At 40.2% G+C, this 144179-nt stretch overlaps 2 long non-coding RNA genes across 4 annotated transcripts; both read left to right on the top strand.

Annotated features, from left to right (window-relative positions):
- Window positions 1-68283: 68283 nt before the first annotated feature.
- LOC117518775 lies at window positions 68284-142970 on the top strand. Of its 3 annotated transcripts, XR_004563072.1 has the most exons (5): window positions 68288-68608; window positions 95272-95384; window positions 126764-126870; window positions 131923-132111; window positions 142960-142970. It is a non-coding gene; the product is annotated as an uncharacterized LOC117518775 (long non-coding RNA). The 3 variants fall into 3 exon arrangements; XR_004563070.1 differs by lacking the exon at window positions 142960-142970 and having other exon boundaries at window positions 68284-68608; window positions 131923-132426; XR_004563071.1 differs by lacking the exons at window positions 68288-68608; window positions 95272-95384; window positions 142960-142970 and adding an exon at window positions 125880-125976 and having other exon boundaries at window positions 131923-132426.
- On the top strand, window positions 140197-141866 carry LOC117518776. The gene is made up of 2 exons (XR_004563073.1): window positions 140197-141084; window positions 141466-141866. It is a non-coding gene; the product is annotated as an uncharacterized LOC117518776 (long non-coding RNA).
- Window positions 142971-144179: the final 1209 nt, after the last annotated feature.

Genomic DNA, 144179 nt, shown 5'->3' with positions numbered 1-144179 from the left:
GTTTACACCTAGCTCTGCTGCCATGGTCTCTAAATGCGATTAGAGCTTATCTGAAGGAAGACCAAACTACCTTCATCATCAGGTTCATCTTCACATCCATATTCATGCTGTTAAAATCCCCTCTGGAGTAAAACTAAAAAGATTCAAGTACCTGAGAACATGGAGCGCTGAACGGAGGAGGGAGGAGAGCAGATTTCACTATTGAGGTCACAGTGGCATTTTAAAGAGTTTGAAGACTTGAGTTCTACAATGAGGTAATGTCAAAAATTGTGGATCCCTTGGTTTAGCAAAATGTGTAATGCTTTCTCTAGGCTTTCAATGACTTTCTGGACTCCGCCAACAAAAGTGCATTGCTACCCTTATTAATATGTGCACGTAGTATTCAGTGACGTTTGTGTTCCTGGGTCATCAGACTTTGATAACAAAAGGCACCTAGGAAGACCTTATGGGTTGGTGAAGTTGCTGGACTGAGGTGTTTGGTGATGCCGAAACCTTTGCAGGACTATGAATGTCAAAGTCATTATGATCCTGGTGCTTACTGTATGATTGTGAGACTCGGATGCTTATCCGTGGCCTTAGGTGACAACTGGATGACTTTAGCCCTAGGCCCCTTTGGAGGATTCTTAGGTACTGCTGAAATGACATTGTGTGAAAGAAATGGTTACTTTTGGCACTGAGGTGTGTTAATGTGGGCATGATCCAGTTCACTGATGCCTTGTTGTTGAGGAGTCCAGCAACTGGAAAAGGTCAAAGGGATGCTCACATTTTATATGGCTGCAGCAGACCTATCGCTACTTCACAACATGAATGGATTGGTTCACTGTCAAAATTATCCGGCTGGTTCTGTTATGGATAAGACACGGATTGAGGAGCGGTCCAGTATCTGACTGAACCCAGTATGAAATAATCGGAAGCAGTTCCAAAAAGAAAACACATTTATTTTTCTCCCTTTGTGCTATACATGAAACACTAAATAATTAGAGTTCTGGTGAGGTGAAAAGGCGGCGCGCTCTCTCAGCGTCTCAACAGTCGGAGTCCGAACGTTCAGGACTCAGGAGTTCCGCCAACACCCCCCCCCCCCCCCCCCCCCAGGTGACTTTCCCAGACTGTACTCTGCGAAGGAGGAACAGAGATGAGATTATTCAACACTTATTACTATGAAATATTGTTTAGAGGCAAACTTATCAGCTACACGTTTTGGTCTGGTTTCAAAACTTAGTTCTAAGAGGCTGCTGCTCACAGCTAGTGGAGGATCATTAATCCGCACGCCACTGCCGTGAGGAGCACACCACACAATTTCCACCAATAATTACTTATAGCTGCGTATAAACGCCAATTTACATTCACGGATTAACTTTTCAGAATATTCACCTCTGTCGTGTGCTGACAACGTTTGCCTCTCACCCTCGTCCTCCTTCACAGGCGCGATGTCAGACTCTGAAACGGCCCTCAGCGTCCCCACACGGTCGTCACAAGGTCGTATTCTCCAGCAATCTTATCCAACTCACTGCTGGTTTAAATGTAGTTCTTCATCACTACATTGGTACCAGCTGGAAGTCCTCAGATCTGCACGTGAACATCACAGGTGTAGTGGATTGTCCTGATAGAGAGCCGCACGAGAATGCAACAGGTGCAGCCAATCATCGTAACAGAGGAGAGAGACTCTTCTGCAGCACATTTTCCTCAGAGAACAGCCCCAAATCACCTGGGAAGGAAAATAAACACAAAACAACCCAACCTTGTCCAGCCAAACCCCCCCCAACACACAACAGTACCCCCCCCCCCCCCATCAATGGGAAGCCTCCCGGCGACCGCACAAACCAGACCCAAAAACAACCCCACACATCAAAGGCCAAAACAGAAGGAGGGCAGAGATCACAGCAGGCAGCAGAGCCGGGAGATGCGGCAGAAAGGCTGGCCGGCATCAAAACAAAAAAAAAAACATCCCGAAACAACCCCAAACACAAAAACAAAACACACACAAAAAAAAGGCCCCCAGCATCCCCCCAGAGAGTACCACAAACATACCCCAGGGAAGCACACCTGGGTAAACACAAAAGAAAAACACAATACCCAACCCAACACCCCCCCCCCCCCCCCCCCCGAGAGGACCGTCCCATCAAACCCTGGGGAGGAACAAAAAACACACAAACCCAAAACCCCAACAAAACCCCCCAACACACTAGAACACAGGTCAAAGGAAAAAACAAACAACGCCCTCCCCTAACATGTGGAGCCCGACATCCCCCAGGGGACCTCATCGTCAACCCCAGGAGCAACGACCACGGCAGGAGCCATCCAGGAATCCCCAAGCATACATGGGAGCCTTAACGTCCCCCAGAGGACCGTCCCATCAAACCCCAGGAGACACCCCCACAACCCAGGAACCCCACCCCAGCCCAACACGGCCGGTCAGCCCCACAGTCAACCTCCCCCCCAGAGGACTGTCCCATCAAACCCCGGGGGGAAACAGGAGGAAACAAAAACCCCAAACCCCCAGGGATTTCCAAAAACCACCCCAGGAGCAAACAAAAACTACAGAAAGCCCCATTGACCTCCCCAGCACCCGGAAAGACCCTCCAGGTCCGTCGGGAAACACGTCGTGGCAATCGGCACAGGACTACTAAGCCAGAGAAGCCAATAGGAAAAACACAACCCAGCTCCACCCCAAGGGCAGGGGAAAACCGGCAAGACGGCCGGTGTCGACCCCCCGACTATACTCCAGCCTACCGGGAGGGGTGGGCAGCGGAAAAGGCGTACGGCACTGATCGGCCCCACCGCTCCGACTGGAGTATATCCCCACTGCCCGACACTTCAGCAATACCAATGGCGAACGGTCAGAGGCACGCTGAGGCTGGAGAGGAACCGGGAAACAACTAAATCTAAGAAAAGAGCCCTGGACCCCCAGGTGCAGAGGTCCTCATGGGAATGCCCAGCAACCAACCTGCACCACCCCACAACACCAAAGACGAACAGCCAGAAGTGTGTGAGGCTGGGGTTAGGGGACAGGGAAATAAAAACCAACAAAATAAAACGACCCATTCCGCCAACAAAAAATTAAATAACTATAAACAATAAAAAAATAAACACACGCTTACCTGAGTCCAAATGAACTCCGACCAGCCAGCCTGTTCACCCCACCAGAACTACCTCAAGTGCTATACACAAAACCTGGTTTACAAAAACTCCCATTTATATCCCACAAAAATGTCCATAAAACACCTGGAGCCATGTTATGATGCTGTCTCCTGATGCTCGTTTGACCGGGGCAATATGGCTGTTCTGACCCTTTCAAGTTGCATTGGCTCGTCCACTAGAGGAGCTAGAGGTCCCGTCGGAGGAGTCTCAGAGGAACGAAGAAGAGGCGGTCCGGACTTGTGTCGGGGAAAACCCAGAGACAAAACACCCCGCTCGGACACTTGCCCTCTCTCTCGTCCACGCTCCCTAATCCGATCGTCTAGACGAATAACCAAGGATATTAACTCATCTAAATCCTTCAGTTCGTCACGGACGGCTAGCTCGTCTTTCAGGGAGTCATTCAACCCATCTACAAACACCCCCCTCAAAGCAGCAGCATTCCAACCAGACTGAGCGGAAAAGACTCGAAAATCCACAGAATAATCAGCTGCGCTTCGTCACCCCTGTCGGAGGTTCAGCAATCGTTGAACCACGATATTTGTTTTCATCAGATGATCCAAAACCAAACGAAGTTCACGGGAAAATTCATCAAAGGATTCTAGCAGTGATGATTTATTGCTCCCGAATCATCTCCAGGTGCTTCTGGACTTTCTCCTGAAATGGAACTGCTTCTGCCGCTGGGTCCATATTGGTTTGGCCGGAGAATTCTGTTATGGATAAGACGCGGATTGAGGAGCGGTCCAGTATCTGACTGAACCCAGCATGAAATAATCAGAAGCAGTTCCAAAAAGAAAACACATTTATTTTTCTCCCTTTGTGCTATACATGAAATACTAAATAATTAGAGTTCTGGTGAGGTGAAAAGGTGGCGCGCTCTCTCAGCGTCTCAACAGTCGGAGTCCGAACGTTCAGGACTCAGGAGTTCCGCCAACACCCCCCCCCCCCCCCCCCCCCCCAGGTGACTTTCCCAGACTGTACTCTGCGAAGGAGGAACAGAGATGAGATTATTCAACACTTATTACTACGAAATATTGTTTAGAGGCAAACTTATCAGCTACACGTTTAGGTCTGGTTTCAAAACTTAGTTCAAAGAGGCTGCTGCTCACAGCTAGTGGAGGATCATTAATCCACACGCCACTGCCGTGAGGAGCACGCCAAACAATTTCCACCAATAATTACTTATAGCTGCGTATAAATGCCAATTTACATTCACGGAATAACTTTTCAGAATATTCACCTCTGTCATGTGCTGACAACGTTTGCCTCTCACCCTCGTCCTCCTTCACAGGCGCGATGTCAGACTCTGAAACGGCCCTCAGCGTCCCCACACGGTCATCACAAGGTCGTATTCTCCGTCAATCTTATCCAACCCACTGCTGGTTTAAATGTAGTTCTTCATCACTACATTGGTACCAGCTGGAGGTCCTCAGATCTGCACGTGAACATCACAGGTGTCGTGGATTGTCCTGATAGAGATCCGCACGAGAATGCAACAGGTGCAGCCAATCATCGTAACAGAGGAGAGAGACTCTTCTGCAGCACATTTTCCTCAGAGAACAGCCCCAAATCACCTGGGAAGGAAAATAAACACAAAACAACCCAACCTTGTCCAGCCAAACCCCCCCAACACACAACAGGTTCTCTGAAGTTGGCTCAAGGTTCACTCATATAAACATTACCGGTGGACTAAACATATAAAAATTAACAACATGTTTGTTTTCTTTATAAAGCAAAATGTTCAACCAAATATTAAAGGAATATTAACTGAGCAAATGAGGTTAATAATTCGAGGCTAATAATTATATCATCATCAATTCATCATCATCAATTTTATTTATATAGCGCCAAATCACAACAAACAGTTGCCCCAAGGTGCTTTATATTGTAAGGCAAGGCCATACAATAATTACGTAAAAACCCCAACGGTCAAAACGACCCCCTGTGAGCAAGCACTTGGCGACAGTGGGAAGGAAAAACTCCCTTTTAACAGGAAGAAACCTCCCGCAGAACCAGGCTCAGGGAGGGGCAGTCTTCTGCTGGGACTGGTTGGGGCTGAGGGAGAGAACCAAGAAAAAGACATGCTGTGGAGGGGAGCAGAGATCAATCACTAATGATTAAATGCAGAGTGGTGCATACAGAGCAAAAGAGAAAGAAACAGTGCATCATGGGAACCCCCAGCAGTCTAAGTCTATAGCAGCATAACTAAGGGATGGTTCAGGGTCACCTGATCCAGCCCTAACTATAAGCTTTGGCAAAAAGGAAAGTTTTAAGCCTAATCTTAAAAGTAGAGAGGGTGTCTGTCTCCCTGATCCAAATTGGGAGCTGGTTCCACAGGAGAGGAGCCTGAAAGCTGAAGGCTCTGCCTCCCATTCTACTCTTACAAACCCTAGGAACTACAAGTAAGCCTGCAGTCTGAGAGCAAAGCGCTCTATTGGGGTGATATGGTACTATGAGGTCCCTAAGATAAGATGGGACCTGATTATTCAAAACCTTATAAGTAAGAAGAAGAATTTTAAATTCTATTCTAGAATTAACAGGAAGCCAATGAAGAGAGGCCAATATGGGTGAGATATGCTCTCTCCTTCTAGTCCCCGCTAGTACTCTAGCTGCAGCATTTTGAATTAACTGAAGGCTTTTCAGGGAACTTTTAGGACAACCTGATAATAATGAATTACAATAGTCCAGCCTAGAGGAAATAAATGCATGAATTAGTTTTTCAGCATCACTCTGAGACAAGACCTTTCTAATTTTAGAGATATTGCGTAAATGCAAAAAAGCAGTCCTACATATTTGTTTAATATGCACTTTGAATGACATATCCTGATCAAAAATGACTCCAAGATTTCTCACAGTATTACTAGAGGTCAGGGTAATGCCATCCAGAGTAAGGATCTGGTTAGACACCATGTTTCTAAGATTTGTGGGGCCAAGTACAATAACTTCAGTTTTATCTGAGTTTAAAAGCAGGAAATTAGAGGTCATCCATGTCTTTATGTCTGTAAGACAATCCTGCAGTTTAGCTAATTGGTGTGTCCTCTGGCTTCATGGATAGATAAAGCTGGGTATCATCTGCGTAACAATGAAAATTTAAGCAATGCCGTCTAATAATACTGCCTAAGGGAAGCATGTATAAAGTGAATAAAATTGGTCCTAGCACAGAACCTTGGGGAACTCCATAATTAACCTTAGTCTGTGAAGAAGATTCCCCATTTACATGAACAAATTGTCATCTATTAGATAAATATGATTCAAACCACCGCAGCGCAGTGCCTTTAATACCTACTATATGGCTATTATATATATTTATAAACATGCAAACTTACAGTATCGCACGAATATGCTGCTGACGATGTTGGGCTCGTTCGCTTTCTTCACCTTCATGAAGAACTTGATAACAAATGGTCAGGTCCTTTGCTGGTAAGCTTTCAATCTGTGTGTTTTTCCAATGCTCTTTAGATATTTATGGAGTATGTTCATGTTCAACTTGGTTTTTCTAATTGTGTTTTTAGCTTCCTCGTTTGTAATGAAAATACGCTTCGCGGACCAACTCTTATGGAAACCGGTCAGATATGGGAAAATATCTGACGAGGAATCAGCCAGAGCGCGCATAGTGTCACAGCCATATAATAATGTTTTTTAAATGATCAGCAGCTTTCACATTAGGCTGATACCGTACGTTTGTGTGTGTGTATATCAGCACCTCAGTCTGATATTTTTCCGTACAGACCTCACACTCAGTTAATAATCCTTTAATAGTACAGACAGGCATAACAACTGACATAACAGACATACTGTAACTAAACATTACAGTTTAAACCCAAACACACGGTCTTCATAAAAGGGTGATATTAGAATTTGAGAACAATTATTATTAAAGGTAATTGTCTTTGTATAGGGTTTATTCATATTTGTGCTGCTTATTTAGGTTCCACCATTCAGAATAATTTCTTCCGTTTGACAACAAACTCAATCTAACCACACAAGTTGATCCTCTCTAATGATGGAAATACCACAAAATAAAATGTGGTCAAAGTAAAACTTTCTCTTTTGCACTTTTACCATGCTTCCTTTGTTCTCATACTGTATCTACAGTGCCATTTTACTGTCCATTATTCTTTCTTTCTGTGCCGTGGGTACAGTTCCTCCACCCCACCATAACGAATGTTTCCCCTAATCAGCCACATAGGCCTACCTTCAAAACCACGACCTTAACGGTCTCCTACCACTTCCTTTACTCAGCGTGTGTGCGTGCATATGTGTGTCAGAGCCAGCAAGTGAGTGAGTGAGCGTGCTGAATGCAACACACAGCTGCCAAAAAGGCAGTTGAAATCTTGATAGCATCATCACAAATGAAAAAGGATTGCGAGCTAATCGCTAGGTGGTGCTGCTAAATGCAGAGGAAAGAGTAAAAGTAGCGTTGTGCACTAAACTGCCTCTGTGCGGATAAAACAGATGTTCTGTAAGCATGAGAACTCTTTAAACTTCTTCACTGCAGTCATTGTCTTTGTGGAATTGAGACAGCAGTGGGTTCTTACTCAAGGCTTGACATTGCTGCTAATTAGCAGCATTAGCTGTGAAGTAACTGTAACCAAGTCTTCATAGATCAGTGAAGAGAAAGTGGCATCCAGAGCTTTCTTGTTTTACTGGGTCCATTTTGATGTTGGCAAGATGTTAAATATTATTAACTGAAGTAGATTTAACAGGAAATATAATTGCAAGAGCAAGGTGGCCTCGTGGTTAGCACTGTTGCCTCACAGCAACAAGGTTGTGGGATCACTTCCTGCCTGGGCCTTTCTGTGTGGAGTTTGCATGTTCTCCCCATGCTCGCGTGAGTACCCCAGCTTCCTCCCACTTCCAAAGACATACAGGTTAGGTGAATTGCTGAATTTTAATTGACTGTAAATGAGAATGAATGTGTTTGTTTGTTGATATGTGGTCTTGCGATGGAGTGGTGACCTGTCCAGGGTGTACCTCACCTCTTTACCAAAGAACGCTGCGATTGAAAATGAATGAACTGCAAGAGCACCAAGGTTCATCTGTTAAGTTACAGTAGGTGTCCATGTATCTTATTGTGGGTTTGTTAGATCTTTATAGATGACAGTTGGCTCCTGATTATAACATTAATCACCCCCCCTTCCCAAAAAAATACAATGAATTAAAATAAACTTTATTTTCAACCGTTTGTGTGTTACATTGAATGGTTCAGTTACAGGACATATATGAAGACCTCCAGGAAACAGGAACACAATGCCACTACCTTGGAATTTCATTGCAAGGCTGGTATGAAATAAAGGGGCATTTTGTGTTGTTTGTAATAGCGTATCTTTAATGAAAAGTTAATTTCCAAAGATGTCCTGGTTTCTATCAAGTTTTAATAATTTCTCTCAAGGCAAAAGATACGGATCTGTCCACAATCTAGTTTACCAATCAGCTTATCTAATGTCCTGTGAGTAAACTATGTTCACATGCACTACTTTGTATCCGCGTCCCCATCGCCATAGTGCTCCTCCCTTTTCTCTCGCACTGCTCCTTTCATCATCACTCCTTGTCCACAGGGGAGATGGAAAGCTTTTGGAGTAAATCAAGGGTTTTTCCTTCATAAATGCCTCTGCAATTAACTTTACTGTATTTTCCCACTGATTTACAGTGGCCATGTTAGAGAGTGGAGTCAGCCAGGCCCCTCTCGGTTTCAAAAACACAGAGCAAGCTAGCTAATCTCCCTCTTGCTCATACACACATAATCTTTTATGTGCAACTGTTTGTGTGAAAGTACACAGTAGCAGCACATCTATAATATTTATACTTATTTATTTATTTATACTTAGTTATTTATTTCAAAAATTTTTGAAATCTATAAATTTTTGCATGGAATATGGAAATATACATGGAATAACCCATAACAGTATAATTTTTGGGTCATTTGGTTCCAAAAAAGGAGCGTTTGAAAATTTCAAGTAACGCGTGTGTCGTATATGTGCTGTTGACGTAGAAAACCACTCTGTTGCTTATAATCAGTTCATTGTGGCCATGTCATTCTTTACATGTGATGATTATACTCAACTGATGTTCCTGAAATAAAAACTACATAGATTTTGTTTGTTACAATTGATGGTAACATATGTACTGAAATTAGGTTTTTTTCTTAAAAAACACCAGATAGGCTTATTGTTACTATAGAAGCTGAATGTAAACTTGGGGTCAAGCAACATTTGGAGCCAAATTTCAAGTCTCTAGGTGCAGCGGTTCTCAATATATGACATTTTTATCGATATTTTTGGCAATTTCTGAACCCGACATCTTCACTGGCTCCGTCCATATGGGTTTTTGGAACCAAATGACCCAAAATTTATCCTGCTATGGTTTATTCTGTGTATATTTCCATATTCCATGCAAACATTTATAGATTTACAAAATTTTTTGAAATAACAGCCCTCCCTACTGTTGTTGGCTTTCATCTTAAATTGAAGGGGTTTAACAACCATTTAGGAATTACAGCCATTTTTAAGCAGTCCCCTCATTTTCTTAAGCCATTAGTAAAAGTACAAGTGCTAAGTAAAAGTGCTAATATAATTCTAGATACATAAACATTTCCAAGTCACTCTGTTGGATTTCATTTCCAGATTGATAAGAAATATATACAGTACTTACTGTATATATTAGATATACTGTATATATTACTGTATATAGTCTAGAGCAGGCAGTTCTCATTAACTAGAGAGACAATGCAAAGACACTAGTGACAGAAGCCACCCATAACTCTGAAGGAGTTAAAGGCTCATGTGGCTGTGATTGAAGAAGGACATTCTTAAAGAGAAGTGCAATTTCAGCAACAGTTTTCCAGAAAGTACATTTAATCTGTTTGAGTTGTGGTGGTGTACAGAGGCAAAATTCTAAAAACATTGTGTCACTCTCCAAATACTTATGATATGGTTTTGGAGCCTTACAACTTGGTTCCACTTGTCAGTGAAAAAAGGTTCGCTCATCTTAACTTGCCTGAATGTGACTTGACATGATCTTTTGGAATCAGTGGATGCCCTGATAAAAGTATTTGAGCCTAGGTTTGTTGGGGATCAAGATCCAGACTTTTCAATCAGAAGTATATCTATTTGCAAGGAAAACGTCAAACTTGTTGAGAGATTCACTTCTCTTGACAGTGACTTTGTTGTGTCTGGCACCTCGACTTGGAAATTGACACACCTGGGATGATCTTATGGAGCCATGAGGTCATGGACAGATGTATTTGGTGATGCTAATACCTTTGTAAGTAAACAAAGGTCCAAGTCTTAATGGGTTGTGGTACTTCCTGTTCTACTGCATGGTTATGAGACTTGAATGCTAACCAGTGACCTAACGTGAGGACCGAATGCTTTTGGTACTTGGTCACTCTGGAAGATCCTTGATGAGCACCGCTGGAATGACTTTGTGGCGAACAAAGCCTGACTTTTGGAGATGAGGGGAACCATGTACAAGGAATATAAGCTGTGACATAATGACCATGTTGTGACTTTCCCCATGCATGGTACAACATGTAAATGCCTCATTGTTGATGAGCCCAGCAGCTAAAAAAGGCCAAGGGGACACCCACAATTCACCTGGCTTTGCCGTATAGATGGATGGCTGCTTCTTGATGGACTGGTGGTCTACCTGGGTGGTTGTAGCCGGTCAGGACCCTTTAGGGTTTTATAATGTGGTGGATGTGTCAAAACACAATGCTAGCTCATGCTGCCTGACCTGACCTGACCTGATATATATTTTAGGTCTCTTTGAAGGATCCTTGTGGATCCTCAGATAATGACCTCGTTCAAATGAACAGTTACTTAGGAAGATAGTTGAGGAGTACCACTTGCATTGTGGTAGCTCTGACATTGTGGATATGTGGCACGTTTCTCTGGGCTTGATCCAGCACACAGGTGCCTCGATGTTGAGCACCGCAGTGACTAAATAATGCCAAGGGGACACGCATGTTTAACCTGGCTGTGGCAGATGGATGTCTACTCTCAAGAAGTGGGGATGGACCAGTTGTCCACCTCTGTGGTTGCCCTTCAGGATCCAAGTCGATTCCGTAATGTGGTGGATGTGGCGACATGTGGTGCCAACGTATGTTCCCAGAACTGACTTGTCTCTTTTTCTCTAACCTACAGTGCTGGGCAGTACAGTAGGTTTCAGATATTCTAGTGTATGCAACAAAGCCTCCCACTTAAAAAAAAAATCCCTCAACACTGACCAGGATATCTGCTCCCATTCTGTAAATCATTTTGGATTAAAAACTAATTTAAATGGCTTAAAATTAAAGAGAAGAACCAATTTAGTGAAGATTTAGTTTCATCAGCCTAATCATAGTTAAATGTGGGAGGCAAAACTGTGACAGGTTAAGAAGCTCAATGTACTTTAAAATATTTCTGAAATTAATGAGACACTTTAAAGGCACAGCTCACCCACAATGAAATCATGTTAAACACCCTGATGAAGGCTGCAGATTTCTGCAACCCTCCTTCATTTTTTACCACTGCAAAGAACTTATTCTTCATCTAATTTCTCACATTTCTGTTGTGTTGTACGGAAGCTCTGAGCTGCCAAGCCCTAATATATATTTGTCTCAGTATCATGTAATTACGTGAAAAGTTTCATGTTATAACGTGATATTTATCATGTTATAACGTGATACTTATCACGTTATTTCGTGATATGAAATTATCATGTTATTTCATGATGCACTATTTTCACGTTATAACGAGAAATTATCACGTTATAACAAGAAATTATCACGTTATTTCATGATATGAAATTATCACGTTATTCCGAGATAAGAAACTATCATGTTATTTCATGATATGCAACTATCACGTTATTCCGAGATATGCAACTATCACGTTATTCTGAGAGAAGAAATTATCACGTTATTCTGAAATATGCAACTATCACGTTATTTCGTGTTAAGCATTTATCATGTTATTTCATGATATGTAGGCTATTCAGGTAATTCAGCGCTTCAACACTTCCCAGGTTCAGTCAAGGAACATGGCTCGTCTGTGATGTAGGGGGATTTAAGGATCAATAAAAAGCATGAGCCAATACTTTTGCTATTTGTTTTCACTATAATCAGAGTGAAAAAAAAAAAAAGCAGTCTTTGATAAGTAGTGCCCTTTACTGGTATTCTAGCGCCCTCTAGTGGCAGAATAGCAGAACAGGTATATGGCTGTGTATCAAAGTAAAACCATATTGTTTTCACGTTATAACGTAAAAATACCATGAAATAACGTGATAAATATTTATCACAAAATAACATGAAAATTTCATATCTCGGAATAACGTGATAATTTCTTATCACGAAATAACATGATAATTTCACGATAAAACGTGAAAATACCATATCATGAAATAACATGATAGTTGTGCATCACGAAATAGCGTGATAGATATCACGTTATAACATAATAAATATCACGTTACAACATGAAACCTTTCACGTTATTACATGTTACTGAGTCAAATTATATTTATATGGCTGGCAGCTCCACGTCGCCGTAGTGTTGTGCTTCTACAAACAAATCAAAAACGTGAGCCCAACAAATCTAGCAACTACGTGCAATTTCCTATGTGTGCCTCTGCGCTGAGATGACCTCCCAGTTCTGTCTTGCTATTTGTGGGAAGTTCATCAGACTTTCTGAGAACAAGAAAGTGAGCAAACTGACAGCACGTTCAGTTTTGGTTCAGTGTTTCTTTAAAGGCAGTTTTCTGCTCAGTTCCTTTGAGTGCTGCTTTTAGACAAGCTTCTAAATTTAGCAAGGAAACATCCGTGATTTTAATAATTTATTCCTAAATTGGCCTGTAAGGACCAGCTCTGAAAGTCTTAGAAGCCTTTGTGGATAATACCACAGATGTCCCAGTTTGTTGGAATGTCACTCCCAAAATGTCTGTGATGCTATTTGAGATTATATATCTGTTTGCTTTAATACATTTCAGACATATAGACCAGGGCTCCTCCCGAAACCCACATCTCAAAGCCCACTGCATACCCCTACACCACCCACTCCAGCACACACACACACACACACACATGCACCCCACAAAAGCAGGCCCTGCCCTTCTCTGGTGGCTGCTTCGCTGCACAGTGGCTCCATTCTTCAGAGCATGGATTGAGAAGGGCTGGTGTGTCTGTGCATTCGTGTTTATGTGTCTGTGTGCATGCACGCCATAGGAGGCACTGGAAAGTTTGCATTTTAGTGTGTATGCATGCTCCTCCCAGGCTTCAAAAGCTGCAGGTGTGCAATATTTGATGTTAATATAGAACACCTAAACAGTGTTGCCAACTCCTCAAGAAGAAAAGTAGCTATAGACTGTCGCTAAATGATGTCATTGTCTAATTAGCATATCATTTGCATAATATGATGTCATAACAGATGCTGTAGGAGAAAAGACTAACATTGTGGGAGAGACAAAAAAGTGAGTAAAACATCTTAATAATATTTAGAACTACAAACAAACTTGATTCTTGGTTTGTTTATTTATTTTGCCATTAAAATTGGCCATCGCGTCCCAAAATACTCACTTTCACTCTCAGAGTAAATTTGTTCTACTTATGAAAAACAAACAAACAAACAAACAAACACAAAACTATCCACTGTTTGCTGTTTCTGTACTCTAGCAAAACAATTTCCTTGTTGCTAAGCTCAGTTAGGTTTGTGTAGACAATTATATACCTTTCCTCTTGAAAAAGAATACTTGAGGAATTGCCCAAATGTTAGTAATGAACTGTTGTGTGAGCAAATGAAGTGGTGATCATAGAAGCTGAGTGATTGTGACTGAGGCACTTGTGATTGAGATATAATGCAAAGTGCTTTTCAATATTAAATTCAAATGTCCACAAAATCCCCAATCCAGATCACATCCAGATCAAACTTTGCCAGGCGATAGCAAGTGCCAGTTTGCACCTCACTTTCACATATGAGAGTGATCAGGGCACATTTGATGAAGCTATAATGTAAAATATACATTAAAAAGGGTTTTCAATGTTAAATTTAAATGGCTCCAAAATCTGTAATCTGTATCAGATCCAGATCAAATGGTATTAGTCGATAAATGATACCATAACATTCTCAAATATGAAAGATATTTGATCTTTTTTGACATTTATGAATTTTTGAAAATTTGTTCAATGTTAAAGACAATTTTTCCCATTTTCCAAGATTTTAACTGTCTTTGCCCTTTGACCTGTGATCTTGAAAATTGAATTACGTCTTGCCTGTCAGGATATGAATCTTCAGTAAAAGTTTCATAATGATATATGAAAAATTATGAGTTTCAGGCTGTTCACAAACAGACAGACAAACAAACAAACAAACAGGGGCAATAACATAGCCTCCTCCAACTTTGCTGGCAGAGGAAAAAAAAAAAATAAATAATTGGTACACAAATTTTAATTTTGGCCAAGTGAGCACCCATGTATCAACTGGCTGAGACAAATAGATGGCTGCTACTGGCATGGTCTCACACCCACGAAGTTACATTTTGACACTGATGGTTCATTTTTCACCTCAACATAGATGAGTGTTCGCTGACGACAAGGAAGTGAAGCTGATAGTTCTGTGCTTTCAGAGAGAAATGATGCAGCTGTCAAAAGCATGTCTGCTCACTTGTCACTAAATGACCCAGCAGGTCTACTTAAATCATCACATTGTGACAGAAATGGGCAGTGACCAAGCATAAAAATGTGATGATGTGTTGGGGGTGTGAACGTGTTGGCCTGGTGGTTAGAGGGACCAGAGGATGCTTGGTTCAGTTCCCCATCCGACAGGAAACTGACCAAGGTGCTGCCGTTGAGCAATATCCTCCATACCCAAATTGCTCTCGTTGTGCAGTTGAGTGCCTTTCATGGGAGCATACTGATATCAGTATGTGAGGATGTGTGTGAATTGGTGAATGTGAAGCAACCGTGTGAAATGCTTTGAGCAGCCAATAAAAAATTGCAACAGAAATACTGTCCATTTAATTTCAGGAGGTGGAACCAACAAGGATCCACAGCCCAGGGTCTGTAATGTGGTGGACGAGGCTGCATGCTGTCCCTTCGCATGCTGATAACCTAACCTGGCTTGACCTTTTGAGTTCATATTTGACGTATCTCTTGGAACTCATCATTAAAATATAATGCAATGCTAAAATACCCTCAGAGGTATGAGCATCGTATTCTTTGTAATTTACAATTAATCAATTATTAAAATCCTGTTGTCTTATGTACAATTTGTACATGTTCAATAAACCCCTCCATCAATCAATCAATCAATCAGAAGCAATATTTATATTTTAACAGCATCTGCAGGAGACCTTGCGTGTGTGAACATGAGCTTTTGACAAGAGCGGAAGCTGTGCAAATCAAGGAATATTTGTAGATCACCCTTTGTGCATTTACAGGTATTAATGAGACAAATTTAACTCCATAGAAAATTAGCTTAGTTAGCAGACGTTAGTGTGCATGCTAACGTCCACAATGACTGCAGAGGTGTTATCAGGTTACAAAAACAGCGTTTTCAGTTTTAGAAGTGCTTATTTCTTGCAAGCTTTTACATAACATATGACAAAGAGGATATATTTACACATAAACAAAACAGTTTTGCAGCTAGCTACCAGCCTGTGATGTCACCATGATAACATCTGTGAAATGTCTTGTAAATGAGTTCAGAGGTGTTATTAGGTTCCAAAAACAGCGGTTTCATTTTTAGAAGTGGTTATTTCTCACTAGCTTTTACATAATATATGACAGACATCAGTGATGCCGGTAACGCGTTACTTAGTAACGTGTTACTGTAATCTAACCACTTTTTTTAGTAACGAGTAATTTAACAGGTTAATTTTTCCAAATCTGTAATCAGATTAAAGTTACTTCTCCATGTCACTGTGCGTTACTATTATTTTTGCATTGTGGGTCGACAGCAGCATTAAACTTGGTCCGTGGGCAGGGGGTCGGGGTTCGACTGCACTGCCCACTTTAAGCGAGCTGTGAGCTTTTCATCCACGGTGTTCTGTAGCAGCTCGTCCTCACCTCTTAAAGCGCGGTGATCAGCACACCTGCACTGAGCTTTACAAAGACATTTTTATGCTTTTTTTTCTCCTTTATTTAGAATTCTGAGCTGAGCTGCTCTGTATCTGCTCGTTAAAAACAGCTGATCCTCTGCAACGCGTCAACAATTAACACTATTTTCCACTCAAATACACCTAAACTCTCTTTCTGAGGACCACATGATGTGAAAACGCAATAAAACTTTCTTACCTGTAAATCTCGTCATGTTTTCTGCATAAATAAATGTTATCCATTCTTTGTGCTCAAACACCAAAGCAGGGGCGAATCCAGATGGAATGGGGGCGTGGGGCAAAGATGTGCCCCCCCCCCCACAACACCCCTAGATTAAAGGTCCAGTTTTGAAGCCTTTTTTTTTAACTACAACTACTAATACTACTTATAATAATAATAATAATTTCGACAAGTAAAATGTTTAGAGAGAATTTAAATGTTAGAAAAATGTTAGAAAGAATTTAATAGTTACATTTATAAACAATGTAGGTTAGAAATTGCAAGTTTTATTGTTACGGTGCTGTCAACAGTTAAATATGAGGTCAAGAAAGAGGTCTTTATTTTACTTTTTATAAATAAGTATTTATTTTCATTGAAGTCAAGAAAGGGTGACTATAAAGTGAGTTTTGGCAAAACAGGTATCATTGTCATGTTGAGGTGGGTTGTTGTCGGCAGCTGGGGAAAGTAACTAAAAAAGTAACTAGTAATCTAACTTAGTTACTTTTACAATTGAGTAATCAGTAACTAAGTTACTATTTCAAGGAGTAATCAGTAATTGGATTACTTTTTCAAAGTAACTGTAGCAACACTGACAAACATGCATATAAACACAAATCAAAGCGGATTTGGAGAGACCAACCACTGACGTCACAATGCAGCTCTACTCTGATTGGCTTTCACCTCTGCCACTCAAAACAAAAATAGAACAAATTGAAGCAGAATTCACCCTATTGACGTATCCCATAATCTCTTGTGCGCCAGAGAGTCGCTGCAGTCAAACATGTAAAGAATCCGCATGATGACAGTTGTAAATGAATATTATACTACAAAAATGTATTTTTATGCTTTTCGTCACGTTAATAAGAGACTGCTGCATGATACCCTGAAAACTTGCTAAAACAATTATAACTAATAATCCGTGTCTGCTACGTTTAATCTGCGTGGAATTTAATAAACGCAAACCGAATTTCAGACATGTTATATATATTAGTCTGGAACAAAGAGGACAAACAGTGTTGTGAAGAACAATAATAAAGACGTTCAAGAGCAAACTTCACTTTCTCCCAGAACGACATGATCAGGAAGCGAGTGTAGCTCACAGCAGCTCCCATTGAAAATAACAGAGAGACAGCCAGTGATTCTCACATATTTACATAAAAAAAATGCAATAACAACGTCTATAAACCCAGAGAATATATTCATGAGTTTTAGGCACAATATAAAAATAGTTTTATGTTGCGATGTTAATGGTGTTGTCCGTGTGCAGCGGTTAAAGTGCAGCGTGAGCAGAGCATCTCAATGCAGTTCTCAATGTTACTGAGATCTCGTAGCGCGGCGACCTCTCCGAGGTTTTGCGGAATTTGAAACGTCAATAGGGTGAATGTGACTGTTTAACCTCTTAAAATAGGTCAAGATTAGATGTCTTTGAACTTGTCAAAGATCTGTGTCCCAAGAATGTACCCTGTGAATTTGAAGACTGTGGCAGAAATAGGACTGGACTTATGCTGAGTACAGACAGATGGACAGACGGACGGACGCAAAGCCTTCACAATACCCGATGGTCACATCTGATGGCCTCGGGTAAAGAATACAGCACAGGCTTGATGACCTTCTTTGCCTTGTGTCCCCTAGAGTCTCGGCGTGCCACTGACCATGCCACGGTGAAAGCTCACTAAATCACCTTTCCTCATGGTTCTGATGCTCGGTTTGAACGTCACCAGATCCTCTTGACCATGTCTACGTGCCTAAATGGTGTGCCTAAAGAAGTAGCCAGTTTACAACCACAAGATCTGAGCAAAGATTATTTTGTGTTTGTATGTGTGCGTGCGTGCATGTGTATTGCTATTTTGCATTTCACACATTCAATTAACCAAAATAAGTTTTCATCAAAATGATCATTCACTTGGTGTTGCAGCAGGATGGTGCACTAACCCTCAACCTGGGATCTCGTTGCTTTGTTTCACACGTTTTTCTCCACCACATGCATGCTAAATCTAAATCACACAGACAGGAACATAACAGCACCTTTGTGTTCACCCGCGGCCCCCGAGCCCTTTCTCCCTCTCTACATCTTCACTTTGTAGCTTTTGCCAAACACTGCCACCCCAAATTTCCCTCTAACCTGCCTCCTTATGGCAGCAGAGCACAGAAAGGCGCACGCGGTGGCGTGGCAGAGCACACCATCTGCTTCAGTGGGGGCACGTAGCTTCCTCATTACCTCACTCGCTCTGCGCCTCAACCGCCTTCATCCAAATCCTTAATCGTAAATCAGCCCTCTGCTTGCTGCCTCCACACACACCACACCCCCCCCCCCCCAAAAAAAAATCCTCCTGATCATTTTCAAGGAATGAAGAGTCCCTCAGTGCTTGGATTTATGAACTCCTGTGGTAGCCATGGCAACCATGTGCAACTTTGGATTTGAGGAGGAGAATAAAGGGGGCGTGGTGGCGTGGTAAGATGAGTAAGGGGGGGGATCTTGCAGAGAAAGAAGATGCATTGTTGTACTAGCATTCAGGGTGTCAGTAAACCAGAGTAATTGCTGGGTTTTTCTAAAGAGGACGAGGCTAAAGCTTGTCTGGGGGTGTGCAACTCTCCGAATACACCCACTGCACGGCTGGAGGGAATAAACACTCACGCTATTTATATTGCCTGTTATTATTTTGCTGTGCAACAGTGAAGAAGGGTCAATTCAGTTTTGGAGGGAACAAAATGAGACTTGGCAGGGCGTCTGCAAAAATCCATCCAAGCAAATATTTTGGGCTACTGTGAACACTTTCAGCTGCGGCGATGTACACGTTAGCCAGCGTTTTACACTTCTGTATCATATGCCACGTGTAAATCCCACAATCATAAAGCTCGCGCTCCATTTGCTGTCGCGCCGAACACGTATCTGCAGTTCACTCCGGGACGTATGTATCTACTTTTCGCTTCTTATCAGGCGCTTGCAGTGTTCACTGTAACGCACAGGCTCAGCCACTATAGAGACATACTCACTGTGAAATGGCAGAGTGAGAGAAAGAGAGAGAGAGAGGCGATGGGGGGGGGGGGGGGGGGGGGGGACTCCTGACACCTCAGACTCCACCTCACAGCCAGTGAGGGAAGAAAGTGAGCAAGCCGTTAAGCCTTCCTTCCCTTCAGCCGCCTTTGGGCAGATGCAAGGTTTCTGTTGTGGTGTGTGTGTGTGTGTGTGTTTGCATGTGTGTGTGTAAGGATAATGTCTGCAGTTGTCACTGAGATTTCCAAAAAATGCCCACTGCTGTTTTGTTTTGCTTTGCCCTTTGTTTTAAAGTTAAACAGGGATGACAGGATACAAGTTTTTCATGTCCGACACAATAACGATACTAGAAACTTTGGTATTTCCAGATACTGATATCAATCCAGTACCTTTGTCCCTGTGTTAAAGCTACCGTGTGTAGGATCTTTTGGGCCACATGTTCTTGATCCACTAATAAAATAAAAGATCTGTGCCCAATTTTATTGTAACTGGACATTGTTTAGGGGTCCCCCATAAAGCAACAATTTTCCCCAAACAAGCAGTGTAGTAATCCAGTCATTCCAGGAATGTTCTCCTCTGGTTGACCAATCAACCACTACTTTTTGCAATTAGAAGCCATCATATGTACCTGTAAAAGAAAAATAATGGCATCAGAGTCTTCTCCCATTAGGGTGATGTTGCCTTGCCAGCGGAGGGAGAAGAAAATGTGTCACTCTGGGGGACCTCTAAATCTTATCTGATTGAGTTGAAATTTGGTCTCCACCTATAAAACCCCAAGTGGAACAAAAACATGTGGCCTGAAGTCTCTCACAGCTTTTATTTTCTCACTATATAACATGAACAGCCTACAGCAGGTGGAATTGCACAGTTGTCATGTGATTGCCAGTAAGATAACAAAAAATATTAAATGATTAGTGTACTGTCAAATCACTATAAAAAAACATTTACTCCACAGAAGATTGCTTGTATGAGAGAATACCAGAAAGAAAGCACACTAGATGTGCCAAAATGATTATTTACATCCAAATTAATGATATTTGGATGTATATTTCATTGATGTGATTAATAAAATATTTCAAGCCTATAATATTGTAGGGGAAACACCTCCTGTGTACCAATTCAAGATATGCACACTTATAAGGGCTGTATCCCACAAAACTGTTCAGGCTTGAGGCCACCAAAGACAACTGAGGCTGGAAAAAAAAAATCTGAAATTAAACTGTCTATAGCCCACGGACCATTTTGCTGTTGTGGGGTTATGTTTCCCGACCCCGTACCCTCCATCACCTGGCAGCCTTGACAGCTGCATGTGCCAAGCAGATGTGCTGGGCATAGCCCCATAGGTTGGTAATCATTTGTCACTACTTATTAATACTTGAATTATAAACATTACATTATAATTGTACATATAGAGCCAGAAATGGTCATTTTGTTTTTTTAATCCAACCATTTTGTCTTGGAACAAAAATAAATAAATTTTAAAAAATGCCAGGAAGGACACACCTGATGTATCCTTCATTTTTGGGGGAAAGAAGGCTGCACACATGCATTCCAAACACCCTTGGAAATAGGACAGCCTAGTCGTGCCACTAATGACATAACTGGCTGACGATTGCAGCCTTAAGAGGTGTACAGCTGCTGAATTGGGGCACAGCCACCCTAATCCATAGGTATAATCCTCCATTTCACAAAAAGGCTTCTCATATTTGTTGGCATGAGCAGCCAGTAGACTGTATAGCGGAGAAACCACAGTTTCGCTTTTATTTTTTAGTCTTCCAGCTGCACTGCAAAATACAAAGGCTGGCGTAAGTATCTCCCGTTTTGACTACTGCATCAACATGGCACTGCAAGGTGGCGGCCTTCTTGAGAGGGCAGGTGGGGGGTGCGCTACCATGTATATGGAAACATTGATTCACTGTTGTAGGTAATTATACCGTGAGGGAGAAATGATCAGAGGTGGGATGAAGTCACCATCAAGTCACTCTCAAGTCATGAATCAGCAAGTCCCAAGTCAAGTCTCAAGTCATAATGACAACCAATTGTTTGCAAGCTGACTTGGGACTTGCAGATTGATGACTTGAGAATGACTTGACAGTGACTTTGTCCCACCTCTGGAAGTGATCATGAATGATTCATTCCATTTCTGAAAATAAACACCCCTAAATGCTGTGCTTTACAGCTTCAGAGCAACTAATGTGATAATAGATATATTTGTCTGGATGTTCTTTGTTAATGTAGCACAGCACGTGACTCAGATGTACAGTAGAAGACTGATCAGACTGGATGCTATATTTTCATATTATTATTTTTTATTTATTTCAGATATCCAGTCCAGAAATGATGGCCAACATCAGATGGATCCTAATCTAAAATATTGGTGCACCCCTTGTTTGAAGTAGCTTGTTTGCATCTATAACCACATCCTTGTTGGGAACAATGGACGGATGCCTGTATGCGTCCCAAATGGTCGCTTTAGGGAGCCTGCAGACAGTTTTGTTATGATCATATCTATAATGCACAGCAGGTTTATTCCTGAGTGGAAGCTTTGAACGGTGTCATGAATGAGCTATTAGAGCAACAAAACAAACATACTGTACGAGACAAGAGGATAGCGAGACAATTATGGCATAATTAAACATGACATATTTTTTGCTCTGTAAATGTCAACTGTTCAGTGTAAAAACCGAGACAAGCTGACTCAGAGCAGCCAAGCAAAGAGCGGAAACACTGATGACAAACAATGTGAATTTCAAAAACAAGAATAGCTGCACAGAGTGCAACTCCCGCGCCTTGCATGTTTGACACTGAGTCAGTTTATTCTTTGTGATTCATTGATACCATAATATATTGTTTGCTGTGGTGTTGGCCTTCATCACAAAATCAATGGCTGCTCTGATTGCACTGAGAAAACTGACTAATTTTTGCATGGTTTGGGACTGTCCTGAATCAAGACAAACACAGGTCATCAGAAGTGTATTAATTTCTGCTGAACATGTCAAATTTAGAGAGACATTCACTGATCTCAGCAGATCAGTGAATACCTTTGCAGGAGAATGAAGGTCCAAGTCTTCCTTCTGGTCCTGGTGCTAGCTTGCTGTCTTACTGTATGGGTGTAAGACTTGGATGTGAACCAGTGACCTAAGGTTACGACTGGATGTCATTGGTATTAGGTCTTTTCAGAGGATCCTTAGTTACTACTGCAATGACTTTGTGACAGATTTCTCTGTACATGATCCAGCATGCAGATGCCTCAGTGTTGAGGATACCAGCAATTGTATGAGGTCAAGGTCATGCCCACTTTTCTCCTGGCTGTGCCAGAGAGATGGTTACTTTCAAGAGGTGGGGATGGACTGGTTGTCTGCCTGGGTCATTGCCATCCAGAATTCAGGGTGGCTCTGTTGTGTGGTGGATGCAGTTACAGGTTTCCCCAGCACATGCTTCCAGACCAGATCTGAATTGTAGCCTTGATATCTGTCTACGAGGTCTGTCCAAAAAGTAATGGACCTTTTTATTTTTTTTAAAAACTATATGGATTTGAATCACGTGTGATTGCATCAGCCAAGCTTGAACCTTCGTGCGCTAGCGTGAGTTTTATCACGCCTGTCGGTTGCGTCATTCGCCTGTGAGCAGGCTTTGAGTGAGCACTGGTCCACCCCCCTCGTTGGATTTTCATTGTCAGGGAAATGTCTGAACGATTTGGAGCTTTGTTGCATCAAATTTTTCCAGAAACTGTCAGAGACCTCCAGGTGGACACCATTCGCTAAATTCAGATGACTTTCAGGGACGATTTTATGGGGATCACACAGATTGAGGACATTTCCCTGACAATGAAAATCCAACGAGGGGCGTGGACCAGTGCTCACTCAAAGCCTGCTCACAGGCGAATGACGCAACCGACAGGCGTGAAAAAACTCACGCATGCGCACAAAGGTTCAAGCTTGGCTGATGCAGTCACACGTGATTCAAATCCATATAGTTTTTTTTAAAAATAAAAAGGTCCATTACTTTTTGGACAGACCTCGTAAAACTGCACACTTTCCCCCAATCTCAATTCTCTTTTGTACCCCTTCCCCTTGGCCCTACCCCTACACCTACCCCTTTAAAACAAAGGGTAAGGCGAAGGGGTATGCCTCTGGCCCTATGAATTGAGACACCCCTCCGCCTTAGCAGAAAAAAAACTGCCCATGTCAAACTGCCGTCTTCACTGTTTGTTAACATGGCAACCGAAATGCAACTTGTTGCAGTAGCCTGTTTGCTCTTTTTATTTTCTCGCCTTTCTGAGTAAATGCAAAGAAATAGAAGGCTCAGATTTCTTTGACGCATCGCAATCATGTCACGTTAATTAATTTAATTAATTTGTAATTTATAATAATAATTAATAGTATTAAAAATTAATTAATTATTAATTAATTAATGTTAATAATACTAATGATAATTAATCAATAATAGTAATAATTAATATTGTTTGATTAATCATTAATTGATTGATTAGTAATTAATTAATTAGTAATTACAATAAATAAACACTTGAAATATATCAGTCTGTGTGCAATGAATGTATACAAGTTTTACTTTTTGAATGGAATTACTGAAATAAATCAAATACCAGCACCTGTAGGTATGTTATGGGCTGCATCTTATATTTCTTTTTCAAATTCTGAATTTTTTTGCATCCAGCCCTATTTCCTTTAGAAATTTCTTTGACAAATAATAGCAGTCTATTAGGACGTCAGGTTATGTGTTACACATATACAAGTGTGTGTGTATATATTTTCCATCTTATTCCCATTGATGAAACTTCTCCTCATTTTCTGCCTGAAAGCTTATTAGGAGACGAGTGTGCTCAGATTCAGCCTTTATCCTTGACTAACATAGAACCCTTCCATCATTTTCAATCAATATTGGCTCCAAAGTGTTGGAGTTAAACAATTATGACCTTGAGTTTGACCTTTCAAGGTCACCCAAGGTCAGTGGTCATGTGCGCAATGAAAAGGTAATATACGACTTCATATTGGTATTAAAAGTAACCATATGTGTGTTTTGAACAAATTTGGAATGGCCATGCTAAACATCCCCTGCTTATAAAGATTGGGCCCAGATTTGGACCTTGGCCTGTGACCTTGACTTTTAACTGAATTTTTTCACAATAAAATATGTTTACCAATGACTGGAACTCAGTCATTCAACCAACTGAATCAACAGACACATAGCACTGAAAACAGTATGCCCAATGTACTACAACTGTGCAAGGGTGCAAAAAAAAAAAAAAAAAAAGGAACTGTAAGCATATGAAACAGAGATATGGTGAAAGAGAAGCAAAAGGAAGTCTAACTGACTTGTTGTCCAATCCTTGGTCTCATGACTTATGCACTTTCATTTTGCATTATCTTTAATTATTGATCATACCGGCGCCATCCTGAACAGGTATAAACACTGTAAAATTCACTAACTGGAATGTAGGATGTGATGTTCTGCAGCAGGAATATGTTTGCTGTTGGTAATGTTTAGCTCCATCTTACTGCAGGACAAAAAAAAAAAAAAATAGAGATTCAACGAGATTAAATTGCACATACAGAACAGTCATATCTGAGGTATAACCGGTGAGGATACCTTCCAGGATGTTGTGAATGAATGAATGAATGAATGAATAAATGAATGAAATTATTCGGCACACAGTTCGACAACAAAAAACTCATAACAAAACTTTACAAAGATCCTGTGTGGCCGAAAGGGTGAGGGCAGAAGCAAAGCTTATAAATGCCCACCCCTTATACTAAAAATAAAAATTATATACACACATTTATACAAGCATGCAACCATAAATACAATTTTCAGAATGCAACCTGACAAACACTGTCACACAACACACAATCCCAGAACCAGTAACAAAACAATAAACCCAAGTCTTCAGTTATAACAAGAAATTTTATAATTCTTGTAATGCCTCGTAAAGCCCACCAAAGTACCAAGTACTTTAATGCTGTCAGGACAGTTGTTGCAGGTGTTAACCCCTTTAACAGAGACGCAGTGTCTCTTTGCGGTAGCTCGGATCTTCAATTTCTCAAAAAACAAAATTCCTCTCAAGTTATAACTGGAGACCCTCAGTTTAAACAGATCCTGGACATGTTGCGGCAGCAGTTTATTTTTAACTTTATACATAATTTGTATTGTAATGTAATCAACCAACTCCCAGAATTTTAGAATATGTAAACAAGCAAACAATGGATTCGTTGGCTCGCAATATGATTTGTTACAAATAATTCTTATAGCTTTCTTTTGCAACAAAAATATTGAGTTGGTATTAGTTTTATATGTATTTCCCCAAACTTCAATGCAGTAGGTCATATATGGAACAAGCAATGAATGATATAAAATAGTTAATGAGTGTTGGGAAATGAAATCTCGCGCTTTATGCAAAATTGCAATGGCTTTTGACATTTTAGATTTAATAAAATTAATATGCATTTTCCAGCACAGTTTATCATCAATAACAACACCAAGAAATTTCGTATCAGTTACAGTTTCAATTTCAATATCATTTAATGATAAATTTCTGCAGGAATTCCTGGACTGTTTCCAAATAACAACATTTTTGGAACTTTTGTGAATTGTTTTGTAATTTGTGTCGGTAGCATGGCCCAAGCAGAGCGTCACCCCTTTGAGTCTGGTCTGCTTGAGGTTTCTTCTTCAGAGGGAGTTTTTCTTTACCACTGTCTCAGTTATGCTTGCTCTGGGGGTTGGTAAGCATGGGCGCAATTTGGTGGGGGATAGGGAGGACATGTCCCCCCCACCTTTTCAACCAGGGGGGACAGAATATGGTATGCCCCCCACCCCCCCACATTCTGATATATATGTGTGTACTTGAAACATGCTATGCCAGTCTTATGTGCAAAACCATGTCAGAATAGTATCTTTGTTTCTGCAAGTTTGTATTTTTAGAAGCATTGACTTGTTTACAACACCTGTTTCTTGTTTGTCACATTCTGAATTTTCTGGGACTGCATTTGCCCAGATTTGAAACCAGAAATAGTTGCCTCTAGGGACTAGTGCTTACACATAAGTATCAATGGACCATATGCTAATTTACTAAATTCTGAAAGTTAGAAAAGGAAATCAGAAAAGCTATCTGGGACCTCAGAAAGCTCATCTGCAATTATTGCTTGATCTCCAAAATCAGTCTATGCAAGCAAAATTATATTCAGTATGAGTGCTGTCATTAATGCCACTTCAAAAATTAAATGCATGATAAGTAATTTATCCTAAACTTATGATCTGTTGTTTTTTCAAACTTGTGCAAAAACAAATTTTGAGAAAAAAAAATACAGTATACAATAGTTAATAATTACTAAGAGCCTGTTCTTTCATATTTATGAATACATTTTACCACATGGCAGTTGTTTTTTTAATGAGAACTCTATCATTCTTTTTGAGTTCTACACATGTGGTGATACTTTATTTACACCAGGATGTTAATAAAATCAATGCTGGCTATTCTCAGAATAAAGTACTTATATCCACAGTTTCAAATTGCCTAAGTCAAATGGTGTCCACTTTATGGTCTTCTCAAAACATTAAAATTACTGTTCTGGATGCTCAGAATGCATCTGACCTTATCTAGAAACCGTTGGCTTCTGGCGGCCCCCAGACCCCCGACCTATGGGCTTCGCTCAAAAGTTTACATACCTTGACACTATACAATATAACACTATAAGATAATTATAGTGGGCGATTTTAACATCCACACAGATGCTGAGAATGACAGCCTCAACACTGCATTTAATCTATTATTAGACTCTATCGGCTTTGCTCAAAAAGTAAATGAGTCCACCCACCACTTTAATTATATCTTAGATCTTGTTCTGACTTATGGTATGGAAATAGAAGACTTAACAGTATTCCCTGAAAACTCCCTTCTGTCTGATCATTTTTTAATATCATTTACATTTACCCTGATGGACTACCCTGCAGTGGGGAATAAGTTTCATTACACTAGAAGTCTTTCAGAAAGCGCTGTAACTAGGTTTAAGGATATGATTCCTTCTTTATGTTCTCTAATGTCATATACCAACACAGAGCAGAGTAGCTACCTAAACTCTGTAAGGGAGTTAGAGTATCTCGTCAATAGTTTTACATCCTCATTGAAGACAACTTTGGATGCTGTAGCTCCTCTGAAAAAGAGAGCTTTAAATCAGAAGTGTCTGACTCCGTGGTATAACTCACAAACTCGTAGCTTAAAGCAGATAACCCGTAAGTTGGAGAGGAAATGGCGTCTCACTAATTTAGAAGATCTTCACTTAGCCTGGAAAAAGAGTTTGTTGCTCTATAAAAAAGCCCTCCGTAAAGCTAGGACATCTTTCTACTCATCACTAATTGAAGAAAATAAGAACAACCCCAGGTTTCTTTTCAGCACTGTAGCCAGGCTGACAAAGAGTCAGAGCTCTATTGAGCTGAGTATTCCATTAACTTTAACTAGTAATGACTTCATGACTTTCTTTGCTAACAAAATTTTGACTATTAGAGAAAAAATTACTCATAACCATCCCAAAGATGTATCGTTATCTTTGGCTGCTTTCAGTGATGCCGGTATTTGGTTAGACTCTTTCTCTCCGATTGTTCTGTCTGAGTTATTTTCATTAGTTACTTCATCCAAACCATCAACATGCTTATTAGACCCCATTCCAGCCAGGCTGCTCAAGGAAGTCCTACCATTATTTAATGCTTCAATCTTAAATATGATCAATCTATCTTTGTTAGTTGGTTATGTACCACAGGCCTTTAAGGTGGCAGTAATTAAACCATTACTTAAAAAGCCATCACTTGACCCAGCTATCTTAGCTAATTATAGGCCAATCTCCAACCTTCCTTGTCTCTCAAAGATTCTTGAGAGGGTAGTTGTAAAACAGCTAACTGATCACCTGCAGAGGAATGGTCTATTTGAAGAGTTTCAGTCAGGTTTTAGAATTCATCATAGTACAGAAACAGCATTAGTGAAGGTTACAAATGATCTTCTTATGGCTTCGGACAGTGGACTTATCTCTGTGCTTGTTCTGTTGGACCTCAGTGCTGCTTTTGATACTGTTGACCATAAAATTTTATTACAGAGATTAGAGCATGTCATAGGTATTAAAGGCACTGCGCTGCGGTGGTTTGAATCATATTTGTCTAATAGATTACAGTTTGTTCGTGTAAATGGGGAATCTTCTTCACAGACTAAAGTTAATTATGGAGTTCCACAAGGTTCTGTGCTAGGACCAATTTTATTCACTTTATACATGCTTCCCTTAGGCAGTATTATTAGACGGTATTGCTTAAATTTTCATTGTTACGCAGATGATACCCAGCTTTATCTATCCATGAAGCCAGAGGATACACACCAATTAGCTAAACTGCAGGATTGTCTTACAGACATAAAGACATGGATGACCTCTAATTTCCTGCTTTTAAACTCAGATAAAACTGAAGTTATTGTACTTGGCCCCACAAATCTTAGAAGCATGGTGTCTAACCAGATCGTTACTCTGGATGGCATTTCCCTGATCTCTAGTAATACTGTGAGAAATCTTGGAGTCATTTTTGATCAGGATATGTCAATCAAAGCGCATATTAAACAAATATGTAGGACTGCCTTTTTGCATTTACGCAATATCTCTAAAATCAGAAAGGTCTTGTCTCAGAGTGATGCTGAAAAACTAATTCATGCACTTATTTCCTCTAGGCTGGACTATTGTAATTCATTATTATCAGGTTGTCCTAAAAGTTCCCTAAAAAGCCTTCAGTTGGTTCAGAATGCTGCAGCTAGAGTACTGACGGGGACTAGCAGGAGAGAGCATATCTCACCCGTGTTGGCCTCTCTTCATTGGCTTCCTGTTAATTCTAGAATAGAATTTAAAATTCTTCTTCTTACTTATAAGGTTTTGAATAATCAGGTCCCATCTTATCTTAGGGACCTCGTAGTACCATATTACCCCATTAGAGCGCTTCGCTCTCAGACTGCAGGCTTACTTGTAGTTCCTAGGGTTTGTAAGAGTAGAATGGGAGGCAGAGCCTTCAGCTTTCAGGCTCCTCTCCTGTGGAACCAGCTCCCAATTCAGATCAGGGAGACAGATACCCTCTCTACTTTTAAGATTAGGCTTAAAACTTTCCTTTTCGCTAAGGCTTATAGTTACGGCTGGATCGGGTGACCCTGGACCATCCCTTGGTTATGCTGCTTTAGACGTAGACTGTGGGGGGGTTCCCATGATGCACTGTTTCTTTCTCTTTTTGCTCCGTATGCATCACTCTGCATTTAATCATTAGTGATCGATCTCTGCCCCCCTTCACGGCATGTCTTTTTCCTGGTTCTTTCCCTCAGCCCCAACCAGTCTCAGCAGAAGACTGCCCCTCCCTGAGCCTGGTTCTGCTGGAGGTTTCTTCCTGTTAAAAGGGAGTTTTTCCTTCCCACTGTGGCCAAGTGCTTGCTCATAGGGGGTCGTTTTGACCGTTGGGGTTTTTCATAATTATTGTATGGCCTTGCCTTACAATTTGGAGCGCCTTGGGGCAACTGTTTGTTGTGATTTGGCGCTATATAAGAAAAAAGTTGATTGATTGATTGATAACACAAAAACTTTTTTTTCACTCATGGTTAGTGGTTGGTGAAGCCATTTATTGTCATACAACTGTTTTTGCATTTTGAATCACCACTCTTAGCTTCATTGTACCTTCTGGCAATGTGCCTTCTGGCAGTTTGTAGCTACACTTTCAGGTGTTCTTTTTAATAAAACCCTCCTCTACACCACTTCATCATGAAGCTGTATAACTGATGATACAAAATGCAGAATTTGCACTGTGTACAGTTTCCAATCACAGCCACATAAGCCTGTAACTACTTCTGTGTTGTCTAGGTGTCTTGGTGGCTTTCCTCACTCTTCTCCTTCTTGCACAGTCACTCAGTTTTTGAGAACTGTCTACTCTGTGCAGATTTACCATAGAGTGCCATACTGTTTGTATTTCTTCATAATTGATGTAAATAAAGTACAAGACATATTCAGTGACAGTTTTACCATCAGAGAGCCTCATCCACAACAACCACAAAAGACTCCAAGCTGTCATTGATATTAAAGGGAGCAACACATGATATTAAGGACAGGGGGATGTAAAACTTTTGATCAGGGTCTTAAGGGACGTTTCTGTGGTTATTATGATTTAAAAAGAGTAAACACAGTTGTTTGACAATAAATGGCTTCACCCAACCACTAACCATGAGTGAAAACAAAGTTTTTGTGTTTTCTGTTCCTGTTGCTTTATATGGAAAGGAGATGATGCTGCCAAATGGTGATGGTCTAGGGCAGGGGTGGCCAAGTTCAGTCCTGAATTCAATGAAAGACTCATTAAAAGTCTGCTAACTTTCATTGGATTCAGGTGTGTTGGAGCAGGGAGACAACTAAGAGTAGCTCTCGAGGACCAAACTTGGCCACCCCTGGTCTAGTAGTTAAGGTGTTGGGCTTGAATCCAGAAGATCATGGGTTCAAATCCCCACCTGACTGGAAAATCACTAAGGGCCCTTGGGCAAGGTCCTTAATCCCCTATTGCTTCCGTTGTGTAGTGAGCGCCTTGTATGGCAGCACCCTGACATCGGGGTGAATGTGAGGCATAATTGTAAAGCGCTTTGAGCATCTGATGCAGATGGAAAAGCGCTATATAAATGCAGTCCATTTACCATTTGCCACACCACCCCTCTCCATCTCTCTCAACCACAGGCCTAAATTTGAAGGGTACTCAAGTCCAACATTCTTGTTTGTTGTAATCAGTTGTTTGTGTGTGTGTGTGTTACTTGGGTTTGTGTCTCCAGGTGGTTAAGTTTTCGAGGATATTTATCAAAAATCAAGGTAAGCAAAACATAGTCCAAACACATTTACCATATTTCTGCTACCAATATGGCTCAAGATTTGATCAAAAACTCATATTGATCAGTAAAATATTTGTGATGGATTGGTGCATGTGACTTTATGATGAAGTGTAATAATATAAAATCAACAACAATTTAAGTACCACTGTCAATACCAATATGTTGACCTGGGTTTGATTGTTGGTCACACTACCTATCTGTGTCTTTGGACAAGACTCTTCATCTGCATTGTCCCAGTCCAACCACGTGAAAGTAGGTATTGCCTTTAGCTGTGGGAGTAACTTGTGATGGACTCATGTCCTGTCCAGGGCAAGACATAAATTCTCATTTCAAGTATCAAGTATCAAGTTGTCTTTATTAGCCCCTCAGGGGCAATTTGTTGTGCAGCTAGCAATAGAACACATTCACACATACATAAACATAACATGATCTTAGGTCCCTGTCCCAGTAGCGTTTAGGAGGATTTGCGCATGAAATGAGGAGACAAAAGCTGAGCGTCCGCAACCTTTATAAAGTGTCAAAACAGTTGTTTATTATACGAGGTCTGTTAGAAAAGTAACGGACCTTTTTATTTTTTGCAATAACCTTATGGATTTGAATCACGTGTGATTGCATCAGCCAAGCTTGAACCTTCGTGTGTATGCGTGAGTTTTTTCACGCCTGTCGGTTGCGTCATTCGCCTGTGAGCACGCCTTGTGGGAGGAGTGGTCCAGCCCCCTCGTCGGATTTTCATTGTCAGGAAATTGGCTGATCGACTGCTGCTTTGCTTCATCAAAATTTGTTCAGAAAGTGTGAGAGACAGCCAAGTGGAAACCATTTGGAAAATTCAGATGGCTTTCGGTGAAGATCTTATGGGGATCACACAGATTAAGGACAATTACACCTGGATTAAAGACGGCCCACAGCGGCGGATGGCGCGCCGCGCACCGAGCGGCGCGCCATCCGCATTTCGCATCTTGCAAACATTTGATTTGGGGGACACATTCATTAGTTGGATTAAATTATTATACAGTAACCCTATGGCCTCTGTAATTACTAATGGCTACAGATCGGAGGCCTTCTCACTTCATCGTTCAACTCGACAGGGCTGCCCATTGAGCCCACCTCTTTAACATCCTCCCCAGTCAGGTTTGAGTTACAAATGAGCTGTATGTACTTGTTTGTGGACTGTGGGTGGCAAATAAAAATATCCAGAGAACCCCCCTAGAAACATGAAGAAGATGCAAACCTTGAACCCTCATTAAGAGGTGATGGTCGCCAAAGGTATCATTTAGACTGTCATTCCTTTGGCTTTATTGCTATTTACCTGCTGTGGCGAAACCAACAAAATGGGAACAGCCGAATGGACAACAACCTGACTGTCATGTGGGACTGTGTTCATGATTGGGTTTTGTATTGCTTTGTGTTCATGTTTACTACTACTTATCTTGTGTCTGGGTTTGGGTCTGGGTGTGTTTTTCCATCTGTTTCCACAACCTGTTCCTGAATGTTCCCTCACACCTGTCCCTCATTTCATCCTTTCACCTCCTAAACTATTTAAGCCCTCTGTATTCTTCATGTCCCTGCCAGTTTGTGGTGTCGTTGCGACCATCTCTTCACAGACCTTGTCTATTTTGCCATGCCATGTTCTTGAACCTATTGCCTGTTTTTTTTTTTTTTAATTTACCTCGATTACTGGCTCATGATTTGGATACCCCTGCTTATTATTGCCTGCCTTTTTGTGTACCGAATTTAGAGTTAGGCATAAACATTCCAAATAAATTACCTTTTAGGCTGTTCATTTCTGCATCAGTTGGAAACTATTCATGATTGTTGAATGGTGCTATTTGAGCTATAAATACACAGATACCTATAAAATAGCTGAATACCTCACTTTCAACTTCTGGTACACTGAAAAAAAGAGAAAACCTACAGAAATTGCTTCAATTGGTAACATTTAAATTTATAAAGTTAGTCCAAATTATGTTAACATCTTGCCATGAATGATACTTGATCAATCAGAATTCTGACATTTTTCAACCTAGACTCTATTTTTAGATGTTTTGGAATCATGTTTTCACTCTGGACAAAAAGGAAAATGAACTGTGGAATAATGATTGAGAATGCAAACACTATCACGGGCTAATTGACTGCATAATGTTACTGTACAAGGAAAGCTAAAATCATTCAGAGTGAAGCACTTCTTTTCACCACTGCATAGGTGAAACTGTGGTTAAAAATAGAAAGGATCCCGACAGAGGTTAATGTATGCATGTTTACCTCTCTATAAATAATGTAAGTAAGCGTTTAAGACAAACAATTACACAGTTAGCCTCTTACCTTAACCTGCAGTCCATTCAGTTGCGCGGCTCTCCACTGAGACATTGCCCATGTCTATTTTGATTGCCGATGATGAGCTCTGTTTTACTGTTCAGTAGTGACAAGCGGTTTACTATGGGTGTTTTTGGCTTGCCCCACATGGTAATATTATGTAGCCAGTTAGCCAGTGACAGTGTATGTATTCTAAATCAACATTCTAATCCAATTACATTTGTTCCACAAATCTGATTGGTTAATCATGTGAGATTTCAGACCATAAAATATTGCGTTGATGGTGGCAAAATATTCAACCATTTCACATTTGATGTATTACTCCGCACCCTGACCGCGTTGCTACGCAGATGTCAATAATGGCGCTATCTGCTGATAGCGAGAGAGACTAATGCAGTGACAGCGATGCTGAAATGGGTGAATTTCATCTATAATACAAAAATATTGCTGTGGATTCTGATACAGAATTGCTCAGTGCAGTTGACGAGATTAAGAAATCTGTTAGTCTGCTCACAGAATTTCCAGTTTGGCATGAAGACACTGTTGCTACAGTAAGCTTTGCCGACCGAATTACTTACAGAAAAATAAACCATGCAAACAATGAAATTGGATTAGAATGGGAATAACTCCCTTGTGTCTAATGATTTGCAGATGTTAATGCTGGATTTTACGGTTGCAAACATCCGTTTTACCGGCTCCGCTAACGCAATTATTCAAATTCAAATTATTTCAAAATATGAAGCAAACATTTATCCTGGTGATTCTATATGTACAGTAGTTGACAGTAAAGGCAGTTCAAAATGTAGGAATACTGTTTTTACAGTACATGCACTGTTTGAAAAACCAGGCTATGATAAAAAGGATGCTAGTAGTAACATTTTAATGTTTCCAGCTGCTGTCTCTACTGACTCTTGAAAGCAGACTTTAGAGACACAGCAGGAGTCAGGAGCGGCGGAAATGTGTTGTGCACTCCTCAGTGGTTCCCACTGAAACTTGAGAATGAAATGGAAAACTGAAAGATTTGTGACAATATGTTTCCCAGTACAGTAAGATACTAAGCGTGTGTGTGTGTGTGTGTGTATGTGCATGCGTGTGTGTCGTGTTTGGCTGTGGTGTGTGGGTGGTGTTTAAATCCAGGTCATGCTTTAAGAATTCGAACCTTAAAAGTAAAGATTTCACCTAATTTTCTGGACAAGGTCAATATACTGTGTTTTAGGACTTGGTCAGCAAAAATGTAGATGAGTGGGTGAGTGAGTGAGTGAGTTTACCCATCCCAGCAATCTTATGTTAACAATAACGTAAAAACAATAACTGCTATCACATAAGCACATAACGAGTATTAACTGATTCATTTTGGTGAACTTTAATGTATCAAATGAATCCCAAAAGCAGCTTTGGTTTGCCTACTAATATTCCCATAGATGTGTCTGCATTAGCATTAAGCAATGAGTGGAGTTCAGCAAGAACCAGAAAAATGTTCAGTACATGGCAAACAGAAGAAAAAATATATAACAGAACTTGAAAATAAAACCAGAATTAAAGAATAGATAGAACATGTGGCTATGGATTTTATCAAAACCTTTCATCCTTATAGCAAATTCCTGAGGGTGAACTTGAAATAATGCTTTGAAACAATCTGAAACATTTGAATGACCCACTTTACTAACATTGTTCCAGAGTCTGAGTTAAAAGATATCACAATCTGGAGTAAAACCGGAAATTAAGAATAGACAGAATGTGTGCCTGGGGGCTGAACCCAAAATTTTGATCCGCACTGTAAATTAGTGAGCGCGAACATGAAACGCTGCTTTGAAATCTTTCATGTCCTTGGAACCACTTGCATTATGAACATCAGTCCAGAGTCTGCATGAAAGGATCCCCTGCTGTACTGCCACTTGGTGAACACTGACACCTGCTGGATGGTTCAGAACGGTGCAACCTTATACCCCGTCACGTCCGAATGAAAACTCGACCCACATTCTGAAAGAGTCAAGGTGCATTCCAGGACGTCGGGGAGCATTCTGAGAGCAGTCTAAGCAATTGGGCAAATTCCTGTGGCTGCCCCGAATGTTTTACAGATGTGCAAACATCGAGTGCTGCTGGATTATATCTCCTCCACCCGCAATCAGACCTCACTCAGACGGCAGTGTAAGTGCATTCGTTATATTCTCACTGCATTCTGACAGCTGACTTGGTAATCCTAATGTGTTCCAACTACATATATACTGCGTTCGGAGGTTTAATGCGCACAGCGTGTGCATGAATCATTCGGGACGGGTCGAAGCACAGTCTGAGTAGTCGGACGGCTGTCTTACACTATTCTGATTCCCTCCCAAGGGTGGCCCGAATTTTGTCTTTTTTTTTTTTTTTTTTTTTGACATTCCACCTGGGTCGGCTTGATTCATGTTCATTCTTGCTAAGTGTGATGGGGCCCTTAAGAAATTCTGAACTTTGTATGTAAAAGCGACAGTCTATATGTGCAGTCCTGTGACGTGCACAGTAACAGAGGTACAAATTAAAGTTCAGCTCTGACACTCACCGATTTGTGGAAAGTGGCAGAGGAGTCATTTGTGTTATTAAAAGTCTAACCGTTTAGTTTTTCAAATGGTGTTCAGACTCGAAACCGCAGCCTGACATGCACCTGTTAAATCAGACACAAAAGGCTGTGATTTGACACTTTTCTGCTTTTAATCCTTCGTCTGCCATCATATTATAACACTTTTTATAGTGCGCACGCTGATAAATGGATCAGAAAAGTCTGCATCACATTTACAGCACAAAGTCGGTAAAAGAGGAAAATGTACAGCTTACCTTTGATTTGGAGGTGATGATTGTTGAAAGAAAAACTTGTTGAGGGTCAAATTAGTCCAGAATAAAGCATAATCCAGAGACGGAGAATTTTAAACTGTCACACACATCATTTCATGGCACAGAGTTACGAGCTGCAGCTGCATAAATCAGACTTTAAATTAATTAAATAAATCATCATAAATGGTAAATTTATGTAAATTTGATAGCTTAACTATTTTTAGATTTATTTTGATAGTACCTGTACCTGGATGTGTTGCTGTATGTGGTTAAACGATTTTAAAAAATGTTGAAAACATAAAAGGTCCATTCAGTAGTTCAGCACAGTTAGAGTGGCGCCATGATGCCACTCTCCAATCAAGGCCCTCTAGGATAGGCTCCAGATGCCCCCTCCCTTCCCCTTAATTGGAGTAAGTGAGTAAGATGACTGAGTGAATGAGTGAGTGAGTGAGTCTATACAGTGAGGAAAATAAGTATTTGAACACCCTGGGATTTTGCAAGTTCTCCCACTTAGAAATCATGGAGGGGTCTGACATTTTCATGTTAGGTGCATGTCCACTGTAAGAGACATAATCTAAAAAAAAAAACAATCCGGAAATCACAATGTATGATTTTTTAATAATTTATTTGTATGTTACTGCTGCAAATAAGTATTTGAACACCTACCAACCAGCAAGAATTCTGGCTCACACAGACCTGTTAATTTTTCTTTAAGAAGCCCTCTTATTCTGCACTCTTTACCTGTATTAATTGCACCTGTTTGAACTTGTTACCTGTATAAAAGACACCTGTTCACACACTCAATCAATCACACTCCAACCTGTCCACCATAGCCAAGACCAAAGAGCTGTCTAAGGACACCAGGAACAAAACTGTAGACCTGCACAAGGCTGGGATGGACTACAGGACAACAGGCAAGCAGCTTGGAAGAAAACAACTGTTATAATTATTTATTAGAAAGTGGAAGAAACACAAGATGACTGTCAATCTCCCTCGGTCTGGGATTCCATGCAAGATCTCACTTTGTGGGGTAAGGATGATTCTGAGAAAGCTCAGAACTACACAGGAGGACCTGAAGAGAGCTGGGACCACAGTCACAAAGATTACATTAGTAACACATGATGCTGTCATGGTTTAAAATCCTGCAGGGCAGCAAGGTCCCCCTGCTCAAGCCAGCACATGTCCAGGCCTGTTTGAAGTTCACCAGTGACCATCTGAATGATCCAGAGGAGGCATGGGAGAAGGTCATGTGGTGAGATGAGACCAGAATAGAGCTTTTTGGAATCAACTCCACTTACCATGTTTAGAGGATAAGAACAACCCCAAGAAAACCATCCAACTGTGAAGCATGGGGGTGGAAACATCATACTCTGAGGGTGCTCTTCTGCAAAGGGGATAGGACGACTGCACCGTATTGAAGGGAGGATGGATGGGGTCATGTATTGCGAGATTTTGGCAAACAACCTCCTTCCCTCAGTAAGAGCATTGAAGATGGGTCATGGCTGGGTCTTCCAGCATGACAATGACCCCAAACACACAGCCAGGGCAACTAAGGAGGGGCTCCATAAGAAGCATTTCAAGGTCCTGGAGTGGCCTGGCCAGTCACCAGACCTGAACTCAATAGAAAATCTTTGGAGGGAGCTGAAACTCCAAACCTGAAAGATCTAGAGAAGATCTGTATGGAGGAGTGGACCAAAATCCCTGCTGCAGTGTGTGAAAACCTGGTGAAAAACTACAGGAAATGTTTGACCTCTGTAATTGCAAACAAAGGCTACTGTACCAAATATTAACATTGATTTTCACAGGTGTTCAAATACTTATTTGCAGCAGTAACATACAAATAAATTATTAAAAAATCATACATTGTGATTTCTGGATTTGTTTTTTTTTTTTTAGATTATGTCTCTCACAGTGGACATGCACCTAAGATGAAAATTTCAGACTCCTCCATGATTTCTAAGTGGGAGAACTTGCAAAATCGCAGGGTGTTCAAATACTTATTTTCCTCACTGTATGTACAGTAGCATGTATGCTGCATGTGTAAAAAGTAGATTTTTTTTAAATGGAAAAAACAAGCATTTTAGTGCGTGTGTGAAAAATTGAGATGACTCATGGTTCAGGTCAGTAAGGAGAAAGGCATGAGAATGGGTGGGTGGATGGGGGGGGAGGTGACTGAAGAGAAGGAAGCGAGAGAAGAGAGAAGAGTGGATGCAATGAACAGGAAGCAGCCGGAATGATTTCCCAGAGATGGCCATGCATGGCTGGGCTGAATTGGCCTGGATCAGAGAGGCAGAGGCTGGGGGGGCTGAGAAGATCCTGCATGTCCAGCTGGACAGAGAGAGAGAGAGATGCGAGAGGGAGAGGCCCCCGAGTGCTGACAGGTGTAGCCCTCCACTCCAGCTGAGGCCTCACAGCTGACCTGGATCTCTACATATTTCCATCTCTCTCGTTGCTGTCAGAACACATGCTTTTCCTCTGAGGGATTTGCCCATGACACACAATGCTGTGTTCACTGTTCTTCATATCATCACAGCAGCAATCATCACATTTCATGCCATCATTCTGCATCTTGTGCATCTTGAGGTTGGAATGATATGAAAAATGAAAAACAAAACAAACATACAAAAAACACACTCAGCAATCTGTCCATTGACTTTCATATTAACTTGACTTGCACTGTTTCTTTCTCTTTTTGCTCTGTATGCATCACTCCGCATTTAATCATTAGTGATCGATCTCTGCCCCCCTCCACAGCATGTCTTTTTCCTGGTTCTTTCCCTCAGCCCCAACCAGTCTCAGCAGAAGACTGCCCCTCCCTGAGCCTGGTTCTGCTGGAGGTTTCTTCCTGTTAAGAGGGAGTTTTTCCTTCCCACTGTTGCCAAGTGCTTGCTCACAGGGGGTCGTTTTGACCGTTGGGGTTTTACATAATTATTGTATGGCCTTGCCTTACAATATAAAGCGCCTTGGGGCAACTGTTTGTTGTGATTTGGCGCTATATAAAAAAAAAGTTGATTGATTGATTGATATTAGTATATGAAGATACTTCATGTTTTGTGTGGTCAGCTTCGTTTCATTTGTTAATATACATCCATTCTTGCATTTCAGGTAACACTGAACAGATTCCATAAAAAGTTGAGACGGGGACAGTTTTGCGCTAACAGTGTAGTATAAATAAATAATGTTTCAAACAGGTGATTTGTAAGTATGATATGGTACAAAATCAGTATCCACAAGAGGTTGAGTCTCTGAGGAGCAAAGATGGCCAGAGGATCTAAAGTTTGTCAACAAATATGTGAAAAAATTATTGAAATGTTTAAAAACAATATTAAAGGAGGAGTTGAAGGTATCGGCATATTTCAGTTTGGGCAATTCTGTTAGTTTTATATAGTTAACATAAGGGAACTCTCTAAGGGAAATCAGCCTGACAATGTGAATAGACAATATTATATAACACCTGAGTGGATCCTTGTCATATGGTGGCTTGTATGTCACGTGACATGGATTATTCATACCACTTGCCATTGTGTTTCACTGACCGTGCAATAGTTCTTTTTAGTGTGCAATTTTGGTGCTATATGAAATGTGCTACTACAGTACATGCCATGACCACCGCACATGCTCACACTACTGAGGGCGGCATTTAGCTAAACATGGCGGAGTTTGTTTTGCTGGTGGACAACAATTTGAAGGAGCTAATTGACAGTGCTAATTCTTCTAACAAAAAAAAAAAAAAACATCCACCACATCGTAAGCCATCTGGAGCATGGGTGCAATTTGGTGGGGGATAGAGGGGACATGTCCCCCCATCTTTTCAACCAGGGGGGACAGAATATGGTTTGTCTCCCCCACCTTCTGACATATATATGTGTACTTGAAACATGCTATGCCAGTCTTATGTGCAAAACCATGTCAGAATAGTATCTTTCTTTCTGCAAGTTTGTATTTTTAGCAGCATTGACCTGTTTACAACACCTGTTTCTTGTTTGTCACATTCTGAATTTTCTGGGACTGCATTTGCCCAGATTTGAAACCAAAAATAGTTGCCTCTAGGGACTAGTGTCTACACATAAGTATCAATGGACCATATGCTAATTTACTAAATTCTGAAAGTTAGAAAAGGAAATCAGAAAAGCTATCTGGGACCTCAGAAAGCCCATCTGCAATTACTGCTTGATCTCCAAAATCAGTCTATGCAAGTGAAATTATATTCAGTATGAGTGTTGTCATTAGTGCCACTTCGAAAATTAAATTCATGATAAGTAATTTATCCTAAACTTATGATCTGTTGTTTTTTCAAACTTATGCAAAAACAAATCTTGAGAAAAAAAATACAGTATGTGATAGTTAATAATTATTAAGAGCCTGTTCTTTCATATTTATGAATACATTTCACCACATTGCAGTTGTTTTTTTGATGAAAACTCAACCTATCATTCTTTTTGAGTTCTACACATGTGGTGATACCTTATTTACACCAGGATGTTAATAAAATCAATGCTGGCAATTCTCAGAATAAAGTACTTATATCCACAGTTTCAAATTGCATAAGTCAAATGGTGTCCACTTTATGGTCTTCTCAAAACATTAAAATTACTGTTCTGGATAAGCTCAGAATGCATCTGAGCTTATCCAGAAACCGTTGGCTTCTGGGCCTTGGCCTATGGCCTATGCACTTTGTTCCCCCCAATTTCTAGTTCTAAATTGCGCCCATGGTCTGGAGGCATGAAGCACTGTTAGAATGAAGAAGATCAAGTTAGGATGAAAAGCTGGACAAATTTCAAATGTGATTTTTCTCTGGAGTGAGGAAAGCAGACGGCAGTCTGTACTGAATTCGGCACAATAATGGTATCATGGACTACTGAGAACAATTTCGGACTACTATTAAAAGTTCGTGTTGGACTGTTAAGCACCAGTGACAAACACCAAAATTTAAGGTCCTTTTCTGTTGTTTATAAATTAATAAAATATAAAATGACAAGGATCTATTTTCGACATTATATATAACAAATAATAAAAGTTTTTCCATTCTTTCAATGGAAAGATCATGAGGTGAAAGATCTTTCACCTCATTAAATATTCATACCATTGAACTCATAAACAGTCATTATTTGTATATTGAATTTCAACAAAAGTGGGCAAATCTGTTGAAGGCAAAAATAATCTTCTGGGCACAGGAAAGGAAACGTTGTCCTTCCCCCGTTATTTTGACGCTGATCTGCACTCTGGTTAGAATAAAATACCAGGGCACAGATTCCAGCTTCATGTAGACACACACGGGTCTACCATGTGCACAACATATCCATGCATCTTCAGGCTGTGTTTATGTCCACTCTGCACATCCACATCAGTTTTGAAGTGTGTTCACCCCTTCAGACCGCTGGCCCACCTGGGAAGCAGAGAATCACACGAAACGCTGGCATTTCACTTCAAATTATTGTTGCTGAGACATAAACCTTATAGAGCATAAAGGCTTGAAAGGGCACTCGACCCAAGTTTTTATTTTTGGAACATTTAACACACTTTCACCACACAGTTTTTCTCCTCACCACAAAATGAAAAGAGAATTGTCAAAGTTTCTCTGTTAGAAGTATAATGACACACTGTCCCACTCAATCCAAAACCAAGCGCTGAAAGATTTAGCTCTGTTTGCAGTGACATAGAATTCACATTTCAGTTTTACGGCCCTGAATGCAGCAAATTTCTCTCTATAAATACACAATCCCCGGGTTGTTATATGTGGCAACAGTAGTGTTGTGTGTTGGGGGGTTTGGTTGGACATTTTGGTGTTGTTTTCTTTTCTTTGCTCTCCAGGTGGTATGCAAACTGGTTTTTGTCTGTGGAGAAGGTGCTGGCAGAAGAGTCCTTCACCCTCATCAGCATTATTGGCTGCATTTATGGAGGATGTTCACGTGCAGGCCTAATGACTTGCAGCACCTGTGGATGATGCTCACGTGCAGACTTAAAGACTTTCAGCTGAAGCAGATAATGAGATGGCGTTCTGCATTTAAGCCATGAGTGATTCGAGCAGAATTGCCGGGAACTCGACCTTGTGACGTTCGTTTGTGAGACGCTGAGGACCGCGCCTGGGTTTGACACATCGTGCCTCTGAAGGAGGACGGGTGACGGACACATGCTGTCAGCACACATCAGAGGTGATGATTGTCTGAATAAGTGTTAACAGTAATTTGGTATTTTGTTACGCAGTATATTTGAACATTGATGAGAATTGTGCAGCTCACTTCTCACTGCCGTGGCGTACGGAATGATGATCCTCTACCTGTTGTGAGAAGCTGCTCATTTACATAAAGCTTAAATTCAGACCTGAATGTGTTGCTGATAGTGTGTGCCTTTGAAGGATATTTGTTGTAGCTGTTGACTTACCTCACCTTTTCCATCCTTCACAGAGTCAGTTTGTCATATCCACCTGGGGGGTGTTCGGCGGTGAGTCTGGGTCCAGAAGCGTCGGGCTTCGATCCATTTGGGCGCTGGAGAGCGCGCCGTCCTTCACCTCGCCAGACAACCGCACATTTATATTGTACACAAATTAGTGCACAGAAGGGAAATAAATTTGTTTTGTTTTTGGAACTGCTTTCTGGTTATTTAGCGCTGGGTTCAGTCAGACGCTGGTCCGCTCCTCAATCTGCGTCTGCACATAACAAGTAGCTTTGGTTATGTATTGTTATCATATTTATTCCCCGAAGGCGCTTTTTTTAACATCAGTATATTCACCTAAGATGCAATAATAATATATATACAGTATATATAAGTTGGCCACAAGAAGAGTTAGATGCCACTGATGTCGAGACATGAAAACTCCTCACAATGCATGGAGGTTTCCACCCAAAGTCCAGTACCCTGACGTTCTATGAGCAACACAAGGAGGGACGGTGAGGATTAGTGAGTGTCAGAGCCACAATACAGTATGAGATGAGCATCCATGAATAAATCAGAAAGATGGTCCTCCGAGATAAGCTGCTACAAGAATGCCTCAGACAGCTGAAGACAGACATGATAAGGAATAGGAGAAGGAGATATCATGGAAGACCAGGCCCCTCCATGGGATGTACCATTGACAGATAAAGGAAGTAGCTGACATCAAAAAGACCTACCAGTGGCTAGAAAATGCTGGCCCAAAGGACAGCACAAGGGCTCTGATCATGTCAGTGCAAGAACAAGTCATAAGGACCAGATTCATAGAGGCAGGAGTCTACTACAGGCGACAGCAGCCAAGTTGCAGGCTGTGCAAATGTGCCACCATAGACAGTCCAGCACATAGTTGCAAGATGCAAGCTGGGACAGTGTACACTGAGAGGCACAGGAATCGTATACAGGAACATCTGTGCCACATACAGATTAGAAGTCCCTAAGTCCCCATGGGAGGCGCTACCAAAGGTTGTTGAGAACAACAAGCCTATGACCCTGTGGGACTTCAAATTACAGAGAGACAAGCAACTGGCCAACCAACCAGACATAGTGGTGGTTGACAAGGGAAAGAAAACTGCAGTTGTGATCGATGTGGCAATCCCAGTTGAGAGCAACATCAGAAAGAAGGAGCACGAGAAAACAGAGAAGAGCTGAAGGAGCAACTGGAGCAGATGTGGAAGGTCCCAGTGGTAACAGGAGCTATAACCCCCAAATTGGAAGAGTGGCTGCAGCAGATTCCAGGCTCAACATGGGGGGGGTGGTTGAAGGAGACATATAGTAATGTTGTCAAATACACCAAATACGCAAATACATTATGAGGACCATAATGTATAATATCAAAATATCATTAAGTTGAATATCTCAAAACTATATTCCTATTTATATGTTTATTAAAGAATTACCATTTATTTTGTCATCTAGCCTGCCTTTGTCATGCTACTGTTATCTGAAACAACACAATTAAGAGTAGCTGCAAATTAATTTAATTTGCCTCACTGGCTCGTTATGTGAGGTGACTCTTAACATGATAAGTAAATGATTATTCCAATATGACAAGTTAAAATGATAAGGTCACTGCCGCTGAACAAAGAGAGACCATTTTCGGTCATTCAATGACAGACTAAATTACACTGCTTTTAACAAAACAATTAATTAGATTGAATAAATACAAACACATTGATTTGCTGTTAGCAGTACGACAATTAATTTTACGCAACAAATTAAGCCACAGAATACAAAGTGTAAAGAAAATAAAATGCGTGTGTTCTGCTGTGTTCATGACATTCTCTCCACCATGTTACAAAGCTTTGATTTTACAAACACTGTCTTCAAATAAAGTTGCATTAAAACATTGACTACTGGACATATTACATCATGCGGGTAGGCGGGCATGTGTGTGACAGCGACTGTCAGGACCTCTTTGATCTCGTGATTATTGCACAGGTGTGCCTTAGGCTGGCCACAATAAAAGGCCACTCTGAAATGTGCAGCTTTATCACACAGCACAATGCCACAGATGTTGCAAGTTTTGAGGGAGCGTGCAGTTGGCATGCTGACTGCAGAAATGTCCACCAGAGGTGTGGTGAATTGAATGTTCATTTATCTACCATAAGCCATCTCCAAAGGCGTTTCAGAGAATTTAGCAGTACATCCAACTGGTCTTACAACCTCAGACCACTTGTACACACACACACACACAAAAAATCATTGGATGATCTTAATTCAATTATGTGTAGGACTTGCATCTATTAAATATACGGTATGTAGCCCCAACTGAAATAAAGCACATCCATGCAAGATAATTTAATTTAACTTAGTTGGGACTACATATATTTATTAGATGGAAATCCAATCCAGTGAGTCAATTTTCTGAGTGAACCACACCAGCTCAGGACCTCCACATCCAGCATGTTCACCTCCAACATCAACTGAGGCAGCCACCCAGACAGCTGCGGCAAAAATCGGTTTGCAGGATTAAAGAATTTCAGCACAAACTGTCAGAAACCTTCTCAGGGAAGCTCATCTGCATGCTCGTCATCCTCATCAGGGTCTGACTGCAGTTCAGTGTCATAACAGACTTGAGTGGGCGAATGCTCATATTCTATGTCTGGCATGTTGGAGAGGTGTTCTCTTCATGGACGAATCCCGGTTTTCACGGTTCAGGGCAAACCTTTCAAAAGGAATGATGTGACTGACAGGTTTAAATGCTTTAGTTTCTTTGTAAGAAGGTTTGCCTGACTTGGGTAGAAAACTCCACTCTGGGGAACATAGTTAAGGCCTGAAGTGGCAGGCCAAGAAAAATATCAGATAAGCTGAAGCGAAGGATGGTGAGAACAGTCATAGTCAACCCACAGACCTGCTCGAAAGGCCTACAACATGATCTTGCTGCAGATAGTGTCTCTGTGCATTGTTTAACTATACAGCACACTTTGTACAATGAGATGCTGTAATGCAGAGGAAGCCTTTTCTGCATACACGCCACAAACAGAGTTGCTTGAAGTATGCTAAAGCACATTTTGACAAGGTACGATACTTTATGGACAGACCTCGTATCTCAACAAAAATATAAACGCAACACTTTTGGTTTTGCTCCCATTTTGTATGAGATGAGCTCAAAGATCTAAAACTTTTTCCACATACACAATATCACCATTTCCCTCAAATATTGTTCACAAACCAGTCTAAATCTGTGATAGTGAGCACTTCTCCTTTGCTGAGATAATCCATCCCACCTCACAGGTGTGCCATACCAAGATGCTGATTAGACACCATGATTAGTGCACAGGTGTGCCTTAGACTGCCCACCATAAAAGGCCACTCTGAAAGGTGCAGTTTTGTTTCATGAGGGGGGGGGGGGATACCAGTCAGTATCTGGTGTGACCACCATTTGCCTCATGCAGTGCAACACATCTCCTTTGCATCATCCGTGAAGAGAACACCTCTCCAACGTGCCAAACACCAGCGAGTGTGAGCATTTGCCCACTCAAGTCGGTTACGATGATGAACTGGAGTCAGGTCGAGACCCCGATGAGGATGACGAGCATGCAGATGAGCTTCCCTGAGATGGTTTCTGACAGTTTGTGCAGAAATTCTTTGGTTATGCAAACCGATTGTTTCAGCAGCTGTCCGAGTGGCTGGTCTCAGACGATCTTGGAGGTGAACATGCTGGATGTGGAGGTCCTGGGCTGGTGTGGTTACACGTGGTCTGCGGTTGTGAGGCTGGTTGGATGTACTGCCAAATTCTCTGAAACGCCTTTGGAGATGGCTTATGGTAGAGAAATGAACATTCAATACACGAGCAACAGCTCTGGTTGACATTCCTGCTGTCAGCATGCCAATTGCACGCTCCCTCAAATCTTGCAACATCTGTGGCATTGTGCTGTGTGATAAAACTGCAGCTTTCAGAGTGGCCTTTTATTATGGGCAGTCTAAGGCACACCTGTGCACTAATCATGGTGTCTAATCAGCATCTTGGTATGGCACACCTGTGAGGTGGGATGGATTATCTCAGCAAAGGAGAAGTGCTCACTATCACAGATTTAGACTGGTTTGTGAACAATATTTAAGGGAAATGGTGATATTATGTATGTGGAAAAAGTTTTAGATCTTTGAGTTCATCTCATACAAAATGGGAGCAAAACCAAAAGTGTTGCGTTTATATTTATAGTTGATAGTGAGCACTTCTCCTATCAACCGACTTGAGTGGGCAAATGCTCACATTCGCTGGCGTTTGGCACGTTGGAGAGGTGTTCTCTTCACGGATGAATCCCGGTTCACACTTTTCAGGGCAGATGGCAGACAGCGTGTGTGGCGTCGTGTGGGTGAGCGGTTTTCTGATGTCAGTGTTGTGGATCGAGTGGCCCATGGTGGAGGTGGGGTTATGGTATGGGCAGGCGTCTGACATGGACGAAGAACACAGGTGCATTTTATTGATGGCATTCTGAATGCACAGAGATCACCGTGACGAGATCCTGAGGCCCATTGTTGTGCCACATCCAAGAATATCACCTCATGTTGCAGCAGGATAATGCACGGCCCCATGTTGCACGGATCTGTACACAATTCTTGGAAGCTGAAAATGTCCCAGTTCTTGCATGGCCGGCATACTCACCAGACATGGACCGGCGTATACGACAGCGTGTACCAGTTCCTGCCAATATCCAGCAAGTTCGCACAGCCATTGAAGAGGAGTGGACCAACATTCCAGAGGCCACAATTGACAACCTGATCAACTCTATGCGAAGGAGATGTGTTGCACTGCATGAGGCAAATGGTGGTCACACCAGATACTGACTGGTATCCCCCCCCCAATAAAACAAAACTGCACCTTTCAGAGTGGCCTTTTATTGTGGGCAGTCTAGGCACACCTGTGCACTAATCTTGGTGTCTAATCAGCATCTTGATATGGCACACCTGTGAGGTGGGATGGATTATCTCAGCAAAGGAGAAGTGCTCACTATCACAGATTTAGACTGGTTTGTGAACAATATTTGAGGGAAATGGTGATATTGTGTATGTGGAAAAAGTTTTAGATCTTTGAGTTCATCTCATACAAAATGGGAGCAAAACCAAAAGTGTTGCGTTTATATTTTTGTTGAGTGTATATATATATATATATATATCTATATATATATATATATATATATATATATATATATACTTACATTTTGGTGTACCACTGCTCCTAAAGTCCAAATTGTAGTCCAGTGATGCTGATCCAGACGTCCATAAAAAAAAGACTGTGTAGTTCCTCAGTCCAGCAAAAAATCACATCAGCATTTCATGTGAACAGGTCTTCATATATCTAGACGGTTTACAGCAGAGTGGATTTTGTGTGTGTGTGTGTGTGTGTGTGTGTGTGTGTGTGTGTGTGTGTGTGTGTGTGTGTGTGTGTGTGTGTGTGTGTGTGTGTGTGTGTGTGTGTGTGTGTGTGTGTGTGTGTGTAGTAGCGTCAGTTATAGCTCAATCAAATCATCGTGTCGTTTTCTGTGTTCACAAACACACATGCAACCGGCTCGGTCGACTGTGTATGTCCTCAGTGCAGCGAAAAATTACGTCAGAAATGAGTCCAGGTTTTCTTTCTCTCTTCCTGCTCACAGCCTCCAGGCAGCACAGTGGATTTGTTTTGTGTGCGTGCGCAATGAGTGCAATGGTACCAAACGTATGGAACCAAATTTGCACTCTAAATGGAACCAAGCTGCACTCTAAATGCAATGCAACACAAATGGGATGAATTAATCCATGTCATGTGACATACAAAGCACCAATCAAATGACAAGGATCCACTCAGCCGTTATATAAATATATAGATAAAACTCTGCAAAAGCATTATACAACTGACTGAGTGTCCTGTTCACAGCTTTCTTCCTGTTTTTTCTTCTTCTCAGTGGAAGAAAGAGGGTGTGTTATTATTTATTTATTCTTCTGAGGACCGAAGTGGAAATAAGTTTAATGCTCCTGGTCAGCGCATACCCGACGTGTGCACGGGCAACATGTTGACATCATTCTACATGTCTGTGAGTGGCTTTCCACATGTTTCTTGTGTTTTTAGTTATTATTTTTGTTACTTTATTTTAGTTCCTTTATTTTATTATTGTCATTGCTTTTTCTGCCTGAAGTTGGTGGAGTTTTCACAGCCGCGTTCACATAATAATTATGTAATAGTCTACATCCATCCTTAGCACTGTGTGCGCAAATGGGTCATGGTTTTCAGCCATGCCAGTGATGCTCAACATCCGTGAGAGTGCTGTGTGGCATTCATGTGCAAATCCTTGCACCTGCAAAGACCATGGCAGTGTTGCTTGACTTTTGCGTTTATGCCACGCGCCATGTCCCTCGCACAGTATGTGTGCGCACTGCTCGAGATTTGTAGCTGTATTTTCGCCACCACTCTGGACAGCATTCAGAGGACAGTTGGCCGGCATGCCCACGCATGTCGGGAGGACCAATTCAGTGAGATTCCATGTGGAAAAGTTATTGCCTTTTTGCACGTTTTCACACTATTGTAAGTTTCCACCTCCTCTCCAACAGGCGTACATCAGTGGGGTACTACTAGCCTTACTTATAGTTGTGAGACTTGGACACTAACTGACTTTGGGGAGGTGATGGTCTAGTGGTTAAGGCGTTGGGCTTGAGACCAGAAGATCCTCGGTTCAAATCCCACCCTGACTGGAAAATCACTAAGGGCAAGGTCTTTAATCCCCTATTGCTCCCGGTGTGTAGTGAGCGCCTTGTATGGCAGCACCCTCACATCGGAGTGAATGTGAGGCATTATTTGTAAAGCGCTTTGAGCGTCTGATGCAGATGGAAAAGCGCTATATAAATGCAGTCCATTTACCATTTACCTGACTCTATGTCTTTGGTTTTAGCTCTCATCAGAGGATCCTTTGGTATCTCTGGAAAGATTTTGTATCAAATGAGTGGTTACGTAGTAAGACTGGGATGAGGAGTATCGCTTACTTTATTTAGGAACACCAGATCTGACATTTTGTCCATGTGGCACATTTTTCTGGGCATGATGCAGCATGTAGGTGCTTCAAGGTAGAGAACCCCAGCAGCATAAAAAGGCCAAGGGGGTGCTCACATTTTACTTGACAATGTCAGATTAATAACAGGAGGATGGACTTGTTGGCTGCGTGGGCAGTTACCATCTAAGAGCCAAAGTGGTTCTGTAATGGGGTGGATGCAGCAATACAAGGTACCTGTGATACATGTAAACATTTACAAATCTCAAAATTATTGTCAAAGTAATTTTTACAGGCATTTTTTAAAATGCTCTTTAAAATGCTCTCATCCTGCTGATCAATTGATCGACTGATGACGGATGGCTGATCTAGGACACCTGTCGCTCTCACACTGACTGCTGTCAGAGTGTGACTGCAGCTTTGTTCACAAAGACTCAGCCATAATGTCAAAATATAAGAACTCTCCCTGCACAGTTTATATTCCATGCTCAGAGAAAAGTACAGAGTTCCTACAAAGCTTGAGGCCACGGTGACACGGTTGACAGGCCCGTTTTTATTTTTTCAACTATAATCATTCATGGAACACTCGTAAAATCAGTCAAGGCCATGCATTTCTCCGTCTTCAAAATCCCAGCCCTGTACACACATTGGGTGGTGAGCTGAGCCTATAAATTGCCACATATACAGATCACATCATGCATGAATGTGATGGCAACTGTATTCGGTTTTATTTACACCTGCCCTGTATACTCTAATGCACTTTCAGCCACACATGTAGTAGTCTGTCATACTAAGCTACATCAAGCAGTGGATGTCTTGGACTCTCAAAGTGCATTTTAACAGTGTTTTTGCAAAACAAGTGACATACTCAGTATTGTCAGTTCATATATTGTATTTTTCAGGGGTTGTTTTTTTTATGACAAATAGTATGTTACCATTTTTTTTAAAACTGGCTTGAGTAGGCAGTTCTCAAAAACTAAGGGATTGTGCATAAACTTTCTTTGTGCCAATCCACCCTGGGTGTCTTGGTGGCTTCCCTCACTTGTGTCCTTCTTATGCTGCTCTTTTTGCACTCAATTTTTGAGAAGTAATGGCACTAAACAGATATGCAGCACAACGTAAATTTTACCGGAAGATGCACACCAGTAAAATCACCAGTGTAAATCTGACACTGACAGTGTTAAATTGACACTGCCACTGTACATATGTTCACTGTCAGTGTTAATTTAACACTGGTGGTTTTACTGTGCACAATTTAACATCTCTCACAATCAGGTAATTGTCTCCAGCCAAGCACATAACCCTAAACAAATGCCACCATTAATCATCTCCACAAACCAATAGGACGTAAGGGCGTCCTTTAAAAGGTTAAATGTCTCACATAACTCTCACTGTTTTTTCAGTTCTCCACCTGACGTTCCCTCCACCACCCCACTGCCACCAGTTGGTCTCCTGTCTAATGCAGGGGATGGTCTCCGCCCCCTGCCTCCTCCATCAGCAGGATTCAAGATCATCTCAGTTCATCCCAGTGTTGTGATGGGGACTGAGGCCAAACCAAATTTATAACTCTGTACTCACTTCTGTAATATATATATATATATATATATATATATATATATATATATATATATATATATATATATATATATATATATATATATATATATATATATTTTTTTTTTTTTTTTTTTTACCAATTGAGTATTCAGGTGGAAGTAAAATACTGTACCATACTGTTTGTACTACTTAATGATTGATATAAATGAAGTCCAAGACATATTCAGGGGATTGGAAATGTCCGTGTGTCCATGCTCTGGCTTGTGTAAAGAAAATTGGCGGTTAAAGTGTTGAGTTAGTTGTAGGGGGCACATGCTTATGGACATTGTTTTAATATTTCTCATTAATTTATGTCATGTCATTTCAACTTACTCTCACTGCAAGTTTAAAGGGCACAGTTTAAGATATTTAAATGCAAAGAAGCCTCTAAAAAAATGTTACAAAAAATTAATATGCGTAAACGCTCAAGGGAGCAAAGTTTTCACAGTGCTGTATCTGTATATGCTGCTGTAAAAAAACTGGCAACACACCACAAGTTTCATACTTAAGGGACATTCGTGGGGGGGGGGGGGGGGGGCAGTTATGCTATTTCATTATTTGGACAAACATGCAAGACTGTGTATCCGTGCATGCTCCCACTGCACCACACATACTGATGTCCCTGAAAACAAGTCTCGCCCCCTAAACACAAACCTATCCTCAGCTGAGGCTCCAGGCCTGCTCGGTCCCAGTGGCGTAGCGGAGACCAGGGGAGGAAGAGCTTATCTCAGCCCCAGGTCTGTCCCTCGATGCCGCACTTTGGCTTTGGGTGCTGGGAGGCAGATGCCATGCAGGCCCCTAGCGTGCTGTGTTTGTGTGGCTAAAGTGGATAGTGTTTAATGCTTAAAGGACATGCTTTTGAACCTGACAGTGCATCTAGTCTCAGTGTGCAAATATGTCCATGTGTGTGCAGACCACACACCAGATGGAGGTGAAGGTTTTCAATCAGACCAACTCCCTCCAGCCCATCTGGACCACATCGAAGCATTTGGTCGTCACAGACACTGAAGACAAGCATTGCAAACCTGTTCCCCTCTGATCAGTTGTTTGTTTCTTTGGAAAGATGCTTGTGCAGCCGGTGGTTTCCAAAAATGCTGCTGTTTCTGCTGTTGCATTTTATTTAGGAGCATTCACTTTTATTCTTTGTTGGATTAGTTGTACATCATTTTATGTTCATATTTTTAAGCAGAGATATTCATTGTTGTTAAAAGGAATAGTGTGATACCTGTTGTTTTAATGATAGACAAAATAAACTTGTATTTTTGTGAGGTTTTTGTTTGCTTTATAACACTGATGCTTTGCAAAAGCCTAGGCATGTGCTTTCTAAAATCCAGTGAGTGAATAAATAGCTAAACCTGTCCTAGCATTCTTAACACGATAACTCAAAACAATAAATGTCATCTAGTCACGTACCAAATTAAAAGGGCATGCGTACACAGGACATTTTGCAGAGTAAAATTTACTCTGTTGGGATAACATTTCGTCCCAGTCTAAATAGAGTTAAATATACACTACTACAGGGCTAAATCAACTCAACAAAATCAACTCTTATTGGAGTAGAACCACTTGCACTGACTAGACGGTGTCACCGCCTGAACGGCTCCCCTCTAAAAACCAGTCCGCCCTGCCTTCACATGCGTTATCAGCCGCGGTTCACTGATTATCACCTTGTTTCTGCTTAAAACTGCACTCCAGTCATCATCTATCTCAGCGACAGATATCTGAAGCTTTTGTACAACAATCATTTCCACATAAATTCAGCATTATTTCATCAGAAAAGACAGAAGAAGCAATCACAGCACCAGAAGCTACATGGCTGCTAGCTGATGCATTCACTGACTGTCCATCATTTCAAAGCGTCACAGAATATTGCCTCGTTCCTGCTTGAAATGGTGTTGTTTCTGCTTAAAACTGACTTTATAATGATTTAAGAGGTTTTACCTTGTCATCTGATGGTTAATAATCCCATTAATCTATTTGATCTCTTTGGGTGAAGACAGTCCGCCCACAGGAGCTGCTGAGCTCCGAAATGAGGCATGCGCAGTGGAGGCAGGGCGGGCCAATTTGTAGGGGGGACCGTTCGGTCAGCAACAATGGTAGAGCTGATTTCACTCTACAATAGAGTGTTTTTACTCTATTTAGACTGGGATCAAATGTTCTCCCAGCAGAGTAAATTTTACTCAACAAACTTGTACTGTGTATAATGAAGCCACCCTTTCACATCTGGTCAAATTTGATGCACCAAATCAATCAAAAGAGCAAGTTTATTTTGCAGATGTAATGCTCTTAGATGTGTTTGCCACCTCCTGGATGATTAGCATTAGGGGCGCCGCCAGGGATTTTGGGCCTCATGAAAAGAAATCTTACTGGGCCACCCCCATATTATTTTGTCAGTATTAGAATTGTATTAGGGACCTATCTGGGCCCCTGTCAATCATGGGCCATTAGGATCTTTCTCCTTATTCTCCCCTTTTCAGCAGCCCTGGTTAGCATATGCTGGATCGATGATGGATTAGGAGCAGGTGTTATCAGTGAGAGAGGACACTTTGAAAGCATCTTTGAAAGTCCTTGGCACTGATGCAGAAACTGTGAAAACCTTGTGCAGGGCGGCTTTACTTGCCGTAGCAAAGAGAGGTGCAAAACGAACTGCCAAAGCAAAACACAACTGAAAGTTGCGCAAGGCTTGAGGTGCCAGAACTCGGCTCACCGACTCACTGCATGTCTGCCACACATGTGCCAGGTCGTTTTATGCCATAATTGGACTGGTTAGTAACCTCAGAACACATCTTGCACCTGCCACCTTCCAACAAAAGATGGCGAGGTCATCATCAGCTAGAATGGACGAACATTACATTATTTCACAGTGGTTACATTCTAAAATTGAATTAACATGGTCACATCTCTACAAGGATTTTGTATTAATTTAGCTGTGAAACGAAAGCACGAGAGATGGTTGAGAAGGGTACAAAGTGAATGGGGCCCGTGCGGGGGGTTCTGTGGAGAAAACACATAACCCTGCCAAAGAATTTAGATTTTCTTGTTAGATATCTGGATATATTTTCATCGGAAATTTAGCTGTTTTATTGTTGCCTCATCTGATTGTTAAATGAGTGACATGTAGACAAAAAATTACATATTTTTTGTTTTTAAATTCAAAATGGATACACAAATCAGTGATGTTATTAATGAGGTACAACATTATTCTTGTGAAATTATAATTTTATAGCACTTTCATGTGGAAATGTACAATGTGCTATATGTATGGTAATAATAATAATAAAAAAAATCAAGACAGAACAATAAAACATAATTTAACATCCATAACATCCTTGTCAAAAACATGTTCTACTTGAGGATGTCGACAAACACAAAATAAATGCATAAATAAAATTCACAATGCCAAAATACAGTGGGTATTTTCCTGTCCCTTGCATCACTCCTCTACATTGTTTTACCAAACTGGTTTATGAGTTTTGAATAATCGGGTTGGCAATCAAACAAACAGACCTCGAAATAATCATGTAAATCATCTATACTGTGGAGTAGCTGTGTGACTAAAAGGCTTCTTTTCTTCACAGTCACCATTCATAACAATCGGTTTCCTCATTGAAACTGAGAGCGTTCTGTCAGAAAACGGACGAGAACAGGTGCGTTTGGAATGCTGCTGAAAAACTGCAAATGAGCCTTAAAGAGACGGGGTTAACATCTTCAAAAAGCCGCTTTGGTCTCACTGAATTATGTTAAGTGTTCACAAAACAGCATCTAAATACAGGGCTGTAACGCGGCATGGATTAGCTCGCGTGTTGATGAGTCTATAAGACGGCGTCGGCGAAGGAGCTGTCTTCCCTCTTTGACTGGCAAGGCTTTGAACCCCACAGCTCAAATTCACTCCGCAGCCGCAAAATATCTGCACAGGCGTGCGCGCCTTCTTAGCAGCCTGTGTCTTCCTATGTGGTTTTTCCTGTTGTTGTGAGTAAAACAGAACAAATCGCACATGTTCTAACGTTTAGCTTGAATCACTGAGCTACATACAGCGCAGCGGTAGCGTAACAATGGCGTTATTGGAGTTTATCAGAGCCAGAGTTCCTGGTTTAAGGTATTAAAGAAAGACTGACACATCAGCTCTCTGGGCGAGCTATACCATTCATACTTTAAACCCCTCCAACACACATTGAATGGTAACCTTGTGGTGCAGGTCCTGTCTCAGCGAAGACACCCAGCGTCTCGAACACTGGAGTCGCGCCTTTGATGTCTAGCGCTCACACTCTTCCAGACAGTGCATTTGCTGAGATAAAGTGACTGCAGTGTATGACCCATTTTGCAGAGGATGGCTTTTGCTTTTATAATGAGCGAGTGTGTGAGCGCATAACCAGTATCTTGCATTGGGATGATGCAGGAAGACAGGCTTTTAAATCTTGAAAAGAAAGTGCTAGGCTAGATTCGGGTAAAGAAAAATATATATATATTTTTTTTTTTTAAATGCAGCTGTGACACACGTCCAGTCATAAACACATCAGCCCTACTCCCCCGGGGCAGAACGCACAACAGAAAGTACTTGCAACTAAAAGAGGGAGCAAAGCAAAACAAAATCTAACTATTACTGCTTGGGGTGTGTTGTAAAATATATTTCATGTTCCTTAAGTTTGGCGAGAAGCCTCTGAACTCCTAAACATGCTCTTTGAGCAGCTAATAATCAGTTTCACGGTGTTGGAAGAGCAAGCGGAGATAATGTTTTGTGTGGAGATAACACGTTGCCTTATTTTTGCCGCCTTCCGTTAACGCTTGAGACAAATGGAACGGGCGCATCGCCTTGGAGCCATTCGAATGGGGGTGTCTGTGGTGAAGGGAAGTGAAAAAGGAGAAAGAGGGAAGCAAGTGCCACAAAAATCAGGGAGCGGCTGCTCGACCCTTGCGGCGCATCACGGCAGCAGTCAAGTGAATGTGAAAAACAAGAGAAAGCTTTGTGGAATATTGATTTAATGCCGCAGCCTGAGCAGGGGAAAGACGCACGCTCCGCATTACATGCGCTCTATTTCCCACCCATACAGTACCTTGAGTTGGTCTGCCTTCACATTCTGAAGGAGCAGACGTGTACGAAGATGATGTTCTTTTATGTGTTGGTGCACGCTGCAAAGTTCACGAAAGCCAGCAGATCTGGCACAGCAGGATCATCTCAATCTAATCCTGGATGTATTCTTCCTATCCACCATTAAAGATCAACATTTTGCTCATTCTAACCTCCATCACAACACAATTCCAGGAGGTTACACTGCTTCCTTTCATTTCACTCTGTTGTAAATAATGGATTAGCTTCTGAATTCATTACCACCACAAACTGTAAGGCCCAGATGGAATTTTTCCAACCATCCAATAAAAGCATACAGTTTTGGAAATGTGTGACGTCATCATCAAGACAAGGAATGAGGATGTTGTGAAGGGTCCCGGGTGGTTCTTTGCCTACACTCATGTAACTCAAAAACTGATTTCAAATTTTGGTGGAAGGTATGGTGTCAATGTGACTCAGGGTGCTTTCACACTCGGACTTGGAGTTTCGGTCTTTTCAGTCTGGTCCTTGAGTGGGTACAGACTATGATTCAGACCAAATAGCAACAGGCGGCAAGGTGGATTAATGATTAGCAATGATGACTCACAGCAAGAAGGTCGTGGGATCGCATTGCACCCTTTGTTTGCATGTTCTGCACAATCAAAAACATGCTTATTTAGGGTCTGCTCCTTTCTCTGCTCCTGACCGAGGCAGCGTCTCTACATCTGGAGTTGGTCCCCGAGCGCCGGACTGTGGCTGCCCACTGCTCCCAGTGGTTGGATTGTGTCAAACTGTATATAGAATGGGCTAAATGCAGAGGATAAATCTCAGTGTATATGTACAATGACAATAAAGGCTATCTTATTATTATTATGTCTCTGGGTTCTTAGCCTTTGAGACTGAGAAATGTCTGGGAAGAGCATATAAAGTCATGAGATCTTTGGACAGAGATGTTTACTGATATCTTTGCAGAAGAATGAAGGTCCAAGTCTTTTGGGTCCAAGTCTTTCTTGGCTTATTGTATGGTTGTGAGACTTAGATGTTTCAGTGGCCACAGGTGATAACTGGATTGGTGTCTTCAGAGAATCCTTAAGTAGTGCTGGAAGGATTTTTTGTCAAATGAATGGTCAAATGAGTTGTATCACTTGTGAATAGAGGTGTGCATGTGATGCATTTCTCTGGGAATGATGAAGCACTCACGTGCTTCAGGGCTAAGAACTCCAACAAATGGAAAAGGCGAAAGAGATGCCCACATTTCACCTGTCTTCAGCAGATACAGTAGTGTTCAGAATAATAGTAGTGCTATGTGACTAAAAAGATTAATCCAGGTTTTGAGTATATTTCTTATTGTTACATGGGAAACAAGGTACCAGTAGATTCAGTAGATTCTCACAAATCCAACAAGACCAAGCATTCATGATATGCACACTCTTAAGGCTATGAAATTGGGCTATTAGTAAAAAAAGTAGAAAAGGGGTGTTCACAATAATAGTAGAATCTGCTGTTGACGCTACAAACTCAAAACTATTATGTTCAAACTGCTTTTTTAGCAATCCTGTGAATCACTAAACTAGTATTTAATTGTATAACCACAGTTTTTCATGATTTCTTCACATCTGCGAGGCATTAATTTTGTTGGTTTGGAACCAAGATTTTGCTCATTTACTAGTGTGCTTGGGGTCATTGTCTTGTTGAAACACCCATTTCAAGGGCATGACCTCTTCAAGTATTTTGACATATCCAAACTGATCCATGATACCTGGTATGCGATATATAGGCCCAACACCATAGTAGGAGAAGCATGCCCATATCATGATGCTTGCACCATCATGCTTCACTGTCATCACTGTGAACTGTGGCTTGAATTCAGAGTTTGGGGGTCGTCTCACAAACGGTCTGCGGCCCTTGGACCCAAAAAGAACTATGTTACTCTCATCAGTCCACAAAATATTCCTCCATTTCTCTTTAGGCCAGTTGATGTGTTCTTTGGCAAATTGTAACCTCTTTTGCACGTCTTTTATTTAACAGAGGGACTTTGCGGGGATTTTTGCAAATAAATTAGCTTCACACAGGCGTCTTCTAACTGTCACAGCACTTACAGGTAACTCCAGACTGTCTTTGATCATCCTGGAGCTGATCAATGGGTGAGCCTTTGCCATTCTGGTTATTCTTCTATCCATTTTGATGGTTGTTTTCTGTTTTCTTCTACACAACTCTGGTTTTTTTGTCCATTTTAAAGCATTGGAGATAATTCTAGATGAACAGCTTACAACTTTTTGCACCTGCGTAAAAGTGTTCTCCTCTCCAATCAACTTTTTAATCAAACTACGCTGTTCTTCTGAACAATGTCTTGATCGTCCAATTTTCCTCAGGCTTTCAAAGAGAAAAGCATGTTCAACAGGTGCTGGCTTCATCCTTAAATAGGGGACACCTGATTCACACCTGTTTGCTCCACAAAATTGACGAACTCACTGACTGAATGCCACTATACTATTATTGTGAACACCCCCTTTTCTACCTTTTTTTTTTACTAATAGCCCAATTTCATAGCCTTAAGAGTGTGCATATCATGAATGCTTGGTCTTGTTGGATTTGTGAGAATCTACTGAATCTACTGGTACCTTGTTTCCCATGTAACAATAAGAAATATACTCAAAACCTGGATTAATCTTTTTAGTCACATAGCACTACTGTTATTCTGAACACTACAGTAGATGCCTAATTTTGAGACCCAGGACCCAGTAATGTAGTGTGACGGATGTGGCAACAAATCAAATCAAATCAATTTTATTTATATAGCGCCAAATCACAAAAACAGTTGCCCCAAGGCGCTTTATATTGCAAGGCAAAAGCCATACAATAATTACAGAAAAACCCCAACGGTCAAAACGACCCCCTATGAGCAAGCACTTGGCGACAGTGGGAAGGAAAAACTCCCTTTTAACAGGAAGAAACCTCCAGCAGAACCAGGCTCAGGGAGGGGCAGTCTTCTGCTGGGACTGGTTGGGGCTGAGGGGAGAGAATCAGGAAAAAGACATGCTGTGGAAGACAGCAGAGATCAATCACTAATGATTAAATGCAGAGTGGTGCATACAGAGCAAAAAGAGAAAGAAACACTCAGTGCATCATGGGAACCCCCCAGCAGTCTAAGTCTATAGCAGCATAACTATAAGCTTTAGCAAAAAGGAAGGTTTTAAGCCTAATCTTAAAAGTAGAGAGGGTGTCTGTCTCCCTGATACGAATTGGGAGCTGGTTCCACAGGAGAGGAGCCTGAAAGCTGAAGGCTCTGCCTCCCATTATACTCTTAAAAACCCTAGGAACTACAAGTAAGCCTGCAGTCTGAGAGCGAAGCGCTCTATTGGGGTGATATGGTACTAAGAGGTCCCTAAGGTAAGATGGGACCTGATTATTCAAAACCTTATAAGTAAGAAGAAGAATTTTAATTTCTATTCTAGAATTAACAAGAAGCCAATGAAGAGAGGCCAATATGGGTGAAATATGCTCTCTCCTTCTATTCCCCGTCAGTACTCTAGCTGCAGCATTTTGAATTAACTGAAGGCTTTTCAGGGAACTTTTAGGACAACCTGATAATAATGAATTACAATAGTCCAGCCTAGAGGAAATAAATGCATGAATTAGTTTTTCAGCATCACTCTGCGACAAGACCTTTCTCATTTTAGAGATATTGCGCAAATGTAAAAAAGCAGTCCTACATATTTGCTTAATATCCGCATTGAAGGACATATCCTGATCAAAAATGACTCCAAGATTTCTCACAGTATTACTAGAGGTCAGGGTAATGCCATCCAGAGTAAGGATCTGGTTAGACACCATGTTTCTAAGATTTGTGGGGCCAAGTACAATAACTTCAGTTTTATCTGAATTTAAAAGCAGGAAATTAGAGGTCATCCATGTCTTTATGTCTGTAAGACAATCCTGCAGTTTAGCTAATTGGTGTGTGTCCTCTGGCTTCATGGATAGATAAAGCTGGGTATCATCTGCGTAACAATGAAAATTTAAGCAATGCTTTCTAATAATACTGCCTAAGGGAAGCATGTATAAAGTGAATAAAATTGGTCCTAGCACAGAACCTTGTGGAACTCCATAATTAACCTTAGTCTGTGATGAAGGCTCCCCATTTACATGAACAAATTGTAATCTATTAGATAAATATGATTCAAACCACCGCAGCGCAGTGCCTTTAATACCTATGGCATGCTCTAATCTCTGTAATAAAATTTTATGGTCAACAGAATCAAAAGCAGCACTGAGGTCTAACAGGACAAGCACAGAGATGAGTCCACTGTCTGAGGCCATAAGAAGATCATTTGTAACCTTCACTAATGCTGTTTCTGTACTATGATGAATTCTGAAACCTGACTGAAACTCTTCAAATAAACCATTCCTCTGCAAATGATCAGTTAGCTGTTTTACAACTACCCTTTCAAGAATTTTTGAGAGAAAAGGAAGGTTGGAGATTGGCCTATAATTAGCTAAGATAGCTGGGTCATATTTAAGATTGAAGCATTAATTAATGGTAGGGCTTCCTTGAGCAGCCTGGTAGGAATGGGGTCTAATAGACATGTTGATGGTTTGGAGGAAATAACTAATGAAAATAACTCAGAGAACAATCGGAGAGAAAGAGTCTAACCAAATACCAGCATTACTGAAAGCAGCCAAAGATAACGATATGTCTTTGGGATGGTTATGAGTAATTTTTTCTCTAATAGTTAAAATTTTATTAGCAAAGAAAGTCATGAAGTCATTACTAGTTAAAGTTAAAGGAATACTCGGTTCAATAGAGCTCTGACTCTTTGTCAGCCTGGCTACAGTGCTGAAAAGAAACCTGGGGTTGTTCTTATTTTCTTCAATTAGTGATGAGTAGTAAGTAAGATGTCCTAGCTTTACAGAGGGCTTTTTTATAGAGCAACAGACTCTTTTTCCAGGCTAAGTGAAGATCTTCTAAATTAGTGAGACGCCATTTCCTCTCCAACTTACGGGTTATCTGCTTTAAGCTGCGAGTTTGTGAGTTATACCACGAAGTCAGGCACTTCTGATTTAAGGCTCTCTTTTTCAGAGGAGCTACAGCATCCAAAGTTGTGCTCAATGAGGATGTAAAACTATTGACGAGATAATCTATCTCACTCACAGAGTTTAAGTAGCTACTCTGCACTGTGTTGGTATATGGCATTGGAGAACATAACAAAGAAGGAATCATATCCTTGAACCCAGTTACAGCGCTTTCTGAAAGACTTCTACTGTAATGAAACTTATTCCCCACTGCTGGGTAGTCCATTAAAGTAAATGTAAATGTTATTAAGAAATGATCAGACAGAAGGGGGTTTTCAGGGAATACTGTTAAGTCTTCAATTTCCATACCATGAGTCAAAACAAGATCTAAATTGAGTCTAATAATAGATTAAATGCAGTGTTGAGGCTGTCATTCTCAGCATCTATGTGGATATTAAAATCGCCCACTATAATTATCTTATCTGAGCTAAACACTAAGTCAGACAAAAGGTCTGAAAATTCACACAGAAACTCACAGTAATTACCAGGTGGACAATAGATAACAACAAATAAAACTGTTTTTTGGGACTTCCAATTTGGATGGACAAGACTAAGAGTCAAGCTTTCAAATGAATTAAGGCTGTGTCTGGGTTTTTGATTAATTAATAAGCTGGAGTGGAAGATTGCTGCTAATCCTCCCCCTCGGCCCGTGCTACGAGCATTCTGACAGTTAGTGTGACTCGGGGGTGTTGACTCATTTAAACTAACATATTCATCCTGCTGTAACCAGGTTTCTGTAAGGCAGAATAAATCAATATGTTGATCAATTATTATATCATTTACTAACAGGGACTTAGAAGAGAGAGACCTAATGTTTAATAGACCACATTAACTGTTTTAGTCTGTGGTGCAGTTGAAGGTGCTATATTATTTTTTCTTTTTGAATTTTTATGCTTAAATAGATTTTTACTGGTTGTTGGTGGTCTGGGAGCAGGCACCGTCTCTACGGGGATGGGGTATTGGGGGATGGCAGGGGGAGAGAAGCTGCAGAGGTGTGTAAGACTACAACTCTGCTTCCTGGTCCCAACCCTGGATAGTCACGGTTTGGAGGGTTTAATAAAATTGGTCAGATTTCTAGAAATGAGAGCTGCTCCATCCAAAGTGGGATGGATGTCGTCTCACCTAACAAGACCAGGTTTTCCCCAAAAGCTTTGCCAATTACCTATGAAGCCCACCTCATTTTTTGGACACCACTCAGACAGCCAGCAATTCAAGGAGAACATGCGGCTAAACATGTCACTCCCGGTCCGATTGGGGAGGGGGCCAGAGAAAATTACAGAGTCCGACATTGTTTTTGCAAAGTTACACACCGATTCAATGTTCATTTTAGTGACCTCCGATTGGCGTAACCGGGTGTCATTACTGCCGACGTGAATTACAATCTTACCGAATTTACGCTTAGCCTTAGCCAGCAGTTTCAAATTTCCTTCAATGTCGCCTGCTCTGGCCCCCGGAAGACAATTGACTATGGTTGCTGGTGTCGCTAACTTCACATTTCTCAAAACAGAGTCAGCAATAACCAGAGTTTGTTCCTCGGTGGGTGTGTCGCTGAGTGGGGAGAAACGGTTAGAGATGTGAACGGGTTGGTGGTGTACAGGGGGCTTCTGTTTAGGGCTACGCTTCCTCCTCACAGTCACCCAGCCGGCCTGCTTTCCCGGCTGCTCGGGATCTGCTGGGGGACAGCTAATGGCGGCTAAGCTACCTTGGTCCGCACCGACTACAGGGGCCTAGCTAGCTGTAGGATTTTCCAAGGTTGGAGCCGAGTCTCTAATTCTCCCAGCCTGGCCTCCAGAGCTACGAATAAGCTACACTTATTACAAGTACCATTACTGCTAAAGGAGGCTGAGGAATAACTAAACATTTCACACCCAGAGCAGAAAAGTGTGGGAGAGACAGGAGAAGCTGCCATGCTAAACCGGCTAAGAGCTAGTAGCTGCGCTAAGCTAGCGGATTCCTAAAAACACACAAAGTGAATAATGTGTAAATAATTTAGAGGTGATTCAGCAGAGGTAGTGCTTTAGTTAAGGCACGTGAAGATTACACTGTGAAACAAATCGTTATCTAGTTGTCTAGATCAATCTAACTACGCAGATTAAACAGCTAACAGATACAGCAAAACACCGCTGTGCTCCGGAACAGGAAGTGATACAATACCGCAGTGAGAGCCAACCACCAACACAAGCCACTGACACATGATCCCAGATATGACTTGACCAAACCAGGTGGTCTCATTCTGGCTTAAATTTTTATCCTAGTTTTGTTTGTTTACATATAAAAATATTCAGACTTTAAGACCAGTTACTGGAAGTTTCAGCAAAGACGGCTGCTGTCACTCACTGGTCTCTCCAATGATGGAACGGCTATGGCTCACTCGATTATTTGCACGAATCTCCTCCTTTCATGTTGGCAGTCACACATTCAAATAAGAACTCACATTGCTTATTTTGTATGTGAAATTGGTGCTGCTAATATTGATAATATTACAATGGCACCAAAGCCAAATGAAAGGCGCCTGCATAATAACTTTTCCTCTATTAATTCAGACTGTGATACCTTCAGAATTGTCAACACCCCAACATCAAATGCACGGCTGTACGAAGCAATCAACAATCCAGTCAATGGCAAGTATAGGAAGCTGCAACCCCTAAGGATGTAAACAGGCTAATTATGTAAATATGGGGAAAAATAAAAACTTTATTATTGACTTTGGTCTAAATTTTAAAGCAGTAAAATATTCCAAGTTTTCATTAAAGATCATCTGAATCAAGAAGCAAATTGCTGGATGTTATTTTACATTCCTAATTATATAACACCTACTAAGATCCTTGCCATTGTCGAGAGCAGAATGCTCAGAGACGTGGACATCTGGAATTGTTGGACATCTGGAGTTGATGAATGGATCATCTCTCCTAAAAACTTTAGGGTTTAGGGTTTAGGGATACATTAGCAACCTTTGGTGTTCATCTGAATTTGCCTAAACATATAGATTTTTATCACATTTTTAAATTTCTTTTGTGTTCTGTGTGACATATATTGTTTTAAGAGGATGAACAAAACCCAATCCACACAGTAAATTTTGCTGAGTAAAATATACTCTGCCGGAATAACATTTGGTCCCAGTCAAAATAGAGTAAAAAATCAGCTCTACCGTCTTGTCAAATCAAGTGTTTCTACTCCAATAAGAGTTGATTTTACACTGTGAAAGAGTTGATTTAGCACTGTGATAGAGTATATTTAACTCTGTTTGGACTGGGACCAAATGTTATCCCAGCAGAGTAAATTTTACTCTGCAAAATTTACTGTGCAGATTAACCTTGTCCACATTCGGACTTGGTACAGGTTGTATACACTCTAAAAAATGAACTGCTGTGTCAATGAAAAAAGTGATGTAACAGTTTGCATAGATTTATAAAAAGTTATTTCAACTTAACTAAAGTTATTTCAACTTAAATAGAGAAGTCTTGTTGCATTAACTCAGTTGAAAGTTGAAATAACTAAGTTGAAATAACTTTAAAAAATGAAGATTTCAGATGCAAAATCCAGTAAGGCCTTTTTTTAATGGAGAAAAATGCAGTTGAAAATGGAGATTTAAAGGAAACCCTATGCAGAAATGCACAGAAAACAGTTTGTTCAAATTCTGTCATATTTTGCACATTGATGGTCCCCTTGACAGCCAAGTACATGTTGGCGTCAACTAAAAATTTATGGTTTTGGAGATACTGGGTTTTACATCATGAACTCTTAATGTATACAAACTGTTACATCAAATTTTCTCGTTGAGTCAGCAATTCTTATTTTAGAGGGTACCAGACAAGGGAGCAGCCGAAGGGACTTACTTTACTTTTTACCAGAAGATGGTACTCCATATCTACAAAATGGAAATGACATCGATGAACTTGAACTTAGAGTGTGTTAGTGTGTTAATTTCTGTGTATTTCTCATTTTGTTCTATTTGTGGTTTCTATGCCTCTTCAAAACCTGACTTTATTATGCAGACTGTCCCAAAAAAATGTGTTGTTGTGGTTACCACCATGTAATGGAACTTAAAGTATTTCATGACATTTGGGGAGATAAATTTGAATGAGTGATAACAACCAAGCAGATATGAAACTTTGACATTTCTGAATCCGCGTTCTTTCAGACATGCTGTGCTTTAAATAGTAGCTGATGAAGAATTTCCAGAGGTGTCAAATCCAGCTTCAGAAAATAAAAGTCCAGCCACATATTTGTTCCATCTTCCCAATAAACCAGCTGATTGCAATTAGTTCAGCTCTTCAGGCAGGTGGATGAGCTAATTATTGAGATCACCTGTTTTAGGTGCACAGGTAGAAGCAACACATGGGAGGGTTTTTACTTTCTGAAGCCAGATTTGACACCTCTGAGAATTTCATGAATCCACATCATCTCCTTCCTGACTGTAGTCCTGCCAGCAGGAACTGGGATGAATTCATTAAAAACTTCAATAATTATCGTCTAACAAGTTGATGTTGAGTACAACATCACTGGTGGATGTAAAGTGACCTATTTTTAAAGAAAAAAAAAAAAAAGGCCACCTATCTTCAATAGGTGTCTTCTTCACCCCAACATGTATTCTTTGGATTTCTTTAACGAACACCCCATAGCTTCTTTAGGTGATATTGAGTATTGTATTTCCTGATCATGTTGACCTATTTCCCCAGAAAATATAATCAATGTGACCAATCTTCAATTGACCTATGGTCCATTATGTACGTATTACCAACATTAGCATGATGAACATCCCTGAGACCACTGGCATAAAGTATTTATCACATGGACAGACAGACAGAATGATGACAACACTCCATCAGCTAGTCATTACATTGTTATTCTCATTTGAGTTGATTTAATTCATTTAACCAATTTCATTTTACTTAAACTACATACAGTATATTTTGAATCAACTTGTTTAATTTACCTGCAATCAAAAGCTATATTTATATAACTAACTTCAGATATTTAAATTCTATAATTTATTTTTGAGTGCATAACCTTAACAATTTTAGGTAATCAGTTACTTTTTCTGCAATAGGTTCTGCCAACTTATTGACACTGTGAAATATCTACAGTTTTGTACTTAGTTTTCTCATACATATATGAGATGAGATGAAATGAGATATACTTTATTGAACTCACAGTGGAGAAATTATGTCTACACTCCAGTTACCTCAGGCGGCAATTAGTCCACAATTATTACTTGTTTACCATAATAATGGCACACATCAGAATTAAGAACAGCACATACACATTTGACATTGTTTATGTCCACTAAATTTGAAGAAGTCCGTTATCTGAATTGAGGCAAGTGGGTGAAGGTCGCGCAGCAACCCTGAGTTGCGCCACCGTCAGCTTGGGGTCCCAAGCTGTATATACGTATGATCATACGTGATGATCATACGTATATGATCATATATATATATATATATATATATATATATATATATATATATATATATATATATATATATATATATATCATACGTATATGATCATATATATATATATTATACATATATGATCATATATATATATGATCATACGTAATGATCATATATATATATAATATATATATATCTATATATAATATATATCATACGTATATGATCATATATATATATATATATATATATCTTATATATATATATATATATATATATATATATATATATATATATATATATATATATATATGATATTGCTACTACATACTTATACTTGTGTTAAATTTTCTATTTATTTTCTTTTTCTTACATAGACCTTGTAAGTCTGCATGTTGTTTATTCATAGGTTTATATTTGCACTGAAAAGGCTTGCACCTTACTTTTTGTTGTACTTGTTACAATGACAATAAAGAATCTGTAATCTATTCTGGGTTACAGTATGAAATGTGCCCGTTTCATTTTGTCAAAACAAGTTTTTATGCACACGCACACATGCATGCACACATGCACACACATACAAGGTTCTCGCAACAGTTACAGGAAACACAATCTTAAAACATTAACATGAACGTAATTAGCTGATTACGCTGTGAAAGTGTTTGTGTTCTACATCAACACTGCAATGACTAAAATTATTTTTGTCCCAAGTGAAAAGATTAATCCCAAAACATGTAAAAACAGAGCAAATGTGGAAAAATGCCAACTTCCCTTTTAATTTAATTAGGATCTAATTTGTTTTGTAACAATTATTATTATTTTATTGGTTTTCTTATCTTTTGCGTTAAAAAATCTTTTTATCTTGTATTTTTTGTATATTCTTAAATAAATCTTACAAACCCGCAAGTCTCTGAGCATTAGTGTTCCCACACATATCATAATAATCAGAATTCTCTCCTATTTTTTTTTTAATTTCATTTATATAGTGCCAAATCACAGCTGCCTCAAGGTGCTTCACACAAGGTTTAAGGTTTAACCTCACCAAGTCACATGTTAAAGTTGCTTGTGCCTCCCATTCAATTCCTCCTTGTGTCGGATGATAAAAAAAGGTGAACTTGTCCTTTAACTGTGCATTTCTTATCTCTTTGTTTCCTCTTACAATCAGCTGACAATGCGCGCGTTGCTCTTTGCAGACAACTCAGTGACATAAAAACAGATCATCTTCGGAACAATTTGTCAGTTCAAGCTTCCAACCACCCACATCAGCCCCCCTCCACCGTTCCTGTCTTAAAATTATGAACAGCGCCCCGTACTCGCATTGTTGCGCACAGCCAAGTGAGGGAGGCGCCTCGGCACCCGCCCCTGGTCCAATGGCGCTGTCACGCTTATCGCCGCCTGGCCAATGGCGCGCCTCAGCCCCGCTCACGTGACGCCTTTCTGTGCGCTCCCTCCGCTCTCAGCGCTCAGTCCCGGCGACTCCGGACATCACTGAAGGTCTGACATCGGCGGGATCGGACGTGCAGCGTCCTCTGAGCAGTCACTCAAGGTCTTATGGCAACTTTGCGGCCGTCAGGTGTTCTCCCGTCGGCGCAGACGAGCGCGCTTCAGCGCACGGAGACACTTTTTCCGTCTCCAAACTCCCAGAGAGGCGCTGGGGGCGAGAGAATAACGCCCAGAAGTTGTTGAAATGATCCGTAAGTAGGCGATCTTGCATATATGTAAATATTTTTTATAATACTATTCCAGAAAGAAATGTCAGTGTTTGTTGTGTTTGTTTTATTTAAAGGCGCGCAATTCATTTTTGCGCCAAATGCTTTAATGTGCTTTAACGTTTTAAATTCAAAAGAGAATTAAATATTTTTAAACCTGTAAATATACTAAATGTTTCACTGGAAATATTGCTTCAATCAACTTGGTGTTTTCTTTCTTTCTTTCTTTCTTTCTTTCTTTCTTTCTTTACCCCCCCCCCCCCTCCCCCATTCTGCATCTGTTTGAAATTTCTCACTCTGCATGTGCGGCGGTCTTTGCGCAGCGCCAAAGCATGAAATATACATAAAAAGTGCACAGTAAACCCGTTGACCCCAGACTGGCAGGCTGTGCAACCGGTCCACACAGCTCAGTGAGGACATTCAGGGGAGGGGGAGGCGAGACAAGCAGGAGAAGTGGAAAAAAATATATATATATGCGCAATGTTTTTCTTCCACCTTAATGTAATTTTCATTGATGGATTTGATTTTTTTTTTAAACACCTTTTCATTTAAATTGTGGTTCAACTGGAATATTGTTGAACTTGGCCTTCCTTTAAAAAAAAATGTAATTTCAGAAATGTGTTGCTCATCAGCTTTATGTCAGTTTCCACTGACAGACAGTAAATGAGGTCATGTCACTCCCTGAACCCCTTTTTGTTGTTTGGAAATTTGGAGGTGGTGGGAGTGTGGGGAAAGGAGGAGGGGGCGTATTTATACATTATGGGAGTTAAGGCAAAAATGGGTGCCTGCTGAATCCCCCCCCCCCCCAAAAAAAAAAAACATTTCTGCACAAATTGGGGAGGGGGGGGGGGGTGTACCAGGGCCATTTGATGTTTTGAAAGGCTTCAGATGGCTTTAATTAGGACCTATAAAATCTGTCTGCCCCATTCTCTGAGGCGGTGCTCTAAAAGAACAAGGGGGGGTGGGGGGTTGACTGAAAAAAAAAGCAACACTGAAAGTCACTTCAACGAAGGATCGTCTAATCAAATTTTTATAACCCTGCGTTTTTTTTTTCTTCTTCTTCTTCTCCGTGCCCCCTCCCACCCTCTTTTTCCTTGATGCTGGTTGTATGTAGGCAGCCCTATTCCCTCTTTGTCTGACTGCTATGTTATCTATACCCCCCCACCCCCAATCCTCTTACCACCGTCAACTACCACCTCTTGTCGGCCCCAGACACCTGAAGGCTAGACGTAATGATCAAGAGAAGTTTCAGTCTGTCTGGAGCACAGCCAGTTGTTTTTGGTTTTCTTCCTCTTCTCTCCCTTTTTTTTTTTTTTTTTTTTTTTATTTTGATCTTCCTCTGGCGGGCTCTGCCTGTACCTCTGATTCTGTCCTCCAGCCACCATGAAGACACTCTTGCGTTGTTTCCGAATTGGTGTCCGTTTTCGATAGTGCCGCCGCCGCCGCCACTGCTGTATCGCGGTGTGGATTTTGGATGGAGTAACTGTGACTCACAGCTGCAGCACACGAGAAAACATCAAAGCCTTCTGCTGTGTGTGGTGTGTGTGTGTGTGGTGTGTGTGTGTGTGTGTGTGTGTGTGTGTGTGTGTGTGTGTGTGTGAAAGCGAGATTTTGGCTGTACAGAAATATCTGCATGGCGCGGCGCCTGCAGTTTAAAAAAAGATTTTGTTCAAAGAGCTGGGAATTACACGCTGAAAGCGTGGCATTGATTTCGCTATATGATTGTTACTCGTGCAGATTGATATTTAGTTGTTTTTCTTCTTGAGTTTTGATCTGCCAACTCAAAAAAATGACTGGCTTGGGTGGGTGGGGGTGGGGGACGGGGGGGGTTTATCAATAAAAACATCATCCCGTTGAAGGCCGAATTAAATCGCGTGACCTCCAGGAGAAGCCGTACCTGCCTGATTATGTAAGTTTTTAATTTATCTACTTACCTGCTCGCGGAGCTTCGAAAACGAGGCTCTGAGACACCGTCTGTCTCACCGAGGCTCTGACAGTTGGCGGCTTTCGGATGGGGCTCAAGGCGAAGGTTTGCTTGTGAAGTGGGGCAAAATGAAATACAAAACCCTAATTAGAGGCGCGAGCTGGTGCGTGGACTTCAATACGTGTGTTTCTTTTTGACGGTTAAATTCATCCGCGAGAGTGTTTTCCGTCTGCGTCGTACATGTCTTTGTTTTGGTGTTGGTTGGGGATTACATCATTTGGCTGCTGCTGGGTTAGCTAGATAAGAAGCTAGCTTGGAAAATGACTGGCTGGAATTAGTCTTTGTTTGACAGCTTCAATCAGAATAATTATAAGCTTTAATTATTGGCGGTGGTGTTGATGGGGGGGGGGGGGTGGTTTTACTTCAACAGCACTGATGGCTTTGCGGTGTATTCTGAAATTTCTTGATAAACCAGAGTTTGTTGGAAGGACTTTTTCTCCTACAAACCAAATGTGCTAGTTCTGTGCTCCAAAGCTAGCTCGTCTTCACAGACGCGGTCGTCTGAAGAGCAAGTCTTCATAACATTTGCACAAAGCTCAAGTCCAAAAGCCGCTACTTGTTTTCTGTAAGCTGACGCTGTATCATGGCATCAAGGAGAGCGAGGACGTCTCTTCCGCTGCCGCCAGCCTTTGAAGAGGGAAGCAATAAAAAAAAACAACCCTCACAACCCTCAATGGGAGCAACAAGCTGTTCGTCCCTCCTACACTTTTCTACCTGCAGATGAATAGGAGGCCCCTCTCTAACGAAGGGCTTGAAGAGAACATTTTATTGAAGCTGAGGATGTGGGGGGATGCGACGCAGCTTGTAGACACTTGGTGTGAAATAATGCAGTTGTACTAATTTATTGGATACCGCTGGCTACTCTCCTTAAAGTACCACAAGAGGCATTTTAATGTTTTACTTTAAAATGTACAAATGGCACAAACACGTTACTGATAACCTTTTTCCAAACCACATATCTGGAATTATGACGTAAATAAACCTCAGTGACAGTGGGATGAGCTCGTTCCACTACACGGTTACAATCAGCTTGGTGATAATTGATACGCAATCCGTCACAGCAAACAAGACGTCTGTTTGAGTTTTGCTTTAAATTGTGTTACTGTAGACTTTTAGTGAAATTTAATAAGGGTGGGAGTTTGGATATCTGTCTTGCTGATACATTCAAGTACAAAGGTAAAGAGCCATCAAAGGAGTTTTCATTTGTAATTCAGTAATTACATCTCACACACACACGCACATAAGTTTATTTATATATTTTATTTCAGGTTTAAAACTTGAAAAGCTGCTAAAGAAATTTTTCAAAATGAATATAAACTTTTTAAAAAGTGTTATTTTCAGTTTTAAAACTATATAATGTCTTCTACTTGATTACTTGTTATGTATTTCTAAGAAAATTGGGTTGTTTTTAAGAGTTTTTACAATCACTGAAATGGGGATATTTCATCATTTTAAATTGTGATGAAGAAAAACATTGGACACTGCATTTGTTTTAATTAAAATTGTTGGATAATTACAACTTTTTCGTAATGCTTAAGTGCACACACTTTGGTGGGAAAAAATGATACAATATTACAATTTTAAAATTTTTTGATGATGTGAAAATAATTTTTCCAGAATCGATACAATTGAAATTAATTTGCTCATTAAATGAAGTGGAAAGAATATGGTTGTGCTTTTATTCAGTACGGAAAAACTAAAAAAATATAAAAATAGCGCAGTATATTTGTTGTAGACCTAAATGGAGTATTAAGTGTCATCACCACCATTTTGATATGACGCAAGAAAAAACAATAGCGGACAGTGAGAGATTGGCAACAATACCACCTGCAGTATTGCACTTTAAATATAAAGTGTAGACTCATTCTAGCTTATACAAACTACCATGACATAGTAGAGTTACGAGGGGAGATTGAGAAGTTTTGAGCCTGACCCCAAAATATAGGGCATCGTTCTCCATCTTTTGCATGCATGCTCTATGTTTTCTGCTTCTCCATCGCCCCTCGTCGATGTGTGATGAAATCGGTTCTCAAACAAAGGGTCGGGCTGTTGGATGATTTCATTGTCAGTCGCCAGTGGTTCATGCCGTGGAGCCACCAGCTGAAGTAAATATCCCATCATGATCCTTTAAAGTGACAAAATTCTCACTTCAGCTTATGCAAAGACAAAATGCTGTAAAATGTTTATACGTCATTAAACTTTTTGGCATCCGATAAAGTATGTCAGAAGGGTGTGCTGTACAACCTGGTCTCACGGCAAGTTGTGATTCAGCAGCATGAAATATACATTAATCTATTGTTTCATGATATTGTGACGAAAAGCGCCTCATTTTCGTCACGGCAGCACGAATTCATTCTAATTCATTCCGTGGTTATGGTTAGGGTGGGGGAAGGAGTTGGATTAGGTTATGGTTAAGGTTAGGGTTGGGGGTAGGAGTAGGGTTAGTAATAGTGAATTTAAAAAAACCCTGTCACAAAATTTGACTAATTTCGTCACTGGAGCACGAAAAAAAAAAAAACTGAGACTGGGCTGTGCTGTATACAGCGCCGTTCCAAACTGTCTTTTGGTTTGATGGGAAACACTATTTTTATAACCTCATTCATCACCCGTGGTGATGAAATTGGACATTTTCAAAAGCCATAGATTAAGATTTTTTTTGGTTGCCAGATTTATGCATGGAGGACTGAAGTCACAGTTGGGAATGTAAATGGTAGTCATTCAATTATCACCGTGCCCTTTCCTGGGAAAAGTCCCCAGCCGTGAAGAGGTTAATTGTTTTTGAATCTCCATCCGAGGGAAGAAAATGGGTGGGATAATTGAGCTGCTGATAGTTGAGTGTGTTATGGATTACTGTGCCTTTCCAAAGGAGAGAAGGAAGCGGAAGGAAGGGATGTAAAAGCCTCATGTTGTATGATGCCGTCATGGCGGTTGTCTGGCCTCTTACGGAAGAACGACAATTTCATTTAGCCTACAAAGTGACCCTTGACTTCTTGCAGCTTCAGGTGCTGGCAGCACATGGCTGGCTCATTTTTCACAAACTCTGCAACCAAATGGGGAAAGCTCAGATCTCAGATGCAATCCTGGATACTGGGATAGGGAATATTGGGATATATTGGGATAAATACAATTATCTTAATAGGGAGGAAAAAAAGAGGAGCCAAGGTGGTGCAATAATCACCAGAGCGTCAATCAGAGGGATGTCATGTATAATTACTACAGTGTTTGATAATGTTGCACCGAACCACCTCAGGCCATGAGAGAAAATTTCCCAATGCTATTAATGGGCGTTAATAAAATTCAAGAAAACCCCAGATGGAACGAACCTTCTCCGTGGAGTGCTGGTTAAAGCGCTGTAGGTTAATGAACCAATTTACATTCTTTCTGCCGCCGTCTGGGCAGAGTGACGAGGCAGATGCTCGCCACTCCATGCTGTTGCATTCGGCTGTTCATCGGTGAGGAATGTGTTGGACTCGCAGAGGTCGATGAGCCCATTTAACATAAGGCCTGTGGTCAAACACATTTGACAATGAACTGAAAATCGATGCTGTAGAAACGAGCTTTGGCTGGACAGCTTTTCCTAACTGGTTGTAAATTCTGCGTTGCTAATTGTTGTATAAATGCTTATGTTTGGGTTTACGTTGAATGTGGTTGGGACTGAATTTGGCAACTGCGCTGGGTCACCAGCCTTTGTCATTGTTTTCACAAACATGGCACTTAAGTGTGGATTATACCTGACCCCACCCCAGGGGAGTCATCTTCGCCTCAGGCGATGACTGGAGCCATCCACAAATAAACTCCTGAAGATGATGCTGGTGAGGGGGTGCGAGAGAATTAGTATCCGTCCACCTTGCTGCCATCCTCATATGTGTGATCACATTACACCCCCCCCCCCCCCCCCCCCCCCCCACCACCACCACCAAAATAAAAAAGCATTCTCCAAGCCCTTTTTTCGCATTGGAACAAAATGAGGTCTGTTGGAGATCAGTGAAGCAGTGTGAAAACAGAAGGATATACTATAAAAATCAAAGGCTCTGGTTGGCATGACCATCGTCTTACCACATCTGCTGGAATCAGATAACGGAGCTGGGCCTTGCAGGAAGGGTTGTTGGGCCCCGGGGCAGCTCGACTTAACCGATATCCCTCCTGTTGGCACCCGCTGCTGGCCGATTTCATCTCTGAACGGGCAAAATGTTTCAGCGTCTGTCCGGTTCTACTCTGATGCCGTGCATGTGGAAGAAGAGCAAAAAGTGGATGGATGAGTAATGCGAGGCATAATGTATAATCCCCGCAGCATGCATGGGAGAAAAGACACAGCTAAATTTTCAAGCCCTTCCGTTGTCCTCTGTGGAAGATGGCTTTCACCTCATGCTTCAGTTACACGATTTTAAAGAAAATAAAATTACCCCGGTTTGGGTTTGACAATGTGTCAAGCTGGTGTGAGTGTTCACCTCAGATTAGCTCTTTGTGCCGTAAGGAGAGAGGAGAATGTTGGCAGTGGTGGGGCGAGGGTAGGGAAGGGGGGGTTACGGATAGGGGGACAATGCCACAGCGATCCCAGCTGAAAGAAATCATTTGCACAATTTCACGAAAGCAGTATTTGTCCGGTCCGGTGACTCTATCAAAGCCTAACAGGCGCTGTTTTAAAAAGACGAGGTGAGCTACAAAGCCTGCGAGATGTCGGTTTAAAGTCATTTCTCAGCTGAACGCTCTCCAGGTAAATGCAGATAATGTGCACTTGAGTTTTTCTTTCTTAAAGAAAATCTAATTTCTGCAGACAGCGGTGAGCTGACACTGGCGCTGCTGGAGTTTCTGTTCTCCGGAGCTAAGCTTGTACAACATTTATGTCGTGAAGATGAAAGCACATCATGGCTACACTTCACGCCTGTAAATTTATCCCTGGGAGGAAAGAAAAAGAAGCTTTATTTTGGTTTGTCTTAAGGTATTATTAGTATTTGTGGTTAATTTCACCCTTTTAAAATACATACGGAATTCAGACAGCTTCAGAACTTCTGGCAGCATTGGGATGGTGGTGGTGGGGGGGGGTGGTATTGGTAAAGTGAAGAGATTTCAGGTAAGTGATCGGGATGTGTCAAGTTGAGGCTGCTGTTCATTTGTAGCAGAGATAGAGGAGTTTACTTCTACAGGAAACTGGTCATGTCTTCCATTCTTAAGGCGCTCTACTGTTCTCCGTGAGCTTTCTTTTCTCCCTGAAAAGTTCCCAAGGCTGAACCAAACAAATTTTTTTATCGAGAAAAAGTTTTATCGTCGATGAGGGACCATTGGGCATAATGAAGTTCTGTTTCCCAGCATGAGTTTGGGAGGCTCATGATTACAAATGCTCCTCTCATTGTCTCCCATCATCTCCTGTATAATTGAAGACAATATAACGAGACTTCGGGGTCTCGCTCATCATTCTGCATCAATGGCATGCACTGCGGAACGTGCCGGTCTATTAAATGCAGGGTGGTGGGCACTTGAATGCTCTCAAGCTTGTTTAATTTGGACCAAGAAGATGGACAATTAAACTACAGCTCCCGGGAGTGCTGTTGGTTTTGGTCAGCTACTCCATCTCACGGCCGCCCGCATCTTGGAAACCGTCCTGGATGTGTCTGGGTCATGCCGTCAAGGGTGGGATGGGTGGGGCTATTTTGGGCGGGAAGTGGGTCTGTCTCGGATGATTAGGGCAGCCACGTTGGGAGAGTCCCACAGTGCCTGGCCTCCTTCACCTCTCTAATATGCTCTGAATAAATCCCCCTCCTCTGTGGGTTTGGTATGGGGTTTGGAGGGAGCGGGGGGATTATGTCTGGCCTCGGTTTAGCAGTGTTTGTCATATGCCCCCTCGAGGCCTGCTCCGGCTCCTTTGTCTGAGTGTCAGGCGTCGGTTCAATGTCAACTCACACAATGTGCGTATGTAATCAGGGCATCTTGGGTTGGGGGGCGACACACTGTATAATGTCTGGATCTTTTTAAGTAACTACATTTTAGGATTGAGAATTAACACAGGAGAGGTCACATTGTGTGTTCTTTTGTTTTTTTTGACAATGTAGCTTTTAAGCCTTTCTTGAAGCGAGGAAGGTCACCCATTTATTCAAATACTGACAATAAACAATCATCAACAATAGCTATAGACAACAATAGATTCAAAGGTTTGGTCACCCAATAAAACAACTTTTTTTAAAAAAAAAACCTTTTTCTATTTTTTTAGGATTTTTTTTTTTTTTTTTTTTTTACAAAATATGATCATCAAAATATGATCATCAAAAAAACTCATACTAATTGTTTTAATGAAGTTAACAATTATATGGTTGCAGCCGGTCTGCTCTGTGTAAGCCTGATCCCGTCAGATCTCAGAAGCTAAGCACTGCAGCGTCTGGTTAGTACTTGGATGGGAGACCTCTTCGGAACACCTGTATGTGTTTCTCCGGGTGAAACTGGAGTTGTGGCAGGCAGGGCATCCGGCGTAAAACTTGTGCCAAATACCAGTGCGGATCTGGTTGTATCCGCTGTGGCGACCCCGTCCTGAGATGGGAGCAGCCGAAATGACAACACACACAGTTAACAATTATATGATTAATGAATGTCACTGTTGCGATATTTTTTAATTTTACTCTGTATTTCTGAACTTTTATTAGTAGTGGACTAGTGAAGTGCATCTTATGTCTAGGTTAATTCTTTCTTCATGTTGAATGAAGTGACACGAGGCTCCTGTCCCACCCGATTGAGCACACTTTATCAGTCATCTAAAACACAACTAAACTAACAGGGCATTTAGTATAGTCTGTATTTTATCGATGTTCAAAATACCCCAGGTTACAGTGTTGACAAAGATTCTGGCCTTTGTTTGCAGATCCACTCCACAATGCTGTCATGGACACAATTATTGAAACCCTTATCTTTTTTTAAATGAAGAATGTTAAAAATGTTCAGAAATAAAGACAAATGAATTAATTTTGAAAATCAGAAAATTTAACCCTCTGGGGCCGATGCCGTCGTATACGATGGCTAAGACCAAGCTTTACTAAATTATAAATAACTTTTTAATGATATGAGATAGAAACTTACTTTTTTGCTGAAAAGTTAACTCTGCGGACTTTCGAGCCAGCCATTGGCCATCTTTGTATTCCTCATAGAAGCTGTGTGATGACGTGCGCAATGTGAGTGTCCAATCGGAATTGGTTCACCGTCACATGGTTTTCCAAAATCCAATCGTAGGGCACATTTACCTCACGTGAAAAGCCAAAGATGGCCCATTTGAATAGCCCCCTGGGTGCTCCAATGAGTACATACTATTAGTACATACTCAGTGTGCCCTGCGCCATTACGCACAGCGAAAGTGAAAGCAGACGGAGAGCCTCTGATGACAATCTCACGTGCTCAAACAAAGAATGTGTAACTATCAGGATTGCTCCACTAGTTTGCATGTGAATGTTATTGGATAACTCTGTTGCTTTCTCAGCGTAAAGCACTGTTTACCATATCAAAATAACAAAACGCATAGACCATTTTGTATATATTGTTCAAAATGTGCATTTGTGTTTATTGTTTGAACCTTTATGTTGTACAGTCTTTCACACAAGACCTCAAATTACCTTTATAAAGTGTCAAAACAGTTGTTTATTATAGTTTGCGGTGTGTTTTGAATAAATGTGTGTGGAAAAATATTTTTTGCTTTATTTTTTTCCTTTCTTATTTCTGATTGTAAACCTTTATTACACTTATAAAACACAACAAAAACATATATATTCTGAAAGCACAGGTTGTCCTGAAAAAAAGAGACATAAAACTTGATTGTGGGATGCAGGGAGAGCTGTTAACAGCAATAATAAAACATTTACGCCAGGCGAGTGAACTGTCCAAAAAATGTCCCCAGACATCAGAGGGTAGATAAAATGTCCAAATAGTTTATAGATACAGATCTTGAGGCCCATTGGTGCCAGTGCTTAGCATCACATTCTGTAGCGTGTAGTTGATGAGAGTCTACACCTCCTTGTGGATGGGATACTAGTCCATCGCAGGTTAGTTCCCCAGTCAAGGCAAGTACCCATTTACAGCTGGCTGGACTGAGACAATGTAGATAAGGGTTCTTGTCCAAGGCCAAAAAGAGGTCGTGTGACCAGAAACCGAACCCAGGTCTACATATTGGTAGCCCAACTTTCATACAGACATGTGACACAATTATTGGCACACGTTAAAACATTGGAAAATTTCAGTATCATGGCCAGTTTTTTTTTTTTTTTTTTTTGACATTTAAGGGGAGGATACATGAGCATTTCCAAGTCAATGAATACACCTTGGACTTTTTTACAAAAAATATGAAGAAATGCAAACATTTTGGTATATGGTAAACCTGTCTAGAGTGTGCAGGTTCTCAAAATCTGAGTGAGTGCAAGAAGAAGACTGGTGAAGGAAGCCATCAAGACACCCCTTGACAACTGTGAAAGTGTTATAAGCTTCTGTGGATGTGACTGGACAGACTGAGCACAGTACAACTTTTGTCTGTTGCATTGTGAGTTACATAAAATGGTTTAATTGGAGAATGCAACAGAGAATAGGATAGATACGTAAGATACCACATTTCAGCTATAATTTGCCAGAAGGCACATTGGAGAAACTATTCTAGATTTAACTTACTTTCTTGTATTACACAAATGTTGCGCTCCGCAATAAAGCTCTGCTTATGATGGAACATACAAAAGCCACACTGTGCCCAGCTTCTCCAATCACAGTCAGAGGCCTACTTCCAAATTGTCACGGGTGTCTTGGTGGCTTCCCTCGCTAGAAGCCTTTTTGCATCGTAACTCAGTTTTTGAGAACTACCAACTCTAAGTAGTTTTGCCATTGATGTAAATTAAGTAAAAAATATATTCACTGACTTGCAAATGTTCATGTATCCATCCCAACTTGTCAAAAGAAACTTACTGTTAAAGTGTTGACTTATCATTTAATCAACAACTGACGTGTACATTTTAAATTCTGTGGTAAAGATAAGATATAGGGGTGCCAATAATTGTGATAGGATGGCAGAATAGTTTTTGAACTGGAACTTTGAATTGGAAAAAAATGTATTCAAGCAGTATCTGAATTCTCAATTGGAAAAAATAAACTAAGTAAAATTTACTGCAAAATTTGCTTTTATATACAGCACTTTCCAAAAATTGGGGTAAATTTAATGTCCCCAATGTTTAAGAAAAAGAATAAGAATAATTTATGAAAAGGTGCAAAATATTTAGTGTTAATTTTCATTCTTTCATCCATTTTTCTATCACTTATCTGGGTCCGGGTCATGGTGACAGCAAACTAAGCAGCTCATCCCACACTTCCCCATCCTTGGCCAGTCCCCCTAACACCTCCTTGAGGCTCTCTAGGCATTCCTGAGCCATCTGGGAGATGGAGGAGTAATCCCACCTGTGTGTCCCGGGCCTTTCAAAGGTCCTCCTCCCAGTTGGATGTGCTTGAAAGACATTCATTGGAGATGACCAGGTGGCATTCTCACCAGGTGCCCGAACCAACTTAATATATCTGGGATCTTGTTCTTTTGGTTACTCCCCAACGCTCATGACCATAGGTGAAGATTGGATTGTAAATCGAGAATCAAGCTTTTTCTTGGCCATGACTGTCCAGTACAGTGTCCACAGGACCTGAAACACAGCCCCAATCGGTCTGTTGCTCTAATGCTCCATCTTACCCCCACTCAAGAACAAGACCCCAAGATAATTGAACTCCTCCACTTGGCATAGTCACTCTCCCCTGACCCAGAGAGGACAAGACCTTTTTCTGACAGAGGATCATGGTCTCAGATTTGGAGATCTTCATCGGAGTCGCTTCACACCGTGCCTCAAACTTGACCAGTGCACATAGAACGTCACTGTCTGATGAGGCCAGCGGAACTACATGATCTGCAAAAAGTAGAGATGCAGTTCTGAAGTCATCAACTGGACACTCTCCAATCTCTGGCTATGTCTTGAAATCCTGCACATGAAAAACATGAAGCACTCTACACCTTTGGGGTAGGGCTTTTCCAGATCCATAAAATACATGCAGTCTGGTTGGACATGCTCCCAAGGCTCATCTAATGCCTGTGCGAGGGTAAAGAGCTGGACCACCACTCCATAACTAGGATGGAACCTGCATTGCCCCTCCTGAATCCGAGGGTCAACTCTTGGTCCAAGTCTCCTCTCCAACACCCTCACATAGGCATCCCCAGGGAGCCTGAGAAGTGTAATTCCTGTATAACTGGTACACGCTCTCTGGTCCTCTTTTTTAAAGATGGGACACACCACCTCAGTTCAGAGCTACTGTCATCCAGAGCTAAGGTCCCAGATGTCCATGCAACATTTTTTTGGCATAACAACTCTACAACATCCAGAGACTTCAGCATCTGAGGGTGAATGCACTCCCGGCAACTTGTCACTGTGGAGTTCTCTGACTACCTCAGTGAATTCTGCCAGAGAGACGGCACCAGAGCCACCTCAGTCTTCCGTCCCTGCCTCCTCTGAGGGCATGTTGGTTGGGTTGAGGTGATCCTAAGATTGTTCCTTCAACCACCTGAAATATTAATTTTAATGGTTAACCTATATAAGTGGTTAATGCGCTTGGTTTCAGTGCAGAAGGTTCCGGGTTCAAATCCCACCCCTGCCACATTTCTCCATGTAATGTGGAGTTGCGTCAGGAAGGGCATCCGGCGTAAAACCTGTGCCAATTCAACATGCAGATCCACCTTGGATTTGCTGTGGCGACCCCGAGTGCAACCACACACACAGTAAAATTCGCCTAAGCTGTCATTGTATACGAGGTCTGTGAGAAAAGAATCCGACCTCTTTATTTTATGCAAAAAATATATGGATTTGATTCATATGTTTTTACGTCAGCCAAGCTTGAACCTTCGTGCACATGCGTGAGTTTTTCCACGCCTGTCGGTTGCGTCATTCACCTGTGGGCAGGCTTTGAGTGAGCACTGGTCCACCCCTCTCGTCGTTGTTTCATTGCAAGGAAATGGCAGAATGATTTTGGCTTTTTTTCCATCAGAAATTTTTCAGAAACTGTTAGAGACAGGCAGCTGGAAACCATTCGAAAAATTTATCTGGCTTTCGGTGAAAATTTTACGGGCTTCACAGAGAATAAGGAGTGTTACTACAGCTTTAAGGATGGCCCACAATGGCACACGGCGCGCCACGCTCCGAGCCGCCATCGAGAGGCAGAAACCACCACATCATTTCTAAACGGATGGCTGTGTGGAGCCGGGACCGTCGTTTGCAATTTCTTTGGTTATCACAAAAGCTGGACATCAGCCATTTTCTGGCAGATTTCACTTTTAACAAAAGATTTTGTCATGGAAAGCCGCACGGAGGCTTCGCACGTCACGACGGAGCCGCTGATGGATGCCCAGCTCTCCACAATTTCTCTTATGCTCACTCGACTGGTAAGCACTGAAAGCCGAGATAGGCATGTCCCAACTTGTCCTTTAACACTCCGAAACGGAGGTGTTCCTTTGTCTCGCTCCATCAGCGGCTCCATCGTGACGCGCGAAGGCTCCGCGCGGCTTTCCATGACAAAATCTCTTGTTAAAAGTGAAATCTGCCAGAAAATGGCTGATGTCCAGCTCTTGTGATAACCAGAGAAATTGCACACGACGGTCCCGACTCCACACAGCCATCCGTTTAGAAATGATGTGGTGGTTTCTGCCTCTCGATGGCGGCTCGGAGCGCGGCGTGCCGTGCGCCATTGTGGGCAGTCCTTAAAGCTGTAGTAACACTCCTTATTCTCTGTGAAGCCCGTAAAATTTTCACCGAAAGCCAGATAAATTTTTCGAATGGTTTCCAGCTGCCTGTCTCTTAACAGTTTCTGAAAAAATTCTGATGGAAAAAAGCCCAAATCATTCCGCCATTTCCTCACAATGAAACAACGATGAGAGGGGTGGACCAGTGCTCACTCAAAGCCTGCCCACAGGCGAATGACGCAACCGACAGGCGTGGAAAAACTCACGCATGCGCACAAAGGTTCAAGCTTGGCTGACGTAAAAACATATGAATCAAATCCATATATTTTTTGCATAAAATAAAAAGGTCGGATTCTTTTCTCACTCGTAAAACAGATATTCGCCCTTAATGAACAAAAGCAAAAGCCCCATTACTTTTGTATGGTTTTCCATATAATAAACGTCGTATATACCAGATTTTGTAAAACGGATTTTTGCTCACATCGGACAAAATGTCCTGTCTAATTGCAATGCATTTCCATTAAAACACCACGCATTTACTGGACAGAGTAGTCTGGACGTGCCCAGTAAAAGAGGTATGAAATGAAGTTTAGCTGGAAGCTGTCTTTTGTTGTACCAATAAGTACACCTACAAGGATTTTTTTTAATTAATGATAAATTACTATGTTCTTTATTGGGAAAAAAAAATCACGCCTTGGACTTTTGTAGTAATTTTAATGTTTTAATGTTTAAACCTAGATTTTTGTTCTGTTAAAACTGCTAATATGTAAGAATAACACAAAAAACTCAACCCCCTCCAAAGAAACCCAGAGAATTTTGCAGACTTTTTAAAAATTTTTTCTTATTATTTTTAATATTTTAGAAGTACCCCTGAAATTGTAATTGAAATTTATATCAGAAGACCGCAGGCTGCAATATAACTCTTATACAAAACATCCATGAATTGCAAATTTGAATAAACATGTCCTTGCATGTTAAATATCAGTTATTAGACACTTTATTAATCTGTCTTTCAGGGAGGAACAGTTAGCTACTTGGTTACTGCCCCGAATTCTATGCTTGGCACACTTGTAGTTATGACCAGGGTTGGGTAGGATTACTTTGAAATATAATCCAGAAGTAAACAGATTACAAGTAATCCAAATGTATGTACATACATACATGTAATCCACATGTATTCTTTCAAAGTAATCCTACCCAACCTTGGTTATGACTGGTTAAATTATGCTTTGTCACAAAAGAGAATTGTAGCAAATGGCAAATACTTTGTCTTTGAAACTACCTACAGATGTGAAAATTCTGTTGACTAATTACAGGGGCCCATTCTTCTATTGAAGCATGTGTTAATTTTACACATATTTCTACTCTAATATTTGAGATTTTTCCCCTAAAATATCCACCCAAAAATAACAGAAATTTATGTTTGTACTAGTTAAAGAATTATTTTCATCCATCCCCACATTTATGCCATAGTCTTAAAACAGATTGTGGTACTTTTTCTTTCTGACAATGCACCTCGTCACCAGCAGAGGTGCTCTTTGCACTTTCTTCCGTAGTTGTAACAAAGGCATTTAGTTGTAAAGTGAAAAGTAGATCACTACCTTAGAGAACTACTTGAGTAAAAGTAGAAGTACAGTTATACAAAGGAAAGGTTCCTCTGAAAAATTACTTTTTTGTAGATGTGCATTGCTACTCACCCCTGCATGCCATGTATTTTTTAGGTTTAGAATAATGTGGTTCTAGTTCATTTAGACCTCTGTTATAGTTTTTCCTTTACAGCAACTTGTGGAAAAATGGATACAACTCAGTTTTCAAAGGTGAGCAAAGCGTTCAGACAGCTGACTGTTAAAAAAAATGTGAACTCGTCCTTTTAGAGGTTTTTAAATGACACTATTCTCCTCTATACACTCCCGCTGGTGCGCACACTGCTTGCTGTCAGGTTAATGGTCTCAGAGGTGTTTTTATGGTTTCACAGACTGCTTCACTGTATGAAATTTCCAAGAAAGATTCATTCATCTCCACACAATGGCTCACACAAAGAGAGTACTGAGCGCCAGCCAAATATCACAAGTTACAGTGAAAGCAAACAAAATGGTTTAACTGAAGAGTGAAACCTTCCAGTGACTGATAACACCTCATAGAAAGTGGTATTTCATACAAGTTATTTACTTTGTTTGTTAACAGAACCCCCAAATCAAGCTCATACCTACAGTTTGTAGGTTTTATTGTCATCTCCTGGTGAGATTGCAGATCACATTGTGACATCACCGCTCACGATTTTGTTTCCTTTTATATTTTTGCTTCTTTTATTAACGGGGCTTTACGCTTGAATGAATGAAAATGAATGAATGAATAAATGAATGAATGAAAACTATTTATTTCGAACATTTGATACAACAACAATTACAAGATAGATCAGTAAAGACAACAACAAAAAAGTTCCTACTGTGTACCCAACATGTCCGAAAAGGGGTAGGGTGAAGCATCAGCTTATTTATCCCTACCCCTTCTTCCCCACAACCAGTAATACCCTTTGCCACATATACACATAGATTCCTACACACCTAAACCGATATCAGTATATATATATATATATATATATATCCATCAACATACATACACATATATATACATATATACACACATATATACACAAACATAAATATACACCTACACATACCTACTTACATACAAAATACTATATATTTACAAGCTGAGGCAAAAAACAAAAACACCCTTTCCTTCTCATGTGATAAGTGATATGTATGATCCTCCATTTCCCTAAAGTGAGGGTTCTAAAAGTTGTTAACCTGCACAAGCAACCTGTAGACGTGTATGGAGGAGCAACCGCTGATACTTCTTTTTTCTTCTATCTTCTGACTGCCCTGCAAAATGCGAAAGTCAAAGGAAGTATGTCTCTTTTGGGCTACTTTACAAACATGGCAGTGCAACATGACGGCCTCCGTCACGCAGCCTACCCCATGTATATATGACAGGCTCATGAAAGCACATTGATTTGTTGTTGCAGGTAATATGCTAATGAACAGATGTTTATAAATGCTATATTCCATTTCTGCAATAAACGCACCTAATCCTGCACACTGTAGCTGTTGCATCTACCAGTAAAGCAAGAAATGTCTGTGTGTCTGTATGTGGCTCACATATCTCTATTTGTCAGATCGCCCTCAGCTTTTGGATATAGCTTGCATGTACAATATGCCAAAAATGAAATCTAAATCCTTTGTTTAAAGTTGGAAATTTATGCAAGACATATTTTTTTATCCATATTAGCTATAACTATTTGCAAAAATATACAAGGTTTATACATTAATATTCTCAAGTTTTGAAAATCTTGTGTTTGATTTGATTTAATTTAATTTAATTACATGCATGTTCCAGTTGTAAATTCATACTGACCCATTCAAAGTCAGCTGAAACCTTCGAGTCAGAAGCAGACAGAAGTAGTCACTCAGTGTTCTGAATTGTTTTGTGGCCGATGGGAAGACACAAGGTTGTGGTTTAGCTTTTCTCAAAACTTGATGCTAATTCTGACTCACAACCAAAGTGATGATTAATAGCATTACAGCCACATTTCACAATGTGCACTTGTAATGATCAGTTTCCATGGGCGTGTCTTCCTATTGCACTCATAAATGAACCAGATGAGTCGTGATGACACCCAGCAAGGTATTTTTGATTGTGTCACAAGTGACTCAGTATCCATAACCGACACTTTTCGTCTTTTCTCTTGTCTGTGTCACCTGTGTTTAATCACCAGCTTCTCAGTTTTTTTCCCAAAGATTAAAAATACGACTGAAACATTTCAGGAAAATATTTAAATGGGATTTAGAAAAATAACTAAATAAAATGGGACGGTTAGTGAAAGAAGCACAGATGGCCTTGGTTTTTTAGGCTTTTGAAATAAGTTCATGTCATGCTATATGTAACTTCAACCACACTTGCTCTTACTTTTCATCATCCATGTGCTAAAATTATTCCCTGCAATAATCCCAGACATATCCAGTAGGTGGCAGACAGGTGCATGGCATACATAAGATAAACAAACTTGTTTGAATTGATCTGGTTAAATTCTATGAAACTTTAACCACATTTTAATCAGTTTATCTTCATTATATAACCTTTTAATTTAGAAAATTCCAAGATTATAGTAATCGTGTTAATGAACTGGAAGCCATGGACTCATCATTCTAACAATCTGTAAATCAATATAATGTTGCTACATCATGATATTGAATTATATCAATATGTCATATATATAAAACTATATCTTATTGATATTACTTTATCACTGTGTCGATCTATATTACAATAGCAATCTATCTGATCTTTCTATTCATTCACTAATTTCATTTTACAAGGTGCACAAACAAAATTTTTCATAGCTTTGGAACTATTTTGGTACAGATGAAGGGATGGGGCAGAGATGTGGCTTCAGACGTGCTCATGGGGGGTTTGTATTGAGACCGGCTCTAGTAATGCATTGTGCTCATCACGGGGAAAAAAGACTACAGTGGACATCACCATTGGCTCAACATGTCCATAATGAGTAACTCAGGCTGCCATCTTGTTTAAGAAATTGACTGAGGCTGGTGAACTGCTGAATGCTCCAGATTCATAACAGTACCAAAGCCACTGCCTGAGTGGTAACAGGCAACTGAAAATTTGAAGCAGTCTTGGCAATAATTAAATTCAGTGCACAGGAACATCTATCCGTCCATTTCTTATACCTGCTGACTCCAGTTAAGGGTCATGGTGGGTGAGGCTGCACAAGACCATAACTATCAAAATCACTTGCCTAACATAGTTATTTAAAGAGAATGCTACTGAAGTCAATTTACAATAATAATAAAACTAAAAAACTTGCAAAGGCAATTCGCCATACAACATGAAGACGTAAGTCCAAAATAAGCCCTCAGGCCTGTTGGTGCCACTGCTTATCTCCAGATTCCATTGTGTGAAGTAGATGAGAATATAGGACTCTCATTCATGTTACTTCCCCAACTCAGGCCAGTATCCATTTATGGCCTGGTTGACTGAGCATGCAGATTAAGTGTCTTGTCCAGGGACTCAGGCAGGGAGCATGAATGTGAATTGAATCCAGGTCTACACATTGGTAGTGCAACTCCATATCCACTGAGCTACCTGCTCTGCACATAATTGTGGACCTGCTCGTACAAGATAGCGTAAAAAAATATTGGAGAAAATGAGCTTCAACCTCTTTTCTTCACGCAAGTCTTTTTTTAAAATCTGTAATTTGTTGCTGGTAGGCTCAGAGCTGTGTAGTGACACGCAACAGACCATCCAGTTTTAACAGCACACAGCAAAAACAAAATTAATATGAGATACCAGGAAGAGTTCGCCTGCCTGGAGTTATGTGGGCAAGCAAGCGGAACTCATAAAAACAAACAACTTTTGCCAATGGTGAGGAGGATTCATCGGCCAGGCGACAGTTGGGAAAATCAGCTGAGGTGCAGAGCGACCTGGCCATTAGAGTAAATAAGTAATACATAAACAATAGTTAAATTATCTTAAAGAGAGTAAAATAAAGTATGTACAAAGTAATACACTCCACCACCCAACTACCAGATTTAAACATCCATCGCAGTGTTTTTGTGACGATATTATAATTTTCTAATTACGTAAATGTTTTGAATGGAATACTTCATAGCCCGAACTTTAAAGAATGTTGATAGATAACATCAGTGGATGTTTGTGCTCGTGTTGGGAGCGAGAGAGCGAGAAATTACAGTTGTGTTTTTCAGGTTTTGGGTGAAACTCTCATCTAATCGAATATTTCTTAAACTCTTGTTACATTGTTGGAGTGGCATAGAATCAGAATCAGCTTTAGTACTTTGGAAGATATTGAAAGTTTCCAAATTTAGCTCCATTTCTTCCCGCAGCTCTGGGTCTTTTAAAATGTGAAAAACATGATGCAATTTAATTGAATTTTACATAAACAGGCAGCTGCCAAGGAAGATTTCCCCCCATCTCTTACAATAACTCGAAAGGTTCAAGGTTAGGGTCAGTGCGCTGGGAAATTTATCAGTCTACACCAGGGGTGGGCAATTAATTTTTACAAGGGGCCACATAGGGAACCTGAATTATGTCCGAGGGCCACACCATCGATAACTCAGCTGTCTCCCATTACAAATTTTTTACAAAAAATTACCTATTTAATAGCTTTTATAGGTAATTTTTATTATTGTAATAATATGTAAATATTTAAATATACCTAAATAAACCTCTCTGATTTGCAACACACAAGCTTGACATTTTTAATATATGTAATAATAATCACAGACCTCATGAGGGCCGGACAGAGACATGCAAAGGGCCGCATGTGGCCCCCGGGCCGCAGTTTGCCCAGGTGTGGTCTACACTAATCATCTGTCAAATGGGATCTGACTTCTTTCCGCCGGAACAAGAAAGCAAATCCAGTGCAGAAGGTCTCTGCGCGGGCAGAAGGATTTGATGCTCTGCATCATGTCTGCCACGTTTTTCCCCAGAGGGCCTCCCAGCCTGCGTACATGCAGAAACACGCATGCACACGTCCACACGCTGAGGCATGCAAGCTACCGTTTTTCCTCCCAGCGCGGCAGGAGTCTGTCTTCATCTGTCCTATTGATTAATGAAGCGGGCTCAGCGGGGTGTTAGAGGCAGGCAGGAGTCTAGATCAAGGCTGTGAGCCGCATCACCGGCGCTCTCACGCTTGTTTGGTGTTGCTGTCACGTCCTGTGTGTGTCTGTCACACTTGCACGTCGTGGTGACGCGCAAATACAACACATCACACGATTGATTAGTGTTTCTGAGCGGTGGTTTGAGCTGGAAAGGCGTCTGGATAAACATTGTGTTTGTAGGTTAGTGTGGGTTAATGATCTGACTGAATTTGATCTGCGTGCATAGATCTAGGATCTGCTCATCCTGTGGTCGTCCCGTCCTGATGAAATGTTTTATCACATTAGGGAAGAGAACAAGAATAAAATAAAAAAAGCAGTAGTATTGATGTTTCTCAGTAGACAGGTCTTTTGTTTTTCTTTGCATAAAATGAGAAATTACAGTTGTAGCTTGGCCAAATTATTTCAACACTGTCAAAATAGGTTATGAATCCAAATCTATATTTATTTTTTTATTTTATGTCTGTGCGTTCTTACATTGATCACTACCCACCATAATCTATTGGCTGTAGTAAAGAAAAAAATTCAATTTTATTATTAAAATAAAATGACTGTGTACATTTATTGTGCCTCAAATCTTAAAAAAGAAATAGTAAAGTAGGCCCCGTCGGCTGCTCCCTTGAGGTCGCCACAGCAGATCTGCATGCTGATTTGGCACAAGTTTTACACCAGGTGTCTTTCCTGACACAACTCGACATTGCATGGAGAAATGTGGCAGGTGTGGGGTTTGTACCCAGAATTTTTCACACTTAAACCAAGTGCACTAACACTTGGGTACCATCCCCACCTGCAAATTATAATTATTTACAAATACTCATCAATAAATAAATTTGAGAGCCACTTTTACAACACCAAATATATTTTAAGTGATAAAACTACATCAGTACGTTTTTGTACAGTGTATCAGACTATCAGGTTGTACTTTAACAGCTTTTTTCCCCCTAATTGTGATAAAACTCTGTGATCAAGTGATGATTTATTTTTTAAATCAGCTTCACTAATACATTTCTTTAATAAAACAGATGAGTTTTGACAGTATAGAAAAGTTTAGACAGCTAAAATTTTGATTACTGACCTGCTTTATATATATATATATATATATATATATATATATATATATATATATATATATATATATATATATATTACATAAAGCAGGCTAACACAAAAATAATTTCGTGGTACATTGTTAAAAAAGGTTTTTGTTTTAACTTTAAAATAGTGTGTCTGGACTGCATTAAAATTATTAAGTTAACTGAATGAAGGCATCCCAGACACTTTTAAAACAAGACAAAATAAAAATATATATAAATTAAAACAATTTTTTTACAGTGTGTTTGATTTGAATATACTAATCATAGAAAAATGTCACACACTCTCTTTAAGTAACTGCACAGAATGAGAAAAAACCTACTTGTAAGGTTACAGTTATTTATGGGAGAGTTGAAAATGCCATTTGGTGGTGTGGTGACTTGAACATAATACACCGAATTGTTTAAATCTGAAGCCTAATAAATGGTTTGTGCAAGCAATAAATGGCCAATTCTAATTTGAGCTTTTCCGAAGTCTTCAGGACTAAATTTACTCAAAATAACTTTTTTTTGGGGGGGGGGGATTTTCTGAGGCATTAACAATAATGTTCAAATTTACAACTCTGTGTTGTTTAAACAGTACTTTATCAGATTTACACACAATGACGTAGCTGGCAATTTTTTTGTTCTTTAAATTTAGCCATTATTTAACCAGGTTAGTCCCATTGAGATTAAGGTCTCTTTTACAAGGCAGACCTGGACTTTTTTTTTTAAGTTTCCAATCCACCTAACCTGCTTGTCTTTGGATGTGGGAGGAAGCCAGAGCAACTGGAGGGAAACCACACAAACATGGGGAGAACATCCAAACTCCACACAGAAAGGCCACAAGTGGGAATCGAGCTCGTGACCTTCTCGCTGTGAGGCAACAGTGCTAACCACTAAGTCACCATGCTGCCCAAAACAGCTTAAAAAAGTTTGTTTAAAAAGAAAAGTAATTTGAAAGGATAAGCACATTAAAGAAAAAGTGGTTATGAAATGAATTAGCATATCATTGATTGATTGATTGATTGATTATGTGAGAATGTGAAATGCTAAATAACAAGATTTGGTTGACAGTTTGTAGATTCATCTTCTCAGAAGCAGAACAACATTGGTTTTAGATAAGCCTTGACAGTATTAACGGAGTCTGCTGAATCCCTAAATACCCACTGTGGTCCTGGATCTGGGACCCATCGGGAGACATACGGTGGTCTGCTACTGAGACAGTTGACGAACTCATGACAAAGGACGTCGTACAGTTCCCAGTCGACCAGGGTGAGAGGGTTCAATGAGTGTGTAGTGCCTCCAGCACCCCCCTCAGCCCACTTTCGGCAGCCCCTCCAGTAATGCTGAATGGACAGAAAAGTCGAGGCACGAAAAAGAGGCGAGGAAAAAAGGAGTTGCAAAGAAGAGGAGAATAAATAACTGTAAGACTGACATTTTTTTTTCCTCCAAGTGAGCCGCCTCACCCCACCAGCATTTTCCCCCTCCTCATACCCCCTTCCCTCCATCCATCTTTCCCTCCCTTCCTCTCCTCCAGTGTTCGTGTTGAGGCATGTCTCCATCCCCGCCAAACAGTGCCGGTCCAGGGGAAGGGTTGGGGGTGAGCGAGGGCAAACAAAGGAGCACTGTTACCGCTTTGCCAGGGTTTTGGGGAGGGTCGACCGAGGCAGGAGGGGCGCGTGAGGGAACGTGTTGTACAGACGGAGAGGGAGAGTGCACGGGGGTTATCAGTGCGAATACAGATTCAAATGAATGGGAGGGGAGCAGGAGGTGTCCGCACGCAATAATCAAGAGAACAAGAAGTTGCTCCCTTCTTCACTATTGTGCACTAAGTGTGTATGCGTGTTAGATGGGGCAGGGATGGGCTCCATTCATTGTTTTCAGACCATTGTGTAATATTTGCTTTACCCTCCGTCCTTTATCTGTGCAGCTGCACGCTGCAAATGAGACGAGGAAGAGGAGTGTGTGGAACCGGTGGGGGGGTTATACAGCTGCTAGTAATTTTATCAGTGCACTGTAAGACCCCCGCCCACCATGCACACATAAAAAAACAAAAACAACAACAACAACAAAAAAAAACCTATCAATCTGATAAGCATTACATACAGTACGGTTTCCAGACCGTGAGCGTAGTCAAACAAAAGTCGGGCAGTAAAACGTACATATAACACACCAACGCAGGTTCGCCATTTGTAATGTAAAATCACGCCCTCATTTGGAAACATAATCATCTTCATTTGGCTCTTCCGTGCTGCTGGTTGCCACTCAGCAATCCATGACCCCAACCTGAACGCGTTGTATTGCTCATTGAGAAAAACGCATTCCACTGTGTAAGTGGAGCTCATGTTATCTCAGCATTGTTCTCAAGCATGCAGCGTCTTACACCTGCTGGATTTTTTTTTTTTTTTTAAGTTCTACACAAAGTGAATGAAAGGCATCAGAGGGGTGATGCATATCCTACACGTGCACATAATACAGCGGATCTCCGGGAAATGTGTTTTTTTCAGCATGTATATAATAATGACTTCATTCTTTTTTAAAAATTTTGTGTCACTATCATGATGTTATTTATGAAAAATGTTTAGTTGATCAGAACAAGCTTTGGATCGCCTCTCTAACCTGACTGATTGAGGAGATATCCTGGAAAATGCATCTTTTGGCGTTTCTTGTCTTCTTTGTCATTCATACCATTTCATTACAAATAATTTAGTGATACATAAGCTTCACATCATCTTCCTAGCCCTACTAGTGGCAGTGACAGCGTGGAAAATGTGTGTGCTTTTTTTTTTTTTTACTATATTTTTCACGATCTTGACTCTTTGCCGACTCAACCACAAAAATCATTTGGAGACACCCACCCAAGGAATATTCAGACCAAGTTTGGTGAAAATCTGCTCACCTGTTTCCAAGTTATTTTGGACACACACATGAGTGACTGCAAAACCCTGATGGCCACCATAAATACTTGCACAGTGAACCAAACGGGCTGTTTATGTAATCCATATCATTGTAATAATAATAACAAAAACGTTTTTATGAGGAGGGGATCATTCATGTTTGGATGACAAAGATTTACACACAGGCATCTAAGAAATTATTCTTAAATATGTAAATACTTATTTGATAAAATGAAATATAAACCTGAAACTATTGTATTTTCTTGTTTTCTTCTGATTTTCAGCAATATTCCTTTGGCATTTGTCATATTTTTAATCCTGTGTTTAATGCCAATTTTATTCACTTGGTATTTTGAAATTATCATCATTGTTGTAAATTTGCAAACTAAACTAACAGACTGATTTCTGAGCCAGCCAGGCTACGTTAATGTGGCTAGTGTGACCTTTAAACAAACAAACAAACAAAACAAGCTCTTGCTAGTTAATTAGCTAGCATCATAGCTAGCCCAGTATACATTAGCTTTACATAAAGGCAAAGTACTATCCATTTTAAACTTTGTAGGGCAGGATTTTATAAAATGAAATGACACATCACATGATAGCTGCTACAATGGTTTAGCATAAAGACAATTGTTATTGTTAAGCAATGACATCCGCAAGTAATATAGTCATTAGACAACAATAAACTAGCAATAGTGTGAAGCCATGATACTTGTATTATTGTCTTACAAATGACTTAAAAGGATATTGATTTTTTTCCCCCTTTTTAGAACAGTTTATTCTCTTGTACTTTAGAATTACATAAAAAGAGATGGCTAATGAATATGATAACAATATGGACATGCTTATTTTGAGGTGTCTGTGCCATTTCTTTTCAACTGGCCATCATCCTTTATGATTTGGCCAACCAGGGGTTGAGTTGCCCCCCCCCCCCTTCATTTTGGGCAACTTTGATGTAAGCATGTACATATTTGAGTTGTAAACAGTGTAAGACTGTTATCTCATATATTCTATAAGACTCATTTTCAAGATAAAGTGTCAGTCTCTGGCATTGATAAATAGAGGCCAATGCAGATGTGCGAAAACCTGCAGTTCTTTCAATGGTTACTCAAAGCCCCAAAACCAAGTCAATCCCCATAGACACCCATGTTAAAATGATCAACTTTATAGCAGAAATGAACATATTTACAGCCAGGTTCAAAAAATGGTTTTGGTCTCTATAGCGTATTTCCCCATTCATGACAACTGTACAGGCGGGAATTTTTTATATAACTCATACATTTAGATTATTTTGAACCACAAAGTTCTGAATAATTAAAGGTGTGGTTGCTTTGATTGCCAGCTAGTGTACTGGGTCCAGCCATTAGCAGTGGCCGCTACCTGAGGGACATGATGGTCTAGTGGTTAGGATCCTTAGTTCAAAACCCAACCAGACTGGAAAATCACTAAGGGCCCAAGGGGAACATCCTTAATCCCTTAGTTGCTCCTGCTGTGTAGTGAGTGCCTTGCATGGTAGCACCCTGACATCGGTATTTGAATGGGTGAATGCAAGGCATAATTGTAAATCACTTTGAGCTTCTGATATAGATGGAAAAGCAGTACATAAATGCAGTCCATTTTACCTCACACAACTGTTTGTCCTTTCTAAGCATTTTATGACAAATATTTTGTGCTAATGGACATCTAAGAAGTCTGTGCTACAGTATTTCTTCTGAGTGAAATTTTAAGATTATTTCATTTGTATGTTAGTGTTGTTAGTACTAACTAGGAGGTACCTATAGCTTGGTGACATTAGCTACATTGATGCTTTCATGGTTATGGAGGTAATATTTCAGTCATAGATTTTAATACCCCACCCAAGCAACCTGTCATAAAAATCACCTGACCAAAGGACACTGCTAGCCTTAGCGTGTTGCCAGCTTAGTGTGCGGTGTGTACTGGCTTGATTTGTCCCACCATGGTCACGCTGGTGTCACTCACTTCTCATACCTTTTCCTCACTTATGGGTTAGGTGGGAGTTGGGAGTAGTGAGGTACTGCCAATATGGCAACATCCAAATCTAACCAACTCAAGCTTCAAAGTCGCTCTTCAGAAAAACCTATGGGTGACTTCACAGAGGGTTTGACCAGTGTATACTGTACAGTCTATAGGGTGGACCCACTCACTGCCTGTGAATGTCGTGTGTATTTTTGTCTTTGTTGGGAAGTGATGTACAGAGTGGGAAAGTCATCTCCATCCCACTCAGTTCCCTAATAGTTCTCTGCGTCCCCTTTTCGCTTTCAGGTCATAAGAGGAGCTGATGAGAGGAAGGGCGAGCCACCCTGACCTTTACCGCCGAGCGAAGGAAGGGGATCTGAAAACCCCTCAAAGCTGAACTTGTGCCTGATGAAAGAGAGGTAAGTGAGTCTGGTTTGCCTTCAGGTTACATCTTGTTTTGTGTGTCCGTCTGTCCTCATATACCTTTAGCCTAGCTGTCTGAGTCATCTGTGTCCATGGGAGTTTGTGACATTTGCGTGTGTCTGTGTTATGTTTGAATGTGTGTCCTTGGCGTCAGGCCACAGCTGCCAGGTGAAGGACGCATCATCCGGCCTGAGTCACCTGCTGTGTCCTCACCCTCCCCATCGCCTGTCCATGTTTATTTATCTGTAGTGATAAGGTCCTGTCCTCAACTTGCATTTGTACCTATCCTCATATATTTATTAATATGCAGTGATTTGTTTAATTCAATCCGAGATATAAAAGTAACAAAAATGGGACTGTAACACCTTGATGTTATTTATCCTCATGATGTTATTTAATTATAACTCTTTATATATTTTTATCACAACTTGGCTGTGTGTCTGTAGGTTCTTTTAAATGCTTTGAATTGTATCACATGGAAATTATGAGCATATGTTGTTTGGTATTTGAATTTCCAAAATCTGTTTTACAGCATAAAGGTTTCCCTTTTTCTCTCCAGCATCCATTCCAGCAACAAAAAAAAAGTCCAGTGCACATAAAAGACAATCTTATGCTGACAATCCCTTCCTCAAAAGACTAAACATCCCCCCCATGAAAGTGGGAGAGAAGCCATGTTATTGTCTTAACTGGGTTTCAGTACTTCCCAAAATGAGCAATCATTATAAGAATAATTTTCAGAGTGTATATGAGGCTGAACGCGGCAGTAAATCACTTTCAGCTGGCAGTCGTGGTTAGAATGGCTGCCACTGTGCATGGATAGGGGGTGGTTTAAGAGCAGAGTCAGTGAGGGGGAAATTGTTTTCACCCACCTTTCAGTTGAGAGTCCTAGCCTTGGTTACAATAACAACGACAAGATTTTTCATTCTAACTTTAAAATGATTTTTTTTCATAATTCTTGACATAAAATATATTATATGACACTTAAATAGATCCCTGTCATTTGACTGATAGAATGCATGTCATGTGACAATCATTAATTGTCCCATTTTATGGGTGAAATCGCTACTGTGTATTTTTGTACGGTTTTCTGTGCATTTTTCCTTCCATCCAATTTACTGTCCTACACAGCCCCATGATACACACTACTAAAAGCTCCTCACTCGGTTCAGCAGCATAGACATTATATACGTAGACGCCTCATGACTTGCTGCAATGAAATCCAGCAGTGCCACCATATTGGATGGGTCTCTTCACAATAGGCTAGCACCAGAGTCAATGGACAGTGAGCAGATATGTCGGTATTTTTTGCTGCTTATGGTTGCAATAACTGGCACAGTATAGAAACCAGATTGCGTGGGATTGCTTTTCACAAGTATGATTGAACAATAATTTTGGCTGTTTTACCATTTGTAATTTTATGTCATTGTAACAAATGGTACTTACGTGTAACATTATTACAGCAGGAAATGGTACTCTCTCTCATTAGCTGTGTTTCCATCCAACTAGTATCGCAACTCTTAAGCAAATTTTCGTTAATGTAGCAAAAGGAACAGTGCATTTGTGCGCATTTCCATCCACTTGTTATGTGCTTTTGTTTCACGGGGTAAACTGTAGGCGCCGTTAGCTGTTGTTAATTATCAAGTCCATTGCCAATACCTCTGCAGAAGAAGACAGTGCTTGTTGGAAGACGTTAATAAGCGCGACAAATGAAACCTAATAGCCATTATTTTTGGTAACTAATTTTGCTGGAGTTGATCTCTAAGCATTTAGCTTGCTAGCCAAATGTAAAGTTAGCCTTGAAAATGGCCTTGAAAATGTCTATTTTTGTAACAAAACCTGGTGAGCGAAGCAGAGGAAATTAAAGTGATGTCCTCTGTGTGTGTGTGTGTGTGTGTGTATGTATGAGAGAGAGAAATAAATTCAAATGAACAATCCAAACTTGTTTCTTTACTAAATTATAAAATTAATTAATTTATACATTTATATATATGCCATAGCATATGTCTTTGTTAAAGAGCATCAGACAGTCTGTCAGTATGAAAGTACATATTTTTAATGTGTGACAGCATCCTGTATCGTCACTGAATCTCTGCTGTTTCTAATAAACCAAACCGTGGGAAAATCAGGTAAAAATTCAGGGAGTTACAGATTATTGTAGTTGGGGATACACCTTCTGCAGTACAAATAAATGCACTGGGGGTGCAATAGTGACCCATCCAAGATGGTGGCCATGCTGATACGTCAGCTCCAATAGGCAGCAGCAGTCCATGAGGCGTCTACCTATATAATGTCTATGCTCGGCAGTGTCAACAAGTTGTTCGGGCAGAGTAAGCTGAGTAAGTTTAATTGATGTTAAGATTTAATGGTCAACCTCATTAACTCATAGTTTCAGGTAACTCACGGTCCAATTTTGTGCAGCCCAACTTGCGCGAGTTAACAGGGTTCACCTGTATTTACATGTAAAATAAAGTCAAATATCATTAAAATTAACAGAATGACACAGATCTATTTTAACATCATATAAAACAAAAAATTAATCCGCTCCATTCTTGCAGTGAAAAAAATATTTACATGCATTGAAAGATGGAACAGACCATTCAGTGGAGCTCAGGCCTTGATAAATGGTCCGTTCAATCTTTCAATGCATATAAATATTCTTACCATTGTACTCAAACATTCATTTGTACACCATACAGGTCATGCATTATATTGCAGTAATGCTACACTTATTGTTGCTCATGATATTCCTTCCCTCATTTCACCTAATGTATCAAATATGTAAAAATGTTAGTGTGCAAGAACTTTTGATTACATTTTGTTTTGCTTTCAAATTAAGGTTAGTCTTGAGCATTTATGCTTTAAATATAAGTTTGCTAATAAAAAGGAAAATGGGAACGCATTTAATTAAAAATGCTTCAAATTAAGAGTAAAACTTAGGCATGAAAGTTTGAAGCTCAGTCCAGTTAAATGTTGGTAGAAACAGTGGCTACAAGGGAATCGAAGCTGTGACTCCTCTGGACTGTCTTGTCGAGAACAATGTCAGTTTGTTGTGCTCCTCGATTGCGTTCTAACCAGTATTCATTGCATTAGGTTGAGTTTTAACTGTACCTCACAATACCATCCTGCTGAAAACTGAATATATTAGTTTCAGCTCAGCTAAGCTCATTTCGTATGAACATCATCCACTCAAACTCAGTCATCTCCTCTACCCTTTGATGTCTTGTGCTCAGTCATTTATTTCCAGTTTGGTCTAGCTTTGCTATATTCTGCCTTTTTGCACATTTTTAACACCATTCTGTTTCTGCTCCTTTGAGTGAACACAGGTCCATATTACATCAACCCTTTCTTTGCCCCCTTTTTCTTTTCTAGGGATGTGGTTATGGTGGGGGACTGCTCTTCCTTTCTTCTCTACATCTGTAGCCCATGTTTGTGTGGACTTGAAAGGGGATAATATGACCCCAAGTTCCACTATTTTTGAGGGTTGTTGTGTTTTCTCCAAGACTCTTTGATAGAATTGGTAGCTCAGTGGCGTAGGAGCTAGACTACGAAAATGTAGACCTAGGTTTGATTCCCAGTCACGCTGCCTGTCTGTATCCTTGGACAAGACACTTCAGCTGTATTGTCCCAGTCCATCCAGCTGAAATTGGGCACTGGCCTTGGCTGGGGGATGTAACCTGCAATGGACTGGTGTCCCCAATAGAGTTGCTCATGGACTGCCATTGGCTTCACGCTACAGTATCCAGGGATACACACAAGCAGCAGTGGGCCTCAGAACCTCTATAGGACTTTCCACTTTAGGGACTGAACCCACCAACTCTTTATTTGCATATTTCCCTGTTTACCTTTGTTCAGTCTGTACTAGATGTTTCTAGATGATGGTTTAACTGAAAAGGAGTTCCAAGATAGTTGAAAAGTTCTACTAAACATATGCCTCTCCACTGATTTTTAAGAAAGAGTAGATGATAATGGAGTAATAATAGTTGTGGGACTGCCCAAAGTCTATAATGCCCTATGTATTAATTTTTCCCACTTCATATATAACATGCTGAATGAGACAAGGTGAATTTGTTTGTCCAGAAAAGCAGGTTTGAGTGTCGTGGAGATGATGTCATCCATGTTGTTTTTTTGAAGGATGTGCAGAATATGAATTGGGTTTTGTGGAGTCACAGTGAACCCAGTTGTTTTATGAACTGGGTAATGTGTCCTAAGTTTAGTCTAGAGAAAAGAAAGGATGTGGTGGATTTCCATATATGCTGTTGCACTTTCTTTGCTCTCCTTTTACCTCTCAAGTGTGTCTGTCCTTTGCTTTGGTGGCTGGAAATCTTTGAGGAGCAGCTGAGTCTGTCTAAGCTGGTTTTAAAAGCTGCATGGCTCAACGACTGCCACGGCTCTCTTTTGGTGTCCATTTGTGTTTATGGAGGTGGGGCTGCACGTCTTGCAGCACAGTGTGTCACACGGTTTCATATTTCATAAAACACAAATGGGGAAAATGACAGGCAAATGAATCAGTCCGTCAAGTCTTATTGATTCAGGTTTCGAGGACAGAGCGCGTAATTGTCACTTCACGCTCAAGCAAAGTATAAGTCAGATGATGGACGGTGATTTACAGTGGTGGGCAGGGACTGGGTTGAGGAGCAAGCATGACAATCTGATGGACAAGTGCGGGAAATGGCAACATTTGTGCCTATCAAATGTGAAGCGTGTTCCTAAAGTCTTTAGCGGAAGACACCTATGAAGCCTTTCCAAATTAGTCAGAAGAAGAAGATCTTTGATCAGCCTTGGAGACGAGGTGGGTATTTTTCCTTGCATGGATGGATTGGCAGAAAGACTGGGAATGAGGTGGTGGAGAATGAAAATATTTAAAGGTGTATACTCATCTATTTTTCACAAAATTGACTAAATTTACCTTGTGCAGAAATGTAGTTATTATAGGGTACATTTATTTCTGAGGTGTATCACAAATTTACAGCTAGTTTTATTGTTGGCAATTATAGCGCCTTTGCTTTGTGAGATTTTACAGGTGACATTAGGGAGAAAGTACATGCACAAGGTTCAAGTTCATGTTGCATTCACTGGAAACTGGGAATTTTCAATGTACAATTAGGAAAAATACTTTTGATAAACCAGTAAAAAAATGCTAGGCTCCCTATTGCCTCATTTGTGCAAACCAAGTCAAAATGTTGAAAATGTAACTAATGTTAATATTGTCAACTAACAAACTAGTCCATTGTAGGAGTGGTCTCTGTCGAGTAGCTATGAATATATCTAGATTTTATCCATTGTTCTTCCCAACAGGATCTCTGGTGGCCTGTGTTAGATATTTTCATTAGTGTCTTTCTGGGGTTTTTTGTTGAGTTGATTTTGGTGCTTTCATTAATCTGCCACATTTCTTCAGTTACATGAAGCTAACACTAGCATAACATACAAAGCAGTGCCAACTGACTCTTGAACAGCATGCTGGGAAGCTGAGTTTCCCCAATGTGTCATGGCACCTTATTGCAATTCTTACCTACATACCTTTAATTTTTAAATAAGAAAAGATAGATAGATAGATAGATAGATAGATAGATAGATAGATAGATAGATAGATAGATAGATAGATAGATAGATAGATAGATAGATAGATAGATAGATAGATAGATAGATAGATAGATAGATAGATAGATAGATAGATAGATTGATTGATTGATTGATTGATTGATTGATTGATTTTTAACCATACTGGTGATTAAAAACTGTTTTGATTTATGGTTTAAGTCATAAAAATGTCAAAAGCATTACACTTTTAAAGAGAAAACGGAAAAATAAAGAACAACGAGTAAAGCATTTGTAGATGACATTGTAAAATTGGAGGATTATCTCAGAAAGTAACCTAAAGGGGGAAAATATAACTGTGGTGCTTCCAATGTCTTTATAAGGCTATAAAGTAGTGAATTTCCTTTCTTCTCCCTGACTGCTAGAGGCGATGGGATGGGGGAACACAACTCTACCTGCCTTTTGAAAGCTGACTGCTTGGCCTTAGGGGATATGGAGTTGTTTTGCCAGCAACATGGACAATCTCAGGTTTGGAGAGAGAGCATTTCCAGGAGATTCAAAAGTGATTACAGTAAAACTTACATATAATGGATTTAGGTGCACTAGCAATTTTTTGTTTCCATTAAAATCAAATTCCACTATATGTATAAAACAGGTAAAATCCGCTATATGTATAAAACGAGCAATATCCGTTATACGTATATAACGAATGGATTAGTTACAGTCAGGAGGCACCAAACGATCTACGGGGAATCCCAAGCACCAATTAGGCTTATGTATTTCGTTGATTAAACCTCTGACCTTGAATCAGGACCTGCCTCATTTAATGGCTGGGTAAAAACTTCGTCTGAAAAAAATAAATGCCTGCCTGAAATAAGCGCCGGGCATTATGTGCATCAAAAAGAATGCATTTGGTCGAGTCATGCTCTTTTCTAAGTCCGCTGGAGAGTGGTATCTTAAAATCCTAAAGCCTGATTTATGCTTCTACAACTCCCTAACTCCATGGCCATGCAATGACGTTGACGTGCGTATGACCCTTTTAAAGTTCTCCATCATGTTGATGTGTGTCTTAATGCAATTTATTGCAGGAACAGTGGCTTTTTCTGGATCAATTTGTCGCTCAATGAGCTCTACTCCTTTATACAGTCATCAACCTCCAAACCAATGAATGAATGAATGAATGAATGATTTATTCAGCACGCACAAACAAAACAAGTCAAGAGAAAACAAAAATTAAAACTTAGAACAAAACTCAAACAATTTACCAATTTAGTGCGGCTGAAAGGGTGTGGGCAGAAGCAGAAGCTTATAAACGCCCACCCCGTACATCAGTTTCTGTGTACAAACAAAGGATAAACACAAAAAACCAATACCAGTCAGTAATGTAACAGAGTGAAACAAAGTAATACAACAGACAAATGAACAAAAAATAGCCACACAGGCAATTTACTTAATTACGCAAACTATAACAAGTTACTATATTATTTTTATACAGTCTTTTAAAACAAGCCAATGTACTAGATACTTTAATACAATCTAAACAATCACTCCACACTCTAACACCCGTTACTGAAATGCAATGACCTTTAGCAGTAGTTCAAAACTTTCTTCTATCAAATACCAAAGTTCCACGCAAATTATAACTGGACTCGCTCATTTTAAACAGCTCCTCTACATGTTGAGGCAAGAGTCCATTTTTAACTTTATACATTATCTGTATTGTAAAATAATCAACCAAGTCATAAAATTTCAAAAACTGAAGAAGAACAAACAGTAAATTTGTTGGTTCACGATATATTTTTTTACTTATCACTCTTATAGCTTTTTTTTGTAACAGAAATACTGGATTAGTATTTGTTTTATATGTATTTCCCCAAACTGCAATGCAGTAAGTCATATAAGGAACAAGTAATGAGTGATACAATGAAACCAACAGATGTTGGGCGAGAAAGTATTGTACTTTGTACAAGATAGCAATAACTTTTGATATTTTGGACTCAGTATGTTTTATATGTTTTCCAACTGAGCTTATCATCAACAAAAACTCCAAGAAATTTAGTTTGAGATACAATTTCAATTTCAATGCCATTCAACAATAATTTACTGCTTAAATTTCTAGGCGTATTTCCAAATATAATGCACTTAGTTTGACCGAAATTATGTGATAATTTGAGTCAAACCAATATTTAAATTTTTGCAGTTCCCTCTCCACCAAGTCCAAGAGCTGTCTCAAATTATCTCCACTACCAATCACAGTTGTATCATCAGCAAACAAAATACAACTCAAAGACTTAGAAACCAAACCTGTATCATTAATATACAGCAAAAACAATAATGGCCCAAGAACTGACCCCTGGGGCACTCCACATGTAATCCTCAAAAATTCTGATTTTATCCCACCAAGGTGAACACACTGATATCTATTATGTAAATAACTAGCTATCCAGTTAAAGGCCAGTCCTCTAATACCATACATCTGTAATTTTTCCAATAATACGGTATGATCAATAGTATTAAATGCTTTCTGTAAGTCAAAAAAAAAAAAAAACCCAACAGTGTATTGCTTCTTCTCTATTGCATTTGTAACTTGTTCCACAAAGTCTATTAAACCCAAAGAAGTTGTTCGATTTTTTTCTGAAACCATACTGCTGTTCCTTAAGTACATGATGTTTTTCTATAAAATCGTTCAACCTCTTTACAAATATTTTTTCCAGAATTTTAGAAAACTGTGGTAACAAAGAGATTGGCCTATAATGTGAAAAAATGTGTTTATCACCAGATTTAAACAATGGTATCACCTTAGCAATTTTCATTCTTAAGGGAAATTTCCCAGTCATGAGTGACAGGTTACAAATATATGTTAAGGGTTTGATAATACAGTCAATAATGTTCCATAATAACCATAATAATAATGTTCTTAACCATAATAACCTTAATAATGTTCAAAACCATATCAAAGCTATCGATGTCAGTGGATTTTTTTCCCCTTAATTTTGTGAACTATATTAAAAATTTATTTTTCATTCATTTCTCTAATAAACATTGAATCCTGAATTTTATTAATTAATTTACAGTTGTCCATAGAACACTTTGCCGTAGTTACAATTGAGTTTGATAAATTTTTACCAACATTAACAAAATAATCATTAAAATAATCAGCAATAATTTTATTTCCTTTTACAATTTTATCAGAGTCTATATAAAAGTAAGATGGATATTCTTTAACAACTTTTTTCTTTTTAATGATTTCGCCCAAGAGCTTCCAGTTTCCCCTAATGTTAGTTTTATTTTTCTCCAACAAATCGCAGTAATACTGCTTCTTACACAATCGCATAATGTTTGTTAATTTATTTTTAATATGTCTTATATTTCCTATTGGCCTCATTAGTTCTAAATTTTAAAAACTGCTTATACAATAAATTTTTATTTTTACATGCTTTCAGGAGTCCCTTTGTTACCCAAGGTTTATCAGTCCTTTGTGTATCTCCGGTTTTAGGCACCCACGGACAATGTTTATCATACAGATTAGATACAATAGAAATAAATGATAAATGATTGATAAATGATTTGTTACGGTGTGTGCAGTTAACCTCCATGAATTGCAGGTCATTTGAGCATCTTTGTAGTTTTTAGACTTCATGTTGTAAAGTTGGTTATATTTGCTGACTTTTCCACCTGACGTTCCTCTATTTGATCCATGATCAAATTGTAATCGGCGTGCGCATTGCAAAACATTTAAAATATGACGGGAGAGGAAAGAGTGAAACCAGAAAAGTGACCAATTACAGCCCTTGCGGTCTCAGTTGTTTCGACCAGGCTACGGAGAGGGTTCACAGGGATGCAGAGGGCTCTGATCTAAAGTGGTGGTCTTTGGTTTGTCACTCCCAGGGATATATGTGAAACTTAACACCATATTACAGTGCAGGCAGCAAGCAGCATTTTGTTGACAATCGTCGGCCTTGAATAAAGGCCTGCCTTGTTTAGGTGCCAGGTCTGAGGATGGTTTGAAATAAAATAAACACATGAGCTTTCATCGAATTGGCGAGATCTGTTTTTAATGGAAATGCATTGCGATGGGATGGGACGTTTTGTCCGATGTGAACGAAAATCTGTTGTACAAAACCTGGCATATATGGTGTTTATTACATGGAAAATGATACAAAACATTGGGACTTTTGCTTTTTTTTGGTGAGTGTGAGTATCCAGTTCATACAATGAGGGTTTAGGTGAGTTTTACTGTATTTTGTTTATTTTTTGCTTGAAAGTTGAGTAGAGTAACAGATTTGGAAGGAATTGAGAGAAACGCACAAAAGCGAACATAGAGGTTCTGTACAGTCATGATCCCCTCAGGGTAGAAGAAGTTACATCAAAGTGGGAATTGAAAGACCAAAAGACAAACCCAACTCAAAGTATGGTGTAGTTGTGCCTAATTTTCATGATACCTTACTTTAAAATAGAAAGACTGAAAAAAATACACACTGAGAGGGAATTTTACTCTTTGCTGGAAGCAACCATAGAAATAGTTTTGCTTCCCTAAGGGGCTGTATGCTGAACTCTTAAAAATGAGAAAAGTAACACTTGGGAAACATCTTTGGGAGAGAAAACATTTTCATTTCATAAACTGCTTGTCTAAGAGACCCTGCCCTAACCTCTAACCCTCAAATAAGCACAGTGAGTTACAGAGCCTTGACACGAGGAGAAAGGCTTCATTCTGTGGAAGGAGGAAAAAGGTACAAACTCACAACTGTCCTCCTGATACTTGAAGAACTATGAAGAGAAATTTATTGGTGCCAAATCAGACATCATGTATTTGAAAAGTGTGATGACCTTCTTAAATACGCAAGTTTATTCAATTACAAAAATATAGCTATTAATAATAATTCACACTTTTTGCATTGTTGGTGCCACTGTTATATTGTCTGGATTTGAGTTCTGCCCTGCTGCACACCAACTTCATCTCAACCAAAGTTTACACCCCTATTCCACAGTATTGACAGATATTTGATTCATTCGCTGTTAATATAAAGTCATTTACAACAACAACAACAATAAATTCAGTTCCCCTGATGGCAGGAATCATAAACTAACCCAACTGGTCTTATTGGAAAAAAAATGAACCAACCCCAGTATGGATCTAGTGTTGCTGTCTAGACCAGAAATTAGCCAGCTCCAGACCGTACTAGGAACAAGAGCAATCAGAGATTTCTGACATCCACCAATCTGGATCCATATCACCTCCAAAATTTAGTAGAGTCTTCCATGTCCTAATATCTACCTGTGGTGCAAATTTGGTGAGAATCTGTGAAGTAGTTTTGACGTAATCCTTCAAAGCCTATATAAAGTAAAGTCTTGATCCAGAATCCGAATCCGGATCCGGATCACCTCCAAAATTCAGTGGGGTCTTCCATGCTCTAATATCTACATGTGGTGCAAATTTGGTGAGAATCTGTGAAGTAGGTTTGACGTAATCCAATCCTCGTAACAGAAGACAGACAGGCAGACAAATAAATAAGCACTGGTGGATGTAATCATTTTTGGGAGCATTTTGGCCTGAATGTGATACATTTTTTCTTAAAGTCTGCTGACAAAAAAGTCGAGTCAAGACTGTATCCGGGCTACTGTGATATTTAATGTGGATCAGCAGATCTGCCACAAAGTCAGCTGTTAATCAGTGTAACCACCAGTCCACGTACCTCTAGATCACCTGATATTTACTGAAAATTAGTGATAAATTCTGACAGTTGATAACTTTTTTCCATTAAAGTGTAAAGTCAAGTCTAAAGTTTGACTATTTGTAACTGACTTATCAGCTGTTTCTGTGCCGTTTGCCCAACGTTTGCTTGTTAGGTGTAGATCGTCATGTTTTACGGCAGAGGTACACGGTGTTATTGTGCCTCGTCAAACTGCACAAGGTGCAAAGCAGTTGTCGTTTTTGTGCTCTGAATTATCGGTGGCTGAGAGAATGAAAGAGTCAAAGGCAGCTCCCCCCTAAGCTTTCCATAATGTGTTCCCAGAGGAGACAAAGGCCTGCATTCACTGCTGGGTGTCGATAAGACATATCATTAGTCTGCCATTGGAGGCATTACCAACGCACACACACACACACATACTGTACACGCACACACACACACACACACACACACACACACACACACACACACACACACACACACACACACACACACACACACACACATACTGTACACGCACACAGTGCTGTAGGACTTTTATTCCTGTACCCATTCTTTTTTCCACATACACTTACATAAATATTCAGATGGGTGCCAGAGGATTGAAAAAAGCAGTGATGCTCTACTTGAATCAGATAAATGCAGAGATGTGGACCCCCTGATGCTTTACCATCAGCTGAATTTACGCAACATTGTAGAGTTGTTTTCACACAATTATAAGTTGTTCCTCCATGTATACTTGCAACTTTCATTTTAATTACCCAGTGCTACAACCCAGTAATAATGAAAATTTAATGTGTACAGTGTGTACCAGCAATAATTTATTTATCTATGATGAAGTAAAAGTTAATGAGCTTTTCATTTTAGAGAGGTATGACTGTGTAACGGAGGCCAGCAGGTGTCGCTGTGCAGATGTAGTTAGTAAAACTCACTCCCAACAGCTCAAAAGGATTCTTTGGTCACAAGGCCAGAGCCCTGGGTTTTAGCCTTCTGGTTAGAGAGTCCGACTCCCATGCCGGAGATCGTGAGTTCGTGTCCCGAGGGGAGCGAATGGGCGGAGTCATAACAACACAATGCAGAGTGCAGCCACTACAATGGTGCCGTGACCCGGATGGGGGTGAGTTTAGGGGGGTGAGTGTAACGAGGCCAGCAGGTGTCGCTTTGCAGATGTAGTTAGTAAACCTCACTCCCAATACTCCCAATGCAGAGTGCAGCCGCTACAACTACATACACTCAACAAAAATATAAACGCAACACTTTTGGTTTTGCTCCCATTTTGTATGAGATGAACTCAAAGATCTAAAACTTTTTCCACATACACAATATCACCATTTCCCTCAAATATTGTTCACAAACCAGTCTAGATCTGTGATAGTGAGCACTTCTCCTTTGCTGAGATAATCCATCCTACCTCACAGGTGTGCCATACCAAGATGCTGATTAGACACCATGATTAGTGCACAGGTGTGCCTTAGACTGTCCACAATAAAAGGCCACTCTGAAAGGTGCAGTTTTGTTTTATTGGGGGGGGATACCAGTCAGTATCTGGTGTGACCACCATTTGCCTCATGCAGTGCAACACATCTCCTTCGCATAGAGTTGATCAGGTTGTCAATGATGTCAGGTGTCAGTTCTCAGGTGATGGTCTAGTGGTTAAGGCGTTGGACTTGAGACCAGAAGATCCTCGGTTCAAATCCCAGCCTGACTGGAAAATCACTTGGGCAAGGTCTTATGTAGTGAGCGCCTTGTATGGCAGAACTCTCACATGGGGGTGAATGTGAGGCATTATTTGTAAAGCGCTTTGAGCGTCTGATGCTCAAAGCGCTTTACAAAGTAGAGGCAAAGTAGGTAAGGTAAAGTAGAGGCTTTACTGGCCTATACTGGTGGTTGGCTCTCACTGCGGTATTGTATCACTTCCTGTTCCGGAGCACAGTGGTGTTTTGCTGTATCTGTTAGCTGTTTAATCTGTGTAGTTAGATTGATCTAGATAACGATTTGTTTCACAGTGTAATTTTCACGTGCCTTAACTAAAGCACTCCCTCTGCTGAATCACCTCTAAATTATTTACACATTATTCACTTTGTGTGTTTTTAGGAATCCGCTAGCTTAGCGCAGCTACTAGCTCTTAGCCGGTTTAGCATGGCGGCTTCTCCTGTCTCTCCCGCACTTCTCTGCTTCCTCAGCCTCCTTTACTAGTAATGGTACTTGGTAATAATGGTAATGGTAATAAGTGTAGCTTATTCGTAGCTTTGGAGGCCAGGCTGGGCAAATTGGAGACTCGGATCCGCATCTTGGAAAATCCTACAGCTAGCCAGGCCCCTGTAGTCGGTGCGGACCAAGCTAGCTTAGCCGCCGTTAGCTGTCCCCCAGCAGATCCCGAGCAGCCGGGAAAGCAGGCCGGCTGGGTGACTGTGAGGAGGAAGCGTAGTCCTAAACACAAGCTCCCTGTACACCACCAACCCGTTCACATCTCTAACCGTTTTTCCCCACTCGACGACACACCCGCTGAGGATCAGACTCTGGTTATTGGCGACTCTGTTTTGAGAAATGTGAAGTTAGCGACACCAGCAACCATAGTCAATTGTCTTCCGGGGGCCAGAGCAGGCGACACTGAAGGAAATTTGAAACTGCTGGCTAAAGCTAAGCGTAAATTCGGTAAGATTGTAATTCATGTCGGCAGTAATGACACCCGGTTACGCCAATCAGAGGTCACTAAAATTAACATTGAATCGGTGTGTAACTTTGCAAAAACAATGTCGGACTCTGTAGTTTTCTCTGGGCCCCTCCCCAATTGGACCGGGAGTGACATGTTTAGCCGCATGTTCTCCTTGAATTGCTGGCTGTCTGAGTGGTGTCCAAAAAATGAGGTGGGCTTCATAGATAATTGGCAAAGCTTTTGGGGAAAACCTGGTCTTGTTAGGAGAGACGGCATCCATCCCACTTTGGATGGAGCAGCTCTCATTTCTAGAAATCTGGCCAATTTCATTAAACCCTCCAAACCATGACTACCCAGGGTTGGGACCAGGAAGCAGAGTTGTAGTCTTACACACCTCTCTGCAGCTTCTCTCCCCCTGCCATCCCCCCAATACCCCATCCCCATAGAGACGGTGCCTGCTCCCAGACCACCAACAACCAGTAAAAATCTATTTAAGCATAAAAATTCAAAAAGAAAAAAATAATATAGCACCTTCAACTGCACCACAGACTAAAACAGTTAAATGTGGTCTATTAAACATTAGGTCTCTCTCTTCTAAGTCCCTGTTAGTAAATGATATAATAATTGATCAACATATTGATTTATTCTGCCTTACAGAAACCTGGTTACAGCAGGATGAATATGTTAGTTTAAATGAGTCAACACCCCCGAGTCACACTAACTGTCAGAATGCTCGTAGCACGGGCCAAGGGGGAGGATTAGCAGCAATCTTCCACTCCAGCTTATTAATTAATCAAAAACCCAGAAAGAGCTTTAATTCATTTGAAAGCTTGACTCTTAGTCTTGTCCATCCAAATTGGAAGTCCCAAAAACCAGTTTTATTTGTTGTTATCTATCGTCCACCTGGTCATTACTGTGAGTTTCTCTGTGAATTTTCAGACCTTTTGTCTGACTTAGTGCTTAGCTCAGATAAGATAATTATAGTGGGCGATTTTAACATCCACATAGATGCTGACAATGACAGCCACAACACTGCATTTAATCTATTATTAGACTCAATTGGCTTTGCTCAAAATGTAAATGAGTCCACCCACCACTTTAATCATACTTTAGATCTTGTTTTGACTTATGGTATGGAAATTGAAGACTTAACAGTATTCCCTGAAAACCTCCTTCTGTCTGATCATTTCTTAATAACATTTACATTTACTTTAATGGACTACCCAGCAGTGGGGAATAAGTTTCATTACAGAAGAAGTCTTTTGGAAAGCGCTGTAACTGGGTTTAAGGATATGATTCCTTCTTTGTTATGTTCTCCAATGCCATATACCAACACAGTGCAGAGTAGCTACCTAAACTCTGTGAGTGAGATAGATTATCTCGTCAATAGTTTTACATCCTCATTGAGCACAACTTTGGATGCTGTAGCTCCTCTGAAAAAGAGAGCCTTAAATCAGAAGTGCCTGACTCCATGGTGTAACTCACAAACTCGCAGCTTAAAGCAGATAACCCGTAAGTTGGAGAGGAAATGGCGTCTCACTAATTTAGCAGATCTTCACTTAGCCTGGAAAAAGAGTCTGTTGCTCTATAAAAAAGCCCTCCGTAAAGCTAGGACATCTTACTACTCATCACTAATTGAAGAAAATAAGAACAACCCCAGGTTTCTTTTCAGCACTGTAGCCAGGCTGACAAAGAGTCAGAACGGTATTGAGCCGAGTATTCCTTTAACTTTAACTAGTAATGACTTCATGATTTTCTTTGCTAATAAAATTTTAACTATTAGAGAAAAAATTACTCATAACCATCCCAAAGACATATTATCTTTGGCTGCTTTCAGTAATGCTGGTATTTGGTTAGACTCTTTCTCTCTGAGTTATTTTCATTAGTCACTTCCTCCAAACCATCAACATGTCTATTAGACCCCATTCCTACCAAGCTGCTCAAGGAAGCCCTACCATTAATTAATGCTTCGATCTTAAATATGATCAATCTATCTTTATTAGTTGGCTATGTACCACAGTCTTTTAAGGTGGCAGTAATTAAACCATTACTTAAAAAGCCATCACTTGACCCAGCTATCTTAGCTAATTATAGACCAATCTCCAACCTTCCTTTTCTCTCAAAAATTCTTGAAAGGGTAGTTGTAAAACAGCTAACTGATCATCTGCAGAGGAATGATCTATTTGAAGAGTTTCAGTCAGGTTTCAGAATTCATCATAGTACAGAAACAGCATTAGTGAAGGTTACAAATGATCTTCTTATGGCCTCAGACAGTGGACTCATCTCTGTGCTTGTCCTGTTAGACCTCAGTGCTGCTTTTGATACTGTTGACCATAAACTTTTATTACAGAGATTAGAGCATGCCATAGGTATTAAAGGCACTGCGCTGCGGTGGTTTGAATCATATTTATCTAATAGATTACAATTTGTTCATGTAAATGGGGAGACTTCTTCACAGACTAAGGTTAATTATGGAGTTCCACAAGGTTCTGTGCTAGGACCAATTTTATTCACTTTATACATGCTTCCCTTAGGCAGTATTATTAGAAAGCATTGCTTAAATTTTCATTGTTACGCAGATGATACCCAGCTTTATCTATCCATGAAGCCAGAGGACACACACCAATTAGTAAACTGCAGGAATGTCTTACAGAAATAAAGACATGGATGACCTCTAATTTCCTGCTTTTAAATTCAGATAAAACTGAAGTTATTGTACGTGGCCCCACAAATCTGAGAAACATGCTGTCTAACCAGATCCTTACTCTGAATGGCATTACCCTGACCTCTAGTAATATTGTGAGAAATCGTGGAGTCATTTTTGATCAGGATATGTCCTTCAATGCGCATATTAAGCAAATATGTAGGACTGCTTTTTTACATTTGCGCAATATCTGTAAAATTAGAAAGGTCTTGTCTCAGAGTGATGCTGAAAAACTAATTCATGCATTTATTTCCTCTAGGCTGGACTATTGTAATTCATTATTATCAGGTTGTCCTAAAAGTTCCCTGAAAAGCCTTCCATTAATTCAAAATGCTGCAGCTAGAGTACTGACGGGGACTAGAAGCAGAGAGCATATTTCACCCGTATTGGCCTCTCTTCATTGTCTTCCTGTTAATTCTAGAATAGAATTTAAAATTCTTCTTCTTACTTACAAGGTTTTGAATAATCAGGTCCCATCTTATCTTAGGGACCTCGTACCATATCACCCCAATAGAGCGCTTCGCTCTCAGACTGCAGGCTTACTTGTAGTTCCTAGGGTTTGTAAGAGTAGAATGGGAGGCAGAGCCTTCAGCTTTCAGGCTCCTCTCCTGTGGAACCAGCTCCCAGTTCGGATCAGGGAGACAGACACCCTCTCTACTTTTAAGATTAGGCTTAAAACTTTCCTTTTTGCTAAAGCTTATAGTTAGGGCTGGATCAGGTGACCCTGAACCATCCCTTAGTTATGCTGCTATAGACTTAGACTGCTGGGGGGTTCCCATGATGCACTGAGTGTTTCTCTTTTTGCTCTGTATGCACCACTCTGCATTTAATCATTAGTGATTGATCTCTGCTGTCTTCCACAGCATGTCTTTTTCCTGATTATCTCCCCTCAGCCCCAACCAGTCCTAGCAGAAGACTGCCCCTCCCTGAGCCTGGTTCTGCTGGAGGTTTCTTCCTGTTAAAAGGGAGTTTTTCCTTCCTACTGTCGCCAAGTGCTTGCTCACAGGGGGTCATTTTGACCGTTGGAGTTTTTCTGTAATTATTGTATGGCTTTTGCCTTACAATATAAAGCGCCTTGGGGCAACTGTTGTTGTGATTTTGCGCTATATAAATAAAATAGATTTGATTTGATGCAGATGGAAAAGTGTTATATAAATGCAGTTTATTTACTATTTATTTACTATATAGTTGGCAAAAAGCAGTACGTCTGGGTCGATAGGGTGTCCGAATATTCTGTATGCATTCAGTAGTAGTTAAACAGTACTCAGAAGATCTACTAATTCCACAGTGAAGAACTTCACAGGAAAATTCAAATATATAAATGAAAATGGTAGTGCTGTCTAATCAGCCATAGTACTGTACAAATAATCATTTATTAAGGATCAGGAAACTTTTAAAAAGTCTGCTCTTGCAAAATAGAAATTTTCTTGGCATACGTGGGTATTAACATATGCATAATCTGTAAACATACTATAGTACTGGTTGAGTAGCAGCTTCTTAATCTGTTTTATTGCATACTGTGCATTTGGATGAAGGTAAAGGTTGTAACTTTACCCTGAATGGTGACAATTTAACAAGCATTGTCGATACTGTTTCGTCAAATAGAAATGCTTCACTTTGTAAATTGGTGAGTTACTTGTTTAATTTTTAAAGATATTTCTTGGTCTGGAAAGGTCTACTCAGTAATTCTTGCACCATGAAAGAACACCTACCCTGAACTTTCTGAAATAAGGGATCTAAATCAGTGATAATTGTTCCCATGAGAGAAATGTGCAAAACTCTCCATTCATATTTGTTCCTTATTTTGTGCAGGGACACAGAGACGCTTGCTGTTTTATGCAGTAAAGCAAACTGGCACACTGATCCAGGTGGTTAAATACAAATAGACGAGGGAGATTTCCACTCGTCTCACTGACATTTCTACTTTATTTTTTTCTTTACAACATCACTACTAATGTCCGAGACCTAATGTGATATCGACTCGTATCGATGATAAAATGCTGCATGTAGAATTAGGTGTGAGAAGAGGATGGCTCAGTAGCTTATTAGCATCTTTCTTTTCCTCTGTGTGTGTGTGTGTGTGTATACACGCAGGGGAGGAGCGCTGTCTAGGTCCTTAGTAGATGATGGAACATGGCTCGTATTCCTATTCCCTCTCATTAGCTCAGGCCCCCGGAGAATATATGAGGTTACTTACCTTCCTTTGCTCAGAGTTCCCGGCCAAACGCCAAGCGTCAGCTCAGGGTCATTAGCCTCGCTGCTTGGAACAAATGGCCTCCGATAGCATCGAGGTTAAAATGAAGCAGAAGCAGATTAACCCCCTGCATGTTTGTGTGTTAGCATATTTAAACCATTAAGGATGAGAAGATAATTTTTAAACCTTTTCAGGCTGAAATTGGAAATGTCTTGTGATTATTATCTTTTTGTTATTGTTGTTTTTTTCTTGCAGCGTGCTTCTTTTGCACTTCAGCTAAGCACCAGTTGATAGGCTGAAAACAAACCCCGCCAGGAGAGAAGCAGGCAGAAGATCAAAGTCCGAGGAGGATTTGTCAGCCAGATATTTGGGATCCTCTTCCTCTTTCCCTTTCTTCATGTCGCGAGGTCTCTTTGTGCGTGCCACAGGGCTGACCTCTTACAGCGCCAGCTTGAAAATTACAGATCATGAAAAAGAACAGTAGACTCACAACCTCCTTCCTCCCCCTGAGCTGATGCCTCCTTATTACAATGTTGAGTGTGCGCGCGTTCGTGTGTGTTGTCTTTTCCACCCTTTGATCTACGCGCTCAGCTTTGTGTATGTAGGTTTTGATACTTGCGGTGATTCATCCCTCCTGATGCGGCAAACAATTGACCCACATAATTTTTTTTTCATCCTGTAGAGTCTGTTATCAAAAGAACCCGAGCGGGAACTTTTTAAAAGTGAATTATTTACCCGTCTCGTGTTACTGGAGGAGATATCCCACAAAAAACTGTCTCACACACAAAATTACGTACGCTCATTTCCGTCTTGGGCCAACGTGTTCACCAAAATAATCCTTCCATAAGGCCTCGGTGAGGTTTGCGGCCTGTTTTGGGGGGTGGCTCACATGTCGGTGTTGAGCTGAAAGACGCACCCAGAGGATGGATATAATTAAGAGTAGTGATGTTTTGTTGAGTAAGGAGGGTGTTTGGGTAAATCCTCTGGGTGGTCCAGCTCTACATGTCAGTGCTGGTTTTATTACAAACAGACAGAATACAGTGAAAACAGAAACTTACACTGACAAAGCACAAAGGTCAGCATGCATCATATGTTCAGTAGAGACAAGCCAGCGCGCTGCCGGGTCACTTGTTTCCTTCCGTCTTGTTTCCTGGACTGGGGCTCCACTTCAGAATACAGATGACAGATCTGGAATTCATAAAGATGCACCCTATTTTCAGTGGTTTGTACATTTTAAACAAGCCCATAGATCCTTGTATCGAAATACTCAAGGGTCAAATATTGAAAATATGTATTAAAAACACAAAAATTGCATGGCAGGGAGGTTCACCACTCGATTGCACTGGCTCCAAGGGTGTTGAGCCAGGATCTTTTTTTAAACAGTAGTAGGTCATTATTTTTCCGGTAATTTGATTTTCATGACATGTTAAGATGGTTGTGGCTGACCTGGTATAGATACTAATGCATTTTGTGCAGATCACTACATGGAGTGTTTGTAATGCAATTATCTTGTAAATCATCCTCGACTGTGGAAGCTTTTGTTCCAAGGGGTGTAGGGTGCTTGGAACCCTTCAACAGATCTTATTGTGTAAAATGAGATTTATTTACTCAGGACAGGTTATGTGTGGGAGCATGCACTGGTGCCAGACAACCACAATTAAGCAACTGGTCTGTCTTGACTTCCCAAATGTAGCCATCTGCTGCAGCCAGGTGATCCATGGGTGCCCTGTTGCCCTTTTTCAATTGCTGGGGTCCTCAAAACTAAGGCACCTACGTGCTGGATCATGCCCAGAGAAACACATCATATGGCCCAAATGTCATAGCTGATATGGCCTCACGGTGCAAGTAGTACACCTCATCTGAGTCTTGCTAAGTAACTGTTGGTTTGACATAAGTCATTCCAGCAATAACCAAGGATGCTCCAGTGAGACAGCACTAAAGACATGCAGTCATTTTCTTCAGTTACTAGTTAGCATCTAAATCTCTCAACATAAGGTACGACCATAAGCACCAGAGATCATCCAGTGCACAACAGCATCAAGGTCTAAGAGGAGACAGTCGAGCATGTGGATGAGCACCTTGTATATCTTTTTTACCACTGTGCAGCCAGTGACTAGACATCACTATGTGCAGGAAGTCAGTCCGTCATGTAACAGTTCACTGTTGAGTGAGATTACTTCAATTGTGGCACAGGAGAGGGAAGCCTGGGGTCCCCTGCTAGAGCTGTTGTCCCCGTGACCCGATCTCAGATAAGTGGTTGAAGATGAGTATGAGTACTTCGATTGTATTAGCCCACTTGTCACCAGACATGGTATATGCATTAAACATAGTGACCCCAAGAAGTCTGTTGAGTATATCAACATCATTGGCCTATACTTTGTAAAAAAAATCTTGCGAACACAATAACTTGTTTTTAATTGCCCATTGTAAGAAGGAGCCTATTGGCTTAGGCTCAAAAGGTCTTGGTCAGTGGAGCATAAGTTGTAAAAGCATAATAACTTCCTTCCTAAGTATGTGATTGTCACCAATTTTAGTATGTGTGTTAGTCATGGTGAACCCAAGAAACCTGATTGATTTTGGAGTAGACAAAATCACTGAACTTCAATCTGTCTGCAAAGCAGCCTGTGTGTATTTACTCATTACAATTAAATATGGTCGTGGTTACTTCTTAAACATCCTCAAGTTACACAATTCCACATCCTAGCACACAGGACCTACCCTGCTTTTATAAAAATGTAGCTCTGAAATAGCTTGTTTTAACCTTCCTTGACATATGCTACAAATCCATATCTGGCTTCCTCCTTGATTTATGAGACACACCCACTGAAGCAGTCAGTGCTCTGTGGGACCCACACATTTTGTGGAACACAGCCACACTTTTTGTGGAAGTGTGATGCAGACATACCTCCTCTCTAAAGAGAATGTAAGCATTAGTTTGCTCCTTTTCATTTGAAGAAACAGGCACAGAAACATGTTACTTAGAAATGAGAAACATTTGATTTTGGATGTTGCACAATTGTGCCTCTATGATATATTTAGCAACAAATTTAAATAGAATGAAATTCTTTTAATATGTTTGCAAATCCACTTATTTTTTAATGCTTATATGCACTCTAGGAGCCTGACACACATCTTAGTGGAAAAAGCAATCACTAAATTACAGGAACTTTCCATTATTTTGATCCTGGGTGGCTCAGTGGGAGTTGAACCCTGAACTCTCCTCCTCCACCCGCTGAACCGCACAGGACGAAACAGAGCATGTGGCTTTAATTGCACGTGGGTGCTCATTAATAACTATAATCTTGATTTATGCATTGACCCCCTCTGCCTTTCTGCAGAGAGAAAAATGTCACCAAGGTTAATAAGCTTTTAACATATATTTGATTTGACGTTGTTATATTGCACCAAACATTTCAAGTTCTCAGAGACTGATCTTCTGTCTGCAGCTGAAGAAGTGAGAAGACGAATGCATCCACTCTGAAGTATTTTTATTTACCAGGCAATAACAGGCACAGTTTTTTAGTTAGTTATTGGTTGGCTATAAATGTGCGCTTGGAATTAAACTTGCATACATTCGACTGAATGACATTTATTTTATTGATACATTAAAAAATTGTAACTCATAGCTTCTAGTACACAAAGGGGGGGCGGGGGGGTAAGCCTGTCAGTCCTGCAACAAAAGCTTTTCAAGCAGTCAATCTTGATTAATGGCATCTTCTAATTATCACATAAACACCCCATGTACCATCAAACCCTCAAACGTCTGTTAATTTGCAACCCCCTTTTTTTTTTTTCCATTTGTGTGAATTGGCTCATTTAGCTGACGGAGAACAGAGCTCTTTATTGTTGCATTTTGTTTTCAGCACGTGGGTGGTCCCAGGGTTTTTTTAATGCAGCTAGTAACACATGGATCTGTTAATGAGAATATAAATTGGAGACTGTGTAGGGAATGTAATGATGGCATGCATGTTCTTGCAGGTGCAGAGAGTACAAGAACTTAAGGGAACAAAAGGAGGTTGGCAGTTTTTAAAAAAGGTTTCATTTCTCCCTCGGCTGCTGCAAGCAGCTTTCCTTTGCTGCGCAGTTCACTGTATTTAACATCACAGTGAAGTATGAACAATTGAGGCAATTTTTCATCCAGCCAAGGTCAATCATTGTTCTTTCTCTGTGAATGTAGATCCGGTTAAGAGGACTTCAGAAGAACTGTATTTCACCACAGATTCTGTTAACACGCAACCTTTCAACAAGCTTTTGGATAGATTTCTTATTAATGTAATTTTTAATTGTTACTGCTTTGAAAGTGTGTTTTCAGATTGTTTAAGGAATTTTGTAGCACATTTATTAGAGTGCTATTGTTGGTTTTGTTTCTAATGCAGGTTTCATTAAGCCCCGGTCACACGGCACTAACGAAGGACACCGGAGCCAAAACGAAACAAGAATTCTGGACTTACATTGACTTTCGTAGACATGTTTAACCGTCGGCTATCTTTGTTCCTGTAGCTGATGCTTCGTCAGAATTTTCAAACTACTGAAACTGTTACAGCCGTCTGTGGTTGGTGTGCGCACACGTTGTTGTTGTGAAGACAAACCTGTTGTCAAGACAACCACATCTCGCACCTACAGGTGCTGTGGGGAGCGCATGTTGGCTGCAGAAATGATCACAGGCTGGCGCTCAGTCTGATACCCGGTGTCAAGTCACGTCATCATGAATGTTTTGTTTTGATTTTGTTTAAAGGGTCAAGGTTGCTGTTTGCTTCGTTTTTCTTTTGTTAGTTTTAATTTTGTTTTGTTATTTTATGCGCTCTGGACTCGCAGGCTTTTTGGTGATGGGAGAAGTGTAAGCTCATTTGTCCACTTTTTCTTGATAATTTGTGACTTTTTTCCTTCATTCAACTGTCACCGTGTGCCGTGTGACTGGGTCCTTAGACACTAACTTCAAGCATTCTAAATAATATGTATGACTCATTGCACTAAAAGAATATATATATATATATATATATATATATATGTGTGTGTGTGTGTGTGTGTGTGTGTGTGTGTTTATAATTTCAACCATGCTTTTGAGATTATTTGAAACCTGACTATCATGCAGCTTTCTATCTAAATACACAATTCCACAAAGAGAAGAAATAGCAGGTAATCTGTGAACAATGAATTGGCCAACATGATGTTCTTGTTCACATAAAATGATTGAGTTTTAAATGTGAACAGTGGTTACATTAGATAATTCTTTGTTTAAACTTTGATGCTTAGGATTCATCGTTGTAAATTACAGGATATTTAAAAGTGTTTATTTGCAGCATCTTTGTTTTATGATTACTTTTAAAATAATGTCACATATTTTTGCCCTCTACTTGTACTTTATTACTGAAGGACTCATCCTGGATGACTTTTTAACAACTCAAACCTCTTTCCTGATTTGGAAACAAACCAAAAATCAAGCTATTTACCTATTGTTTGTGCACAAAACCAAACAAACTATTATATTTCAATTCAGATGATTTAAACAACACTAAATCATAACTTCAAAGTATGATGCATGAGGAAGGTCGAGAGTGTAGAGTCGCTCTAGACTCTCGACCTTACCCATTTCAAGCATATTGGTGGTGGTGGTAAGAGACAGCTTCCTCAGATTTTTTTTTATTTTAGAAGTAGTACCCTCAAGCAGACCCGACTGGGGGTGGCCATAAAACTGAACTGAAGGCACAACACAAGATTGACAGAACATGCAATAACAGAAATGAGATGACTAAATATAACTTATTGTTTGCAGTGGCAGGATAAATGAATCAACAGCAGTGAGGTGGAGATTAACGTCCCAAGTGAGTTATCAATTCAAATCCCAGATAACCAGCCTGCTTGAGTGACAAACAAAAAAAGCCCATTGATGTGTTTTTCCCCATATCTTGGGTGGCCATTTAAATCACCCACCATCCATCTTCACCAAATTTCAGTCCATAGAGATCTTTGTTCAAGCTTTGAAATGTAGCCCCTGAGACCAAGTTGAATTGGGTGGTTAAGACAACATGACCTTCATAGTCAAGTTCAGCTTCCATAATGTGCCTTGACTGGATGGTAGTTATGGTGGAGGAGGTTGTCATGACCGGTTTTACCCTTTAACGTCTTCCCAGTAGAACAGTACAGCTGCTGCAGAATGTCAAAATAACATCATCGCTCACTGCTGTACAAATGATGCCTTGACTATCTTGGGCTGTTGAACGTTTCATTTCTTCTGACTCACCTGACTTTCATGTTAACTGGGTTGTGATTTCATATTGTCACGAAAGATCGGCTTATTGTCACTTTGCCTTACTTTCATTCCTCCTTGACAATTATTGGACGTGTTCAAATGATGATGGAGGATATTTTTAGTTACTTTAGAAAAGGTGGGCCAGAATTACTGTCAAGCCTGGACATTGCAAATCCCAAATCAGTTCCCGATGGCAGGAAGCTGACTTTGGATTTGACGGATTTGTTTAAAGGGTCGATGGATGGATTCTTGGACTTGCATTGCAGAGACCTGACAGTGACTTTTTCCCAGCCGTGCTTGCTGGTTTGGTGTACTTTCTCCACATTTTCCTTTAAGGTTACCTAGATGAGGATAATCTTTGACAATCTATACCCTATTGATATGTTCAGAGACATTGCTTGATAGTGGCATAGACTAGAATGTACATGTGCCTGCCTCATCTAAATATGTCTAGAGCCTCGTCCAAAGCATAAGTGCTACACGCTCCAACAATTAAAGGATCAGTTGGCTCTTAATGTTACAAACTGCAGGGTGCTTAAAGAAATCTTATCTCTAAAATGAGTTAATTGTCCATTTATCAGCACTTATGGGCTGTAAATGAGCCAGTGGCTTTCTTTGCAAACAGTTTGACTCTTTGTTTGTTTTAATGAAAGGCCCATTGGCTTTGACCTGATAGCTACCAACAACAAAAGGACAAATATGATTCTTTTTAATACTAAAATAAATACGAGTACATTTTTATTTTTCTCTGACAACTTTAGAGTTTATCCTACCAAGCATGCTCTCAATAGCCAATAATCAAGCAATTTTATGTGTATTCAAACATAGATACCCAAATTTTTTACAGTACAGTGCAATTAAAGGGAACCCATGCAAACTCCATACAGAACGGACCAGGTCAGACATGAACCTGGGACCTTCGTGCTGTGAGGCAACAGTGATAACCACTAATCTACCCCTTCACTTTAGTCATACAGAGTCCAATTATAACACAAGTCATCTTGAGGCACTCCACATGTGCAAGGTTTAAACCTTACCCACCCCAAGAGCAGCCACAGTGCCAGTAGAGATCAGGAGAACTCCCTTTTTTTATTTTAAGAAAAAACCACAGGCAGACCAGAGTCAGTAAGGTGACAATCTGCTTTCACCATTTTAACAAAATCGAAGAAAAGTACATCAAATAATTGTAATAACATTTCAGAACAATAATGACTTAAAAGAATAATAATTTACAATAATAAAACAATAATTTTGATTATAATAATGTTAAATAATAAGCACTAAAGATTAAAGAATGAACAAAATACATATTCATGTGTCTTTTCCTTACATTCAACATGGAATTATTTTGGCTGCACTGTCCCGTGGCTTTACAATATCACGTTGACCAGTCTATTTTTCATTATTATCCAGTTTGTTGTTTTTGTGTATTCATGTTTACCAGATGCTGCAATTAGAAATTTAGATTTTTATTGATCCAAAAACACGTGCTACTTTCCTGACACACCAAAGAAGAAATAACATTAAAAAAACCTGTATTTCTACACAAACACTAGTGTGCTTAAGACGTCTGCACCATGTTGTACATAATATTGTATCATTGTCGTGGTAATAATGTAAATACAATTTTATTTATTTATTTATTTTTTGCTAAATGTATTTGGATACTATTTTTGAAACAAAGTGACTTGTGCATTGCCTTGCAGTGTACTGCTCTACAGTAGGTAACCCTCTGCTCCAGCTTCAGCATGTCTTTTAGTTTTCTTTTTAAATCTGGCCAATTTAAGATGCTGCGCTTAAAAATTCTTTTTGATAATTCATTCTGTCTCAAAGCACATCACTTCCAGCCTCACTGCAGTGTCGGCACGTCAGACACGCAGCTCTGCGTGCAAGAGGCAGCGCTGTCATTATTCAGAAATTCTTTTAGGACACCACATAAAAGCGCATCAGCACGTCTGTCTTTATTAGTGCAGACATAACAGCGAGCATAACATACAACTGCCTGCATTTTGTATCAAGAGCTGATTGTACAACATGAAAAATGCTCTCAAATGTGGGTTTTGTATGTTTGCTGGAGAGGGCTGTTTTCCTCAGGCAACACAATTTTTTCCTCCTTTTTTCCCATCATTTTTGTTTTAAGTTAGTGTGATAAATCAGGTGTTAAGGTGCACATACAGATTTGTTGTCACTGTTTCTCCAGACCACCCTGAGTGTTTTATATCAGGGTATGAGTGGGTTTTCTGCCGTTATGAAACCATGCGTCAGTGCTGCAGAGAGAAGCATGTCACTGTCTCCGCATTAGTCAGATGTGTGTGTCAGACACATTTATTACTTCCAGCAGTCTGCACAGTTCAGCTGAAGGCTAATTATTGAAGCTATTCTTTTTTTGTTAGCGTCTTAACTTTGAAAACCATTAGCTTGCTTCCACTAAACTTAGTTCTGCTAACTTTAGGTCAGATGGAGTTGCTGGAGTCTACGCCAGCATAAACTCATTAATTAGATTATTAATATTATTTTCCATGTGTATTTTTATTTCATAATATTTTGAATCGACTTAAATTTTCTGGACTGTGAGTAAACTGTATATTAAATGGATAGTACTGTTTAATTCCATTCAGTTTAATTATTTATGTATATCTTGATGAGCATCTAATCTTGGCATGCGGAATATTTTTGGTAGCCTCCATGTTTATGCTAAGAAAATTTTAGCTCTTTAGGTCTGTTTTTTCAGGTTTTTAATTGCAAAAAAAAAAAGAAAAAAAAGCAATCAGAGATTTCTGGCACCCACCGATCCGGATCACCTCTAAAATTCAGTGGCGTCTTCCATGCCCTAACATCTATCTGTGGTGCAAATTTGGTGCGAATCTGCTAAGTAGTTTTGGCGTAATCTTTCAAAACCTATATAAAGTAAATCTTGAGTCAGAAACTGGATCACCTCCAAAATTCAGTGGAGTCTTCCAAGCCTTGTGGTGCAAAGCTGGTGAGAATCCGTGAAGTAGTTTTGGCGTAATCCTTCAAAGCCTATATAAAGGGAAATCTGGATCCAGAATATGGATCCAGATCCAGTGTCACAGACTGAACGGTCAGCCCCGATTTTTAGGGGCAGACCGTTCAGTCATCTGCGCATGCGTCATTTCGGATCACAGCTGCACATCTGAGATGGAGTCTCTTCACCCAAAGCAATCAAATGGATTAATGTAATTATTAACCATCAGATGATAAAGGTAAAACCTCTTAAATCATTCTAAAGTCAGTTCTAAGTGGAAAAGAGGCAGTTTTAAGCAGAAACTAGACGCTTTGAAATGTCCGACGCAGTGAACGTGTCAGCTAGCAGCTTGTTTAGCCGCGGCACTCTGATCGCTTCCTCTGTCTTTTATGATGAAATAATGCTGAATTTATGTAGAAATGAATGTTGTACAAAAGCTTCAGATATCTGTTACTGAGATAGATGATGAGTGGAGTGCAGTTTGAAGCAGAAACGAGGTGTTAACCCGTGGACCGTGTCATCAGGGGGGACCGGTTTTTAGGGGGACTGACTGGTCTGTGACACTGGATCACCTCCAAAATGTAGTGGAGTCTTCCGTGCCCTAATATCTATCTGTAGTGCAAATTTGGTGAGAATCCATGAATTAGTGTTGACGTAATCCTTCAAAGCATATATCAAATGAAACTTGTTCCAGAATCTGGATCTGGATCTCCGTCACCTCCAAAATTTAATGGAGTCTTTCATGGCCTAATATCTATCTGTGGTGAAACTTTTGTCAAAATCTGTGCAGTAGCTTTGATGTAATCTTGCTAACAGACAGACAGACAAATAAATAAACGCAGAAACTTTTATTACATCCTCGGCGGATGTACAAGCAACAAGCTGAAGCTAAATTTATTAGCAATAGCATTTGCTAAATGCCTTAGCAGTTTTAAAGTGTAGCGTTATGACAGTTAGCCTTTCAGTTACGTCTGTTATGTACAGTGTATTGCACGGTCGGTGAAGACAAATTTCCCCACGGGGACCAACTAATCTAATCTAATCTAATCTAATCTAATCAGTTAGCAGATTAGCAGTTATAAAAGCTAATTTTGAAGTTAGCTGAGTTTTTTTTTAAAGACAACATATACTCAACAAAAATATAAATGCAACACTTTTGGTTTTGCTCCCATTTTGTATGAGATGAACTCAAAGATCTAAAACTTTTTCCACATACACAATATCACCATTTCCCTCAAATATTGTTCACAAACTAGTCGAAATCTGTCACAGTGAACACTTCTCCTTTGCTGAGATAATCCATCCCACCTCACAGGTGTGCCATATCAAGATGCTGATTAGACACCATGATTAGTGCACAGGTGTGCCTTAGACTGCCCACAATAAAAGGCCACTATGAAAGGTGCAGTTTTGTTTTATTGGGGGGGGATACCAGTCAGTATCTGGTGTGACCACTATTTGCCTCATACAGTGCAACACATCTCCTTAGCATCATCCGTGAAGAGAACACCTCTCCAACGTGCCAAACGCCAGGGAATGTGAGCATTTGCCCACTCAAGTCGGTTACGACGACAAACTGGAGTCAGGTCGAGACCCCGATGAGGACGACGAGCATGCAGATGAGCTTTCCTGAGACGGTTTCTGACAGTTTGTGCAGAAATTCTTTGGTTATGCAAACCGATTGTTTCAGCAGCTGTCCGAGTGGCTGGTCTCAGACGATCTTGGAGGTGAACATGCTGGATGTGGAGGTCCTGGGCTGGTGTGGTTACACGTGGTCTGCGGTTGTGAGGCTGGTTGGATGTACTGCCAAATTCTCTGAAACGCCTTTGGAGACGGCTTATGGTAGAGAAATGAACATTCAATACACGAGCAACAGCTCTGGTTGACATTCCTGCTGTCAGCATGCCATTGCACGCTCCCTCAAATCTTGCGACATCTGTGGCATTGTGCTGTGTGATAAAACTGCACCTTTCAGAGTGGCCTTTTATTGTGGGCAGTCTAAGGCACACCTGTGCACTAATCATGGTGTCTAATCAGCATCTTGATATGGCACACCTGTGAGGTGGGATGGATTATCTCAGCAAAGGAGAAGTGCTCACTATCACAGATTTAGACTGGTTTGTGAACAATATTTGAGGGAAATGGTGATATTGTGTATGTGGAAAAAGTTTTAGATCTTTGAGTTCATCTCATACAAAATGGGAGCAAAACCAAAGTGTTGCATTTATATTTTTGTTGAGTGTATAAACCACTCTGTGTGAAGTTGAATTTTGTGTACTATGTAGTTATGATTAGTGTGTGTGTGTGTGTGTGTGTGTGGTTCATTTGACATGTGTGAATACGTGATTGACAATTTTAATAACACAGTTTACCATACAACACCTGAATGTATCCTCTGCTTTCTCCTCAGGTCCAGACAAGATGCATGGGCGCACGCGCGCACACACACACACACACACACACACACACACACACACACACACACACACACACACACACACACACACACACACACACAGCTAGAGTGTATCTGCGGTCTCCAACCATCCTGCCACGCACACACGCCTCTTACGGTAAGAATCAGACACCGCTGCGTCTGGAGTGGATGGGTAATGATGGTGCGAATGTGCAAAAACAAAGTCATTATGTGCTGCTGTTTTCCTCTCTGAGTCCTGTAAAACAAATTAAAGACTTGGATTTCAAAGTGCACTAATTTCATTAATTTTTATTTTTTATTTTTTTTAAGAAAATACATTAGCTAAATTATTGTTCTGGCTGAAACATTAACATTTTGTTTGTCAGTGTGTTGCATTCAATCATTTTTTGGCAAAGATCATTATGAAAACAGCTTGAATTATTGGCTAAAAATATGAGTTTATGGTTTCACTTCTGCGTGTTGGTTAGTTTGCTTGCCAGCAGAATAAATAAAAGAAAAAAAAAAGATACTTTTCAGAATTTTTGTAACATTTTCAGGAGAAGTGCACTCAGTAAAACGCATACCTCAGCCAAAGAATAGGCCTTTTCAAGATATTCATATTTCAGTAAAAAATAAATACAAAAATACTTCATGCAAATTAAAAAAAAAAACTACCTAGATAAAAAGTGTTCAGATTTCAGTTTTATTTAACACCCACATTTAAATGTATCATGCATGTTGACAAAACATTATATGCTCTTTTAAACAGTCAAGATCACAAAAACGAACTCATTTCAACAAAACTGACCATTTTCCAACATATTAGCATGGGGCTGGAAGTTTGAACTTGATCTCTGACATTGATCATTCACTGAGTTTTCCATCCATTGGTACAGTGTACCTGCCAAGTTTGATTAAACTTCAGAGCGAATTTTGTCTTGCAGGTCATATTGGTGAGATACAGGAGAATGTCATGCATTAGCATGAGAGCGTGACAACATGTTGAGTCTCACACCAAATGCGTGGAACCTGACAGGACCACTTTAAATGCGTGAGTCTCATGCCGAATGCGTCAGACTTGACAGGTCTGAAAATTGGATTTGGCATCCTTAAGTTATCGTGCTAATTTACATACAAACATAGTTGTATTGAGACCAAGGAGGTCAAAAGAATACTTGAATTTCAATATGCACCAAAATTTAATGGCCGCGGGCAACCCATAGTGATCCCTGAATAAAATATTGTATCTTAGAAGTGTTTCTCAAACTGTTTAAAAAGAACTCCAAAATCTATCAGCTTGCAGCATATATGTAACTGAGTAAACAAAACTACTTGTAAAGCTGTCAGTATTTGGTCATAATTTGTAATTACTGTTGATTTGGGGAATTCGTTTTTGGCAACCTGCTCAAAAACGAAAGTAAAGCTGTGCCCGGCTGTGTTCTCAGCCACAACTGTAACAAATGCTGCTTTTCCTTCAAAATTGCATGCACAAACACAGTGCGAGCAGCTGGAACATGTTGCACCACTTCACGCCACTGTTGTGGAAGAAAAATGAAAAACCAGCTGGAACGTGTTGCACCACATTGCGCCTCTGCTGTGCAGAAAAAAAAATTAAAACCACACACCATAAAAAGAACACCACATTTTATTGAATTCCTCTTATCGAGTGGAGAATACAAGTATGAACCGTCTGTTGCTCTGTATATGCCCCATGGTCATAGACGTACACTCATGAAATGACATGAATGAAGCAGAGCGCTCTCATTTTGCCTTATTATGTCCAGCTGGCTATATAAATAATTAATACAATCACCGGACACCGATATATGAAATATTGCTGTATAATTAGTGAAAATCACTGGTTTGATATAAAAAATAAATAAAGGGGACCCAATACAGAACCCTGCAGTTAAATAACCCTGGTTAAATAAAAAATAAATGCTGCTCGCCGGATTCGAACCTGCAATTTACAAAAGCTGTGATTAACAGATGGAAACTTTAACGCTGTGCTACAATCTCTGTCTTATAACAGGAGCGTGAAATGCTTAAAATAAACAAGGAGATATGTTTTCAAAAAAGAGAAATTAGATGATGTATGGACACGCGTGTCAGGCCAGCCCGCAGCCTGGCAAGGTGCACTGTGTGCAGACACTGCAGCCCGGCGCAAAAGCGAAAGATGTTTTATGTATTTCCATGTGAGGACAGCAGGCAGAGACACGCACCTCACGGAGGACAGTTGTAAGGTAATATCCTTCAAAACACGGTACGTGTTCCTCAACTGGGACGTCCAGGAGCAGAGATCTCAGCAGCTGCTGTTGGCAGACACACCCCCTGTCCATTTAGCACCCAGACCGTGTCACACTCTGTGTTTCTGTGCTATGTGGTCATCCATTTTAGTTATTTGTTATGTAATTGGGTATGTAGGTATTGTCGTAATTATTTATATACCTGTCCTGGTGGTGGTTTCTGTGTTTTTAATGTGTGCACTGACCTGTCATTTCCAGCTGTCAATGTGCTACGATCAGCTGACAGGCACCTTCTCATGCTGTGTGCGCTCAGATGTGGCTGTCTGGCCCCCATGTGATCATGTCTATACATACATACACTTGCATTTTATGCAAGTGTGCCCCCCCCAGATGTGTAGGGGGAGCGGTGGGGGTGTGAAACACACATATGCCATGTGTTTCGGCGGGAGCGAAGGGGGGGGGCATGACACACGCATGGTACACATGCACGCCACATGTGTGTTGCTTTTTGCAATGCCACACTTGTGGGGGCACTTAGACAAATTTCACATCCAGCTCGAAATTGATCATCTGCTCACTGTTTTCATGCTGACAGCGCAAATGGCCACACATTTTCTAAGTGTTGAGCGAGTGATGTTGGATGTTCATGGAATTTGGCTGACACCTGCCGCGAGAGGGATCGAATGGGTTCTCACAGGGCACACTCTGTCTTTCAGCTGCTGGTGTGCACAAATAGTTGTAGCAACAGGTGTACGAGGCATTGGAGGCAGCTCTGATTTTTCAGGAATGGCATGCAATTCCTCCTTCATGCTCTAGTCAGCTTCAGTCATGTTATGTATGAAGGGGCCATTAACGATGCTTGAACATGACTGAAGCTGTTAAGACTATGAACACCCGGAAGTGAATGAATAATGATGCAGATCTGTCGAATCGCGATGAAATTTTTTGAACAACTCGAAAATTTCAGTCTGATTTCAAAACAGTTGCTGATGATGGCCATAACTACTGCCTATACCAAGTTTGTTCAAGATTGACAAAAGCTGGATTAAGACGTTACTGTGATGCTTCAAAGCTCTCCCTGATTTGTTATTGCTATTTGGGATGGAACGGGAAGGAACTGGGCTCTGTGGAATAGGATATATATTTGGGAATCTATGATTGAGATGATAAAATGTTCCAGAAGAAAAATATTGAAATCGCACATGATCATTGCCGGAGCTCAAGAAGTCTTACCGTCGCTACGTAAACATTTACCTACAAATTATGTGACATATGAAAACCACACAGCTTATTTATGGGTGATATTTCTGATTTTTCCTCACATCACATTGAATTTCCGCACATCGACATCTGCACGTACCTAACGCCCACGGCTCTGGCTTGTTTAACATCCAGCCAAAATGCCGTGTGAGAGAATAGCACGTCTGGTATTAAGGCACTTCCGAATCTAAGATGAACACACTCGCTCGCTTCCTAATGGACGTGTGTATTGATGTTCCTATTTAGCTGCGTGCTGTAAACAATGGCGGCAATGATTATGAAGGAGACGAAAGGAAGTGAGGACCAGAGAGGCGATAATGACAAGGAAGGTCATTATTTGGTGCCCTATGGAGTTTGTCTGGAGTGAGAGAGAGAGTGTTTTCCTCTACCTCTCTCACTCTTGTGGTGGCGCTGTCAGCTGACTGGCTATTAAAGAATTCAAAGGCAGAATAATGCAGTGCAGGCAGCAAAATTGTTGTTATTTGCAGGTTGCCCTTGAAATATTGATTTACTCGTGGATATTTTGCACAGCTCTGTGTGTGTGTGTTGCTCCTGTCACTTCCAATGAGAGTGTGTGTGATGAATATGAATACAGTCAGCCCGCCTGCAGCTTTGGCAAGAGACCACCTCCAGCTGTACTCAGACCTCGATGTGCACGTCTGTGAGCGGGGTTATACACGTCAGCCTGGATCTGTCAGCGCCCTGACAACCGGACGAAGAAACAAAGAAAAATATGCACAGTGTATTATGCTGATCGACACCGGCGCTGAATAATGATCATTTCTGTTATTAATTCATTTCTTTGTTAGTTTTTAGGTTTTCTTTTTTCTTCATTCCGAGTGAATGACATCTTCAAATTAAGCAATTTTTCCAGCGCCAACCCAAAATACTAGAGTTCAGTTTGCAGTGGGCACGCAGTAAAGCGCATGTTACAGCCAAGCCGCATCTGCATTCTGCCGTTTGCACACATTTATCCAGATCTTCAAGAAACATCACGTTATCATATCCATTTTAAATTCCATTATTAAATTTTTTTTTTATCACCATGTATCGATGCTTTTTCCACAAGAAAGTGAACATTATGAAAAATGATGATGAAAAAAGAAAGAAAACAAAGTTAGCTGTAGGAACAAGCAAACCAGTAGTTCATTAACAGATGTGCAGAAGCACACATTTCTTTGATGGAAGTGGTTACATTAAAAACATCATAGCACCACATCTTGTTAATTGGCTCAGAGGAACTCAAATGTGTTATTTTTCCCATGCATGAACATGAGAGTACACACACAAAAAACAAACAAAAAACAAAAATGCCAGGATGTAGCCAAGCCCAAATTAATGGATGTTGGATGCATTTAAGTCCAAGTTCCATTAAGCATGCAGTGTGAACAACAGGGCTAGGCTCTATTTGCATTACTATCTGAAGTGATACAAATCAGTTGTTTCTTTTTAATCAGATCTATTCTATTCATCTGGACAGTTTGCATTCATATTCATAAAGTATAGTTCATATTGTCAAATGAAGAGTTTTGAATCATTTTTTGTATTTTTTTTCCATATCATATTTGTAGCTAACCTGTATTTGGTGTAACAGTTCACACTGTTGTCATGTTTTGGGATATTAATACGAATTATATCTGAAACATATCTTGAACTGCATGTACAACTTAATTAAGTATAAAAGTGAAAAAGAATTAACTACAATTTAATGTGTTTACACTATGTTAAGCATTTTTTTTTTAATTGGATCAGCGTTTACATGCAGGACAAAAACCAAATTCAGATTCAGGTTATTTTAAGTGTTAAAGTAAACGTGTGAACTGTTGAGAGAAAAACATCAAGTTGGACAAAAATGTGGTTTAGGTCACTAGAGCCAATAATGTGAACACTGCCTAAGTGACATGTATGTGATCTCACAGCAGTCATTTAACCTCACGTCAGACTGAAATCATACCCTGGACCACATGTTCAAACGGTCCAAATCAGATGTTACTTGGCACGTACGCACTTAAGAAAAGAGCTGATCCGTGTCGCATGCAGACACAATAACTACATTCAGGTCATTGCAGCTGGTCATGTGAACGCATCACTGGCATTGATGAAAGGCGTCGGTGTTGTGTTCACTGCCCGTATGGAGAAATGAAACTCAAGTAGTTTTTTTCAGTTCAACAGTGCAGTCTATAAGATGGACTTGTAGATGTGTGTTACCAAAGGCGAACCAGATGAAATGAATCATTTTGGCCCATAGATCTACAGAAAACGGTTACTTTTGTTGACAAATGGAGTAATGTCAGATTTCATAACTTTAGGATCTTTTTTTTTTTTGGCTTTTGATGTTGATCATTCTGAAAAAGTAATCCGCGTTTACGAGATTTTAAGACAAATGACACGTCACTGAGCTTTGATGCACGTCTGTGCTCAGTTTCATAAAACCAGTCCTGTGGGGCAGAAAGAATATGAAGAGTACCCCTTTAAACTTATCGAAAATTATTCATTTCCTAATACACAGCTAGCCTGTAAATGTATAAGATCTTGTCAGTGGACTAAACACCCATCTGTGGTTTTGTGTGTGTGTGTGTGTGTGTGTGTAATCACAGGCCATCAGACGAAGACAGCGACGCCGTTCCAGCTGTGCACAGACGGGCCGAGTCACCACACTCACAGACACACAAACACACAGCGAGTGAGCAGGTGAGCATGAAGACAAACACGTCGCGCTGTGTTGTCTGCAGACGGAGGAGGCCGGTCTGTACCTGCAGGCAGGAATTTCCTCCCCCACAAACTCTGTCCAAAGCGTTTTACATCAAGTTAAAAAAAAAAAGTCAAAGAGAAACTAGAGGTCACATTTCCTGATGACTTTACAGAAATATCTGTAACATTACAAGACACATTGTTGGTGTAAAACAAAAAAGAATTACAGGTTTGTGTCTCAAATCAGTAAATAGCTGCAGCTGAATATTTGTTTGTATATTGCGAGGCAGAAATGTCACACACATTGTTTTTAATGTACAAACTACACACTAACATTTCTCACTTGTTAAAACTCATGTTGTGTAGCAGGTTAGTTCCGAAACAGATAACTGAAGAATCAGTTGGCATAATTTTTTTTTTTTTTTTTTAAGTATTTTTGTAATATACTAATTATTTCATTCAGGCTAAAAAGTCAGACTTTGAATTGGTTTCAGCTTTTCACATTTGAAGATTTTTTTCTAATTCTTTTCATGTTTTAAATTATTGCGAACTGAATACATCAGTTTTGACCCTCACCCACAAAAGAAAACAAATAATTTAATTTATTTAACGCCAAATCATAACAAAGTTGCCTCAAGGCGCATCACACAAGTAAGGTCTAACCTTACCAACCCCCAGAGCCAAGCACACAGGTAACAGTGGCAAGGAAAACCTCCCTCTGATGATTTGAGGAAGAAACCTCAAGCATACCAGACTCAAAGGGGCGACCCTCTTGGGGAGTAAATAAAACAAATTAAATGAAGGTAAAATCCAAACAGACATTTTAATTAACATTACAGACATTAAATAAATATTATATGAATGCAAATAAGTTAGTAGGAAATTCCTTAAAATTTTGACATTTGAAGCATTTTGGCATTATTGTAATTATTATTATTAGTAGTAGTGTCGCTATAGTTGCTACAGCAATTATTCAGGGCTGTGAAATGAAAATTGTAAAATTCGAGGAAAATTCGCAGGGAGTCTGGGGGGCGCAGCTCCTCAGGAGCCGGGGTCTAGGGCCTTGTGGGGCCCCAGAAACCAAATTAAATTTTCATCTACTGATACTTTTTCAACATCTCCTGGAAGAACAAATCTCAAAATCAGTGCATATTTAAATGATCCTAGATTCAATCTTTCATTTGAACCATCAATTATCATGTTGAAATAACAGAATATGATGTGGAAGTAGGACCTGGAATGATTTTCCTTTCAATTGTAAACCAAATTATGCATTAAGAACAGTTAAACTACATGAAATTCATGAAGACTGAAAATACTGTTAAACCATGTCAAAAACCACAGCTAAAGATTGTAGAATATTTTAAAAATCAGGGTAAAATATCAATAACATACCTTATAGTAAAAAAGCCACACATTCATGTGTAAATTCCTGTAAATCCACTCCAAGCCAGTCTTTTTTCCCATGAAAAAAGTTTACATTAATAAAAACTAATTTACATTGTTGTGTAAATTCATGTAGCCTAAATTCATTCAAAGCCACAGTCTTGTTTTTCAATGAAAGAAAGTCTAGATTAATGAAAGAAAAAAAGGCATATAATCTTTTCTGAAATCCTGTTTGAACAGCACAGTGTTTATTTTCCAGAGAGAGAAAAAAATTATTACCAGTTCGCTTTTCCCGTTTATCTTTCAAGTGCGTTCATGAAGCCAGCAACAATTCCACGGATTCTTGTCCTTATCACACTTTTTCAAACCCTCTTTCTCTGTCTGATGTCGCTCCGTGACACAGACATGCTGCAAAATTCTTCTTTTAAAAAGTTCTAAAAGTTTGCGATGTCCACATGCTACGTTTAGCTAAGCTTTGCACAGGAGCCACACAGCGTCACCGCAGCAACCAACCAGTCCCGCTTTACGACAACTGTCATAACAGCCAGGCTTTGAGTGGCATTTTTCCTCCGCGAATCTCTGCGGATCTGAGGAAACTTTTATGTATCTGTAACACACAGATCAGTGTCCACGGACTTATAAAACTTGCATGATGTCGTTAAAAAAAGAACGCTTTGTGATTTTAAAAACTCAGTAACGATCACAGTTAAAGAGTACAACACCCCCCCCACCCCACCCATGATGTTTTCACAGCCCTGTTATTATTATTACAGAAGTTAAATAATGTCACTTACTTATCAATTAGATGAGATTGGCAGACATATCAATAATGAAAATAACTTTAGTTCAAAATTCCTGGTAATTTGAAGACATTTGCAGCTTTTTGGCATTTTTTATTATTATTATTAGTAGTAGTAGTAGTAGTAGTATTGTTGCTATAATTACTCAGGGCACTTATTATTATAGAAGTTAAATATATAAATCAGTTACTTCTAAAAGAGATTAACAAACAATAATCAAAATAACTTTAGTTCAAATTTCCTGGTAATTTGAAGACATTTGTAGCTTTTTGGCATTCTTTATTATTAGTATTGCTAATGTAATTTGTGACTACTATTATTATTGTTGTTGTCATCTCAACAAAAATTACTTCATATTCTTTCCTATTTCCCAAAAAAGGAAAAAAAAAAAAAACTTTTTTTTTAATAAACCCTATTTTAAAAAGAATTATTTTACCATACTTTTTTCAAAAAATATTTTCCCAGATGACATCAGTAGAGAGAGAGGAGCATGATGATAAAGATTTTGGGGAGTACAAGAAAGATTTTTCATAAATTAAATAATCAATCAGAACTGACAGAAGAACTGTCATAAAACGTCTCGTCTCCACCGACGTCCGAGAACGTCTGCCAATAAAACGTATCCTCGGAAATCAAAGTACTGCAGATTCACACGCTCCTGTAATACAGAGTACAGATGGGTCCTTTGTTGTTTGGGCATAATTTGATTAGCACGTGCAGTTTGTCTTTCTGGGATTATCAAGTTGTTTTGACAGGTCCTGCAATACTAATTATGAAATGTGACTGTTACATAGACTTGTTTGACTGGTTTTGTTTTAAAATTTCTGTTTTAATTTTCACAACCTCAACAGGAAGCTTCAACACTTGAGATCAAAATGATTTCTTTTCCAAAGATCTTCATATTTAGCTTGAAGCAGAAAAAAAAGCTTCATGAAACTTTTCCAAGTCACAACTCCACTCACGCCAACCACAGAATCCACTTATCTAAAAATGATTCAGTGGTTAAATGTCAGAACTGTCTGTGCCATTAAGGCCAGCTTGTTTGAAGGAAGGACACCCTTACTCGCTCTCTCTTCCTCAGCTCGTCTCATCAGCCCCGGCTGGTTTCAGTGCTGATGTGTAGTCCTTGTCACTCAGATTAAGCCCACATTGTCAGCTCAGGGCCCTGCTCTCTGAAGATGCACGTCCTGGATCTTTCTTCCCACTGTCACACTCCTCCCGCGGCCAAAGAAGACCTTATAAAGCAACATTCCTCCTCATCCACTTCTGTCAATTCCAACACTGTCACTCAAATCAGTTTTCAGCAGAGCAGAGAGGCAAAGACTGCAGTGTCCCCAGCAGCAAGAGCTGTGCTTTTTGGTCCAAGATTGGATGACGCATCAGCAGCAAGCAAACTATTCATTTATTTAAAATTGAGATGTTTTGTATTAAGAAGATATTTAATTTTTTTCCACGAGTGCCCAGTGTCTCAAAAGATGAACTGAGATGTGTAAATTAGAAGCAGCTCTGATACAACTCCAGATCTAATGTGCGTGCTTTGATGGTGAGACGAAACCAAAGAAAACCCACAAAGAGACGACACTCAACTGCACACAGGAAGGAACTGGGCTTGAACCCAGGACCTTCATTATGTGAGGCAACTGTGCTAACCATTGTGACACCCAGTAATCCATATACAGCATTGTGTATAAAAAAAATGATATGCATGAGAAAAGATAAAAAAAAAAAAGACAATATATTTAAGTTATGATAAAACAAAATAATATCTTATGTGACTTTTATCTGAAATAGCAATGATTTGGAAGAGTAATGCCCCCCCCCCTTTTTTTTTACAAGAACATCACATGATCACATGATGATCAATTTATTATTGATTGATCATCAACCATTTGGTGCATTTGTGGAATCATTGATAACACTAAAACCTGGAAGGAAAATTGAAGTTTTTAATTTTTTTTACAATCCAAAAAATATCAGGTGTTCTTTAACCCTTTAAACCCAATAATCCACTGTCTGGTTTGAATGCATGTTTTCTTTAATAAAACTAAAGAAATAAATAAAAATAATAAAAACTGACTTTTCAAAAGACTGAAAACATTCTTTCAGAAATTTGAATTCATTTATAACAATTATAAAATAAAATAGTAATTTTTCATAAAATAAACCATTTGCATGATCCAGGGCTACTTTAAATAAATAAAAAATGAAATCTGCACAACATTGAAGTCATATACAAAATATGTAGCATGTGGAATCTTTCTTTTTTTCTGGGGCTAGCTGAATTGATAGTATACTTGTGAGCACCTGAAAAAAAAATGCAGATATATATTGCATCTTTTTCTTTTTAGAAATTTTATTTAAATACTCAAAGAAATTCAACTTGTTTTTCCTTCTTTGATTTTTTTTTTTAAGTTTTTGACATTATAACAAAAAAGATAGTTTTGAGTTTAACCTTGTTCTCACCATGATTTTTGTTTCCACAGACAAGCAGGACTTGCTGGTGCAGTTAAAACTGAAGCCACAGTGTGTAACAATGTAACAGTTGAGAAAGAAAAAAAAAAAACCAAAAACATCATACTGTTCAGACAGCTGGTAAAATACACTCAACAAAAATATAAACGCAACACTTTTGGTTTTGCTCCCATTTTGTATGAGATGAACTCAAAAACTCTGAAAGGTGCAGTTTTGTTTTACTGGGGGGGGGGTGCCAGTCAGTATCTGGTGTGACCACCATTTGCCTCATGCAGTGCAACACATCTCCTTCGCATAGAGTTGATCAGGTTGTCAATTGTGGCCTGTGGAATGTTGGTCCACTCCTCTTCAATGGCTGTGTGAAGTTGCTGGATATTGGCAGGAACTGGTACACGCTGTCGTATACGCCGGTCCAGAGCATCCCAAACATGCTCAATGGGTGACATGTCCGGTGAGTATGCCGGCCATGCAAGAACTGGGACATTTTCAGCTTCCAAGAATTGTGTACAGATCCTTGCAACATGGGGCCGTGCATTATCCTGCTGCAACATGAAGTGATGTTCTTGGATGTATGGCACAACAGTGGGCCTCAGGATCTCGTCACGGTATCTCTGTGCATTCAAAATGCCATCAATAAAATGCACCTGTGTTCTTCGTCCATAACAGACACCTGCCCATACCATAACCCCACCGCCACCATGGGCCACTCGATCCACAACATTGACATCAGAAAACCGCTCACCCACACGATGCCACACACGCTGTCTGCCATCTGCCCTGAACAGTGTGTACCGGGATTCGTCCGTGAACACCTCTCCAACGTGCCAAACGCCAGCGAATGTGAGCATTTGCCCACTCAAGTCGGTTACGACTACGAACTGGAGTCAGGTCGAGACCCTGATGAGGACGACGAGCATGCAGATGAGCTTCCTTGAGACGGTTTCTGACAGTTTGTGCAGAAATTCTTTGGTTATGCAAACCGATTGTTTCAGCAGCTGTCCGAGTGGCTGGTCTCAGACGATCTTGGAGGTGAACATGCTGGATGTGGAGGTCCTGGGCTGGTGTGGTTACACGTGGTCTGCGGTTGTGAGGCTGGTTGGATGTACTGCCAAATTCTCTGAAACGCCTTTGGAGACGGCTTATGGTAGAGAAATAAACATTCAATACACGAGCAACAGCTCTGGTTGACATTCCTGCTGTCAGCATGCCAATTGCACTCCCTCAAATCTTGCGACATCTGTGGCATTGTGCTGTGTGATAAAACTGCACCTTTCAGAGTGGCCTTTTATTGTGGGCAGTCTAAGGCACACCTGTGCACTAATCATGGTGTCTAATCAGCATCTTGATATGGCACTCCTGTGAGGTGGGATGGATTATCTCAGCAAAGGAGAAGTGCTCACTATCACAGATTTAGACTGGTTTGTGAACAATATTTGAGGGAAATGGTGATATTGTGTATGTGGAAAAAGTTTTAGATCTTTGAGTTCATCTCATACAAAATGTGAGCAAAACCAAAAGTGCTGCGCTTATATTTTTGTTGAGTGTAGATTAACCTTTTATGTGAAATTACTATTTGAAGATTTCAGATGAAGCATTTTATTCATATAATGAAAAAAAAAAAAAAAACTAAAACTGAATTTATCCAGAAACACAGGGATGTGTGAAGGGCCTTTCACATTGAACACTTCAGGCCAATCCGTCAACGCCTCCCAGTCCGTCGGATGATGGATCATTGAAAATAATGCTTTTTAGACCGATTTTTGACACATTTGATGCTTCCGACGTCTTCAGTGTGAAAGGCCCATAAGACTTTTGCACACTTTTAATCACTCTGCACCAAGATCTGAGCTGTTCACAGACATCTGACAAACTGTTATGATCTTTAATACACAACATTTATTTACAAAAATAGGCATTTTATATATCTCAAGACATTTGATCTTTTAACACCAAAAACCACATCTACAAACAGTAGCGGGTTTAAGACTTTTGCACATCACTTCTCACTCACTCTGTCATGTCCTGTTTTGACCTGACTTTTACTGTCATGTTATCACAAAAGTAACTGATGATATTTCTCACAAATGTGTGTTTTACTCGTGATGACCAACGATGATTCAGCGCTGCATAATGAAACCTCACATGCAAGACTCCAGGCAGCTGCTTTCCTGGATTTAGTGCAAGAGAAGAAAAACCACGCCGGTGTTTTGATGCAGTGCCACATCATAGTGAGACAAGAGGCTATACTCATCTCTGACATAGCTGACAGTTTCGTTTTCCTCCTCCTCCACCGTGTGTGCGGCCCTTCAGGCTTTAGAGAGGCCATGCCGCTGTGCTTCAGGACGACGTATGACGACAAGCTGCAGCTTCCGCCCAGGTGCCCGTCTTGAGTCAGGAGTTTCAAGATGAGTCCACCGTGTAACTGTTGATCGCTGAGACACTACAAGCTTCCATATGCTGGCACAACAACCGTGTGTCTGTGCAACTTTATAGGACAGATCAGGTATTATTACAGGTGTATACCAGGTCAGCTGCCGTTCACACGCAGGACCACGCCTCAGTCGCCTGTCTGGACGCGTATCTGTTCCCTCTTGTTCTTGGCGCACCACACTAGTCTTACGCCATGCCCGTCTCCATGGTAGCTGCCCCCGTGGGGGTCACTGCTAACATCAATACTCATACATTATTATTTAGTAAATAATGTTGGCAACCTGTTGATGGTGCGGTAACTGCTAGTGAGCAGAAGCTCAATTAATAATAAATCTAATTAAACATTAATGATGTTAGTTGTAAGTAGCAGGTGATAAATTCTACTTGATGTAGTGTATGTCAGAAATTTTATCCCTGATTTCATTTCTCTCTCTCTCTCTCAGGTACAATTTGAAAAAGGTCAACAATGCACCAGGAGGCAGCAGGTGACAATGTACTGTATGAATAGGGCAGCGCAGTCGCGTTTGTACCCTGCATGATATCGCAGGATGTGACCACTTATGGGGACAGCCGCTCCTGTTGTGCAATAATGGTGTACTGTTTTGTTTTCTGCTGTAATCACCGAAACAGTCGCAAAAACAGTTTTTTTTTGTTTAGTTTTTTTCGGTTCCCAGTGGAGAAGAGAAGACAAGGCAAATGGGAGAGGTCGTGTCAGTAAGTGCTAGCCTTCACAGCTAACCAGAGTAGCTCCGTTCTCTCGCCTGCAAAATCGCCTCAACATGTTTGTGCTCCGGGTCAAAAACAAACCGCAACACATGTCCACGTTCCACTGCATCGTCACTTCTTCTTTGCATTTTCACCTTGTTTGTATGTTATTTGCCCAAAAACTCATAGAAAGTGACATATTTCCATCCCCGGAAGGAGAGAAATTACGTTGTATGCGTCATATTTCACCCCTTTTGCGCCCGCCCTCAAACGAGACTGCGCTGCCCATTTAAAGACATTGATACTTGTTTCAAAATGTAACTGCATGGATTTTGAAAGCTACAAGTGGTTAATAATTCAGATTCTACAATACAGCGGTTGCTCGCTAGAGGCACTTTCTGTGTCAACACTCACGTGGATTGCAAAGACAGCAGAGAGATGTGCGATGTTGATCCAATTCACAAATGAAAATCGCAAAAATTATGAGCAGTATGACAATTATAAATCGCAGTTGTGAGTGTTGCTATGCAGTCGAATGTTGAGCTCCATGTTTCCGATACGCTGGCTGTAACTGCTATTCACATTTGTGTTTTGACAGTACTGTTCTTTATTAACGCCATTGTTAAGTTGATATAGTGCATTTGTCTACTGCTGAGCTGCATAAAGAAAACACTAACTGCATATGACTGCATATGATTATGCTAATCATTAACGAGTAACCAAATGTGCTAACTGTGGTTAGCGTTTTCTTGAAAATGGCCTGTCAGCAGTTGACCACATCATGTTGACTATGTCTAGTTATTAATAGCGGTAACTGCACATCCGAAAGCCGAGGAACTCTCAGAAAGCTTTCATCACTGTGATTGCAGAGCCGTCACAAATGGAACCAAGTCAGATTGTGAGAAAAATCAGTTTATGATGCATAGTTATTTACTTTAATCTTAAATCTCATGTATTTTTAATACCCCTAAAAAGTGCTTTATGTTTATTGCTTTAAAGTTTAAGTGTGTAAGAAACTGATTTGTAGCTGTTAGTAAATTGTGAGAACCCCGGAAGTAACGCTGTGGATTTTAGTATATACTGAAACGGGAATATTCAGCTTTGAGGTTAATGGCAGATATTTCCAGCATCCTTCCTGTAGAGAAGATGAGACAAAGAGATTTGGAAGCCACTCCGCCCACAGAGAAGACTTAAACCCTCTGCATCTCCAATCAGGCTGTCATCCTCGGTCACCGTCAGGTCTGTGCTCGCCCCAGTGAACATTCAACGCTGTCGGTGAGTTTGAACTAGATTTTTAAAAAACCATCGACCGTTGACTGTACCCCGTGGCCAGCTGTTGTCACGCACTGTCTTCAGAAAAATAAATAAATATAAAGGTAGTAAAGGAGTCCTTGATTCCCCGCCAACTCTGCTATACACCGCCCAAGCCCCCCCAAAGGGATAACAGACTGCAGGCTACGAAACCGCAGCAAAGGTCACAATCAACATTCATTGCTGTCGGTGGGTTTAACTGTGTTGAAGAGCTCACTGAACAATGAATGCAACTGTGTCCCAGATTTCAACCAAATGTCACAAGGAATAGCGTCTTGATATGCTGATGATGGCGTTATTTATTTCTCTGTCTGATTCCCCCTACCCGCCTCCCATCAACAACAGGCATATGCAGGCGGAGTCGACTGACAGTCCAGTCATTTTGCTTCTTGCTCACACCGGCGAGGGCCGAAGGTTCCCTGTCTGCAGCGGCAGAGAAAAGAGGAAGAGATGATGTGCAGGAGATGGAGAGAAAATGTGACTTTTGAAGAAAAATATGGGGGTGGGGGGTAGCGTACAGCTTGCTTGGCATCTAAGGTCCGACAAATGGTTTTGTTTTTATAAGTAGGGCTGCTGGAGGCAAAAACAAGAATATATTTAATGTCAGCAAAGATGTCGCAAAATTATGAATAAACTTTCTGATGTTGCATTTACATGTAACCCATTATATGCATCAGCACTGTTGTGTTTTTGTCTAACTCTACCTGCAGGACAGCAGAAAATTCTCATGAGACATGGAGACCAAAGAGGAAATTTAAAATCTTGGCAACGATCTGGATTTAAAAACTAAATATTACTTGAACATTGCAAAATCCCACTGGGATTTGGGCAGAGGTGCTGTATTAGTATTAGTGCGTGCTGCTACAGCTGCTTACTTATTCTGCAATAAATAATAAAATAAAAAATAATTTGCTCTATAATAAACTCAAGTGTTTAACACCTGACTGTTTGAGGATAATTTCTACATTGTAAATATTTATCAGCTGTTAGTTCTAATTTTGCTGTTGAAACCTGTTGAAAATCATAAATTGAGACATTTTGTTCATATTCTGTGTGTCTTTTATCTGTATCTTATGGGTCAAAGGGTGGCCAAGGAGTTAGTGCTTGTTTCCAAAGCAAAAGGTATGTGGTTCACAACCACCCCTGCCCATCCTCTAATGAACGTAGAGTTGCATCAGAAAGTTGTATTTTGATTGTCATTATAATGCATCCTTTTTTCCCCTTTGAGATGTGAAAATGAAGTTAGATGAAGTATTCAAATGTAACAAAAATGTTACTGTTTTTCCACTGATCTACGTATGTAAATGTAGATCAGTGAACTGTGCTGCTGTTGATTACTAATGGGCAGCTCAAAAGAAAAACTAGATTTTAAACATTTTGTTTATATTACTATCCCTACTTACCTAAAATGATGGAAGACAAAACACAAGCACATGCAACCAAATGACAAAGCACTACGTACAAGTTTTAAGCATTCTATAATTTTAATACAACATCTGACTTTTTTACACCCTCTTCCTCATCAGTGAGTCAATAACAAATCTCATTTGAAATGTTGGAACATTCCACTTCCATCAAAAATGAATTGAGATACTTTGTGTTTGGATGAACTGCTCAGTTAAGTTATACATTTCATGATGCACTGATAATACAGTTGGTGATGATCACACAAGAACAGAATGACTGTAAAATGCAGATTAATACAATCTAACATGAAATTATGTAGTATTAAAAGGTCAAAGCTTGCTACACACTTTATTTTCCATTATTACATATTTAGCTTTAGATATTTAAAGCACGTGCTTAAAATGTGCACATACAAGCACAGTAAGCAGTCAGCAAACACAAAGGTCAAAAGTTGATGAACCCAGCAATCAACAAAAATTATGACGCAGCCACCTCATACCATAATCTGCACCAAACTTTTCATTTCCTTATTTTGTAAATTCATTTTTGTTATTACAATTTCAGTTTAACAATGTGTGTATCGACGAGAATACAAAGTAACTTTTTAACCCCACTGTAGCTCATTTGTTTTTGTTTTTTTTTTTCTTTTTCTGCATGATGAGCATAATACTATTAACTGCAATGATACAGTACTTCAGTTTCCTACCTGCAGTTTGGTTTAATGTGATAATGACAGAACTTTGCTGGAAAGAGGAACAAAATTAGTGCTGACTGACTTTCTGAGCCTGTCTGTTTCTGCCCTACCTAGTAAGTGCAATACAGTAAAACTCGCATCTAATGGATTCAGGTGGAACACCAAATTTTGTCTGTTAAAATCGAAATCCACTATATTTATAAAATGGACAAAATATGTTATATGTATGTAACGGATTATATGTGACTCTTGCATATAACAGACTTTATCAGTTACCGGTTGTGGAAATCTTCAGATCTTCATGACCAAACTCCCACACAAAGAACTCTGCCTTTTGTCGAAGTATCTCCGAATCAATTTGTGTGTCCGGTAAAACACATTTCTGCCAAAACCAAAGAAGAAGGGCTGAATCGGCCTCCTCATATGTAATCTTTCTCATACGCTTTTTCACCTCAGCCTATCTTGCAATCTTATCAGGATCTGCAATGACTCGAATGATCTCTTCCTTTTGTAGAATATCGCTCAAAGTCTCCTGCTCAAGCCCAAAATTGGCTGCAATAGCTACTGGTTTCATTGCAGGATTATCCTTGGCTTAATTTATTATGTCATATTTCTAAGTGAGAGTTTTGCTTTTATTCGGCCCGTTGTGCCATGTGCTTGCCATTTTCCCGCTTGACAACAGCCTATTTTAAAAGTGCTTACTGTCAGGAGGTGCCAAATGATCTAGGGGAAATCTCCAGCACCAATTCGGTTCATGTATTTCCTTGATTAAACGCCTGACCTTGAATCCAGACCTGCCTCATTTACTGGGTCAAAATTTTGTCTGAAAAAAATAAACGCCTGCCTAAATTAAGTGCCAGGCATTATGTGCATTAAAAGGATTACATTTAGTCAAGTCACTTTTTTTTTTTTTTAAGTCCGCTGCGGAGTGGTACCTTAAAATCCGAAAACCTAATTT

Source organism: Thalassophryne amazonica, chromosome 10 (assembly GCF_902500255.1).
Source record: "Thalassophryne amazonica chromosome 10, fThaAma1.1, whole genome shotgun sequence".
Taxonomy (NCBI): domain Eukaryota; kingdom Metazoa; phylum Chordata; class Actinopteri; order Batrachoidiformes; family Batrachoididae; genus Thalassophryne; species Thalassophryne amazonica.
Note: the sequence above shows the minus strand (reverse complement) of the source record. Positions and strands in the feature narration are given on the sequence as shown.